The sequence below is a fragment of the Rhinoderma darwinii genome, chromosome 2 (genome assembly GCF_050947455.1).
Source record: "Rhinoderma darwinii isolate aRhiDar2 chromosome 2, aRhiDar2.hap1, whole genome shotgun sequence".
Lineage (NCBI taxonomy): Eukaryota > Metazoa > Chordata > Amphibia > Anura > Rhinodermatidae > Rhinoderma > Rhinoderma darwinii.
In genome coordinates, this window is record NC_134688.1 from 292,029,952 (window position 1) to 292,174,130 (window position 144,179).

At 44.5% G+C, this 144,179-nt stretch overlaps 2 protein-coding genes across 5 annotated transcripts in view; both read right to left on the bottom strand.

Moving 5' to 3' along the window:
• Window positions 1-25,976: 25,976 nt before the first annotated feature.
• Window positions 25,977-117,185, bottom strand: LOC142741191 (uncharacterized). 4 transcript variants are annotated; one of them, XM_075850583.1, is made up of 5 exons: window positions 117,085-117,185; window positions 115,741-115,811; window positions 115,193-115,229; window positions 27,001-27,145; window positions 25,977-26,886 (listed from the first exon to the last, which is right to left on the bottom strand). In XM_075850583.1, exons 4-5 carry the CDS (start codon window positions 27,030-27,032, stop codon window positions 26,238-26,240), a joined length of 681 nt encoding a protein of 226 aa, XP_075706698.1. In that variant the 5' UTR covers window positions 27,033-27,145; window positions 115,193-115,229; window positions 115,741-115,811; window positions 117,085-117,185; the 3' UTR covers window positions 25,977-26,237. The 4 variants fall into 4 exon arrangements, 3 of the variants coding, with proteins under 3 accessions (XP_075706698.1, XP_075706697.1, XP_075706699.1); XM_075850582.1 differs by lacking the exon at window positions 115,741-115,811; XM_075850584.1 differs by lacking the exons at window positions 115,193-115,229; window positions 115,741-115,811; window positions 117,085-117,185 and adding an exon at window positions 27,894-28,016.
• A 23,698-nt stretch (window positions 117,186-140,883) lies between these two features.
• Window positions 140,884-144,179, bottom strand: part of LOC142741190 (pancreatic secretory granule membrane major glycoprotein GP2-like) — a 7,253-nt gene continuing 3,957 nt past the window's right edge. The window contains exons 6-9 of the mRNA XM_075850581.1: window positions 143,815-143,971; window positions 142,659-142,731; window positions 142,133-142,162; window positions 140,884-141,418 (exon numbers count right to left, since the gene is read on the bottom strand). Of these exons, the coding sequence (XP_075706696.1) occupies window positions 141,354-141,418; window positions 142,133-142,162; window positions 142,659-142,731; window positions 143,815-143,971 (325 nt within the window). The 3' untranslated portion in view covers window positions 140,884-141,353. The remainder of the gene's footprint in view (window positions 141,419-142,132; window positions 142,163-142,658; window positions 142,732-143,814; window positions 143,972-144,179) is intronic.

Here is a 144,179-nt window from a genome sequence, read left to right on the forward strand (position 1 = left end):
GAACAGGTACAGGAACAGGAAACAGGAAACACATTAGGAGTCCATCACATAGACAAACTAGGAAACATCAACAACGCTCAGGCATAGAAGCTCAACCCCTCTTATAGTGCAGGGTACTCACGGGTCAAAGTTCATCAAGAAGTCCGGTACGCGCGCTGCCCCTTTAAGATCCCTACAGGATCCGGCTGAGCTGAGTGGAAGCGAGTGCTGGCGTCTCCTGAGGAGGAGGCTGGGGCCAGCACTTGCCGACATGTGGCTGCGGCTGTCAGGAGGGGATTGGAGCTGACAGCCCGCAGTCACGGACATTACACCTGTACACAAGTCATCACACATTCTGAGAAAGTCACCAACATTTTAATCAACAAACAAAAAGCACTTTATTTACAAAGGCTCCACATTGATGACCTTAAAAACAGGTTTCAGAAAACTAACTCATGAAAGAGGTATCCCTGAGTCTGTTGCAGATAATGAGTGTAACACCCTCTGGACTACTTCATAGGTGAGAGTAGCAGCTGGCAGCAGATAACGTACCACAGGCATGTAGCTGGTAGCAGTATACCGGCAGGCAACAGGTAGCTGGAATACTGGATACAGGCTGGTGCCAGCTTACTGGATACAGGCAGGAACCTGATGACTGGATATCTACAGGAACCGGATTACTGGATAAGGACAGGAACCGGATTAATAGACACAGGCTGATACCAGATTACTGGATACAGGAGGAACCGGATTACTGTATACAGGCAGGAACAGATTACTGGATACAGACAAGAACCAGATTATTGGACACAGGCAGGAACTGGATTACTGGTAACAGACGCAAGATACAGAAAACAATAGGAGAACCTTTGCAGTATAACACAAGGTTTGTCCAACATTGCTCAAGCACTGGGGCAGAGGGCAGGCTCACTTATAAAGTCCTGGGTGTGCAGGGATAGGCTGGGGACACTTTTACTGATGCGCGCTGGCCCTTTAAAACACAGCAAGAGTGCGCATGCACCCTCCGGGCACAGAGCAGGAGAAGAGGCATGGAGCAGAGCATGCTGGCGTCCCCTAGAAAGGAGAGGGAGATGCCAACAAGCACGAACACACCGATAGTCCACTGCCAACGGCGCTACAAAGAGATTCCAAATATTTTCAGGCAAATATTTAACAAACTTCTGAAATATAAATGCAAAAAACGATGTAGGCCTTGAAAGAGCCCACAGAGTCTTTAAACCAAGATCAGTAGGTCCAGATAAACCTAGAGACATTTTGTGCTGCTAGCAAAGCCTCAAAGTGAAAAAGAAATAATACATAAGCGAGATATGCTAAGGCCTCATGCATGCGTCCATTGTGTTTTTGGGGTCTGCAAAAGCATGGATCCGTTGTCAGTATTTGCGGAGCATTTGTCTGTGAAAAGCATTCCGCAGTCCACCCATCCATCATCAGTATTCATGGACCCCCCAAAAATTGCAGAAAGTTGGAAGTGATGTCACTAGTAGTCCCACCCAGAGGCGTAGCTAGGTTCTCCAGCACCCGGGGCAAAGATTCAGTTTGGCGCCCCCCCAACCTCTTTCCCGACATCTCCTTCCCCCTCGCCGTGTTTGTTTTCTCTACCAATCAATGACGTGTCATTTCTTTTCCACATTTCTTTTTATGTAACTCGAGCATTGAAACATTTGTAAATTTTACAAGCAATATAGTTCTATACACAACACCAGAACCAAGCTCACTACATATATAGAGCCCCAGAACCAAGCTCATTACATATATACAGCATCACCACAAATACAGCTCAATTTAGTGCAACCCCTGCCGTATAGGTTTGTACTGCGTAAAACTAGAGCTCCCAGCATGGCCCGAACGATGGTAATGGGAGAGGCTGTTTCACAAAAAATAATTCATATCATAATCATCTTGCTGCAGATCATACAGTGACTACAGTACTGATTAGAGGCAGAATAAACATATACATTAAGTGACTCACCGGTGACGTCTCAGATTCTAGTTCTTTTTCGACATCCGGTCCAGATCTCTATGATGACTTCTCCCGCTCACATCCCATTTCTGCAGTTTGCCGCTCAGATGTCTTCAGCTTCTCACTTTTCCAACATTTCTACACCTATAAATAAAGATAAAGTTATCATTATACCACACACTACGCCCCTAAATATAATAGCACCATACACTGCACCTATAATTATAATAGCACCATACACCATGTCCCACACACACACCATGCCCCCTGCAGATAGAGCCCCCTGTAGATAGTGCCCCCATATAGCCCACCCCTGTATATAGTGTCCCACAAATAGCTCCCCCTATAATGCTCTACAGAGGAGCCCACCCCTGTATATAGTGTCCCACAAATAGCTCCTCCTATAGTGCTCTAGAGAGAGCCCACCCCTGTATATAGTGTCCCACAAATAGCTCCCCCTATAGTGCTCCACAGATAGCCCACCCCTGTGTATAGCCCCCTGTAGATATAGCCCACCCCTGTAGATATAGCCCACCCAGTAGATATAGCCCACCCCTGTATATAGTGCTCCACATATAGTCCACCCCTGTATATAGTGCTCCACATATAGTCCACCCCTGTATATAGTGCTCCACATATAGTCCATGCCTGTATATAGTGCTCCACATATAGTCCACCCCTGTATATAGCCCCCCTGTAGATATAGCCCACCCCTGTATATGGTGCTCCACAGATAGCTCACCCCTGTATATAGTGCTCCACATATAGTCCACCCCTGTATATAGCCCCCCTGTAGATATAGCCCACCCCTGTATATAGTGCTCCATAGATAGCCCAGCCCTGTATATAGCCCCCCTGTAGATATAGCCCACCCCTGTATATAGCTCCCCAGTAGATATAGTCCACCCCTTTATATGGTGCTCCATAGATAGCCCACCCCAGTATATAGCCCCCCTGTAGATAAAGCACCCCCGTAGATAAAGCCCCCCATGTAGATAAAGCCACCCCTGTGGATAAAGCTCCCCCGTAGATAAAGCCCCCCTTGTAGATAAAGCCCCCTGTAGATAAAGCCCCCCGTAGATAAAGCCCCCCGTAGATAAAGCCCCCGTAGATAAAGCCCCCTGTAGATAAAGCCCCCCGTAGATAAAGCCCCCCGTAGATAAAGCCCCCCCCGTAGATAAAGCCCCCCATGTAGATAATTCAACACACTTTTTATTACAATAAAATAAACTATTTAAACTCACCTTAATCCCGCTCCCACTCCGGCCGGCAGCAATGGAGACCTGCTCTCTTCTGCGCAGGTCTCCTGGGGGTTGAACAAAGCGTCTTTGAAAGGCGCCGATTGGCTGGGCAGGATGACTTTCCCTGTCACTCAGCGCCTTTCATCGACGGAAGCGCGATAACGCTTCTCTGGTACAAAAGAGCTGAATAGCCGGGAACGGAACGTATCCGGCTATTCATTGCTTCTAATTGTACCTGTGTCCTATAGACACAGGTACAATTATAGTGCAGGAGGGGGTGGCGCTGGCGCCCCCCTCTAAGTTGCGCCCGGGGCACATGCCCCGCCTGCCCCCCTAGCTACGCCCCTGGTCCCACCCCCTAAAGCCTCATGCACACGACCGTGTGCGCCGGCCGAGTCCCGTCAGTGATCGGAGGAAAGATAGAACATATCCTATCTTTCCTCGGATCGGAGATTCGGATCATTTTTCACTGACCCGATTCACCCGCTAAAGTCAATGGGTCCATGAAGACTATCGGGTGCCACTCGGATGCCGTCAAAAACGGCCCGAGTGGCACAACAGTCGTGAGCATGAGGCGTAAGTAGGTCACATGATCGCTCTGGCGCTAATTTCTCTTGCATTTTTGCTTTGTTGAGAGCTATGTCTGATTCGTCTGCTGATCTAGCTTTGGTTTCTGGGGATTCCTTTACTGCAAAGATGTACTGCGATCCTGTGGATGATGTTCTCCAGTCGTGACTCCTCTCTAGGCAATTTGGACAGCAAGCACCAATGCTGGAAGAAGAACCGAAGAGGAGAAGGAGGTTTTGAGTTCACCTAATTGTCACCCAACAACCTAGGAAGGTCCTTTCCATCTAAACTGACCTGCGGTAGCACCCGGACAAGTTCCACAGCTACTGCTGTCTGTCCATCTCCACCTTTGACTATCTGCTGTTGGACCTGTGTCCCAGACTCATCTTCCAGTACACCAACATGCGACGGTGCATCACTCCTCAGATAATATAACCATAGTTGTCCCCTTTGTCTATTGCCGCCATGTCGCATTGGTACAGATAGTATGCAGTAACTGTAGTTGTCCCTTTACCTATTGCCGCCATGTCTCCCTGGCACAGATAGTATAACCGTAGTTGTCCCCTTTGCCTATTGCTGCCATGTCTTTCTGGCACAGATAGTATAACCGTAGTTGTACCCTTTGCCTATTGCCGCCATGTCTCCCTGGCACAGAAAGTATAATTGTAGATGTCCCCTTTGCCTATTGGCACTTCTCCCTGACACAGATAGCATAATCGTAGTTGTCCCCTTTGCCTATTGCTACCATGTTAACCTGGTACTTCTAGCACTACAGACATTTTTTTATTATATATTTTTTTCCTTCTACAGATTGCTGGAAATTGTGACCTCATTTGCATTTCCACCATTTTGCGGATCATCCGACTGACCTGCGAAGTGATCTGGCAGTGACTTAGAGCGACGGTGATGCCGCAACCCAAGGCAGAAGACTGTCTTCGGATTACTGAGGGCTTTTATGACTATGCACAGTTTCCCAACTGTGTTAGTGTGCTGGATGGAAAACACAATCGTGTTAAGAAGCCGCTCACTCAGAGTCCCTATACTTCAATTCTAAGCAGTATTTCTCTGTGGTGCAGTTGGCCTTGGCTGACAGCGACTACCAGTTTATAATTGTTGGTATAGGGGCCTATGGGAGTTCTGCTGATGTGGGCATCTTCAGCGCTTCCAGAATGGGTGAACGGCTTCAGTCCAACCAGCTCGCCCTTCCAAAACCAAGACATCTGCTGGGATCTTCTCTCCCCACCCCACCATTTGTCATCATGGCTGTTGAAGATTTTGAACTTTACCTTCACCTGATGTGTCCATTCCCCAAGCGTTGTTTGGCTGACCGGAGGTGCATTTTTGACTACCGTCTCACTCGTGCGAGACGGTATGTTGAGTGCACCTTTGGCATTCTCAGCAGCAAGTGGTGGCAGGGGCCGATTATGGGTACCATGGGCCCTGGGCACTTTTTCAAGTCTGGGCCCCCCTCAAACTCTGAAGACAGATTTCTGAAGACACTATACCATATATTTGCAGATTTCAGTTTAGGCGGCCACAGATCTGGCACGGTTTTGAATTTGCTGTAAAAGCAGAATGAGCCATACAGAAGAGAGAAAGCAGAATACTGAGACACTAAAGAGGTCAGGAGCTTTAAATTGTTAGTGGTTTCCGGGAAAAAACAAACCTCTGCTGTGCGTAAATATAAAGAACCAGTCTCTGTTGTATAAACCCCCCATTTTTTGTTTTTTTCATTTTCACTCGCCGCCTTCCTAGAACCATAACTTTTTTATTTTTACGTCATTGGAGTAATGTGTGAAGGATTATTTTTTTGCGGGAGGAGTTGTAGTTTTTATTGGCACCACTTAAAGTACCATATAATGGTTGAATTGGAAAAAACTGAGATTCTTCGATGGTTTTTTGGGTTTAGGTTTTACTGTATATATTTAACATCTACTTTTACCTTAAGATAAGGTGATAAGGTAAATATATACAGCCCCAGAACCAAGCTGAGTACATAAATACAACACCAGAACCAAGCTCAGTATATAAATACAACACCAGAACCAAGCTCAATACATATATACAGCACCAGAACCAAGCTCACTATATATATACAGCACCAGAACCAAGCTTAGTACATATATACAGTACTAGAACCAACCTCAATACATATATACAGCACCAGAACAAAACTCAGTACATATATACAGCCCCAAAAACAAGCTCAGTATATAAATACAACACCAGAACCAAGCTCAGTACAAAAATACAACACCAGAACCAAGCTCAATACATATATACAGCCCTAGAACCAAGCTCAGTACATAAACACAGCACCAGAACCAAGCTCAGTATATAAATACAGCACCAGAACAAAGCAAGTACATATATACAACTCCAGAACAAAGCTCAGTACATATATACAGCATCAACTCAAATACAGCTCTGCACAGAGATCATTTGCAAATTTAGTTTAACCCCTGCCATATAATTTTGTACGACATAAATCGACAGCACCCAGTATAGCCAAAATAATGGTTAGGATATGCTGGGAGTTGTTTTTCACAAGAAAAACGATACACCCATCATCTCACTGCAGTGACTACAGTACTGATCAGTCACAGGGAGAAGAAACATTTACATTGAGTGACTCACAGGTGACACCTCAGATTAATTTTCGTTCTTTTTATCTTTTCTTCTCCATCCGGTCCGGACTTCTATGATGACTTCTCCCGGCCACAGCCCATTTCTGCAGAGTTTGCCACTCGGATGTCTTCGGCTCCTTACTTTTCCAACATTTCTGCACCCATAAAAAAAGCTAAAATTCTCATGGTGCCACACTCTATGCCACTGAATATAATAGTATCATACACTGTGCCCATGAATATAATAGTACAATATACTGTGCCCCTCAATATAATAGTACCATACACTGTGCCCGATTATAAAAGTACTATACACTGTGCTCCTGAATAAAATAGTACTTATACACTGTGCTCCTGAATATAATAGTACTATACACTGTGCTCCTGAATATAATAGTACTATACACTGTGCTCCTGAATATAATAGTACTATACACTGTAATCCTGAATATAATAGTACTATACACTGTGCTCCTGAATATAATAGTATCACACACTGTGCTCCTGAATATAATAGTATCACACACTGCGCCCCTGAATACAATAGTACTATACACCGTGCCCCTGAATATAATAGCACCATACTCTGTCCCCATGAATTAAGTAAAACACCACACACAATCACAATGCCCCCTGTAGATAGCGCCAGTCACAATACCCCCTATAGATAGCACCAGTCACAATGCCCCCTGTAGATAGCGCCAGTCATAATGCCCTCTGTAGATGCCAGTCACAATGCCCCTTGTAGATAGTGCCAGTCATATTTCCTTCTGTAGATAATGCCAGTCACAATGCCCTACATAGATAGAGCCAGTCACAATGCCCTCTGTAGATAGCGCCAGTCACAATGCCCCCTGTAGATAGTGCCAGTCCCAATGCCCCCTGTAGATAATGCCAGTCACAATGCCCCCTGTAGATAAAGCCAGTCACAATGCCCTTTGTAGATAATGCCAGTCGCAATGCCCCCTGTAGATATTGCCCAGTGTAGATATTGGCCAGTGTAGTTAGCGCCCCGAACGCTGCCCACAGAAAAAAAAATAAAAAATTAACACTTCTCATCTTTCTCCGTTCCCGCGCATTCCTCCAGCGACATAGCACTGGCCAGTAACCAGGCAGCGCCAGCCGGGGTAAACGCCGGAGTGGAAATGATTATCGTGCTGACCGCATCATTGTTAAAGCACCGAATGGCGAGGCGGGAACTGATGGTTACCGCCTCGCCAGCACAATAGTAATCAATTGTATCCGCATCCTAAGGACGCGGATACAATTGGGTGGAAGGTCCCGCTTCACCCCGGGTTTTCTGAACCGGCTATAATTTTAACAACCGGTTTGGGAGAACCACGGCAAACTGGGCCCCCTTAAAGCCTCGGGGCCCGGGCACTTGCCCAGATTGCCCTCATTATAATCCGCCTCTGCAGTCAACTCTGCAGCTGAGTCTGGATAATGGTTATCCAAGCCAGTGTCATCCTCCACAATGTTTGCCAGATTCATGATGCTGCATTGGACAGTGAGCTGCAGCAGTGGATACTGACATCAACTATCCCTCTAGAACAGAACCAGTATAGAAGATCTGGAGCATGAGGATTGGCTATCTGGGAAATCTATGCTAATAATTTTCTATCACCTATGGGAGCGGTCCCATGGCAGATGGATGCTATCCGCTAGAAACTCTGGTACTGGGCTGTTGCCTTTCAAGTTTAGTTTAGTTTAGTTTGTTTAGTTTAGTTAGTTTAGAGACTCGCAAGAGAATGAGGACTCTTGATGTAGGTTGTGAGCTTAAAGGGGTTTTTCCATCAGGGACATTTATGACATATCCACAGGATATTTTTAGATACAGCTGCTCTGTATTGTCTATAGAGAGCAGCTGTATCAATTGCTAAATCCTGTACCCGTCAGGTTCGCGGGACTAAAAGGGTTAAGTGATACGCAGAATCCATTTGTTATCCATCTCATCTAAATTCATAATTTATAGACAAAGATCAGCAGCAGTGGACAAATTGGGTGGGTGCACACCTCTTGGGTCGCAGTCCAATGACCCTTCAACAGAGGCGTAGCTAGGGGTTTAGCATAGGGGAAAGCAAAACATATCTGAGTGGACCCCAACCCAGTGGGCCCCCCTAACAGATGTTTACAACTGAAGAGGCACATTTTAATTATATACCAGCCATCATCCCTGTATATAACCCCATCATCTATGTATATAATCCCCATCATCCCTGAATATACCAGCCATCATCCCTGTATAGAACCCCCATCATCCCTGTATATAAACCCTATCAGCTCTGTATATACCAGCCTGGCTAGTATATACAGGTAAGATGGGGGTTAAAAAAACAGGGATGATGGCTGGTATATACAGGAATGGTGGCTGGTATGCACAGGGATGATAGGGGTTAATGCAGGGATGATGGCTGGATTACCCATAATACCTGTATATAACAACCATAATCCCTGTATATAACAACCATAATCACTGTATATAGCAACAATCATTCCTGTATATAAACCCCATCATCCCTGTATATACCAGCCAGGCTACTCCTGCCGTATAGGTTTGTACGGCGTAAAACTACTGCTCCCAGCATGACCCGAACAATGGTAATGATATGCTGGGACTTACTGTTTCACAAAAAAAATCTTACCACCCATCATCTCGCTGCAGATCATACAGTGACTACAGTACTGATTAGAGTCAGATGAAACATTTACATTAAATAACTCACAGGTGACGTCTTTTCAGATTTTAGTTGTTGTTTTTCTCTTCTCTTCCCAATCCGGTCTTGACCTCTATGATGACTTCTCCCGGCCACAGCCCAATTCTGCATTTTGCCACTCAGATTTCTTCAGCTTCTCACATTTACATTTCTGCACCTATAAATAAAGATAAAATTCTCATGGTGCCAACGCTATGCACTTAAATATAATAGCCCCATACACTGCACCTCTAATTATAATAAAACCATACACAGTGTATTGTTGTTATTATAATCAGGGACACAGTGTATGGTTTTATTATAATCAGAAACACAGTGTATGGTTCTATTATATTTAGGGACACAGTGTATGGTGCTATTATAATCGGGGACACAGTGTATCACGGTCACAGGGTATGTGGACCCACTAGGCCGCTCCGCCTTAGCAGGGAGGCAGCTGACCAGGGCACAGTCTACACCAGGGGTCTCAAACTCGGCCGGGTAAGTGGGCCGCATATAGAAAAAATGGGAAGTTGACGGGCCGCATTACTTTCAAATTTGATACAATACAAAATTATTGTTAATGTAGTGACCGGGGGGTAGGTAAACGGACAAGTGAGCCCTAATCTACCCGCCACTCTGTCCCTGCCTACTTGCAACGACCCGCCCTAGGCGACGGGGTACAACTGGGCGGCGGTCCCTGCACTCAGTAAGTGCACGACAAACATACAAGGGAATACAAGCAAGGGAAAGGGGCAGTTGCCCACGGCAACACCGTGAGCAACCAGAGTGGTGAACGAGCCGAGTCAAGCCAGGAGTGTGCGAGGTACCAAACGAAGAGCAGAAGAGTAGTCAGTAAGCCAGGGTCTGTATGGAGCAGGAACAAAATAGAAGGAGCTGTAGCTGGGCCAGGAAACCACACGAAAAAGAATAACAAGCAAGGAGGAACAGGAAATGCAGGTATAAATAGACAGAGGGCGGGAGCTAGCTGAGTCTGGCCAGGCTGCGATAGGCTCTCCCACTCCTAAGCCTGCCAGCCTGAGTGGGATGTAGATTCAGGTGCTGACTGATTAATTAAGGTAGTTAACCCCGAAGCTGTGCCTGGCAGATCCTTTACAGTACCCCCCCTTTTATGAGGGGCCACCGGACCCTTTCTAAGTGGACCTGGCTTACTGGGGAAACGCAGGTGGAACCTCCTGACCAATACCCCAGCGTGAACATCCCGGGCGGGTACCCAAGTCCTCTCCTCGGGCCCGTAACCTCTCCAATGGACCAGGTACTGGAGGGAGCCTTGGACCATCTTGCTGTCCACAATCCTGGCCACCTCGAATTCCACCCCCTCAGGGGTGAGGACGGGAACGGGAGGTCTCCTCGAGGGAGCCAAGGACGGGGAGCAGCGTTTAAGGAGGGAGGCATGAAACACGTTTTGTATACGAAAAGATGGGGGTAACTCCAGCCGGAAGGAGACAGGATTGAGGACCTCAATGACCTTATACGGCCCAATAAACCGGGGAGCAAACTTCTTGGACGGAACCTTGAGACGCAAGTTCCTAGACGACAACCACACCAGATCCCCGACCATAAACAGGGGGTTAGCAGAACGTTTTCTATCAGCCTGAGTTTTTTGTACGCTCTGGGACGCCTCTAGGTTCTTCTGAACCTGGGCCCAAACTGTGCACAGTTCCCGATGAACGACCTCTACCTCGGGATTGTTGGAACTACCAGGTGAAACGGAGGAGAACCGTGGATTAAACCCAAAATTACAGAAAAAGGGAGAGACCCCTGACGAGTTACTGACCCGGTTATTAAGGGAAAATTCGGCGAGGGGAATGAATGAGACCCAATCATATTGACAGTCAGAGACAAAACACCTTAAGTATTGTTCTAGAGATTGATTAGTCCTCTCCGTTTGACCATTGGTTTCAGGATGGAAGGCAGAGGAGAAGGACAGATCAATCCCCAACTTCATACAGAAGGCTCTCCAAAACAATGAAACAAATTGTACCCCTCTGTCCGAAACAATATTGACAGGGACCCCATGGAGACGCAGGATGTGTTTGACAAACAAGGTAGCCAACGTCTTGGCGTTGGGTAGTTTCTTGAGGGGCACAAAGTGGCACATCTTACTGAAGCGGTCTACCACCACCCACACCACCGACTTGCCTTGGGATGGAGGCAAATCGGTGATAAAATCCATGGAGATATGTGTCCAAGGTCTCTGGGGAATGGGCAACGAACGCAGTAAGCCCGCTGGTCGGGACCTGGGAGTCTTGGACCTAGCACAAACCTCACAAGCGGCGACGTAGGCCTTAACGTCTTTAGGCAACCCAGGCCACCAATAATTTCTGGTAATGAGGTGTTTGGTACCCAGGATGCCTGGATGACCAGATAGTGCGGAGTCATGATTTTCCCTAAGTACCCTTAGCAGGAATTGCAGGGGAACAAACAGCTTGTTCTCAGGAAGGTTCCCGGGAGCTGAACCTTGATCAGCAGCAATTTCAGAGACTAAATCAGAATCGATCGAGGAAATGATTATACCTGGAGGCAAAATACAAGCAGGATCTTCCTCCGAAGGAGGGCTTGCCATGAAGCTACGCGACAGTGCATCAGCCTTAATATTTTTAGACCCAGCCCTATAGGTAACCAAAAAATTGAATCTGGTAAAAAATAACGCCCATCGAGCTTGTCTCGGGTTTAGCCTCCAGGCAGATTCTAGGAAAACCAGATTCTTGTGGTCGGTAAGGACCGTTACCTGGTGTCTAGCCCCCTCCAGGAAGTGGCGCCACTCTTCAAATGCCCATTTAATGGCTAAGAGTTTGCGGTTGCCAATATCATAGTTACTCTCAGTTGGCGAAAACTTCCTGGAGAAGTAGGCACAGGGGCGGAGATGGGTGAGGGACCTGGTACCCTGGGACAAGACAGCCCCCACTCCCACCTCAGATGCGTCAACTTCCACGATAAATGGCTCCATTTGGTTGGGCTGAACCAGCACCGGGGCCGAGATAAAGCACTTCTTAAGGACCTCAAAAGCCTGGACAGCCTCAGGAGGCCAGTGGAGGAGATCAGCACCTTTGCGAGTGAGGTCCGTAAGAGGCTTAGCGATGACCGAGAAGTTAGCAATAAATCTCCTGTAATAATTAGCGAACCCCAAAAAACACTGTAACGCCTTCAGGGAGGCAGGTTGGACCCATTCCGCCACAGCCTGAACCTTGGCGGGGTCCATGCAGAATTCATGAGGAGTGAGGATTTGACCCAAAAATGGTATCTCCTGTACCCCAAACACACATTTTTCGGTTTTGGCAAACAGTTTGTTTTCCCGAAGGACCTGGAGCACCTTCCTGACATGCTCAATGTGGGAGGACGAGTCCTTGGAAAACACTAGTATGTCATCAAGGTACACTACAAGAAATATCCCCAGGTAATGTCTCAAAATCTCATTTATGAAATTCTGGAAGACCGCAGGGGCATTACACAACCCAAAGGGCATGACGAGGTATTCGAAATGGCCTTCGGGCGTGTTAAACGCAGTCTTCCACTCATCCCCCTCTTTGATGCGAATAAGGTTATACGCCCCCCGTAGATCCAATTTAGAGAACCATTGGGCCCCCTGAACCTGATTAAAGAGATCAGGAATCAAAGGAAGGGGATACTGGTTCCTTACCGTGACCTTATTCAGGCTACGGTAGTCAATGCATGGCCTAAGACCACCATCCTTCTTCCCCACGAAGAAGAAGCCAGCACCTACCGGAGAAGAAGAGGGACGAATGTAACCCTTGGCCAGGGATTCCTGGATATACTCTCTCATGGCTTCACGTTCGGGACAAGAAAGATTAAATATCCTACCCTTAGGAAGCTTAGCTCCTGGTACCAATTCGATAGCGCAATCGTATTCTCTATGAGGAGGTAACACTTCGGAGGCCTCCCTAGAGAAAACATCAGCGAAGTCCTGAACAAACTCGGGTAGCGTATTCGCCTCCTCAGGGGGAGAAATAGAATTAACAGAAAAACATGACGTACAACATTCATTACCCCATTTGGTTAGCTCCCCAGTATTCCAGTCAAACGTGGGATTATGCAACTGCAACCAGGGAAGGCCTAGAACCAAATCGTACGATAATCCCTGCATCAACAGTACAGAGCATTGCTCCAAATGCATGGAGCCAACAAGGAGTTCAAAAACAGGGGTATGCTGTGTAAAATAACCATTAGCAAGAGGAGTGGAGTCGATACCCACTACCGGGACAAGTTTAGGCAAATCAATCAGAGGCATAGCAAGAGACATAGCAAATTCCACAGACATAATATTAGTAGAGGACCCTGAATCCACGAAGGCACTGCCGGTAGCAGACCTACCACCAAAAGAGACCTGAAAGGGAAGCAAGATCTTAGTACGTTTCCTATTTACTGGAAATACCTGTGCACCCAAGTGACCTCCCCGATGATCACTTAGGCACGGAAGTTCTCTGGCTGCATTCTTACGCTTAGGACAGTTGTTCACTTGATGCTTGTCATCTCCACAGTAGAAGCAGAGACCATTCTTCCTGCGGAATTCTCTACGTTGTTGGGGGGACACGGAGGCCCCGAGTTGCATAGGTATCTCTGAGTCTTTCCTGGAGGAATGAAGCAACGGAACTTCGGGGGGGAGTCGGAGGAGAAAACACATAAACGTTCATGTTGTCGTTCCCTGAGACGTCGGTCAAGTCGTACCGCTAAAGCCATAGCCTGGTCTAGGGAGTCAGAAGAGGGATAGCTAACTAGCAGGTCTTTCAGGGCATTCGACAGACCCAACCTAAACTGGCACCTTAATGCAGGGTCATTCCACCGAGAAGCTACGCACCACTTCCTAAAGTCAGAGCAATACTCCTCAACAGGTCTCTTACCCTGACGTAAGGTCACCAGCTGACTCTCGGCAAAGGCAGTCCTGTCAGTCTCGTCATAAATAAGTCCGAGAGCAGAAAAGAAACAATCAACGGAGGAAAGTTCAGGGGCGTCAGGAGCCAAGGAGAAAGCCCACTCTTGGGGCCCTTCCTGGAGACGGGACATAATTATACCCACCCGCTGGCTCTCAGAACCTGAGGAATGAGGCTTTAAACGAAAGTAAAGCCTACAACTCTCCCGAAAGGAGAGAAAAGCCCTCCGGTCCCCTGAGAACCGGTCGGGCAACTTGAGGTGGGGTTCAAGAGGTGCGGTGAGGGGAACTACCAAGGTAGCATCAGGCTGGTTGACCCTCTGAGCCAGGGCCTGGACCTGTAGGGAGAGACCCTGCATTTGCTGAGCCAGGGTCTCACGGGGGTCCATAGTGGTGTCAGGGACCAGGGTAGACTAGGTATGGGCTTGTTATTATGTAATGACCGGGGGGTAGGGAAACGGACAAGTGAGCCCTAATCTACCCGCCACTCTGTCCCTGCCTACTTGCAACGACCCGCCCTAGGCGACGGGGTACAACTGGGCGGCGGTCCCTGCACTCAGTAAGTGCACGACAAACATACAAGGGAATACAAGCAAGGGAAAGGGGCAGTTGCCCACGGCAACACCGTGAGCAACCAGAGTGGTGAACGAGCCGAGTCAAGCCAGGAGTGTGCGAGGTACCAAACGAAGAGCAGAAGAGTAGTCAGTAAGCCAGGGTCTGTATGGAGCAGGAACAAAATAGAAGGAGCTGTAGCTGGGCCAGGAAACCACACGAAAAAGAATAACAAGCAAGGAGGAACAGGAAATGCAGGTATAAATAGACAGAGGGCGGGAGCTAGCTGAGTCTGGCCAGGCTGCGATAGGCTCTCCCACTCCTAAGCCTGCCAGCCTGAGTGGTGGAAGCTGGAGTCAGTCTCAGGGATGTAGATTCAGGTGCTGACTGATTAATTAAGGGAGTTAACCCCGAAGCTGTGCCTGGCAGATCCTTTACAGTTAATCAATTAGTTATTTGAACTACTATAACACTCTATTACTATAATAATAATACTACATTACTATAATAATACCGCTAGGTTTAAAATTTGAGATATTTCTCCACGTGCTTATTTCAACAATCCAGCTTTCCAGTTTAAGTGTAGCTAAATGCAGTCCGGCGGCTCAGTTAGCACACATGTCAAGATTGGGCAGCCCCTTTTTAGATAGTGCCACAGTGCCCACGGTGGATGCTGCCACAATGCCCTTGGTGGATGCTGCCGCTGTGCCCTCAGTGGATGCTGCCGCTGTGCCCTCTGTGGATGCTACCGCTGTGCCCTCTGTGGATGCTGCCGCTGTGCCCTCTGTGGATGCTGCCGCTGTACCCTCTGTGGATGCTGCCGCAGTGCTCTCTGTAGATGCTGCCGCAGTGTCCTCTGTAGATGCTGCCACAGAGTCCTCTGTAGATGCTGCCACAGAGTCCTCTGTAGATGCTGCCACAGTGCCCTCTGTAGATGCTGCCACAGTGCCCTCTGTAGATGCTGCCACAGTGTCCTCTGTACAGAGTGCCCTCTGTAGATAATGCAACACACCCCTAGATAAGGCCATAGTGCCCTCTGTAGATGCTGCCACAGTGCCCTCTGTAGATAATGCCACAGTGCCCTCTGTAGATAATGCAACACACCCCTAGATAACGCCACAGTGTCCTCTGCAGATACTGCCACACACCCACCTGTAGATAATGCCACAGTGCCCTCTGTAGATGCTGCCACAGTGCCCTCTGTAGATAATGCCACAGTGCCCTCTGTAGATAATGCCACAGTGCCCTCTGTAGATAATGCAACACACCCCTAGATAATGCCACAGTGTCCTCTGTACATAATGCCACAGTGCCCTCTGTAGATGCTGCCACAGTGTCCTCTGTAGATGCTGCCACAGTGCCCTCTGTAGATGCTGCCACAGTGCCCTCTGTAGATGCTGCCACAGTGCCCTCCGCAGATGCTGCCACAGTGCCCTCCGCAGATGCTAACACAGTGCCCTTCGCAGATGCTGCCACAGTGATGTCAGGGGCTTGCCCAGAGTTGGAGTTCCGGAGCAGAGCCGCTTCTAGCCTGGGATTCCAGCTCTGCTCCTGACATCACTGTCCATATATGGACAGAGATGTCAGGGGAAACCCCAGAGCTGGAGTCCCGGGCAGAGTGCTAGTAGGCTCTTCCTGGGACTCCAGCTGTGCTCCTGACATCACTGGGACTCCTGCACTGGGGAAGCCCCTGACATCATTGTCGATGTATGGACAGCGATGTCAGAGGCTTCCCCAGAGTCCCAGAGCAGAGCCTATACTAGCGCTCTGCCCGGGACTCCACTCTGGGGAAGACCCTGACACACTGTCCATATATGGGCAGCGATGTCAGGGAATTCCACAGAGTCCCGGAGCAGAGCCGATACTAGCGCTCTGCCCTGGACTCTGCTCTGGGGAAGACCCTGACACACTGTCCATATATGGGCAGCGATGTCAGGGAATTCCACAGAGTCCCGGAGCAGAGCCGATACTAGTGCTCTGCACGGGACTCCGCTCTGGGGAAGACCCTGACACACTGTCCATATATGGACAGCGATGTCAGGGAATTCCACAGAGTCCCGGAGCAGAGCCTATACTAGTGCTCTGCACGGGACTCCGCCTCTGGGGAAGCCCCAGACATCGTGTGTCAAAACATGGACAGCGATGTCCGGGAATTCCACAGAGTCCCGGAGCAGAGCCGATACTAGCTTTCTGCCTGGGACTCCGCTTTGGGGAAGACCCTGACACACTGTCCATATATGGGCAGCGATGTCAGGGAATTCCACAGAGTCCCGGAGCAGAGCCGATACTAGCGCTCTGCCCGGGACTCCGCTCTGGGGATGACCCTGACACACACTATCCATATATGGGCAGCGATGTCAGGGAATTCCACAGAGTCCCGGAGCAAAGCCGATACTAGCGCTCTGCACGGGACTCCGCTTTGGGGAAGACCCTGACACACTGTCCATATATGGGCAGCGATGTCAGGGAATTCCACAGAGTCCCGGAGCAGAGCTGCTACTAGCGCTCTGCCCGGGACTCCGCTCTGGGGAAGTCCCTGACACACTATCCATATATGGGCAGCGATGTCAGGGAATTCCACAGAGTCCCGGAACAGAGCCGATACTAGCGCTCTGCACAGGGCTCCGCTCTGGGGAAGACCCAGACACACTGTCCATGTGTTGACAGTGATGTCAGGGAATTCCACAGAGTCCCGAAGCAGAGCCTGTACTAGCGCTCTGCCCGGGACTCCGGCTCTGGGGAAGCCCCAGACATCGCTGTTCATATGTGGACAGCGATGTCAGGGAATTCCAGAGTCTCGGAGCAGAGCCGATACTAGCCGCGCTGTATCCCGCGGGGGGCGCAGATGACAGTCCCAGGGGCCGTATGCGGCCCGCGGGCCGCATGCTTGAGACCCCTGGTTTACACGAAAGTCAATCGCCGATAGCAATGCTTGGGTACCTGAACTAGTACAGACAGTGGCTGTGGCTTCAGCACGGATGGAGGCTGGTGCGGCAGGTAGCGCCAGACGTGGACGACAGTATCCGATGTAGCAGAAGATACTGGACGTGACAGAAGACACTGGACATGGCAGAAGACACTGGACATGGCAAACGAAACTGGACGTGGCAGAAGATACTGGACGTGGTAGAAGACACTGGACGTGGCAAACGAAACTGGACGTGGCAGAAGACACTGGACGTGGCAGAAGACACTGGACGTGGCAAACGACACTGGATGTGGCAAACGACAGCAGGTGCAGTAGACACGACTCCAACACTGGTAGGCACAGGAACAAGAACAATACGGGATACAGGAACGGGTAACAGGGCACGGGTAACAACTGGAACGGGAAAACACTAAGGGACCATTTGCGAGACAGACTGGGATAGACTAACAACGCTCAGGCAAGGATCAGAAGGCCTGGGGCCTTCTTATAGACCAGAAAATCATGGCAGTTGATGATGATGACAATTTCCTTTGTGCGCGCGCTGGCCCTTTAAGGGGCGGAAGTGAGCGCTGGCGTCTCCTAGGAAGGAGATGGGGACCAGCGCTCACGGATTCATGGCTGCGGGCGTCGGGAGGTGAGTAAACCCGACGACCCGCGGCCATGGACGCTACACATTGTATTGTGCTAATTCAATTAGAGGTGCAGTGTATGGCGCTATTATAATCAGGGACACAGTGTATAATACTATTATAATCAGGGTCACAGTGTATTGTTGTTATTATAATTTAGGGACACAGTGTCCCTGATTATAATAGCACCATAAACTGTGTCCCTGATTATAATAGCACCATACACTGAACCTCTAATTTAAATAGCACAATACACTGTGTCCCCGATTATAATAGCACCATACACTGTGTCCCTAAATATAATGGAACCATACACTGTTTTCCTGATTATAATAGAACCATACACTGTGTCCTTGATTATAATAGCCCCATACACTGTGTCCCTGATTATCATTGCACCATGCACTGTGTCCCCCCCCCCCCACACACACACACAGTGCTCCCGGTAGATAGTACCCACATACAGCCCCCTGTAGATAGTGCCCCACATAGACCCCCTATAGATAGTGCCCCACATATGCCCCCCCCTGTAGATAGCGTTCTACACATAGCCCCCCTGTAGATATCACTCTACATAGATAGTGTAGATAGTGCCTCACATATAGCACCCCCTGTGTATAGTGCGCCACATATAGCTCCTCCCTGTAGATAATGCCACTCACACTTTTAAGTGAAAAAACCCAAACTTTACATACTCACCTTGATCCCGTCCCCACGCCGTCCAGTGTCAATGCAGGCCTGCTCTCTTCTGAGCAGGTCTGCTGGGGCTGAAGGACGCTTGCGTTGTTGAAGGGCGCTGATTGGCAGGGCATAATGACTTGCCCCGCCAATCAGCGTCTTTCAACAATGGAAGCTGCGCGATGACGTGAAAGTGCAGCTAGCGTTGTTGAAAGGCGCTGATTGGCAGGGCAGAATGGCTTCCCCCTCCAATCAGCGCCTTTCAACAATGGAAGCGTTGAGTGGCCAGGCAAGTCATTCAGCCCTGCCAATAACTTGCCCCGCAGGTACAATTAGTGCTGGGGGGGTGGCGGCGGCAGGTTTCAGTTGTGCCACCACCCCCTCAAACAGACAGCAGGCCGCCCTGTTTGTCATGGCCATGGCGGGTGCAGCGGTCATGGTGGGGGCGGTTGTGGTGGGACCCACCATCTCCTGGCTTTGTCTCCTCAGATGTTCCAACAGCTTTGCGTCGATCTGAGCCCTGGAATCTGGAGTGGCATGTGTGGGTGGCACATTACGCACTCTGCGACGCTTAGGTGGTCTGGAAGGTAGGGTATCATCTGCAGGTTGATGTAATAAAGTAGGATTGATCTCTGCAGTGGAGTCAGGCAGGCTGCTAGGTGTGGAATCTGTAGTTCTAGATTGTGGCTCCACAGGCCTGAGTAACCTTTGTCTGCTGAAGATTGTCCTTTGGTCTATGTAGTGTAAAAATAAAAATAATGCATGTTTCTAAACTCTGTCTTGGATACATATGGTCTTGGAGTAGGCCCTAATTACACACAATGAACATAGCAGAAATTGATGAATGGAAGTATGCTAAGTATCAGGAGGTCCCTGGTATGAAGCATAGTCCCATGCAGGGCAGCCATCAGGAACTTCTGGGCCCCATACAGCCAAGATATCTGGGCCCCCCGTCCATTACCGGGGGTGGGCAACGGAAATTGTGGCATTCACGTTTGTACATTATACGCATTAACTGATTTTTCTGCTGATGTCAATTACAGTGAAGGAAACCATGGAGCAGGCAGTGACCATTTAATGCTCGGGATTTTGATCTATTTAGCCAAAACATATCCGACTGTATCGCATACAGTGGGATACGTCGCCCGGGGAATGGCCCAGGGGAAACTCCTGAAGTCACTGTCCATGAACAGGGCTGGAGCCTTCTACTAGTGCTCTGCCCAGGGACAATGGCGCTGTTCCTGATGCCAATATACGTAAAGTGACGCCCAAAGCTTTGTAAAGACTGAGTACATGGCCGGAGCGTTGGCAACGCTCTGACCGGGGATTCTGGCCCTGGAGATTAACCTGACGTCACTTTACATATATGGACAGGATGTCAGGAGCTTTCCCAGGGATAAAGTCCACGAGTAGAGCACTTGTGATGCTCTGCCTGGGGACTCCGGAATAGCAAAGTCTACTACGCTATTCCATCCTACAAAAATAAGGTATACCGTCGTCTACAAGCCCGACGTAGGCTCATAAGGACGTAATGAAGCCCTGTGAACACTGGTGTAGCTATAGGGGTCGCAGCGGTCGCAATTGCGACCGGGCCCAAAAGCCAGGGGGGCCCACAACCCCCCGCACCACATCAATAAAAAGTTACTATAGTAACTCGGGCCGCGGGCCCCTGTTACTATAGTAACAGACTGTACTTACATTCCTGGTTCCGGATTGCAGCGGAGGTCATGACGTCACAGCGCTATGCGCCGCGCACAACATCGAGAGGACAGAACTTCCGCCGCGGCTGAAGAGGAAGGTAAGATTAGTAGCCCTGACTGGCGGGGTCCGACTCCCGGGACCCGCCAATCAGCTGTTTTGAAGGAGTCGCAGCACTCGTACGAGATCTGCTTCCCCTTCATTCCGGTCACTTCATTCCGGTCACACTGTGAATCGGTGTCGGCGATTCACAGTGTGAGCGAGTAGTGAAATGAAGGGGAATCAGCTCTCGTACCAGTGCTGCGGCCCCTTCAAAACAGCTGGTTGGCGGGTCCCGGGAGACGGACCCCGACACATCAGCTGTTCCTTGTAAAACCCCCTCAAAAAACAAGGGGGCACTCCCTCCGTCTGGAGAAAAAAAGGTTCAAGCTGCAGAGGCGACAAGGCTTCTTTACCGTGAGAACTGTGAATCTATGGAATAGCCTACCGCAGGAGCTGGTCACAGCAGGGACAGTAGATGGCTTTAAAAAAGGGTTAGATAATTTCCTAGAACAAAAAAATATTAGCTCCTATGTGTAGAAATTTTTCCTTCCCTTTTCCCATCCCTTGGTTGAACTTGATGGACAGGTGTCTTTTTTCAGCCGTACTAACTATGTAACTATGTAACTATATGTGATGCTGTCTGCTGGGCCCTGTATCTTAGCCAATCACATGGTAGGCTTAGATACATGGCCCATGTGTGATCCTGTCTGATGGGCCCTGTATATAAGCCTACCACACTGTAGGCTTAGATACAGGGCCCCAGCACACAGTAATCTTATACTGTATAAGATTACTGTCTGCTGGACCCTGTATCTAAGCCTACGTTGTGGTAGGCTTAGATACAGGGTCCCACAGACAGTATCACACATGGGCCCTGTTTCTAAGCCTAACACATGTGTTACTAATTGGTTTTTTTGTGTGTTTTCTTACAGGTCCGGTCGTTGGACTACGTCGGATTCCAGGACTACTTCGATGACGGCTTTTTTTTTTTATTATCAATAAAATGGTTAATGAGGGTTGTGTGGGTTTTTTTATTTCCATAAAATATTTTTTCTATGTCTTTGTATTTTTTTTAAACTATATAACTACCGCCTTAGTAATGGCCGCCGGCTGATTGGCAGCATCCATTGCTAAGGCTAGGCTTAGTGTTAGTCGGTGCAGAGGCTAACACTAACCCCCATTATTACCCTGGTACCCACCTCCACCAGGGGTGCTGGGAAGAGCCGGGTACCATCCAGTACTTGACCATCTGTAGTGATGGTCGGCCACTGGGGTGGACGCAGGCTTGTATTATCAGGAGGGGAAAGGCCAAAAACAGTGGCCCTTCCCACCCTGGTAATGCTAGGCTGCTGCTTCTTTATTGTATCTGGCTGGTTATGAAAAATGGGGGGGACCCCACGTCATTTAAAAAAAATAAAATAAAAAATAATTGGAAAGAACGATGTCGGGTCCCCCCCCAATTTTCATAACCAGCCAGATACAACACAGCAGCAGCAGGCAGCATTACCAGGGTGGTAGGGGCCACTGTTTTTGGCCTTCCCCAGCCTAATACTACCAGCCTGCGGCCGCCCCGGTGCCTGACCGTCACTACAGATGGACGGGTACTGGTTCGTACCAGGCTCTTCCCACTACCCCTGGTGGCGGTGGGTACCGGGGTAATAATGGGGGTTAGTGTTGGCATTTGCACCGGCTAACATTAAGCTCCGCCTTAGTAATGGGCATTGTCAATCAGCCAGCGGCCATTACTAAGGCGGTGATAATAAAGTTTAAAAAGATACAAGCACATAGAAAAAATATTATTGAAATTAAAAAACACAACCCCCATTAACCATTTTATTGAGAATAAAAAAACGCCGTCATTGAAGTCCTCGAATCCGAAGTCCAACAACCGAACCTGTAAAAAAACACAAACACACAAAAATAATCAGTAACACATAAAGAAGCAAAATTATTATTCTTACCTTTCCTGGGTCCAGCGCTGGAGCCGCAATGTCAGCAAGCTGAGTCCTGTATCTAATCCGATCATGTGTGATACTGTCTGCTGGGCCCTATCTCTAATAATATCATGTGTGATACTGTCTGCTGAGCCATTGTATCTAATCCTATCATGTGTGATACTGTCTGCTGAGCCCTGTATCTAAACCTATCATGTGTGATACTGTCTGCTGAGCCACTGTATCTAATCCTAACCACGGTTGATATGGTCGTAGTGCTGTAGATATGCTATGCTGCCTCCTACACACACATTTTTTTGGGCGGACACATATGTATTGGGGCTATTTCCCCTGACATTTTAAGTCCTTAGTGACGCCCCTGGCTGCTAGTGCTGCATTGTTGTGTCACTTAGGAGTCCCAGCGATGCAGCTGAAAGCTGCGGACCGTCGGCCATGAGAAGTTTGCGGGGGGGGGGGGCCCAATAAGAGCTTTTGCATCGGGGCCCATGAGCCTTTAGCTACGCCCCTGCCTGTGAATTATCATTTACGTTGTTTATATTGTACGTTAGGAGATTTCCTGACGTACACGATAAGTTTAGGGCAATGACACGATGTGAAGGGGCCTTAAGGGAGGGGGAAGCGTTTGTGAGGATAACTAATGCTCCATTCTTACATTGCCATTAAAGTTCAATGTGTTTTTCCACAGAAAAAATCTGAGGCTTTCCCTTTGATTTCTGACGCAGATGTGCCACCAGCGTGTAGCAGATCAACACGAAAACAAGGCCCTGTTATCAGGGAGTTTTTTGCCACATTTTATGCAGCGGAAACCGCGTTGGAAACTGCGGCAAAAAACAGCCTCCTATTGATTTCAACGGGAGACAAAGGCGTTTTTTTCCCACGAGCGGAAAAAAATGCTTGCGAGAAAGAGAAGCGACATGCCTTTTCTTCAGGCATTTCCGTCTCTGACCTCCCATTGACATCAATGGGAGGCAGAGAAAGCCTGAGGGAATTTCAAGGCAGATTTTTCTGCCTGCAAAATACTGTGTGAACAAGGCCTAAGTCCCATTGTCATGCAAAGTTGCTTATCCTCGGCTTTTCCATGTAATATAAGTCGCATGCTACTTATTGCGGTGGTGTATTTCTTTTAACCCCTTCCCGCACCTTGACGTAACTGCACGTCGATGTGTGCAGTAAGTTCGCGCACCTTGACGTGCAGTTACTTCTGTGCTTTGACAGTTAACCGCCGCGCGGCGCTACACCGCAGCGGCGGTTAACTGTGCAGGGTGTCTGCCCTGCATTCCCCATTGCCAATCAGCGGCCCATCGCCACTGATTTCGGCAGTAAACCCCTTAATTGCGGCGTTCGTGAAATAGCGGGGGCTGGCAATGGTACCCATGGCAACCGGACGCCAGACAATGGCTTCCGGGCTGCCATGTACAGAAGCATATGAGGACCACCCGGAGGGTGTTACGTCACAATGAGGCCTGGTTTACACGAGCGTGTGCGTTTTGCGCGCGCAAAAAACGCTGCGTTGCACATGCGTTTGCCATGCGTATATACTGCGTTGCTGCATTTTTTACGCGCGTGCGACCTGTGTTGAAAACGCGTGTAAAAAAAGGAGGGAGGCGTTAATGAGAGGCCAGCCTACAAAAAGGCACCCTTGCAAAACACCTGCTTGCTGGGTGAACATGTTCTGAGCCTTTTTTCATCGTCAGCAAAAAGACTGTTTGTTTAAACAGTTGACACGTGACTTGTCTTGCAATCCACATTTATGCCTTCTCCGTTGCTGGCCTGTGTGCTGCTCGCGTGAATGATTTTGCGCAGATTTGACGAACATGCTACAGGACCACCCGCGTAGAAGAAGGAGGATTTGGTTTCATCCACTTGTGGCCCAACGTACCTCCAAAGGGCACTTTCATAACCTCTATGAGGACCTACGGCGTCACCCTGAGAAATTTCGAGCCTTTTGCCGCATGTCTGTGGCCCCGTTAGATATGCTGCTTGTGCAGATTCGAACAGGAATCACCTACCAGAATACAAACATGCGGCACTGCATGCATGCACCCCAGAGGAGCAACTGCTTGTGATCTCGAGGTATGTGTGTTTTTGAAATTAGTGCTTACAGGATGCTGTATGGATTTCATGTCACACATAACATGTGTTCTTTGTTGTTTCTGTTTTTCCTGTCTTGTAGATTTCTGGCCACAGGCAATAGTTACCATTCTTTACATTTTGAATTTCTTCTGTGAGTGACCACCATATCATTCATTGTGACATCCACCTGTGTTGTGCTGTGGCAGAGATTAAAGACCACGGTCATGCTTCAGCCCACGGCAGAACAGTGGCTTAGTATTTCGGACGCATTTCTTACTGCAACACAATTTCCTCATTGTATTGGTGCCCTAGACGGGAAGCACATTCGTGTGAAGAAGCCCCCCCACTCTGGCTCCAGATACTATAACTACAAGCAGTATTTTTCTATAGTCTTGTTGGCCTTGGCGGACAGTAATTATTGTTTTACCATAGTAGACATTGGGTCGTATGGAAGCTCTGCTGATGCCCGCATATTTTGTTTGTCCAGAATGGGTAAACATCTTATGAATAATCAACTTGCTGTGCCAGAACCTACTATCCTCCCTGGCTCCAGCGGCCCACCAATCCCATATGTCATTGTTGCAGATGAGGGTTTTGCCCTGATAAGGCAAGTAATGCGTCCATTTGCAAGAAGGGGCTTGGATGAGCGTAGACGCATGTTCAATTATCGCCTATGCAGAGCGCGAAGATGTGTCGAATGCGCCTTTGGCATTATGTCTAACAGATGGCAGGTGTTTATGACAACAATGCAAATGTCACCGCAGAATGTGACACGTATCATCCAAGCGTGTGTAGTTCTGCATAACTTCAGCCGCATACATGATGCTAGTTTTGATGCTGAATATATACAAACAAATGCACCCACCATCAACACTGTGCCGCCAATTCCACTAGGGAGATCTGTAACATATGGACTCCGAGTGCGGGAAAGTTTTGCCGCATATTTTGAGAGCCCTGCTGGAGCCGTACCATGTGAGCTCGATGCCATTTAAAGGGTAACATAGTTATTAGTATTGTGTCCAAAGGTCCTAAGTGCCCCGTGTTTTGTGTTTTATGTTAGGGGCTTGTAGTGTTAGGGACTCGCAATACATGAGGACCCTTGACGTGGGTTGCGAGCTTACATCTGTTTGGGTTTGAACTTGGCATTTAACAGGCAAATAAGTGATTGCATGAGAAACAAATAAGCTCTAAAACATTGATTTCTCATACAATCCCAACTGTCCTTTGTGCCTCAAATGTGAAAGCACTTCACCGCAACATTGAAATCTCTTTTGAATAATGGCAAACCCCAACAGATGAAATAATACCTCAATGAACGCATGCTACTATGTTGGGCCCTGGTAAACAGTGTGTGAATGTACAGTAACATGAAGATTGAGAAACATTGTGAAAATGAGGAGTAAAAAATAATGTCCACACGCAATTGCAAATCTAAACACCAGAGTTTTTATGTTGACACCACACAAAACCACAAGTGCAAAAATATGAACAAACAATTGTAAACTTGGCACCAACATGATGCAACACCTAGGTATATCAACCCAACACTGAAGTCAGAAAACCAAAACCATTATTACTTCATCCCACACGCACTTCTACAACTCCTGGTATTGATGAGGCGGGGAAGTGTAGGCGCCCATTTCAGCACCACTATGCTGTCCATGGACCTGCAGTGGATGTTCCTCTACAGCATAGTGGTGCTGATGCTGGGCCTGGTAGCTGTGGCTTGGGAAAGTAGGTGCATACGTTTCTGCTGCTCTGCTGTAGGGTGCAAAATGACGGTCACGGGCAGGCAGAGGACCAGGGGAAAAGCGGGCAGGCACTGGCCTATACTGGTGTTGGCGTGCGCTGGGGTGGCTGGTTGGGATGGGCCTGGGAAATTTGAGCCGACAGAAGGCTCGGGTAATCCTCGCCAATGCTCGATTGCTGAGAAACACTGGCGAGGATTGTTGGGTGGTGTCGCACAGTCAATGAAGGAGATGATTGCGGACTGGAAGCGCGGCAGCCTATTGTCCGGTACCTTGCGCAGCAGTGGCACGATGCTGCGTGCAAAGTAGTCGTAGGCGTCCTCATCTGCCGCACGACGCAGGTATTCCAGGACCCTTCCGTCCACTTGCGCACCAGCGGATGCCATCTGACTGCGTCGGCGTCTGGCTGGTGCACGATGTAGTGGAATTTCATCCGGTGGGACTTCTGGTGGGCCGGACACTAGTGGCGCAGGGTCCTGTGGTGTCGGCTCCGGAGTTAGGGGCAGCAGGCGACTGGTGTGACGTTGCGCCTGGAAATCCGCATGGTCAGGCTCCTCTTCCGAGTCGTTCAGATTGTCTGAGGTTCTAGAATATAAAAGCATAATGAGAAACCACTTGTCAACAACGAACAAACAGGCTGTTTTGAGGACATGACATGTGCAAACAAACATTTTGTCAGGCAACAGTACATTTACTTACACTCGCATCTCCATAATATCTTTGAGGAACATTAGCTGGTCTGTGTAAAGGTACCTCCTTTTCTTAGAGGCACCATCGCCACTTCTGCCTTTGTCGCCGTACTCCCTACGAAATTGATCCCTGAAGCTCCTCTTAACGTCATGGACTGGAGGATGAACAACAAAAACATGGTCACTCATTGTGTTCCAGCACAAACAGCTAGACTGGAAAAAACATTCCGGTCCTTACACAGAAAAGTACATTCCACAAGGTGATGCTGCAGTGACACAAAAGAAACATTGGCCATTTTGGAAAAGTATCGCACAGGGACACACTACTGAATAGGGATAACATTTCATCTAGAAAGACATGTACTCACCAATTCTCTGATGGTCTTGCGTGCTGCTTTTAGCCCATTGGGTGCTGAATAGCACCTGGGCCATATGGTCCTATGCAGAGGCGTAGCTAGGTTCTCCAGCACCCGGGGCAAAGATTCAGTTTGGCGCCCCCCCTCCACCACCAACCTCTTTCCCGACATCTCCTTCCCCCTCGCCGTGTTTGTTTTCTCTACCAATCGACGTGTCATTTCTTTTTATGTAACGCGAGCATAAAATTATTTGTACATTTCACAAGCAATATGGTTCTATACACAACACCAGAACCAAGCTCGGTACATATATACAGCACCAGCACAAATACAGCTCAATTTAGTGCAACCCCTGCCGTATAGGTTTGTACGGCGTAAAACTACAGCTCCCAGCATAGCCCGAACAATGGTAAGGATATTCTGGGAGATGCCGTTTCACAAAAAATAAATCCTATCATAATCATACCACCCATCATTTCGCTGCAGGTCATACAGTGACTACATTACTGATTAGAGGCAGAATAAACATTTACATTGAGTGACTCACCGGTGACGTCTCAGATTCTAGTTCTTTTTCTCCAATTGGTCCAGACCTCTATGGTGACTTCTCCCGGTCCATTTCTGCAGTTTGCCGCTCACATGTCTTCAGCTTCTCACTTTTCCAACATTTCTGCACCTATAAATAAATATAAAGTTATCATTATACCACACACTATGCCCCTAAATATAATAGCGCCATACACTGCACCTCTAATTATAATAGCACCATACACCGTGTCCCACACACACACTGTGCCCCCTGTAGATAGTGCCTGCCATAGAGCCCCCTGTAGATAGTGCCTGCCATAGAGCCCCTGTAGATAGTGCCCACATATAGATCACTCCTGTATATAGTGTCCCACAAATAACTCCCCCTATAGTCCTCTACAGATAGCCCACCCTGTATATAGCCCCCTGTAGATATAGCCCACCCCTGTATATAGAGCTCTACAGATAGCCCAACCATGTATGTAGCCCCCCTGTAGATATAGCCCACCCCTGTATATAGTGCTCCACATATAGTCCACCCCTGTATATAGTGTTTCACAGATTGCCCACCCCTGTATATAGCCCCCCCTTGTACATATAGTCCACCCCTGTATATAGTGCTCCACTAGATAGTCCACCCCTGTATATAGTGCTCCACAGATAGCCCACCCCTGTATATACTATATACAAGGGTGGGCTATCTGTGGAGCACTATATACAGGGGTGGACTATATGTACAAGGGGGCTATATACAGGGGTGGGCTTTCTGTGGAGCACTATAGGGGGGAGCTATTTGTGGGATACTATATACAGGGGTGGGCTATATCTACAGGGTGGGCTACTATATAGCCCACCCCTGTATATGGTGCTCTATAGACAGCCCACTCCAGTATATAGCCCCCCTGTAGATATAGTCCCCCTGTATATAGCCCCCCTGTAGATATAGTCCCCCTGTATATAGCCCAGCAGATATAGTCCCCCTGTATATAACCCAGCCCTGTAGATATAGTCCCCCTGTATATAGCCCCCCTGTAGATATAGTCCCCCTGTATATAGCCCCCCTGTAGATATAGTCCCCCTGTATATAGCCCACCCCTGTAGATATAGTCCCCCTGTATATAGCCCCCTGTAGATATAGTCCCCCTGTATATAGCCCCCCTGTATATAGCCCCCCTGTAGATATAGTCCCCCTGTATATAGCCCAGCCCTGTAGATATAGTCCCCCTGTATATAGCCCAGCAGATATAGTCCCCCTGTATATAGCCCACCCCTGTAGATATAGTCCCCCTGTATATAGCCCACCCCTGTAGATATAGTCCCCCTGTATATAGCCCCCCCTGTAGATATATAGTCCCCCTGTATATAGCCCCCTGTATATAGCCCCCCTGTAGATATAGTCCCCCTGTATATAGCCCAGCCCTGTAGATATAGTCCCCCTGTATATAGCCCAGCAGATATAGTCCCCCTGTATATAGCCCAGCCCTGTAGATATAGTCCCCCTGTATATAGCCCAGCACTGTAGATATAGTCCCCCTGTATATAGCCCAGCCCTGTAGATATAGTCCCCCTGTAGATAGACACCCCCCGTAGATAAAGTCCCCCGTGTAGACAAAGTCCCCCCGCAGATACAGACACACACTTCTATTACAATTAAAAAATAAATAATTCAAGCTCACCTTATTCCCGCTCCCACGCCGTCCGGCAGCAATGGAGACATGCTGTCTTCTGCGCAGGTCTCCTGGGAGTTGAACGCGGCGTCTATGAAAGGCGCTGATTGGCTGGGCAGGATGACTTTCCCTGCCAGTCAGTCAGCGCCTTTCATCGATGGAAGCGTCACTGGTACAAAAGGTACCAGTCGCTTCATTCGTGGAGAGGCGCTGAATGGCCGGGCACGGAACGTGCCCGGTTATTCATTGCTTCTAATTGTACCTGTGTCCTTGCGACACAGGTACAATTATAGTGCAGGAGGAGGGGGCGCTGGCGCCCCCCTCTGAACTGCGCCCGGGGCACATGCCCCGCTTGCCCCCCCCCTAGCTACGCCCCTGTCCTATTCCACTTCTTTGGCCGACCGGTCATGGTCGGACTCCGCGCGGGTGTCCCACACCTCGGGCCTCTCCTGCACAAGGCAGATTAGTTTCTCTACATCCAGAGCACGCGGCATGGCTGCACTTCTCTGTCTGTAGGTAGGTATGGACCAAACACGTTGTAGAATCTAAACCACTTCCTGGTTTGTGATTGTTTGGACAAGTTTTCTAAGTCATTTACATGGACTTAACAAGTGATGCGTGAAAAATGCACGTCCCACGGAGGTGCATCCGTGTGTCATGAGTGATTTTCACGCACCCATTGTCTTCAATGGGTGCGTGATGTGCGAACAACGCACGAATATAGGACATGTCGTGAGTTTTACGCAACGGACTCACACTGTGCAAAAATCACGGACTGTCTGCACTGCCCCATAGATTTACATATGTCCGTACGACACACGTGAAAAGCACGCGCGTCGCACGGACGTATAACACGCTCGTGTAAATGAGCCCTGACAGTTAGAATACATTACACTACGTGTGTAGTGTAATGTATTCCAGCAGCGATCAGAGCTGCAAGTCTAAGTGTCCCCTAGTGGGACAAGTGGAAAAAGTAAAAAAAAAGGAGAAAAATGTTTTCAAAAAAGTGTAAAAATAAAAGTTATAAGTGACATAAACAAGAACTGCTTTTTTTTCCTATAATAAGTCTTTTATTATAGGAAAAAAATGAACACGTAAAAAAAAGTACACATATTTGGTATCACCGCGTTCGTAACGACCCCAACTATAAAACTATAATATTATTTGTCCAGCACAGTGAACACCGCAAAAAAAATAAACGAAAAACAATGCCAGAATCACTATTTTTTGGTCACCACCCCTCCCAAAATATACAATAAAAAGTGATCAAAAAGTCGCATGTACGCCAAAATAGTACCGATACAAACTACAACCCGTCCCGCAAAAAACAAGCCCTTACACAGCTTTTTTGACTGAAAAATAAAAAAGTTACGGCTCTCAGAATATGGTTACACAAAAAATAATTTATTTTCTAAATAAGTTATTTTATTGCGCAAACGCTGCAAAACATAAAAAACGATATACATATGGTATCGCCGTAATCGTACCGACCCGCAGAATAAAATATAATAGTCATTTATAGCCCAGGGTGAAAGCCGTAAAAAATAAATAAAAATCATTGTCAGAATTGATGGTTTTAGGTCACCTGGGTTGCCGAAAAATGAAATAAAAAGTGATCAACAAAATCGCATGTACCCCAAAATGGTACCAATTAAAATTACAGATTGTCCCGCAAGAAATAAGCCCTCATGCAGCTCCGGTGGTGAAAAAATAAAAACAGTTCCGGCTCCCAGATTATGGCGATGCAAAATGTGCAGTGCGTTCCAAAAGCGGATAGGATCGGGTGCCATTTATAAGTGCTTCACTGGCCACATATCTGCGGATTATTATTTATTCACCCCTTTATTATAACCTCTTATTATGCCCTGATGTACTCTGCCTAGCTTACATATGCCCCCACATTATAAACTGAAATACCAGCAAAACGCCAGAGCTACTACCAAGCAAAATCTGCGCTCCAAAAGCCAAATGGCGTCCCTCCCTTCTGAGCCCTACAGCGTGCCCAAACAGCCGTTTACGTCCATCGATATGGCATCGCCATACCCGGGAGAACCCGGTTAATATTTTATGAGGTATTTGTTGCACAAACTGGGCAGAACATATAGTGCACTAAAAAATGGCACATCAGTGGAAAATTTTAATTTTCACTCTGCACCATCCGCTGCACATTAAACCCTTTGCGCACCATGACTTAATAGCATGTCGTGGTGTGGGGGGTGATATATGGAGCGTCTTACGCGCTGAGCCCGCGCCATACGCTGCGGGTGTCAGCTGTGTATTAGAGCTGACACCCGGGACTAACGGACGGAAACAGCGATCACGCTGTTACTGGAGCCTGTAAAAATGACAATATACTGCAATACATTAGTATTGCAGTGTATTCTACCAGTGATTTAACAATTGCTGGTTCAAGTCTCCTTGGGGGACTAATAAAATATGTAAAAACAAAAATAAATAGTTATTATTAGTGGAAAAAATTAAATAAATATTTAAAGTCCAAAAATAAACCCTTTTCACATTTTTTCTCTAAAGTAATGTAAAAAAAAAAAAAAAAATACACAAAATTGGTATAGTTGCGTCCGTAAAAGTCCAAGCTATTACAATACACCATTATTGAACGCCGTGAAAAATAAAGAATTTTAAACTGCAAAATCGCCGTTTTTTGGTCACCTTCGCTCTACTAAAAAATGTAATAAAAAGTGCTCAAAAAGTCTTATGTACCAAAAAATGTTACCAATAAAAACTACAGCTCGTCCCGCAAAAAATAAGCCCTCACATTACTCTACTGAATAAAAAAGTTGTGGCTCTCGGAAAGCGTGGAGGAAAAACGAAAAAGAAAAAGCAAAACATGGATCAGTTCGGAAAGGGTTAATTAATTTCTAATGAAAAAATATTTACCCATATTTATGGGGTATTGCCGTACTCGGGAGAAATTGCTTTACAAATGTTGGGGTGCATTTTCTCCTTTATCCTTTGGGAAATTTCCAAAAATTCAACATTTTAGTGGAAATAATGTTGATATTAATTTTCACGGCCTAATTCTAATAAATTCTGCAAAAGACGTGTGGGGCCTAAATGCTCACAATACCCCTAGATAGATTCCTTAAGTGGTGTATTTTCCCGAATGGGGTTACTTTTAGGGGGCTTCTACTGTTTCTGTCTCTCAGTGGCTTTGCAAATTCGACATGACACCCAAAAACGATTCCAGCTAAATTTGAGCTCCAAAAGCCAAATAGCGCTCCTTCCCTTCTAAGCCCCGGTGTGGGTCCAAACAGAAGTTTATTACCACATACGGGGTATTTACATAATCAGGAAAAATTGTTTTACAAATGTTGGGGTGCTTTTTCTCCTTTATTCCTTGTAAAAATTAAAAATGTCTAAGTTCTTACAGAAAAAAAAGTAGATTTTTACCTTTACAGACTAATTCCAATGAATTCAGCAAAACAACTGTGAGGTCAAAATGCAAATTTTACCCCTAGAAAAATTCCTTGAGGGGTGTAGTTTCAAAAATGGGGTCACTATTGGGGGGTTTCCCCAGTTTTCATCCCTCCAGTGCATTGCAAACGCGACACGGCACTGAAAACTATTCCAGCAAAATCAGAAATCCAAAATCCAAATAGTGCTCCTTCTCTTCTGAGGCCTGCTGTGGGTCCAAACAGCAGTTTATTACCACATATGGGGTATTGCTATAATCGGAAGAAATTGCTTTACATATGTTGGGGTGTTTTTTCTACTTTATTCCTTGGAAAAATTTTACATTTCTACGTTTTTTCACAAAAAAAGTAGATTTTCATCTAAACATACTTATTCAAATAAATTTATCAAAAAAACTGTGGGTTCAAAATGCTAACTATACCCATAGATAAATTCCTTGAGGGGTATAGTTTCCAAAATGGGGTCACTTTTGGGGGGTCTTTACTGTTTTGGTACCACAAGACCTATTCAAACCTGACATGGTGCCTAAAATATATTCCAAAAAAAGAGGGCCCCAAAATCCACCAGGTGCTCCTTTTCTTCTGAGGCCGGTGTTTCAGTCCATTACCGCACTAGGACCACATGTTGGTTATTTCTAAAAACTGCAGAATCTGGGCAATAAATATTGAGTTGCATTTCTTGGGTAAAACCTTCTGTGGTACAGAAAAAATGTATTACAAATGAATTTTCGAAAAAAAAACCAACAAATTAAATTTGTAAATTTCACCTCTACTTTGCTTTAATTCCTGCGAAACGCCTAAACGGTTAAAACACTTTCTGAATGCTGTTTTGAATACTTTGAGGGGTACAGTTTTCAAAGTGGGGTGATTTATGGGGACTTTCTAATATATAGGGCCCTCAAAGCAGGGGCGTAGCTAGGGGGGGGCAAGTGCCCCGGGTGCAATTAAGAGAGAAGGTAGGGGGGCGCCAGGCCGGGTGCACAGGGCCGCACCTACGATGAGGCAGGATGAGCTGCTGGTCTCTGGCGACAGCCTTCAGCATTGTTTGGGGGCGGCAAAAGAGAGGCCACCCACACGCTGTAAGCATTGGACGAGTGTGCTGGTTAACACCTCACTTGCTGCATCACGCAGGACTTATTTCTCCGCCCTGCATGCCCCTTCTCTGCTCTAGCTGTTCTATCATTAGCTGTCAGCAGTCGGGGACGAGCGGAGGGAGGGAGAGGAGATCTGCAGAGACAGGACAGGCAGAAAGCAGGTCAGGGAAGTTCACATCAGGCTCTCCTCCTGTCACATCGGCTGAAGCACTGATAACAGAGCCTGGTGTGCACTCTGCCTGACCTCCTCTAGGGGCAGCACTGTATCTACAGGCTCTCTACCCCTCCTCCTCCTCCTGACTACTGAACTCGAGGCAACCATAACTGTTGACCTATGAAGAGGCTCCAACTACTGGACCAGACAGTCTGCATGTGAAAAGGTAAGTGTTTATGTGTGTGTGTGTATTCTGTTTGTCTATCTGTATTCCATCTATCTATCTATCTATTCGTCCAATAAGAGACAGCCTTTCTCAAGCATACAAACAGTGTAAAAGCATGTGCTATATATGGAGACCACACAACTGGTCTCATTAGGCAAGTGATTTAGCATAAAACATAAATAAGTACAAAGATACAGTCATGTTGCATCAGTAAAAGTTATAAAATACAAAGAAGTGCCATTGTGTATATATGATGGTCCTCAGATCAATCCGGGCCATCCAGTTTACAGCAGAAAAAATGCTAATTAGTGAACAACTTTAAAAAAAAGTGCAGGTGCACATCATATAACAAATGAAAAACATGAGCCTTGTGTTTACCTCGGATCCATGTGTTCGGGTTGTAGTTCCGGCGCCTGAAAAGTGGGGTGGCGACTATCTATGACAGAGTAGTCTCTTGCTACAGCGCACTTTCGCGCATGCGCAGTGCCACTATGAGGCAGGCGGCGGCCATCTTAGTACAGCATACAAGGCCAGCAGCGGCCATGTTTGTATAATCTTATTGTCAAAATGAAAACTTTATTCTAGGAACCGTGCACACAGTCGGTTGCGTCCATGTACAGCGTAAAGGGAACTTAGAAGATACCAAAAAATGCAATTTAATGGAGATGACAGGGAATACACCCAGTCACCAATCATAACTGCACTGTGAGATATAGACTAATAACTTTAAGAGTCAAGAATATGTTGCGCTGAAGATGCGCATATAAGATGCGCATATAAATGAGAGCAGTTAATAAAGAGACTTAAGGTAGCCATTTATAGATAAAAAACGGCAAAATAAAGGGGAAGACAGTCATCATACATATCCAGAAAGGATTATGATGATTATGATAATGTTACCCCTGGGAAGATAGCAAAAACAAAACAAAAAAAAAGTTCTTAAAACGCATGAAAAACGCTGTACAAACGCATGGTGTGCACAATAAAAAAAAAAATGTAAAAAAAATTCTTTTAAAAAAAAATGTCTAAAAATGTTTTTTTCTTTTTTTATCTAAAAGCTCTCTATATTTGAGAGATTTAATACGGTCTCCACCTCTACGTAACATTGGTACATGGTCTATCAAATATACTAGTATATCTTTTTCCGTGTGTCCAGCTTCTATATAATGCTTGGACACAGGAAGGTCCATACGTTTTTTGCGGATCGTGTAGCGGTGTTGATTTAACCGTGTTTTGAATTCGAGCGAAGTTTCTCCAACATAGAGGAGGTGGCATGGACATTCTAGTACATATATGACATGGTCTGAGTTACAATTTAAGTAAAACCTAATATCATATGTTCGTTTCGTCTGGGGATGGATAAATTGTGAGCCCTTTCGAATCAGAGGGCAATTGACACAATTCAGACACGGGAAACAGCCTGTTTTGCTTTTGGTAAAATATGTTTGTCTGTTCACTCTACCAGGGCCTATATCAGAGTGTACTAATCTGTCCTGAAGATTAGGTGACCTGCGGTAGGAAAAAAGAGGATTATCTATCTATCTATCTATCTATCTAATCTATCTATCTATCTATCTATCTATCTATCTATCTATCTATCTATCTATCTATCTATCTATCTATCTATCTATCTATCTATCTATCTATCTATCTATCTATCTACGTTGCAAAAATAGGCAGCACTCCATTCAAATCAAGGTGAAAAAAAGAGGGTACTTTATTGTCCCATAGACAGCAACGTTTCAGCTCCTTCCACTGGAGTCTTTCTCAAGCAACAAACAAGTGAACATTGTAGTGTATCAATAGTGGTGTCTAGAGATGAGCGAACTTTTCAAAAGTTCGGTTCGGCTAGTTCGCCGAATTTCACAAAAAAGTTCAATTCGGACCGAACTAGTTCGGACCGAACCTGTCACTTACGTGCGCCGAGCATGCTACTGTCTCGGGTGCTGATAGAGTTAATGGGCTGCACTAACTCTTTCAGCAACCTTGACAGTACATGCTCGGCGCGCGGAAAATACTATTTAAATGTAATAAAAAAATAAAAATTATACGTTCGTACTTACTTTCCTCCTGTCCGGCCTCCAGCGATTACGTTTCATCCCTTTCGCCGCTGCAGCCAATCACAGGCTGTAGTGGCGGTCACGCACGTCAGGATGACGCTTCATCCCACGTGACCACCTCTGCAGCCAATCACAGGCTGCAGCGGCGACATGGATGAAACGTCATCGCTGGAGGCCGGACAGGAGGAAAGTAAGTATGAACGTATTATTATTTTTTTTGGCATGTATGTATGTTTGCATGTATGTATGTATGTATGTATGTATGTATGTATGTATGTATGTTGTATGTTGTCATGTATGTATGTATATATGTGCATGTATGTTTGCATGTATGTTGGCATGTATGTATATATGTGCATGTGTGTATGTATATTTGCATGTATATATTTGCATGTATGTTTGCATGAATGTATGTTTGTATGTATGTTTGCATGAATGTATGTTTGCATGAATGTATGTTTGTATGTATGTTTGCATGAATGTATGTTTGCATGAATGTATGTTTGCATGAATGTATGTTTGCATGTATGTATGTTTGCATGTATGTATGTTGTCATGTATGTATGTTGTCATGTATGTATGTTGTCATGTATGTATGTTGTCATGTATGTATGTATGTATATATTTGCATGTATGTTTGTATGTATATTTGCATGTATATATTTGCATGTATGTATGTTTGCATGTGTGTATGTTTGCATGTATGTATGTATGTTGGCATGTATGTATATATGTGCATGTATATTTGCATGTGTATATTTGCATGTATGTATGTATGTTTGCATGAATGTATGTATGTTTGCATTTTATGTATGTTTGCATGTATGTATGTATGTCGTCATGTATGTATGTTGTCATGTATGTATATATGTGCATGTTTGTATGTATATTTGCATGTATATATTTGCATGTATGTATGTATGTATGCATTTATGTATGTTTGCATGAATGTATATTTGCATGTATGTATACATGTATGTATGTATGTTTGCATGTATGTATGTATGTTGTCATGTATGTTTGCATGTTTTTATTTTTGCATGTATGTTTGCATGTATGTTTATATATATGTGCATGTATGTAATTATGTTTGCATGTATGTATGTTTGCATGTATGTATGTATGTTGTATGTTGTCATATATGTATGTATATATGTGCATGTATGTTTGCATGTATGTTGGCATGTATGTATATATGTGCATGTGTGTATGTATATTTGCATGTATATATTTGCATGTATGTTTGCATGTATGTATGTTTGCATGAATGTATGTTTGTATGTATGTTTGCATGAATGTATGTTTGCATGTATGTATGTTTGCATGTATGTATGTTTGCATGTATGTATGTTTGCATGTATGTATGTTGTCATGAATGTATGTTGTCATGTATGTATGTATGTTATGTATGTATGTATATATTTGCATGTATGTTTGTATGTATATTTGCATGTATATATTTGCATGTATGTATGTTTGCATGTGTGTATGTTTGCATGTATGTATGTATGTTGGCATGTATGTATATATGTGCATGTATATTTGCATGTATATATTTGCATGTATGTATGTATGTTGCATGAATGTATGTATGTATGTTTGCATTTTATGTATGTTTGCATGTATGTATGTATGTATGTATGTCGTCATGTATGTATGTTGTCATGTATGTATATATGTGCATGTTTGTATGTATATTTGCATGTATATATTTGCATGTATGTATGCATTTATGTATGTTTGCATGAATGTATATTTGCATGTATGTATGTATGTTGGCATGTATGTATACATGTTTGTATGTATGTATGTTTGCATGTATGTATGTATGTATGTATGTTGTCATGTATGTTTGCATGTTTTTATTTTTGCATGTATGTTTGCATGTATGTTTATATATATATGTGCATGTATGTAATTATGTTTGCATGTATTTATGTTTGCATGTATATTTGTGCATTCTTGTATATATGTATGTATCTTTGCATGTTTGTATGTATGGTTTCATGTGTGTGTGTATGCATGTATGTATGATAGTTTGCATGTATGTATGTTTGTATATATGTATGTATGGATGTATGTATGTATGTATGTTTGCATGTATGTTTGTTTGTATATATGTCTGTATGGCCATGTATGATACTGTCTGCTGGTGCCCTGTATCTAAGTCAACTTCGTGGCAGGCTTCTATACATGGTATAACAGTCAGTATCACACATTAAACTGAATCTAAGCCTACGACATGTTTTATTTCATTTTTTTTTTTTTTTACAGGTTTGTTGTTTGGACTACGTCGGTTTCGAGGACTACTTCGATGACGGTTTTTTTTTCTACAATAAAATGGTTAATGAGGGTTGTGTTGGGGGTGCTTTATTTTAATAAAATATTTTATCTATATCTTTGTCTTTTTCTTTTCAAATTTTATTACTACCACTTTAGTAATGGCCGCTGTCTGAGTGACAACATCCATTACTAAGGCGAGGCTTAGTGTTAGCCGGTGCAGAGGCTAACACTAACCACCATTATTACCCCGGTACCCACCACCACCAGGGGTGCCGGGAAGAGCCAGGTACGATCCAGTACCCGACCATCTGTTGTGATGGTCGGGCTCTGGGGCGGCCGCAGGCTGGTATTATGAGGCTGGGAAGGGCCAAAAACAGTGGACCTTCCCACCCTTGTAATGCTAGGCTGCTGCTGCTGTGTTGTATCTGGCTGGTTATAAAAGTGGGGGGGACCCCCACGTCATTTTTTTTTAATTTTAATTTTTTTTTTTTTTTTTTTTAAAAAGACATGGGGTTCCACCCAATTTATCATAACCAGCCACATACAACACAGTGTTATTAGCCTGGGAATGGACAAAACCAGTGGCCCTTCCCACCCATGTAATGCCAGACTGCTGCGGCCTTACATATGGCTGGTTATTAAAAATGTGGGGGACCCAACGTCTATTGTTAAATTTAAAAAAAAAAAACGACGTGGGGCCCCCCCCCCCATTTTTATAACCAGCCCGATACAACACAGCAGCAGCCTAGCATTACAAGGGTGGGAAGGTCCACTGTTTTTGGCCCTTCCCAGCCTCATAATACCAGCCTACGCCCGCCCCAGTACCCGACCATCACAACAGATGGTCGGGTACTGGATCGTACCAAGCTCTTCCCGGCACCCCTGGTGGTGGTGGGTACCGGGGTAATAATGGGTGGTTAGTGCTAGCCTCTGCACCGGCTAACACTAAGTACCGCCTTAATAATGGACGCTGTCAATCAGCCAACTGCCATTATCTAGGCACTAATAAAGTTTAAAAAAAAACACAAAGACAATTCTTTTTTATTGAAATAAGAAATCCCCAACAAAACCCTCGTTAACCATTTTATTAAAATTTGAAAAAACGTAGATCTACGCAGTAGTCCAACGAATCGAAGACGTAGTCCAATCGGTACATCAAAATCTGCAACAACATAAAAAAACAGTTATCAATGTGAACAATAACAATACTTCTACTCACCTACACACATATATACACGCACACACACACACACACACACAAACAACCATACACAAACACACACATATACACAAACACACATATAAACAAACACACCCATATATACACAAACACACACACATAAACACACACCCATATACACAAACATACACACACCCATATACACAAACACACACATATACAAAAACACACACACACAAACATCTACACACAATCATATATACAAATACACCCATATATATATACACAAACACCCATATATACACAAACACACACATAAACACACACCCATATACACACATATACACAAACACACACATATACAAAAACACACACACACAAACATCTACACACAAACATATACACATACACCCATATATACACACACATATATACACAAACACATATACACAAACACACCCATATATACACAAACACACATAAACACAAACACACATATAAAAACAAAAACAGACAAAGACACATACCCAAACACACACACTGTTTCTTTTAAATGCTGCTGGGGAACCCGCTCGATCCACTATATAAGGCTGCGCTATAGTGCAGCATTTAAAAGAAACAGGATCCTGACCTGTCCATAGAGTTTAAGGCAGCACAGAGTATTTCAGGAGATGAGCGTGCAGATTCAGTGCTGCTGTGAACTCTGCTCTTACCATTACGTAGCTCTCAGTCTCTTACCTCTCCTCCACTCCTGTCCTCAAGAACACCTTCACATGATTGGCAAATCACCACGTAATGGTAAGAGCAGAGTTCACAGCAGCACAGAGTATTTCAGGAGATGAGCGTGCGGATCTTGTGCGGGGTGGTGACTTGCCAATCATGTGAAGGTGTTATTGAGGACAGTAGTGGAGGAGAGGTAACAGACTAAGCTACGTAATGGTAAGAGCAAAGTTCACAACAGCACAGAATCTGCACGCTCCTCTCCTGAAATATTCTGTGCTGCTGTGAACTCTGCTCTTACCATTACGTAGCTCTCAGTCTGTTACCTCTCCTCCACTCCTGTCCTCAAGAACACCTTCACATGATTGGCAAGTCACCACTGCGCACAAGATCCGCACGCTCATCTCCTGAAATACTCTGTGCTGCTGTGAACTCTGCTCTTACCGTTACGTGGTGACTTGCCAATCATGAAGGTGTTATTGAGGACAGTAGTGGAGGAGAGGTAACAGACTGAGAGCTACGTAATGGTAAGAGCAGAGTTCACAGCAGCACTGAATCTGCACGCTCATCTCCTGAAATACTCTGTGCTGCCTTAAACTCTGTGGACAGGTCAGGATCCTGTTTCTTTTAAATGCAGCACTGTAGCGCAGCCTTATATAGTGGATCGAGCGGGTTCCCTAGCAGCATTTAAAAGAAACAGGATCCTGACCTGTCCACAGAGTTTAAGGCAGCACAGAGTATTTCAGGAGAGGAGCACGGCCGGCCACAGGCAGCCGGTCGTTTTTCCAAGCCGTGCTCCCATTATGCACACGACCGTAAAAACACCCGTTATTTCGGGTCGTAATTACGACCCGCAATAACGGGCTCATAGACTTCTGTTACCCACGGGTACCTTCCCGTTTTCTCACGGGAAGGTGCCCGTGCCGTTAAAAAAATAGAACATGTTCTATTTTTCTATTTTACGGGCCGTGCTGCTATAAAATTTAGGGTATGTTCACACGACAGCATCCGTAACGGCTGAAATTACGGGGATGTTTCCGCCTGAAAACATCCCCGTAATTTCAGCCGTAACGGCATGTGCAGGCGCTTGAACGCCGCGTCCATTACGGACGTAATTGGCGCTGCTATTCATTGGAGACAATGAATAACGGCTCCAATTACGGCCAAAGAAGTGACAGGTCACTTCTTTGACGCGGGCGTCTATTTACGCGCCGTCATTTGACAGCGGCGCGTAAATATACGCCTCGCGTGAACAGACAAACGTCTGCCCATTGCTTTCAATGGGCAGATGTTTGTCAGCGCTATCGAGGCGCTATTTTCGGGCGTAATTCGGGTAAAAAAATCCCGAATTACATCCGTAATTAGTGCGTGTGAACGAATTACGTCCAAAAATAGCGCCTCGATAGCGCTGACAAACATCTGCCCATTGAAAGCAATGGGCAGACGTTTGTCTGTTCACACGAGGCGTAATTTACGCGCCGCTGTCAAATGACGGCAAATAGACGCCCGCGTCAAAGAAGTGACCTGTCACTTCTTTGGCCGTAATTGGAGCCGTTATTCATTGACTCCAATGAATAGCAGCGCCAATTACGTCCGTAATGGACGCGGCGTTCAAGCGCCTGCATATGCTGTAATGGCTGAAATTACGGGGATGTTTTCAGGCGGAAACATCCCCGTAATTTCAGCCGTAACGGATGCTGTCGTGTGAACATACCCTTATAATGACAGCACGACCCGTAAAATAAAAAAATAGAACATGTTCTATCTTTTTAACGGCACGGGCACCTTCCCGTGAGAAAACGGGAAGGTACCCGTGGCTAACAGAAGTCTATGGGCCCGCTATTTCGGGTCGTAATTACGACCCTTAATAACGGGTGTTTTTACGGTCGTGTGCATGAGGCCCCGTAATGACGGGTGGCTACATGTGTGCACCCGTCATTACGGCAGCGTTGCTAGGCGACGTCAGTAAATAGTCACTCTTCAGGGTGCTGAAAGAGTTAACTGATCGGCAGTAACTGTTTCAGCACCCTGGACAGTGACTACCGATCACAATATAGAGTACCTGTAAAAAAAAAAAGACGTTCATACTTACTGGGAACTCCCTGCTTCCTCCAGTCCGGTCTCCTGGCCGTTGCCTTGGTGATGCGTCCCTCGCGACATCCGGCCCGACATTCCTTGATGACGATGCAGCCCATGTGAGCGCTGCAGCCAATCACGGGCTGCAGAGGCCTCTGCAGCCAATCACAGGCTGCAGAGGCCTCTGCAGCCAATCACAGGCTGACGCGTCAGAAAAGAAGGTCGGACTGGAGGAAGAAGAGGGACTCGTCCGCAAGACAACGACCAGGTACGTATGAAATGCTTTTTATTTTTAATCAGCAGCCTCTTTTCTCTATCAGTGATTGATAGAGACAAGTGGCTGCCCATTTGTATAATATTTTTGACCGGGTTCGGTCAAAACGGGTTCGGCCGAACCCGGTGAAGTTCGGATTCGCTGCGAACCGAACTTTTCCGGAAGTTCGGACCGAAACCGGGTTCGGTTGTCCCGGTTCGCTCATCTCTAGTGGTGTCAATAAGCACTCCAATTAAATATCAATAAGTAAATAGCATATATAAATACATCAATAAAAATACATTATTGTGAATAGCACACATCAATACAGAAAGTATAAACAAATATTATAAAAATTAAGATGGATTCTATAGAGTATATATTATAAAAACAGCAATCTCCTTAATGTAGCCAATAAGTAAAGGTGAGGTCACCTGTGAAGTGCATATGTGCGTGATACATAATAATTAATTAAAAAATAAAGATCACCTCTGGGTTCCTCCTCATCACGTCGCCGCCATTATGAAAGCTAGAAATGCGCAACTGCGCATGCGTGAGAAGATACACAAAGTCTCAGGCATCAGAGATCTGGGAAAGGCGTCCGCGCATGCGCCCAACAGCCAGGGCGCAGACGCGGACATCTTAAGTGTGGGAACACTATGGTAGCCATACAAGATGACGAACTGAGTATGAGAGAGTTATCTAGATTAAGTACGCGCAGGCGCCCAGCATTCAGGACGTAAATGCGGACATATTTATTGTGGGAACCGTAGAGCGGACATGTATAGTGACAAGCTAAATATTGAAATATAGGAGGGTTACATAAGTAACCCCTCAAATTGCATATATAATATAAAAAATACTGTGTAAAAAGAGCATAATAAGCTAAGTAAAAAAGTATAGAATGTAAACACATAGACAGCGACCCCTACAGTCAAAGAAGCAGAACACTTCAAGACGGATAATACAATGGAGGAAAATATGAAAAAATATGAAAAATAGAAAAAAGACATAATACTATAATCATGTCCACATCAAGCACAAGAAGTACAGGCACCAAAGACGCAAATAGCATCTGTGTGCCATGCTGTAACCTCAAGTGCATATATGTAATAAATAAATTTCATTAGAAACACATTATCCATAATTTGGCTGAAAATTTTAAGGGGGAGATATCTACTGTCCAAAATACAAATAGGAACAATAGGAACAATATCGTAAAAAAACCAACAAAAACAGTATATTCTTCTTAAAAAAGTTTTATTCATAAATGTAAAAATGTGACGACATTTGAATCCAGAGATGATCTTCACCCGAACACAAGAGAATCTGAAAAAAATGAAAAAAATGAATGAAATATAAATATTTTAAATATATCAAGTATAAATAACACTGGAAGACGTCAAAACAAGACATTGATAGATCCAAGCAAAGAAAAAGACCGTTATCCTTCACACTAATCCACTCAGAGAAAAAGCTACATTAAGGCCATGTGGCTTCAAAGTATTAAGCCTATCTATCCATTGCAGTTCTATGGTTTTCAATAATCTGGTTCTATTACCACCACGTCTGAGGGGCGGAATGTGATCAAGGATCAAAAATCTCAATTGGTGTTCATTATGACCCATATCCAAAAAATGTTTGGATACGGGTAGATCCTGGCGCTTTTTTCTTATAGTATAGCGATGTTGGTTCAACCTGGTTTTCAAATCCAGTGTTGTTTCACCAACATATAGCAAATGGCATGGACACTGTAGAACGTATACAACATGATCAGAATTGCATGTAAGGTAATGACGGATATCAAATTTTTTTTTAGTATATGGGTGTGTAAAAGAAGAGCCTTTTAGCATAAGACTGCAATTCACACAGCTCAGGCATGGGAAGCAGCCTAGTCTAGGTTTTGAAAGGTACATCTGTCTATCCACCTGAGAACCAAAATCGGCCTTAACCAATTTGTCTCTCAGATTTCTAGAACGGCGGTAGGAAAACAAAGGTAAATTTTTAAATTCCGTAATCTGTGTCAGGCAATTCCCCAACATCGGCCAGTGTCGTCTAATGACACCAGAAATAGCATTGCTCTGATCCGTGAATGTGGACACAAAAGGAATCCGGTCGTTCTGAGTTTTAGACTGTCTAGGGACAAAAAGATCGTTCGAGCAGTCTGCAGCTGCCGCCCATGCCTGCCACACTTCACGCCTGAGATCCAATACACACCAGATCTCAAATGTTAGATTAACCGACTTTGACAATTTTAATTCATCAACTATTGTACAATTATTACTTTATCTGCTACAACCTGTTTCTAAACTAAATAATAAAAGTTATATTTTAATTAATACAATATTTGTATAGCAGCTGGGAAATTGGGGACTTATTTGTGCTCCGCACATTTATTTGTTTGTCTATTCCAATCATCCCTGCCAGTTGCTTGGGTCTCTGTTAATTTTTCCAAGAAGATCGTTCCTACACACAATATCAAACCGTCTTGAAGTGTTCTGCTTCTTTGACTGTAGGGGTCGCTGTCTATGTGTTTACATTCTATACTTTTTTACTTAGCTTATTATGCTCTTTTTACACAGTATTTTTTATATTATATATGCAATTTGAGGGATTACTTATGTCACCCTCCTATATTTCAATATTTAGCTTGTCACTATATATGTCCGCTCTACGGTTCCCACAATAAATATGTCCGCGTTTACGTCCTGAATGCTGGGCGCCTGCGCGTACTTAATCTAGATAACTCTCTCATACTCAGTTCGTCATCTTGTATGGCTACCATAGTGTTCCCACACTTAAGATGTCCGCGTCTGCACCCTGGGTGTTGGGCGCATGCGCGGACGCCTTTCCCAGATCTCTGATGCCCGAGACTTTGTGTAACTTCTCACGCATGCGCAGTTGCGCATTTCTAGCTTTCGTAATGGCGGCGCCGTGATGAGGAGGAACCTAGAGGTGATCTTTATTTTTTAATTAATTATTATGTATCACGCACATATGCACTTCAGGCTGGGTTCACACGACCTATTTTCAGACGTAAACGAGGCGTATTATGCCTCGTTTTACGTCTGAAAATACGGCTACAATACGTCGGCAAACATCTGCCCATTCATTTGAATGGGTTTGCCGACGTATTGTGCAGACGACCTGTAATTTACGCGTCGTCGTTTGACAGCTGTCAAACGACGACGCGTAAATTGACTGCCTCGGCAAAGAAGTGCAGGACACTTCTTTGCAACGTAATTTGAGCCGTTCTTCATTAAACTCAATGAAGAGCAGCTCAAGATATACGAGCGTCACAGACGCCTCGTATATTACGAGGAGGAGCATTTACGGCTGAAACGACGCAGCTGTTTTCTTCTGAAAACAGGCTGTCATTTCAGCCGTAAAAAAGCCAGCTAGCGTGTGAACATACCCTCACAGGTGACCTCACCTTTACTTATTGGCTACATTAAGGAGATTGCTGTTTTTATAATATATACTCTATAGTATCCATCTTAATTTTTATAATATTTGTTTATACTTTCTGTATTGATGTGTGCTATTCACAATAATGTATTTTTATTGATGTATTTATATATGCTATTTACTTATTGATATTTAATTGGAGTGCTGATTGACACCACTATTGATACACTACAATGTTCACTTGTTTGTTGCTTGAGAAAGACTCCAGTGGAAGGAGCTGAAACTTTGCTGTCTATGGGACAATAAAGTACCCTCTTTTTTTCACCTTGATTTGAATGGAGTGCTGCCTATTTTTGTAACGTACATTATTGGGATCTTGGTCTGCTCCTGTTGGCTTGCACCCACACTATACTGGTGCTGCTGGACCTTTTTGTTCATCTGTATATCTTTGACCAACCAGCTTGCACGGTAACTATGTCTAACTCTAATACTGATGCTATCAGTACTTTGTCTCCTGAAACTTTCACATACACTGACGAAGATGTCAAGCGCATATTGATGGGTCTTGGCGGTGAGGCTGGTTTTCTAACCACACCTTCAACCACGGATTTAAAGCGAAAACTGGAAAATGAAACCAAGAGAATGACTACTCTGCAATTGCATCTGATTACTCTGGGAGAATATTACAGACACCAGCGGATACCGAGAGGAATGCGATAAGTCTGAGACCTAACTTGTTCTCGCAGAATTAGTTTTTTTGCAATAGACTCAAACTAATTTCTAACAAATACGCGTTGGATGTGATTCTCTTAAATCTTGAGTTCCTGCAACAAGAAATACAGATGGTTGGTAATAATGTACGTAAAATTGATGACACGCTCAAATCCAGTATTGAAGATCAGGAGTATATCAAATTCTCTGACAACCTGAATCTACAAATCAAAAGATTGCAGACAGATTTGGAAGAAACCAAACGAAGAAAATGGAGCAGGGATGCGGATGATTATGGCAAAGGCAAGATCTACAGTTGGCAGAATGTGGACACTTATGACGGGTCCAGCTATAAAGATAATAGGAGACAATGAAAATCCACTACACAAGGGGGTCTGACGAATGTGGACCCCGCCTCTTTTTTAGGGGAAACCCCGGTGACTTCCACACCAGCTGGAAACGCACGAGAAGAGGGGGAAGACGGCACCGCTGGTGGCCTTGCACAGAGGAATTACAAACCGAAACATATGATGAAGAGAGGAGCGATGGCATTGAGGAAACGTTAGTGTTCAACATTTCCACTAAGGTACTGTCTGAACCTCAAATAATGCTTTTGAATAAAGGACTCTCCTTTTGTCCTTCCTCTTTGACGGACTGGTTGCAGATTGAGACCGATTTATTTCGGTTCTTTAGAGCAATTAAATTGTATCTATCTATCTATCTATCTATCTATCTATCTATCTATCTATCTATCTATCTATCTATCTATCTATCTATCTATCTATCTATCTATCTATCTATCTATCTATCTATCTATCTATCTATCTAATCTATCTATCTGTCTCCACATTTACAGATCAGAGTCATGCTATCTCTGGAGTCATTAGACGTCATTGGCCTATGTTAGGCAATTGCCTGACACAGATTCCAGAATTTAACCATTTTCCCTTGTTCTCTTACCGTAGCTCAAAAAATCTCAGAGACAAACTTGTAAGGGCCGATTTTGGTTCTCAAAAGATTGACAGACAAACATATTGTAAAGGATCTGCCAGGCACAGCTTCGGGGTTAACTCCCATAGGTAATCAGTCTGCACCTGAATCTACGTCTCTGAGACTGACTCCATCTTCCACCACTCAGGATGGCAGGCTTAGGAGTGGGAGAGCCTATCGCAGCCTGGCCAGACGGAGCTAGCTCCCGCCCTCTGTCTATTTATACCTGCCTTTCCTGTTCCTCCTTTGCTTGTGATTCTTCTCGTGTGGTTTCCTGGCCCAGCTACAGCTCCTAACTATTTGATCCTGCTCCATACTGACCCTGGCTTACTGACTACTCTCCTTCTCTGCGTTTGGTACCTCGTGCTCTCCTGGTTTGACTTGGCTCGTTCACCACTTTGGTTGCTCACAGTGTTTCCGTGGGCAACTGCCCCTTTCCCTTTGCTTTGTATTCCCTTGTATGTTTGTCTCGTGCACTTACTGAGCGTAGGGACCGCCGCCCAGTTGTACCCCGTCGCCTAGGGCGGGTCGTTGCAAGTAGGCAGGGACAGAGTGGCGGGTAGATTAGGGCTCACTTGTTCGTTTCCCTACCCCCGTCGTTACACATATCTTACAAAACCCAAGTTGGGCTGTTTTCCATGTTTGAGCTGCGTCAACTGCAGCCTCATGTTGAAGGGCTCTACTTTTACACATCCTCAGACCAAGAAAGCCTTCGATATCCGCCATTATCTCACATGTAACACTGATTTTGTTGTGTACGTTCTACAGTGTCCATGTCATCTTCTATAGGTTGGTGAAACCACATTAGATTTGAAAACTAGATTGAACCAACATCGTTACACCATTAGAAAAAAACGTCAGGACTTACCCGTATCGAAACATTTTTTGTATATGGGACATAATGAACATCAGCTAAGATTCCTCATTTTAGATCACATTCCCCCGTGGAATTAGACGTGGAGGTAATAGAACCAGGCTGTTAAAAATTAGAGAACTAAAATGGATAGACAGGTTAAATACCCTTAAACCAAATGGTCTGAACGTTGATTTCTCTTTAAGTGGATTAGTGTAGGGGATACTTGTCCTCTCTTTTGCCTCCCTTTCTCCCCCCTCCTTTTTTGCCTTCCTGTCCCGCTTTGGACCATCTATGATTGGTTTTTGATGTTCTAATCGGTACAAATACATGTTATATTCTAAATAATAATTAGTATTTTACCTCTATTTCAGATTTTCTCATGATATTATGATGGCAGGAAGGAGGTGAAGGGAAAGTGAGCCCTAATCTACCCACCGCCCTGTCCCTGCCTACTTGCAACGACCCGCCCTAGGCGACGAGGTACAACTGGGCGGCGGTCCCTACGCTGTCTAAGTGCACAGGAAAACAAACAGGGAACACGCAAGGGAAGGGGCAGTAGCCACGGAACGCCACGAGGAAACGGAGCGGCGAACGAACAGTCAGGACCAGGACGAAGTGAGTAACCCGAGCGGGCACGGAGACAGAAGCAAGCAAGGGGCAAAGCAAAGCAAAGCAAGTCAAGTCAAGGAGAACTGCAGCAAGGCAGAAGCACGGCAGAAGCAGGCTGGAGCAAGCAGCAGTGGGGCCAGGAATCCAAAAGAATAACAAGCAATGAGGAAGAGAAAACTGCAGGCACAAATGGACAGGGGGCGGAGCTAACTCTGACTGACCAGGCCGCGATAGGCTCTCCCACTCCTGAGCCTGCCACCCTGATTGGTGGGAGCCGGTGTCAGTCTAAGAGGTCTGGCCTCAGGTGTCGACTGATTAACCCTGGGAGTCTCCACAGACGTAGTGCCTGGCAGATCCTTTACAGTACTCCCCCTTTTATGAGGGGCCACCGGACCCTTACTAAGAGGACCCGGTTTAGTGGGGAAGAGAAGGTGGAACCTCCTGACCAATACCCCAGCGTGAACATCTCGAGCAGGTACCCAAGTCCTCTCCTCCGGCCCGTATCCTCTCCAATGGACCAGGTACTGGAGGGAGCCCTGGATCATCCTACTGTCCACAATCTTGGCCACCTCGAATTCCACCCCCTCAGGGGTGAGAACGGGAACAGGAGGTTTCCTAGAGGGGGACCAGGACGGGGAGCAGCGTTTAAGGAGGGAAGCATGAAAGACGTCGTGTATGCGGAAGGATGGGGGCAGCTCCAGACGGAAGGATACAGGGTTGAGGACTTCAATGACCTTATAAGGCCCAATAAATCGGGGAGCAAACTTCCTGGACGGGACCTTAAGGCGCAAGTTCCTGGACGACAACCAGACCAAATCCCCGACGACAAACCGGGGGTTAGCAGAACGTCTACTATCCGCCTGAATCTTTTGTGCGCTCTGGGACGCCTCTAGGTTCTTCTGAACCTGGGCCCAGACAGTGCACAGTTCCCGATGAACATCCTCTACCTCAGGATTATTGGAACAACCAGGGGAGACGGAGGAGAACCTTGGGTTAAACCCGAAATTACAGAAAAACGGGGAGACCCCTGACGAGTTACTGACCCGGTTATTCAGGGAAAATTCAGCAAGGGGAAGGAATGAGACCCAATCGAATTGACAGTCAGAGATGAAACACCTTAAATATTGTTCCAGGGATTGGTTGGTCCTTTCCGTTTGGCCGTTAGTTTCGGGATGGAAGGCGGAGGAGAAGGACAGATCAATCTCCAACTTTTTACAAAAGGCTCTCCAAAATAAGGAAACAAATTGTACCCCTCTGTCCGAAACGATATTGACTGGGGCCCCATGGAGACGCAGGATGTGTTTCACAAACAAAGAAGCTAACGTCTTGGCGTTAGGTAGCTTCTTAAGGGGCACAAAGTGGCACATCTTGCTGAAGCGGTCGACTACCACCCACACCACCGACTTGCCCTGAGATGGAGGCAAATCGGTGATAAAATCCATGGAGATATGGGTCCAAGGTCTCTGGGGAATGGGCAAGGGACGTAGTAGGCCCGCAGGTCGGGACCTAGGGGTTTTGGACCTAGCGCAAACCTCACAAGCGGCGACGTAAGCCCTAACATCTTTAGGCAACCCAGGCCACCAATAGTTTCTGGTAATGAGGTGTTTGGTGCCCAAGATGCCAGGATGACCAGATAGAGCGGAGTCATGGTTTTCCCTGAGTACCCTCAGCCGGTATTGCAGGGGAACAAACAGTTTGTCCCCAGGGACGTTCCCGGGAGCTGCACCCTGATCAGCCGCGATATCAGAAGCTAAATCAGAATCCGTGGCAGAGACGATTATACCAGGGGGTAAAATACAAGCGGGATCCTTCTCGGAAGGAGGATTGGCCATGAAACTACGTGACAGAGCATCAGCCTTAATATTCTTGGACCCAGCCCTATAGGTAACCAAGAAATTAAATCTGGTAAAGAATAGTGCCCACCGAGCTTGTCTAGGATTAAGCCTCCGGGCCGATTCTAGGAAAACCAGATTCTTGTGATCCGTAAGGACCGTTACCTGGTGTCTGGCCCCCTCCAGGAAGTGCCGCCACTCCTCAAAAGCCCATTTAATGGCTAGAAGTTCGCGGTTGCCAATATCATAGTTACTCTCCGTGGGCGAAAACTTCCTAGAGAAGTAAGCACAGGGGCGGAGATGGGTGAGGGAGCTGGTACCCTGGGACAAGACGGCCCCCACTCCCACCTCGGAAGCGTCAACCTCCACAATAAATGGCTCCTCTTGGTTGGGCTGAATCAGCACGGGGGCCGAGATAAAGCACTTCTTGAGAGTCTCAAAGGCCTGGACGGCCTCAGGGGGCCAATGGAGGACATCAGCACCCTTGCGGGTAAGGTCCGTAAGAGGCTTAGCGACGACCGAGAAGTTGGCAATAAATCTCCTGTAATAGTTGGCGAACCCTAAAAAACACTGTAACGCCTTAAGGGAGGCAGGTTGGACCCATTCCGCCACAGCTTGAACCTTGGCAGGGTCCATGCGGAATTCATGAGGAGTGAGGATTTGCCCTAAAAATGGTATCTCCTGTACCCCAAAGACACATTTTTCAGTCTTAGCAAACAGATTATTCTCCCGAAGGACCTGGAGCACCTTCCTGACATGCTCCACGTGAGAGGACCAGTCCTTGGAAAACACCAGTATGTCATCAAGGTACACAACAAGAAAATTACCCAGGTACTCTCTCAGGATTTCATTAATAAAATTCTGGAAGACAGCAGGGGCGTTACACAACCCAAAGGGCATGACCAGGTATTCGAAATGACCCTCGGGTGTGTTGAACGCAGTTTTCCACTCATCCCCCTCTTTGATGCGGATAAGGTTATATGCCCCCCGTAGATCGAACTTAGAAAACCATTGGGCTCCCTGAACCTGATTAAAAAGATCCGGAATCAAAGGAAGTGGGTACTGGTTCCTTACAGTGACCTTATTCAGGTTACGATAATCAATGCACGGCCTAAGACCACCATCCTTCTTCCCCACGAAGAAGAAGCCAGCACCTACAGGAGAAGTCGAGGGGCGAATGAAACCCTTGGCCAGGCATTCCTGGATATACACCCTCATGGCTTCACGTTCAGGACATGAAAGATTAAATATCCGACCTTTAGGAAGCTTGGCACCAGGCACCAAATCGATAGCGCAATCGTAATCTCTATGGGGGGGCAACACCTCGGAGGCCTCCTTAGAAAACACATCGGCGAAGTCCTGAACGAACTCAGGAAGCGTGTTTACCTCCTCCCGGGGAGAAATAGAGTTAACAGAAAGACATGACATAAGACATTCATTACCCCATTTGGTGAGATCCCCAGTATTCCAATCAAACGTGGGATTATGCAACTGCAACCAGGGAAGGCCTAAAACCAGATCAGACGATAATCCCTGCATTACCAGTACAGAGCACTGCTCCAAATGCATGGAGCCAACCAGGAGTTCAAAAACAGGAGTATGCTGAGTAAAATAACCATTAGCAAGGGGAGTAGAGTCGATTCCTACTACAGGGATAGGATAAGGTAAATCAATACAAGGCATCTTTAGAGACATAGCAAATTCCACAGACATGATATTAGCAGATGAGCCAGAATCCACGAAAGCACTGCCCGTGGCAGACCGGCCAGCAAACGAGACCTGAAAGGGAAGCAAAATTTTATTGCGTTTCACATTAACGGGAAATACCTGTGCGCCCAAGTGACCTCCCCGATGATCACTTAGGCGCGGAAGTTTTCCGGCTTCTTATTCTTGCGCCTGGGACAGGTGTTCAGTAGATGCTTGTCGTCCCCACAGTAGAAGCAGAGACCGTTCATTCTGCGAAACTCCCTACGTTGTCGAGGGGACATGGAGGCCCCGAGTTGCATAGGTACCTCCGAGTCCTCCGTGGAGGGGCGAGGAGGCGGGACCTCGGGGGGGATCGCAGAAAAGTCAGAGGGGAGCACACTGAAGCGTTCTAGCTGACGTTCCCTGAGACGTCGGTCAAGTCGTACTGCTAGGGCCATAACCTGGTCAAGAGAGTCAGACGAGGGGTAGCTAACCAGCAGATCCTTCAGGGCGTCAGATAATCCTAACCTAAACTGGCACCTTAGGGCCGGATCGTTCCACTGAGAAGCTACGCACCACTTCCTAAAATCAGAACAGTATTCCTCAACCGGTCTCCTACCCTGACGTAAGGTCACCAACTGACTCTCGGCTAAAGCAGTCCTGTCAGTCTCGTCGTAAATGAGTCCGAGGGCAGAGAAAAAACGATCAACAGAGGAAAGTTCAGGGGCGTCAGGAGCCAAGGAGAAGGCCCACTCTTGGGGCCCTTCCTGGAGTCGGGATATGATGATACCCACCCGCTGGTTCTCGGAACCTGAGGAGTGGGGCTTAAGGCGGAAATATAGTCTGCAACTCTCCCGGAAGGAGAGAAACGTCTTACGGTCCCCTGAAAACCGGTCAGGTAACTTGAGGTCGGGTTCTAGAGGTGAGGTGGTGCGCCCAACCCTTTGGGCCAGGGCCTGGACCTGTAGGGAGAGGCCCTGCATCTGCTGGGTCAGGGTCTCAAGGGGGTCCATGATAGCGACAGCGTAGGAGAAATGGTAGACTAGGTAAGGGCTTGTTATTCTATGATGGCAGGAAGGAGGTGAAGGGAAAGTGAGCCCTAATCTACCCACCGCCCTGTCCCTGCCTACTTGCAACGACCCGCCCTAGGCGACGAGGTACAACTGGGCGGCGGTCCCTACGCTGTCTAAGTGCACAGGAAAACAAACAGGGAACACGCAAGGGAAGGGGCAGTAGCCACGGAACGCCACGAGGAAACGGAGCGGCGAACGAACAGTCAGGACCAGGACGAAGTGAGTAACCCGAGCGGGCACGGAGACAGAAGCAAGCAAGGGGCAAAGCAAAGCAAAGCAAGTCAAGTCAAGGAGAACTGCAGCAAGGCAGAAGCACGGCAGAAGCAGGCTGGAGCAAGCAGCAGTGGGGCCAGGAATCCAAAAGAATAACAAGCAATGAGGAAGAGAAAACTGCAGGCACAAATGGACAGGGGGCGGAGCTAACTCTGACTGACCAGGCCGCGATAGGCTCTCCCACTCCTGAGCCTGCCACCCTGATTGGTGGGAGCCGGTGTCAGTCTAAGAGGTCTGGCCTCAGGTGTCGACTGATTAACCCTGGGAGTCTCCACAGACGTAGTGCCTGGCAGATCCTTTACAGATATGTTGAAGATCACTTCTGGATATACAAGTCATCACGGACTGCCAATTTTTAATAAATCGTGCTTATAACATTTTATTTTTGTTGAATTTTGTCTTAGGGCAACATATGATATCTCTTTATGTTTCTTCTGATTCATAGAGGAACCTTTGATATTAGGGTTTATTATTTTCCTTTATTGTCTTCAAGTTCTGTGATTAATAGGTATTACTATGATATATAGATAGGCTATAGATCGGTATTGCCTTCATTCCCTCTTTCTAAACTGATTAATGGACACTATTTGTGTAGTTTTTCCACCGTTTTTACGTTTTGCCGTATATACTAAACTCTACTATGTATGTAATAGTTCCGCTTTTCACCTGTAGGTGTCGCCACTTTCGCACTCACACATACATGTTTACTATTAGTATAATTATTTATACTCTATATACATCATAGGCATTTACTACCGACCTATTGTCTTTTTACATCATTGGAGATTGATAAATATATCTTTATCATTTTCACCAGTGCTCTTTATTAGTACCTTCGATCGTCCACGGCTCCCATACTTAAGATGGCAGCATTTGCATCCTAGCTCTAGGGCGCATGCGCGGTCTAATACCGGATATCTCTGATGCCCGAGACGCAATATGTCTCACTGCGCATGCGCAGTTGCGCCACACACTCTCTTCAATGGCAGTTCCGTGCTGTTGACATTCCATGAGGTGATCTTTGTTTTTAATTAATTCTATCATGTACACTTGTATTTCACAGTTGTTTGCACTTTTTTCCATTGGATAATATAGGGTAAACATTGTCTTTTGACTATGTACTTTGTGATATCCATCTTACTTGTATATGACATGCTTACACGTTTTCTATTGATGTGAGTTGTTTTAAATATTGTTCTTTTATGAATGTATTTATGCTCATTTTGAGCTTATTGGTATGTAATTGCATTATTGATTACCACTATGTTTTAAACGCTTGAATTGACACATGTTAGTTGCTTGAGAAAGGCTCCAGGGGAAGGAGCTGAAACGTTGCCTATGGGACAATAAAAGTACCCTCTTTTTTTCACTTTCACAAACGGAGAGCTGCCTGATTTTTGCTCTATACGTAATTGGGATTTTGGTCTATCCCTTTGGGCTTGCACCCACACTTTACCGGTACTGCTGGATCCATTTGTCTATCTATCTATCTATCTATCTATCTATCTATCTATCTATCTATCTATCTATCTATCTATCTATCTATCTATCTATCTATCTATCTGTAAGGGGGTCGAACACTGTACTTCCCCTTACGTAAAATAACTGAGTTTATGCTTTTTATTATGTCTGTTCCATTGTCTATTTGTTTTGCCGTGTATGTATTACATGAGTATCAGCTGTAATAATTTACTTTGGCCACTAGATGGCTCCATACTGGCAGGAAGAGATAGAAAGCAGGAAGGAGGAAGTGACGTGCAGGGCAGTGTGACTGGAGAAAGACGAGCGAGGAGGCCCAAACACTGACACCATGGAGTAAGCGGGTGAGCTGCAATATACACACACGTGGCAAGGGCTTGAGTCAGTGACCTGAAAACCCTGAGTACTGAGGGGTGCTGTACAACTAGGTCCGGGTAATAACATGGAGATTCAAGCCAGTTTATGGAACATATGGAGTGGTGACCAGTAAAGATTTGTCCTCCCCTTTGATAGCCAAAGACTGTTCTGAGGACACGAGTAAAGTAAGTGACCACAAATGATGGCCAGCCGGATCACAGATACGGGTGTGTGTGCAGTGCTTAGCTATGCCAGGTGGGGCGGGAGCCACCAAGGACTGTAAATACCCGGATTGCTAAGCGGGGCATAAGCCACGGAGTACTGCTTGAACTATATGCCAGAAGGGGCGGGAGCCGTCAAGGGCTGTAATCAGCCGGATTACCAAGCGGGGCGGGAGCCGCTGAATTGGCCTAAGTGCTGGATTGCCAAGCGGGGCGGGAGCCGCTGAATAGGCCTAAGTGCTGGATTGCCAAGCGGGGCGTGAGACGCTGAATGGGCCTCAGTACTGGATTGCCACGCGGGGCGGGAGCCGCTGAATAGATATAAATGCTGGATTGCGATGCGGGGCGGGAGCCGCTGAATTGATATAAATACTGGATTGCCACGCGGGGCGGGAGCCGCTGAATTTATATAAATGCTGGATTGCCATGCGGGGCACAAGCCATAAAGGGCTGGTAATGACCAGGTTGTCAGCCAATGGATATAGTTGCATTTATTAAGAGACTGTGTTATTGCATTTGTAACGTTCAAGAATTCTGCCTCTCCAAGAGAGTTTATCTCCAGTAAAGTGTGAACATTGAATAAACTGTGTCTGCTACATTATTGTACCTGTATAAAGGGGGCCTGTAATTACTCCTGGTGTGGATTATTTAGTTGCATACCAGACTTGATAAGTTAGCCACGTGCGGCTGTGGCCCCCCATATACGCTCTAACACTTGGCGTAGTCGGCAGGATGAGTCTCCTCAGTTTCTTCCTGGCACAATGGTCTGGCTGTCCTCCAGGAACATTCGACTAAGAGTACCATCATGCAAGTTTGCTCCCAGATTCCTCGGACCATTCGAGATCCTAAAACAAATCAACCCTGTCGCTTATAAACTTCGGCCGCCTCCTACCCTCAAGATCCCCAACTCCTTCCACGTGTCCCTCCTGAAGCCAGTGGTCCTGAACCGCTACACCAAGACTCCTAGCCCTGTGGTTGTCGCCAAGAGATCCTGGACACCAAAAAAGTGAGAGGAAAGACCTTTTATTTGGTGGATTGGAAGGGATTTGGTCCTGAAGAGAGGTCTTGGGAGCCAGAAGAGAACCTTAATGCTCCTGCTCTTCTGAAAAAATGTCTCTCTCGTTCTGGTCCCAAGAAGAGGAGGCGTAAGAGGGGGGATACTGTCATGTCCGTGGCTGCGGGCTGTCAGCTCCGTTCCTCCCCTGACAGCCGCAGCCACGAGCCGGCGAGCGCTGGCCCCAGCCTCCTCCTCAGGAGAAGCCAGCGCTCGCGTCTACTCACCAATGCCGGATCCCGTGGGGTGCACACACATGCTCGTGCCCACTCTTAAAGGGGCAGCGCGTGCACCAGACCTCGTTCCTGACCTCTGACCTGTGAGTACTCTGGACTATAAGAGGGGTCCAGCCCCCTAGTTCTATGCCTGAGCTTTGTTGTTGTATCCCTAGTCTGTCTTGCAAATGGCCCCCTAGTGTTTCCTGCTCCCAGTGTTTTCCTGTTTCCTGTTCCTGTATCCTGAATCTAGTGTTGTGCTTGCTGTAGCCGTGCTGTATTCTACGCCTGACCTGCCTCTCCACACCTGTCATCCGCCTGCTGCCAGGTTCCTGCCTAGCCTGCCTCGCTGCTATCTGAGCTGCCACAGGTACCCTATACGAACTATAGACTTTGACCTGCGTCCTGTTGGCCAGATGCCTTACCGCCAAGACGGCACGGCCCAGTGGGTCCATGAACTCCTCGTGACAGCCGGATATTCTTGGAAGACAGCCGGACCTTAGTACCTGGAAGAAACTGGGGAGGTTCTCGTCTTCTAGTGTCTGCCTTTTTCTTCATGCAGTCGACCGCCAGCAGAATAGAAGATCGGGTCTGCTGCCATATCTGCAGAAAGTCCCTGAAAGTAGAGTCAGCTGCTGGCACCTGGGACATAGTGGAAACAGGAAGAGGTATTCGTGGATGTTGGCCGTAGACAATGAAGAACGGGCTGGAGGTGGTGGACTCACTAGTATGGTTGTTATAAGGGAACTGAGCCCAAGGAAGCAGCTGCACCCAGTCATCCTGCTGCCTGGAGATAAAGTGCCGCTGATAGTTCTCCATAATCTGATTAACCCTCTCGACTTCACCATTGGACTGGGGATGGTAGGCCGAGGAGAAGTCCAACTTTACACCGAGGAGACTGGAGAGTGATCTCCAGAACTTTGAGGTAAACTGAGCCCCTCGATCTGAGACAAAATGCAGAGGCAAGCCGTGCAGACGGAAGATGTGTTGGACGAAGAGGCCGGCCAGTCGGGAAGCAGAAGGCAGACCAGTCAGTGCAACAAAATGAGCCATTTTGGAAAATCGGTCCACCACCATCCAGACCACACTGCATCCAGCAGAGAGAGGTAGATCTGTGACAAAGTCCATTGAAATATGTCGCCAGGGGGCATCGGGCACAGGCAGTGGCTGGAGCAGACAAGCTGGTCTGGATTGGGCAACTTTCTTTGCTGCACACACCGTACAGGAGGAGACAATATCCGTGATGTCTTTGGGCAGCGTGGGGCACCAGAACTGATGGGCAATTAGGTCTCGGGTCTTACGGGCACCCGCGTGACCTGCCAGCTTGAAACTGTGTCCCCAGCGAAGGATTCTTCTTCTGTCTGCCAGACGTACAAAGGTCCTTCCCGGAGGAATGTCTCTAACTTGCAGAGGGTTGACAGAGATGATTAAGGAAGGGTAAATTATATTCTGTGGGGACTCCACAGTGTCTTCTGTCTCGAATGACCTAGACAAGGCATCGGCCCTCACATTCTTGTCGGCAGGGCGGTAGTGGAGCTCAAACTGGAACCGAGCGAAGAACAGCAACCACCCGGCCTGACGAGCCGTTGGGCCGTCTGGAGATAGGTGAGGTTCTTGTGGTCCATAAAGACCAGGATTGGATGAGCTGCACCCTCTAGTAGGTGTCTCCACTCCTGCAGAGCCAGCTTGATGGCCAGTAACTCCCGATCCCCAATCGAGTAGTTGCGCTCTGCGGGAGAAAAAAGCTTACAGTAGTAGCCACATACCACAGTCTTGCCATTGGAGCCTCTCTGGAACAGAAGTGTGCCAACACCAACAGAGGAGGCATCCACTTCCAACGAAAAGTGTAGGGACACATCAGGATGATGAAGGATTGAGGCTGACGTGAAGGCCTTCTTTAAGCTCTTGAACGCGGCCTCTGCTTCTGGAGTCCACACCTTGGCATTCATGCCCTTTTTGGTGAGGGTAGAGATGGGGCTGTCAGTGAGGAGAAGTTGGGAATGAACAGCCGGTAGAAGTTGGCGAATCCAAGAAAGCGCTGTATGGCCCTTAAGCCTTGAGGGCGTGGCCATTCCAAGACAGCCTTTACCTTCTCAGGATCCATTTTATGCCCCTGATTGGAGATGATATAGCCCTGGAAGGGTAGAGACTTTCTATTGAACACGCACTTCTCCAGCTTGGCAGATAGGTGATTCTCCCTTAATCGAAGCAAAACTTGGCGGACATGTCTCTGATGAGTTACTGGATCTGGGGAAAAAAATCAAAATGTCATCGAGATACACCACAACACAGACATAGATGAGATCACGGAAAATGTAATTGACGAATTCTTGAAAGACCGCGGGGGCGTTACACAGGCCGAAGGGCATAACCAGGTATTCATAGTGCCCATCACGTGCGTTAAATGCCATCTTCCACTCATAACCCTGACAAATCCGGATTAGATTGTAGGCCCCCCGCAGGTCTAGTTTGAAAAAAATATTTGCCCCCGTATGCGATCAAACAGTTCGGAGATTAAAGGCAATGGGTATCTGTTCTTTACCGTGATCTGGTTGAGAGCCCGGTAGTCAATGCAGGGTCTGGGGGATCCGTCTTTCTTTATAACAAAGAAAAACCCGGCCCTGGCCGGGATGAGGATTTGCGTATGAAGCCCCTCTCTAAATTCTCCTTAATACGGTCAGACATCGACTGGGTTTCAGGTAAGGAGAGAGGGTATACTCTACCGCGAGGAGGAGACGAATTAGGAACGAAGTCAATAGGACAATCATACGCTCGATGTGGTGGCAATGTCTCTGCCTCCTTCTTGTCGAAGACATCCGAGAACTGATAGTAGCAAGAGGGCAACCCTGCCAATGACTGATGCAGAGGAGACTGAAGTGGATGGACATGCCCCAGACAGCGGTTGTAGCACTTGGGACCCCACTGGAGCACCTCTCTGGAGTTCCAATCCAGGACTGGGGTGTGTAGACGGAGCCAAGGCAAACCCAGCAACACGAGGCTGACAGCCTTGGACAGGGAGATGACCTCAGAATGAAGGGCTCCCACTTAAAGCCTCAGCGGTTTGGTCACAGACAATATTTGGTCGGACAGCATCAGTACATCTACTGAGGCAACGATCAACGGCTTCTCCAGAAGGATAGTGGGAAAGTGAAGAAGATCAACAAGGTCTCCACGTATAAAATTGGTCAAGATAGGCAGAGATCAGATGGGACCTCTCGCCAGCGACAATAGTCACAGGGATTGACAGCTTGGAGGAGAGTTCTTTGTCAAATGCTGTTGCGCCCAGGGTTGTCTCTCCAACCAATCCTAGGCGTTGGAGTTTTTTGGCTTCTATAGAGTCCAGAAGTGCGCCTGCGCTGTTTCTCCTGGACAGATAGACTAAGCCGATCTACTTGCATCGGGACCTTGGGTGGAGCAACAGATGAGGACAAGAGGGGTTGCTGGATGTTGGGAGCCAACCTAGGGAGCCTTTCTCTCTCGACGAACCTCTTGGGATCTTTCTCTGAGACTCATGTCAACCCGGGTGGCAAGTAAAATTAGGCCGTCCAAGGTAGGTGGTAGATCACGAGCAGCTAGTTCGTCCTTGATCTCGGATGACAGACCATGCCAGAAGGAAGCTACTAATGCCTCGTTGTTCCAGGACAGCCCTCCTGCCAGGGTTCGGAACCGGATGGTGTACTCGCCCACGGAGGTGTCCTCCGGGCGTAGGTTCAGTATAGAAGTAGCTGCCGATGAAACTCGTCCAGGATCCTCGAACACAGTACGGAATAACCGCAGGAACCCCTGGAAGTCTCGGGTCCCTGTCGTTCCCAAATTGAGTTCGCCCACGCCAGGGCCTTGCCGGCAAGCAGAGAAACAATGAAGGCGATCCTGGCACTGTCTGAGGGAAATGCTCTGGCGTGCAGGGTGAAGTGGATATGACACTAGTTGAGAAATCCCCTGCACGTGCTTGTGTCTCTGTAGAAACGAGGTGGTAATGGCAGCGAGAACTGAGGATCAGAACCGGTGCTGACAGGAGGTGTAGCAGGAGGATCAGTCGGAGAAGCTGTAATAGGAGCAGAGGAGGAAGCAGCTAGCGCCCCTATCTGTAGTGCCATAGAGTTTACTGCCACAAGGAGTTGATCCAGTCGTGTTCGCAGGTCCTGCAGGTCCGCTTGCATGGCTTGGGAAGGGGACAGGCCCTTGAATTGACCAGCGGGGTCCATGGCCTGAGCGTACTGTCACGGCACAGGGTGTGGACCCACTGGGCCATACTGCGTAGCGGCATAGCAGCTGGCCAAACAGGTTCAATGAAATGTCTATAGTTCAGGAAGGGTACCTGAGGCATTGTAGACAGTAGTGGTGGTTTCAGGCTGAGACAGGTGCCAGAACGAGCTTGATCTCTGAGGAGAGAGGAGTGTTTTGAGTGTGGTGCACTGTGCTTGGAGCAACTACCGTCCCGGGGACTCTGCCTTTTTCACCTGCCCAGGTTTATTACACCTGCCTGGGCTAGCAGAGTGCACCGAGGGGGGGCTCCATCTGGAGATGGAGTCCCGGTCCTCCACCCTCCGGAGAAGGCCGGTGGGGGGTGGAGGGACATCCCAGCCAGCTGGGAAAGTGGAGCCAGCCCTGGGGGAGAGAAGGACATCTTGAGGCAGTAACAGCGTGGCCTCGTCCTCTCCCAGGGTTGGTGCATCGCAGCATGCCGCGAGGAGAGGAGGAGAAGGACAACCGGGAATGGATCAACAAGGCTGCAGGGACCCGTCCGAGTGGGGGTCACTGAGGCCAGGAGAAGACGCTGCCACGTTTGGCTCCCGCCTGGTGGCCCACATGGAGGAGTACAAAGATCTGGGGAGGTCCCTGCAGCGAATCCGCGGTAACCTGACGGTGGCCCGGCAGAGGGACGCCAAGTCATCAGGCAGCAGGCGGGCAAAGTTCGCTGCACAGGTCCGTACCCTGCTAAGGGAAGTGAAAGAGGTGGAGGAGCGGAGGGGAAGATAATAGCCGGAGGGGGAGTCTTCGCCGAAAAACTGAGGAATGAAGACAGATTCCAGGCAATGGCTGACGCAAGCCAGAGAGGGGGGAAGCAGCAGGAGGAGGCAGCTGAGACCAGAATGGAGACCAGCATGGAGAGCACTGTGGGAGAAACCCTTGACGTGCCGGTGCCGGTCCCTGACAGTGAGTCAGACTCAGAGGCACCGCGCGAGTCAGGGGAGCTCACGGTGAGGGAGGAGATCTCTCCCAATATGGCACGCCTGCCAGAGTCCAGTTCCGGGTCAGAGGGGGAGCATCCCCCCGGGATTCTAACACAGATCCGGGATCAGGAGTCCCCCGTGTCTTTGGAGAACTTCAGCTTTGGCTCGGATCTGCCCCCAGAGGAGGAAGTGTGAGGTGCGGGAGCAGAGAAGCGGAGGAGGAAGAAGCTGAGACAGAAGCAGAGGGAGGAGAGACTGCTAAAACAAGAGGTGAGGCTTGTATATGTTCATGGGTCTCCCCTGCACTCCGGGTCAGAAGAGATTCTGGTCCAGAGTGCAGGTCCAGCAAACCCCCCAGCCCCGGCTTCTGCAGTGGAGTCGGGGCGGGAGAGCGGGAAGATTGAAATGAGGATGGGCAAGATGGCGCCGGATGCCGCTCGCTGTGAAGTGGGCGGCGCTGGCAGCCGGAGCGCAACAGGGGGCGTGGTCCCAGACCCGGCGGACGGCGAGCCCCGGAGACCGGTGAGCGGTGTGAGCCGTGCATCGGAGGAGGGGGCGGACTGGAAGTCGGCTGCAGCACGGTCCCGTTGGTCGGGTGCCTGTAATGTGGCCGGTCTTGTCACACCGGGACCGGCCAGCGTGATAGGTCTACAGGCACCCGATGCCTCGGATAAGGGCGGAGTCAGAGTCTCTGCAAGGGGCGCAGCCAGCCACACCGGAGCAGAGGAGGGGAGTGGCCTGGCAAGAATAAGCGCAGAACGGCCGCTGCAAAGCAGCCCTGCAAAAGGGAAAATCGCAGATAAAGTTAATGAAGAAAGTAAAAGTAAAAATAAAGATATGGGAAAAAATGTTTTTGCAGATAAAGGAGTGTCTTTTCCTGCCCTGCCAAGCAATATGGACATCGATGACGTGGAGGGTCGCGTGGAGGTGCCGCTTATGTCAACTGATGATGCAGAGGTGGGGGTTGGGGTGTCAGGGCAGGAAAGGTAACGGAAAAGCAAAAAAATAAAGAACCAAGAGAATGGTAGGATCGCGGGTGAATGTATCAGCCGGTGATGTGACGAGCCCGGCTGGCGGGATTTTGCTGCACCAGCAATATTCCGCCAGAATGGTCTCAAGAAGGTGACCGTTCTCACCTGTAACGAGTCACTTTCTTGTGTTGACATCATGACCTGGTTAAGTCGGTTTGGAGGGGTAGCGGAGATGCCCAGGAAAAAGCTGGATGAGTTTGGCATCTGGTCGGGGGCCTGGACGTTTATGGTGAAACTTAAGCGTCTGGGGAAAACTGTGTCCCACATTCCATCCTCTGCTTTCCTTGGGACGGATCGCATCCTGGTCTTCTACCAGGGACTGCCGTGGCTGTGTCACCGGTGTGGCGACCCCTCACACATGAGCGCGGCCTGCACGGTGCAGAAATGCGCTCATTGTGGGGGGGTAGGTCATCTAGCTACATCGTGTGGCCAGATTAGGTGTCACCTGTGTGGTGACTTAGGTCACCCATTCAGTAGGTGTCCTCGCTCCGTGGTCAATGCGGTCGCCAAGCCTGCAGGAGAAAAGAGTGGGGTGGCTCCTGTGGGTGAGGAGGCATGCAGAGATGGCGGGGCAAAAGGGCAAGTGAAGACATCAAGAAAAGGGCTTCAGCCTTCCTACCATCGAAGGCTGGAGAAGAGGCAAAAGGAGAGGGAGCTGAGGGAAGCCCAGGTAACTGGGGGGACCTCTTGCCCGAACCCGGAGCCTGCCCTGGAGACGGATGCCCTTGGGGACGCTGAACTGGATGAGGAGGTCAGGAGGATCCAGAGGGAGCAAGTGGCTGAGGACTCTCAATTCTCCCAATATGAAAGTGTTGGTGAGGAAGAGAGGGTACACCCTAAAAAAACATCTGGGACACAGGATAAGATCTTGAGGGGGCCAAAGTCATCTGGCCAAGCCCCGGCCACGGAAGGTACAATCTGCACCCCTCTGGTGCTCTCCCCCAACCGCTACCAAGCCCTCGTGGATCTTCCAGCTCCTCAGCAAACTGAGGAGGAGGGTGAGGTAGGGGTCTCAGGTGGTGCTGGGCCCCTTCCCCCGAGAGGTACAAAGGGCTCTGGGGCAGGGGTCAACCTGGGACAAGGGGACGAGGATGGGAGTGTGAGTGAGGGGGGGAGGTCCGCCAGGAGGAGATGGACTCCACTACCTCCAAAAAAAGAACTAAAGATAAAGGGTCTGGAGGGTCCTCTTCAGATCATGACGGGAGGGAAGAAGAAAGCTGTCTAATTTTATCATCCAGGATGGCGGTACCCGCACCGTTGACGCTGGCTTCCATTAATGTCGCCAGCATTAAGTCAGATATGGCTAAATGTGCAGCCTTTGATTTTCTCAGCCGAGTTGAAGCTGATGTTTTGTTTTTGCAAGAGACCAGACTGTCACTTTTGGCAGATGTCGTAAAAGCCAGGAGGGATTTGCGACGTGGACCCTCCTACTGGTCTCTTGCGGCTGAGCCATATAGCGGTATGGCGGTTCTTTTCACCGCACCGGTAAAATGCCAACGGATGATAGAATTAGAAATGGGGAGGTGCCTGATTTTAGATGTTCTCATGAAGGGACAAGAATTAAGGCTAATTAACATCTATGGTCCCCAAACAAAGTGGGACCGAAAAAGTCTCTTTATGAGGATTAAGCCTTTCCTTTTTTCTAGTCGACAGGTCATCTTTGGAGGGGATTTTAACACTGTCGTTAGACCCTGTGATAGAGGAGGTTCCAAAGATAGACTGGGCTATGATAGCGTGGCCTTAAATAGCATAGCTAGCGAGGCTCGCCTGGTGGATATCCACATTAGGCATACCCTAGGTCACCCCGGGTTCACCTATCAAAGAGGTAGTTGTAGGTCTAGGATAGACAGGTTTTTTTTGAAAGAGGAAGCCATCTCTTCACCAGTGTCCATTGTTGAGGTGGAATTCTCCGACCACTGTATGATTTTGTTTTCTCTGGACATTGCAGAATCCCTCCGGATGGGACGAGGTATATGGAGGCTGAATTCCACTCTCCTGGAAGAAGCAGAGATAAGACAGGCCTTTGAGGATTTTCTTCAGGACCAGGTACCTTTGTTGGATCTAGGTGGCACTAAGTCAGAGTGGTGGGAGTTGTTCAAATATCGGGTGGCAGGATTTTTCCTCCGGCTTTCAGGCCTCAGGTCAATGAGCAGGTACCGCCTGTATCAGGAACTGAGGAGGAAACTCGAATGTCTGGTCTAGGCCGGAGGTAGCCAGGTGGAGATCTCCGGGGTGAAAGCGTTGCTCAAGAGGTGTCCGTATGATAGACATGCATCTTTGGTTCTTGAGAGGGATTTCGGGAGGTACCGCTCACCCGACCCCTACAGGAACTGTAAGATGTCAGTGAGTCGTAAAATAGTGACTGGACTAATAGACAGTACAGGGTCCCTGAGGAGATACAAGACAGGGATTCTGGAGATCGTTAGATCCTTCTACTCTCACCTTTTGGGTAAGCAGGATTCAGACCGAGAGGAGATGTCGGCTTTCCTGGCTGAAACTGTTCCCGAGCCAGGAGAGGATTCCTCTCTTAATGTTTTGATAGATCCAATCAAAGAAGAGGAAGTAATGCTGGCGATTGACGGGCTAGGTCTGAAAAAATCGCCAGGGCCGGATGGCTTAACATCCGAATTCTATAAGACCTTTAAAGGAACCCTAGTTCCCCTCTTGACATCGGTGTTTAATGAGTGTCTATCCTTGGGCACTCTGCCGAGGTCAATGAGGAGGTCAGCTTTGATTGTTCTATCAAAGGGTAAGGATTCGACTGAGAATTGGCGTCCCATAGCGCTCCTCAATACGGACAGAAAGGTTCTCGCCAAGGTGCTGTTTAATCGGTTGGTGAAATTTGCACCCTGGCTCCTTTCACCTGTCCAGCATTGTTCCGTTCCAGGCCGCAGCACATTTAGTGCTGTCCTCAGTGTCAGAGAGGCAGTGGAGCGGGGAAATTCTGGCCAGTGGAAGGGGTACGTCCTGTCCTTGGACAGGCCAAAGCGTTTGACCGGGTGAATCATGGTCGGTCCTTCTAAGGTATGGCCTGCTGAGTGGGTTTGTCAATTGGCTCCAGACCTTATACGATGGGTTGACCGTGGACCATTGGCGGGGATCGGGATCGGCTTGGAAGGACCAGAAGCCACCCACAGGGTGGTTGCATACATGGATGACGTCTCCATCTTCGTCTCCACGCAAGGGGAGGCGGAGTGGGTGATGTCAGAAGTGGAATGTTACTCGCGGGCATCTGGGTCCAAGATTAACCGTGACAAGTTTGAGAGTCTCTGGCTGGGAGGAGGAGATCCTAGTTTTGGTCTCCTGGACACCCTTCCTGAGCCTCAGGGGTCCTGTAAAGATCTTAGGAGTGGAATTTGGCCCGGGTGATTATCCCAAGAAAAACTGGGATGGCAGGCTAAACTTAGTTGCCCAGAAGGTCGGCCTATGGAAGGGTTGGTCCTTAACCCTTAGAGAAAGGGTTCATTTGGCCAAAGCTTACCTGATGCCCATGTTGCTCTACCTTGGCAGTGTGTGCATCTTGCCAGAACCTCTCTGGGCTCGGGTCTATAGCCTGTTCTTCCAACTGTTGTGGGGGAGCAGGCTTAACCTAATTAAGAGAGAAGTCACGTATCTACCAAGGAGACTAGGAGGGTTAGGTATGGTTAACCCAGTGGTGTTCCTAGTGAACGCTTTTATTAAGATTAATCTAGCAAACCTTGGATAAGAGAGGGCTCCTTGGTGGATTCTCTCCTGCAGGGAGTGGTTTCAGCCCTTCTTCCAGGAATGGGAGAGAGGAGGCCAATTGAAAGACCTGCGTACACCCCACGGGCATCTCCCGGCTTATGCCGCCCTGGTTTTGAAGATGGTGCGCCGGTGGGGTCTGGAGGTGTGGGAGATCGGGACCATGCAGAGAAAATTTCTCGACAGAAGGGTTCTGATGACCCACTTCCAGAAACCCCTGGCACTCAAAGACTGCCCAAGTAGTGACCTCGGGGAGGGATTAAAACTTTTAAATTCAGTGAGGATTCCCCAGAAGTTTTGGGATCTGGCTTGGCGCTGCTTCCACGGGAGACTGTACGTAAGGGGCAATCTGAAGTACAGAAACACTGATGACAGAGGATGTCCTCGGGAGGAGTGTAGCAATACACTGGAGAGTATGGAGCATTTCCTGCTTCATTGCCCCTTTAATGCAGAGGTATATAAAAGGGTGGATACCTCCATCGGCTGGCCCGGCTTAGCCAACCTCTTCTATGCTGGGTGGGCTTATGGGATGTTCAGAGACCTAGGTGGTAGGGACCGTAACACTTCCTTTTTAGTTAGCATAGTGGTTAGGCACTTTACTTGGAATGCACAGTGTTTAGTATCTACGCAGAGCAAAATCCTCCGGGTTGATGAGGTCGCAGGGAATATCATCGGTGACCTGGTGAAGGTGCGTTCTTTGGAGATCGATAGACTGGGAGCACCCAAAGCCTCTCGCTTATGGAGGGGCTTTTCATTTAGGGTGCCTTAGGGTATCGCCCTTCAGGGGGGGGGCTCATCCGGCTCGTCTGGGGGGGTTCGCCCTCGTTTCGGCACATAAAATGAAGCGATAGGGAGAATAATAGGGAAAGGAGGGTAAGTTTAGGGCTAGATTAAATGTAGGGTAAGAGAAGGGACAGTAATAGGGGAAAGCGATAGGGGAAGCGATAGGGAATGTGTCGGCCTGGGTGGACCCTGGCCTTGGGGGGGTCGGGTGGGTCTCCTGTCTCCTTCCTTCTGGTGGTAGGCTGGATTAGAGCACTTCAGGTTTTTGTTTTTGATACGTAAAGGCAGTATAAAGGCTTACAGGAACCGAACTTGGTGCTTTCGGGTTTTGGTGTTTCGTTGCTATAAAAATGTGAGGGATAGGGAAAGGGGTTTAGAAAGGTTGGGTGGGGGAATTGAGGGGAGTGGGGAGGGTGGTGGTTTTTCTTTTCCTACTCAGGCCCGGACTATGCAGAACATGAGAGGACATGGGGCGAGGGTCTGAGTGGGAGGTTTAGGGTGAGGTGTTGGAGGCCAACACCAGGACTAAGCGGACATGAGAGGACATGGGGCGGGGTGTTGGCCTGGTGTGGTGATGGGTTAGTTTAGATAGAGTTAGGGTCAGTATATTAATATAAAATAAAAAAAATAAAAAAATAAAATGTTAGGGTGTATATAATGTGTGCGGTGTATGGTGTTTCACCATGTATATAGGTATGTATGCCGGGGTTTGACACTTTTCCGGCTGATTGTTTCGAATGAGTACGGAAGGGAGTAAGTGGGGGTGAGTGGATTCTGGTGGGAGAAGGGGGGAATATGATAAAGGTTGAATGTGGATAAGTGCAAATGGATGAGGAAATTGGCTAAGACCAGGGATGGGAAAAAAATGCAGTAATGTATTTTGTGTATATATTGTATATATTGTTGTGATTTATGTTATGTATTAGTTTTGTTGTTATGTTTTTCTATTTTTCTAATAAAACAAAGAGTTTCAGGCTAAGATGAGGCTCCGACAGTAGGCAGTAGAATAAATTTAACTGCAGTTTTTACCATACGGTGAAAGCCCTTTTCATAATATTCAGAGAATCTCTAGTGACTGGTATAGTGCCAAGGGACTGGCGCAGGGCAAATGTGGTGCCTATTTTCAAAAAGGGCTCTAGGTCTTCCCCGGGTAATTATAGACCAGTAAGCTTAACATCCATCGTGGGGAAAATGTTTGAGGGGCTATTGAGGGACTATATACAGGATTATGTGACAATAAATAGCATTATAAGTGACAGCCAGCACGGTTTTACTAAGGACAGAAGTTGTCAAACTAACCTAATCTGTTTTTATGAAGAGGTGAGCAGAAGTCTAGACAGAGGGGCCGCTGTGGATTTAGTGTTTTTGGACTTTGCAAAGGCATTTGACACTGTCCCCCATAGACGCCTAATGGGTAAATTAAGGACTATAGGTTTAGAAAATATAGTTTGTAATTGGATTGAGAATTGGCTCAAGGACCGTATCCAGAGAGTTGTGGTCAATGATTCCTTCTCTGAATGGTCACCGGTTATAAGTGGTGTACCCCAGGGTTCAGTGCTGGGACCACTATTATTCAACTTATTTATTAATGATATAGAGGAAGGGATTAATAGCACTATTTCTATTTTTGCAGATGACACCAAGCTATGTAATATAGTTCAGACTATGGAAGATGTTCATGAATTACAGGCAGATTTAAACAAACTAAGTGTTTGGGCGTCCACTTGGCAAATGAAGTTTAATGTAGATAAATGTAAAGTTATGCATCTGGGTACCAACAACCTGCATGCATCATATGTCCTAGGGGGCGCTACACTGGCGGATTCACTTGTCGAGAAGGATCTGGGTGTACTTGTAAATTATAAACTCAATAACAGCATGCAGTGTCAATCAGCTGCTTCAAAGGCCAGCAGGATATTGTCGTGTATTAAAAGAGGCATGGACTCGCGGGACAGGGATGTAATAATGCCACTTTACAAAGCATTAGTGAGGCCTCATCTAGAATATGCAGTTCAGTTCTGGGCTCCAGTTCATAGAAAGGATGCCCTGGAGTTGGAAAAAATACAAAGAAGAGCAACGAAGCTAATAAGGGGCATGGAGAATTTAAGTTATGAGGAAAGATTGAAAGAATTAAACCTATTTAGCCTTGAAAAAAGACGACTAAGGGGGGACATGATTAACTTATATAAATATATTAATGGCACATACAAAAAATATGGTGATATCCTGTTCCTTGTAAAACCCGCTCAAAAAACAAGGGGGCACTCCCTCCGTCTGGAGAAAAAAAGGTTTAAGCTGCAGAGGCGACAAGGCTTCTTTACAGTAAGAATGGTGAATTTATGGAATAGCCTACCGCAGGAGCTGGTCACAGCAGGGACAGTAGATGGCTTTAAAAAAGGGTTAGATAATTTCCTAGAACAAAAAAATATTAGCTCCTATGTGTAGAAATTTTTCCTTCCCTTTTCCCTTCCCTTGGTTGAACTTGATGGACATGTGTCTTTTTTCAGCCGTACTAACTATGTAACTATGTAACTATGTAACTATGTAACTAAACTTCTCAAAAGATTGTTTTTTCCCTATTCCCCCCCACAAAGACCTACAGCCCTGCAGAGAGAAACAACAAACCTACAGAGAGATAAAGCATCCATGCAGAGAAACTCAGCAGCCTTGAGGAGAGACACAGGAGCCCTGACGTCTCTGTTCCATATATAGATAGTGACGTTAGGGGCTTCTCCTGGAGCGGAATCCCCGGCCAGAGCGTCGGCAGCGCTCTGGCCGTGGATTCTGCTTCAAGAGTTTCCCCTTATGTCACTGTCCATATATGGATAGTGACGCCAGGGGCTTCTCCTGGAGTGGAATCCCTGGCCAGATAATCGGCAACGCGCTGGCCGGGGATTCTGCTTCAAGAGTTGCCCCTGATGTCACTGTCATGTTTTACATGGCCCCATAGACTTCTATGGGAGTCGTGCGGAGGTGAGAACGGCCCAAAATAAGGAATGTTCCCGGGCCATCAAAAAATTGGCTGTGTGTATAGTCCCATTTGGGGTCCATTGTTTTTACTGTGGCCCTGTGATGGCTGTTAAATAAACGGCCGTCAAATGGCTGACTAACTCTGCAGTGGAAATAGGGCCTAATAGAGGGAAAGGGGAGCAGATAAGAGTAGAAAGAGGCTTGTTACACTGATAAGATATATTACAAAGTTTCGTATAATCGCCTGTACTGTTCATTTATGCAAAGTTTGTTGAAAGGACAGTGCCCATTTAACCACTTAAGGCAGGGCCGCACCTACCATGAGGCGAGTTGAGCCTCTGGCTTCAGGCGGCACACTGCAGGGTCTCAGAGGGGGCGGCATTACAGAGCTGCTGGCCGACGTTCCCACCACTTATTAGCAGCTGCAAGATGTGCTTCCTCCTTACGAGAATATCGCTCCTGTGCCACGTTAATACCCTCCCCCCACTTCCCCCGCTGCTCTCCACTCTCCTGTCCCTATTGTAATATGATCCTGCTCAGTGTCGGGATGGAGAGAGCAGCGAGCAGCCCATGTCTTCACTGCACTGCTGCCGGCATGAAGAGGCTCAGGGGGAATCCTGCTATGGACTCATCACCTCTTCCTGATTTTCTCTGGAGTCTACAAAAGGTATGTAATGTGTGTACTGTATGTGTGTGCGTGTGTGTGTGTGTGTGTGTGTATGGCCTCATGCACATGACCGTTTTTTCTCAGCTGTAATTTATCCGCACATTTGCGGATAAATTGTGGATCCATCCATTCATTTCTATGGCCCTATGCACATGACCGTGGTTTACACTGATCCATATGGGGGCTGCAAATCCAGACCGCAAAAATTCAAGACAAGTAATTTTACGGTCCGGATTTGCCAATAATCGTGAACTGTTGTGAATCCTAATGATACACCAATGCACAACTAACCAGTGCTGTCGTGTGCATGAGGCCATAGTGTGTGTGCGTGTAACGTATGTATGTATGTACGTATATGTGTGTGTGCACAATATATATATATATATATATATTACACACACGCCGTGAAATACACTTTCTCTGCCCCAATTGTCAATGGGTGGAAAGAGACGTAAACGCCCAAAGATAGGGCATGCCGCTGCTTTTTCCCGCGATATGGTTTTTACGCTTGCGGGTAAGAAAACGCCTCGCCTCCCATTGAAATCAATGGGAGGCATTCTTGACCGTTTCTTGGCGCGTTTTCCGACGCGGTTTCCGCGTCAAAAAACTCTTTGTGAACTGACCCTTAAAGTGTAATTAAACTTTAAAAAAAACCTTTGACATGTCATAGTAAAATTTCAGAAGTTTTGATCATTGGGGGTCTGAGCACTTAGCACTCCCCGATCGCTAAAACGAAACAGCAAAAGTGCTCAGGTGAACGTTGTGCTGCTTCGTTTCTTATTGGCGTGTGTGTATATATATATTACACACACGCCAATAAGACACGAAGCAGCACAACGCTCACCTGAGCACTTTTGCTGTTTCGTTTTAGCGATCGGGGAGTGCTAAGTGCTCAGACCACCAATGATCAAAACTTCTGAAATTTTACTATGACATGTCAAAGGTATTTTTTAAAGTTTAATTACACTTTAAGGGTCAGTTCACAAAGAGTTTTTGACGCGGAAACCGCGTCGGAAAACGCGCCAAGAAACGGTCAAAAATGCCTCCCATTGATTTCAATGGGAGGCGAAGCGTTTTCTTACCCGCAAGCGGAAAAACCATATCGCGGGAAAAAGCAGCGGCATGCCCTATCTTTGGGCGTTTACGTCTCTTTCCACCCATTGACAATTGGGGCAGAGAAAGTGTATTTCACGGCGTTTTTGCCCGTTGCGCTCAATGGGCACGAGCGAAAAGCGCGGCAAACGGCGTGCAGGCAGATCAAAATCTGCCTCAAAATTCCAAACGGAATTTTGAGGCAGACTTTTCTGCCTGCAAAAGACTCTGTGTGAATATACCTTTAACCAGTTCAGGACCGGGCAATTTTGCGCCTTCAGGACCAGACACCGTTTAGCCATTTTTAGCACGTGTTAGTTAAATGGCTATAAAGTTTTTATTTATTGGGCTAACTACGTGATTTTTGCGACGTTTTTTCCGTAGACAATGCAGGTTTCATTTTTTATCGTTTTTATACACACCTTTTTTGCTATTTTAGAATTTTTATTCATAAAGTTTGAAAATAATAGTAAAAAAATAAGCTTTTTTACGTTTCAGCTATTTTTTTTGGGTAATAACATAGTTTTACCCTAAAATAGACCTTTTATTTGTGATCCTCATTGTCTACCGTAAATGTTAATATATTACATGTCTATATTAGGGTAATTGGGTCCGTGCTAGCGTTACAACAATGATTGGCGGGGGGAACGTTTTTTTTTGGGGGTGGGTATTTTATGTGTATTTATTATTACATTTTTTTTTGCACTTTACTTTATTATTTTTTTATTACTATGGTCTGTCCCTCAAAGGTCAAAAAAGACCTTTGGGGAACTTTATATATTTTTTTTCTTTCTTTTACACCATGTTTTTCCACTGTAACTGGAGCTGCACAACCCCAGTTACAAGGGAAATCAGCCCTCTCATAGTGACGATTGTCACTAATAGGGCTATGCTGGGTCTTGTAAGACCCAGCAGCAGTCTGCCACTAACGGCACCCGGCGATCATGTGACCAGTCACATGATCACCGGGAGGAATAGAGACAGCGCCGCTGCTGCTGTCTCTATTCCTATACACAGCGTTCATTGAACGCTGTGTAAAAAGACATCGGAGAAGACAGAAGCAGTGAAAGCTGCTTCTATCCTCTCCTCAGGGTCCCCGGCAGTCACTGACAGCCGGAGACCCGACATTCAGCTGCCCGATCGCGCGGGCAGCAAGTTAAAACCCGAGCCGTAAAAAGTCTATGGCTCGGGTTTTAAGGACCCTGACCGCAGGCCGTAAATATACAGCCAGCGGTCGGGAACCAGTTAAGGAAAGTTATGAGCCTATTTTTTATAACTATTTTAATGTTCCCTAATATAACTGTATTTATTCATATATTTGTACTAATAAAGATGGGGGCAGCCATCTTTATTAGCATCTGTATATGTGTTTCTGCATGACACATGCACAGGTGCTATATGGTGCACTCAGGGCTAGGGATGCACGATGCATCGAAACTTCGATACTGTTTCGATACTCTGCATCCCCAAACGGTTCGATACCGTTATTTCATGTATTTCGATACTGAGTTGTGCGGCTGCACAGCTCAGTATTGTAACACATGAATGTATGAGAGCGGGGCTGCGGCTGTGTGATAGTCATTGCCGCGCTCCTGAGTCCTGACAGCAAGTGCGCGCTGTCAGGATGATGCGATGCGGCCGGCACTGCACTAATGAGCGGTGGCACTGAAGACAGAACATGGCGGGCACACTGCAAAACATCCTCATGTTCTGTGTTCAGTGTCTGAACCACCGCTCATTAGTGCCGCGCCGGCCGCATCTCCTCATGCAGACCGCGCACGCACTTCTTGTCAGGAGCGGGGCAATGGCTGTATTACACAGCCGCAGCCCCGCTTGCGGAGATCAGTGAAGCCTCTCATCTCCGCCGTTATTCCCGTGAATGCTGCGATCACAGCGGACTGCAGCATTCAGGTGAAAATGAGAAGGGGGATGTCCCTTGGATCGCATCACAGGGAATTCCTGTGACGCGATTGAGGGACATACCATATATGGGCAGACAGCCCAGGGTCCATTGAAGGACCCCAGGGCTGTCCTACCATATTTCCTGTTGTTAGGGCATATTTAGGTATGTCCTAACTGCCTGCCTGTGTACTATCCGTACACAGGCTAATGTACTGTAATATAGATATATGCCAGTACATTAAGGTTTAAAAAATAAAGTAAAAACATAAAGTAATGTTAAATAAAAAAAAAATACACATGCACCTTTTTTACAATAAACATTAAAATAAGTCTCAATACATAAAATATACACATTCAGTATTGGCGCGGCCGTAATAACCTGCACAACATTTTTTTTTGCATCATTTATGATGTGTACGCTGTAGAATAAATAAAATAAAAACTGCTTTCTTTCACTTATTGTGAGGCACATTAATAGTAATTAACCCCATCATGTACCTCACACATTAACCCATTATGAACTGAGAAACATGACGGGGTTAATTACTATTAATGTGAGGCACGTGGAGGTTAAATTCATCATCGCACCACGCGTCTCACATCAGAAAATGGAAGAACTATTTTTGTGTTTTATTACTGTTGGCAAAGTATCGAATTGGTATCGAAATCGCAATAATAAACGAAGTATCGGTATCGAAGTCCACATTTTGGTATCGTGACATCCCTATCCGGGGCATAAGGTCGGCTCCCATCCCTACTTTCCTATCTCCTGCTGGAGCTATTTTAGCTTTGAAATGTGCTCTGCGGCATGTACGGTTCACAGGGACCCACAGCGACCCTCGATTCTAGGGGGAAGACAGGCGCCATTTTATCTAAGAGTTACAGCCACTGCAGTCATCGCAGGAGTTTGTGAATGGAGCACTGTGAATGCAGGACCGCCCGTCAATTCATTTGATTTGCCGCCTTCTCCTGCCCCACACTCTTACCTAACACTTCACTGTGACTGCTAGTAACCCCGGTCACGTAGCTAATACAGGGACTCTTCTGTCACTTTAGGAGTCCATGCATTAGCATTTTCTGGTGCACGGGACCTCCCAGATGCGTCAGAATTATTAATAACTATTAATATTTCTGCTGGATCTCTAGGTCCCGGGCGCCACAATAGGAACTACAGTTCATTGGCCTCTAGTTTCTATTGCAGCGCAGTGGAGGAGACAGAAGACAGAATACTGCAGTAGGTGAGTAGAAGTATTTTTATTTTTCATACTGGTTGTTTTGTTTTGCAGGTTCCGCTGGACCATGTGGACAATGTAGTAGATTTGTTGGATTACTTTGATGATCTACATTTTTTTAAATAAAATGGTCAGAGGGTTATGTGAGGGAGTTTTTATTTCAATTAAAAAAATAGTATGTCTTTTTTTTTTATACTTTATTACCGTCTTCGTAACAGCCGCTGTCTGCAGCATCCATTACTAAGGCTGGGGCTTAGTGTTAACCAGTAAAAATGCTAGCACTACCTCCCATTATTACCCCAGTACCCACCGCTATCAGGGGTACCAGGAAGAGCCAGGAACGATCCAGGACCCAACCATCTGAAGGGATGACTGTGTCCGGCCGTCGCTTCATATGTTCAGGTATTGGATTGTACCCTACTCTTCCCGGTACCCCTGGCGGTGTTGGGTACCGGGGTAATAATGGGAGGTTGGTGCTAGCATTTTTACTGGTTAACAGTAGGCTCCAGGCTTAGTAATGGATGCTGTCAATCAGATAGCGGCCATTACACTGGCGGTAATAATGAATTAAAAAAACACATGGACATAAGAAACATTTTTTTATTTAAATAAAAACTCCCTCACACAACCCGCTTTCACCATTTTATTTAAAAAAAAACAAAAAAAAAAAACATAGATCATCAAAGTAGTCAAATAAATTTACGGCGTAGTCCAAACGGTCCATTGAAACCAACCAGGAAAAAAAAAAAGTATGAAGAATAAAAAAAATATACACTTTCCTTCTCCCCTGCAATGCACTAGAATCTAGAGGTAAAAAAAATAAAAATAATTCCCGTTCAGACTCTGCTACCTGTCAACTGAAAAGTCTTTCGCCAGAGGGAAATTTTTTTCCACATGGCAGAGTACCAGGTCCCAGGCTCGGGTGAAGCTGTCTTTTACTCCACCATTGGGAAACATTTTTTCCTCTGGTGGAAGATTTTTCCATTGACATGTAGCAGTTTATAGCGGTGGTGTTAGGGAGGACAAATTCAGCAATTGCAGAATGCCCCCAAAATGGGCCGCTACTCTTGGAAAAGTGCTGTGTGCTTGCCTCCAGGCTAAAATGTGGCAGCCAGCCCTGGGCCGTTGGCTCCCTGCCCCACCGTTTTCTCTCGTAGACCACAGCCTGGTTTAGGCCTGCGGTCTACAGCAGTCCAAGAGCACGCTATTGACGTCAGCGGCCTAGCGCGATTACGTCACTGCATCATGCCATCCGCGCTGGGCTGCTGAACTCAGCAGAAAGTCAGAACAGGCTGTGGTTACTTGAATAGATTTGTGGGGGGGGGGGGCGCCTTTCTATAGTTCGCCTCAGGCAGCAAAAGGGCTAGTTTCACCCCTGCCTTAAGGACACAGCCTGTTTTGGCCTTCAGGACACAGCCAATTTTTTCAAATCTGACATGTTTCACTTTATGTGGCAATAACTTCGGAATGCTTTTACCTATCCAAGTGGTTCTGAGATTGTTTTCTCGTGACACATTGGACTTTATGTTACTGGCAAAATTTGCTCAATACATTAAGTATTTAATTGTGAAAAACACCAAAATTTAGCGAAACATTGCAAAAATTAGCATTTTTCTAAATTTATATGTATCTGCTTGTAAGACAGATAGTAATACCACACAAAATTGTTGCTAATTAACATCGCCCATATGTCTACTTTAGATTGGCATTGTTTTTAGAACATCCTTTTATTTTTCTATGACATCACAAGGCTTAGAACTTTAGCAGCAATTTCTCACATTTTCAAGAAAATTTCAAAAGGCTATTTTTACAGGGACCAGTTCAGTTGTGAAGTGGATTTTAGGGCCTTATATATTAGAAACCCTTGAAATGTCACCCCATTTTAAAAACTTCACCCCTCAAAGTATTCAAAACAGCATTTAGAAAGTTTCTTAACCCTTTAGATGTTTCACAGGAATTAAGGCAATGTAGATGTGAAATTTTCAAATTTCTTTTTTTTTTTGCAGAAATTCAATTTTTTTTGTAACACAGAAAGTTTTACCAGAGGAACGCAACTCAAAATCTATTGCCCAGATTCTGCAGTTTTTAGAAATACCCCACATGTGGCCCTAGTGCACTTATTGACTGAAGCACAGACCTCAGAAACAAAGGAGCACCTAGAGGATTTTGGGGCCTCCTTTTTATTAGAAAATATTTTAGGCACCATGTCGGGTGTGAAAGGCTCTTGCGGAGCCAAAACAGTGGAAATCCCCGAAAAGTGACCCCATTTTGGAAACTATACCCCTTGAGAAAATTATCTAGGGGTATAGTGAGCATTTTGACCCCACAGGTTTGATGCAGAAATTATTGGAAGTAGGCCGTGAAAATGAAAATCTACATTCTTTCAAAGAAAATGTAGCATTAGCTAATTTTTTCTAATTTCCACAAGGACTAAAAGGAGAAAATGCACCACTACTTTTGTAAAGCAATTTCTCCCGAGTAAAACAATACCCCGCATGTGGTCATAAAAGGCTGTTTGGACACACGGCAGGGCTTAGAAGGGAAAAAGCGCCATTTGGCTTTTGGAGCTCAAATTTAGCAGGAATGGTTTGCAGAGACCGCGTCACATTTGCAAAGCCCCTAAGGGACCAAAACAGTGAATTCACCAAAAAATTTACTCCATTTAGGAAACTACACCCCTTGAAGAATCCATCTAGGGGTGTAGTGAGCATTTTTAACCCACAGGGGTTTCATAGATTTTGTTAGAATTGGGCAGTGTAGATCAAAAAAATCCTTTTTTCCCAATAAGATGTAGCTTTAGTTCAAAATTTTTCATTTTCTCAACAAATGAAGGAATAAAAGAACCCCAACATTTGTAAAGCAACTTCTCTGGAGTACGGCAATACCCCATTTGTGGTCATAAACGGCTGTTTGGGCACACGGCAAGGATCAGAATAGAAGGAGCGCCATTTGGCTTTTGGAGCACAGATTTTGCTGGATTGCTTTCTTGACACCATGTCACTTTTGCAAAGCTCCTAAGGTACCAGTACAGTGGAAACTCCCCAAAAGTGACTCGATTCACAAAACTACACCCCTTGAGGAATTCATCTAGGGGTGTAGTGAGCATTTTGACTCCACAGGTGTTTTATAGATTTTATTAGAATTGGGCAGTGAAAATAAAAAAAATCCTTTTTCTTCAATAAGATGTAGTTTTAGCTGAAAATGTTTCATTTTCTCAACAAAGTAGTACAGATTTTGCTGGATTGGTTTCTGGGCGCTATGTCGCATTTGCAAAGTCCTTGTGGGACCAAAACAGTGGATCCCCCCAGAAGTGACCCCATTTTGGAAAATACACCTCCTCAAGGTATTCACCTAGGGGTGTAGTGTGCATATTAACCCCACAGGTGTTTGGCAGAAATTGGTGTGCACTCGATGTTGCAGAGTGAAAATGTGATTTTTTCCATAGATATGCCAATATGTGGCGCCCAGCTTGGGCCACTGGAGACACACACCCCAAAAATTGTTAAAAGGGTCCTCCCGGGTATGCCGATGCCATATATGTGAAAGGAAACTGCTGTTTGGGCGCACTGTAGGGTTCAGAAGGGAGGTAGCGCCATTTGGCTTTTGGAGCGTGGATTTTGCTTGTAGTAGTTTTGTTTGGAGTCTAACTGGTGTTTCCGTTTATAATGTGGGGGTACATGTAAGCCGGGCGGAGTGTATAAGGGGCATGGTCAGGTGGTATAATAATGGGGTAAAATAAAATAATAAAATGATTCATAGATGTGTGTTACGCTGTGACACAATCCTTTCTGCACAGGCCAGTGTCGCACTAATAAATGGTCCTTCCTTATCCCCCTTTTGGTCCACACTCGGGATCTTTGCAGTTTGAGCAATTTTGCTGGGAAGTGTTGTCCTGGTATAATACGGGCACCCTTCCAGCAGATATGTTTGGGCCCTCCCCTTCCTGGTTCCCTAATTTTAGGGGCCTTGATAATTCGCCACTTGAAACAGAAGAAACATTCCCCTCGGGCCGGTACAACTGCATATTTTTTCTTTCCTGACTTATTGGAGCCTTAACTAATTTTATTTTTTCATAGACGTAGTGGTATGTCGGCTGTTTTTTTTTGCGGGACGAGCTGTAGTTTTTATTGGTACCATTTTGGGGTACATGTGACTTTTTGATCACTTGTTATCCTTTTTTTTTTGGGAGGCAAGGTGTCCAAAAAACAGCAATCCTGGCATATTTTTGTAATTCTTTTTATACAGCGTTCACCATGCGTTATAAATTACATGTTACCTTTATCCTGCGGGTCGGTCCGATTCCGGAGATACCTAATTTATAGCACTTTTTATGCTTTACAACTTTTTGTACACTTTTGTAAAGAGAATGGATTTTTTCTGTCGCCAAGTTGTGAGAGCCATAACGGTTTTAATTTTTTCGGCGACGGAGCTGTATGAGGGCTTGTTTTTAGCGAGACGAGTTATAGTTTTTATAGACACCATTTTTGGGTACATGCGACTTTTTGATCACTTTTTATTTCAATTTTTGGAAGACAAAGTGACCAAAAAATATCAATTATGTCAGTATTTTGTATGTTTTTTTTACGGCGTTCACTGTGCGGAATAAATAATATAATATTTTTATAGTTAAGGTCGTTACGGTCGTAGTGATACCAAATATGTATGGCTTTATTATTTTTTTCAATAATAAATGACTTGATAAGGGAAAAAGGGCGATTGTGTTTTGAAACTTTTATTGTATTTTTTACAACTTTTATTTTTACTTTTTTTTACACTTTTCTTTAGTCCCACTAGGGGACTTGAAGGTCCAACTGTTTGTTTGATGTTCTAATACATTTCACTACCTATGTAGTGCAATGTATTAGAACTATCAGTTGTTCACTGACAGCAAGGGGCGGGCGGGGCCTAATCGGCTTCAGTAATGGCAGATAGGAAGGCATTGTTAGGCATCCTGTTGCCATAGTAACAGTCGCCAGCCTTGCCATCGCATGGCAGGGCTGCCGATTTCATACAAACCACTTTGATGCAGCGATTGCATTGAATCGCTGCATTGAAGGGGTTAATGGCAGGAATCGGAGCTAGCTCCAGTTCCCGCCGATAGATCGGGGTGTCCACTGTAACATACAGCGGACACCCACTGCTGATGACACCGGCTCAGCTTCTGAGCCGGAAGCTGAGCCGGCGCCATCTTGCCGATGGTACAGGAAGCCTCCTGGGCCCCGCCGACGACGGGGCATACGAGGATTCCCTTACTGGCAGACCGGGAGGTAAGTCTTAGCCCTCCGATCGCCTTTGCAGCCACCGGCAACCCAGCGATCACATTGCTGGGGTGCTGGTGGCTATAAACTCCTCACATGCTGCGATCTCTATTGAACGCAGCATGTGAGGGGTTAATCGGTCAGATCGGAGGCTAGCTCCGGTCCTGGACGATACCTCAGGGTGCCAGCTGTAACATACAGCTGTCACCCGGCGGTGATGTCGCTGGCTCAGCTCCTGAGCCAACTCCATCTGTTTCACGTACAGTTACGTGGTGTTGCGGGAAAACACCATCTCCCATCACGTAACTGTACGTGAAATGGCAGGAAGGGGTTAAAGAGGCTCTGTCACCAGATTAAAAATGCCCTATCTCCTACATCATTTTATCAGCGCTGGAATGTAGTTAACAGCAGTGGTTTTTATTTTGAGAAACAATCTTTTTTCAGCAAGTTATGACCACAATCTTTTTTCAGCAAGTTATGACCTTTATTACATTTATGCAGATTCGTTTCTTAATGCCCAAGTGGGCGTTTTTTAACTTTTAACCAAGTGGGCGTATTACAAAGAAGTATATGACGCTGACCAATCAGCATCATACACTTCTCTCCATTACACCCAAGCTTGTTTCACTGACAGAGCCAGAGCCTCTTTAACAAAAAACATTGATTCACACACCCTTCTATTTCAAAGGGGTTGTCTGGTTTCAGCAAATGAATGTTGTTTTTTGTATAATTAAAATGTATATAATTTTTCAAAATATTTTCTGTTTTAATTCCTCACCAGTTCAAGATCTCTGCTTGTTGTTATTCAGTAGGAACATTAATTGTTTACTTCGAGTTGATAAAATGTTGTTCATGGTCATGTGATGGACACACAGGTGCATGGCATGTTAGATGACACAGCTTTAAAACACATACTGTAAGGCCAGATTCACACGAACATGTGGAAAATTGGATGTGAAAAATGTGACTTTTTCACCGAGGTGCCCCCGTGTGGGTTCCGTTTTCACGCATCCCCAAAGACTTGAGTCTATGGAGGGATCCTTTAAAACAGAACAAAATAGGACATGTTCTATTTTTAAACGGACCCTTCACATGGTTCGTTGAAACAACGGCCGTGTGAATGGCCCCATTGAAATACAGGCGTCCATGTAACGGCCATTGTTTTAACGGCCATCATATGGACGTAGTCTAATTTCGTCTGAATTCGGTCTAACTGTAATCAGTCCAGCACCTGTGTGCCCATCACATGACCATGGACAGAATATTATCTACTGGAAGTAAACAATAAATTTTCCTGCTGAATAAGGAATTAATACAAAAAGTATAATGGAAAATTGTGTATCTTTTAATTATACAAAAAAATAACATTCATTTCCTGAAACTGGACATCCCTTTTAAGATCGCTCAAGAAGGAAATCTTAATAAAGGAAGGAAATCTTAATAAACACAAAAAACACTTTATTACAAGAGATATAATCTCAAAAGAAGAAGCGACGCTCATCCTCCCAAACCTTGCAATCAATGATCAGAAATTTACTATGATAATTAAGTCAATTAAACTTTTTTCAACCGATATTCCAGGTTCACATCCCACAAACTTAATTACAGACTATTACTGCTCTAAAACATTACCCATAAAGTCAATCTCGAAAATGTACCAGACTTACGCCTAACCAAGAAACTCCCTCCTTTGTTGAAAAATGGGAAAAATAACGATATAAAAAATACACGAAAGAGCAAATAGATCTAATCATTAAAAACTTCCACTCTCTTTCAAGCTCCACAAGGATGCAAGAATTAAATTATAAATTGGTATCACGTTGATACAAAACACCAGAGCTGCTGAATAGGATTGACCCCAATCAATAACCCACATGCTGGTGCGGTAAGAAAGAAATAGGAAATCTATGCCATATCTGGTTCAAATGTAAACTAATTTAACCTTATTGGAAGAAGATACAATTATTAGCACGTTGCTAGACCAGAGAATAACACTAACACTAGATCTTGTAATACTTAACATAGATACATGCAGCCAGATCATTAATCAGAAATTAAGCATCATGTATCTATTAAATGCAGCTAAAACTGTAATAGTAAGAATATGGATACACCATCCATTTTGGAATGGATGAACGAAATTGTAATAATTTTAATAATTCAATCCTTTGAAAAAAAAAAAAAAAGGTCTCTAGAACAGAATCGCCATAAATATCACAAGATCTCGGAAAAGTGGTCACGTTTTAAGAAATCTAAAACTCCAGAATCTCACTTATAAAATATAACCACAGTATTAGTTTCATTCCAAATTTTAGACATTCAATGTCATCTGATATTTGACTCCATCTGAACAGTCATTTCATTTTGACTGCAATCAAATATGTTAGACCTTCTTATATGTAATAGACTGCAGAGATATCTAATCAATGAATTCATTGTAATCCCCTCTCCTCCTGTTTGAAATGAAAAATAAAGAATTTATAAAAAAAAGATATGCATGATGAGGATGATAACTTTTATAGCAGGTCTTAGCTAGAGAAGAAGATGATCCTCCTCCTCCTCCTCCTCCTCCTCCTCCTCCTCAAAGCGTACCTGATCTAGAGGTGATCATTTTGGGACTGGGCAATTAAGAGACCCCGTTGACATAAATGCTCTGGAAGATATTATAGTCATAAATGGTGTGGCACAGGAACCAGAGGCTGACAAATAATTTCCACATTTTGCCATGAACAATGATCTCTTGTATAGTGTTACTAAGATTAGAGTAAAATTGTGGAACAGATTCTGGTTCCTAAGCCGTACAGACGTATGGTATTTGAAATGTCTCATAATCATGCACTTGGGGGACATTTGGGGACTGACAAAACATAGGAGAGAATTCTCCAAAGGTTTTTATGGCCAGGGGTATATAAGGAAGTGAAGAAATACTGTGAGTCAAGCCCCACATGTCAGATAAGTGCCCTAACATCACACTTTCGTACCCTTTTTGTTCCGCTTCCAATTCACCGCACCGCAGCCTGATTTCCACACAGTTATTTTCTGCAACGTCTGAACTAACTTTCCTCAAAACTTTCCTCAAAATGTATAGAAAGACATGAATAAAACGGCTGCTGCAGAATTCCACTGCGGACTGTCCGCAGCGGAATTCAACAGCAATTCCGCCACGTGTGAATGTACCCATAGGGCATGCCCAGACTTGGCGGAATTGCTCTGGAATTCCGCTGTGGACAGTCCGCAGCGGAAATCCGCAGCGTACCCGTTTCTCCATTGCCTTCCACAGCTTTTTAGTTGGGTTCATTTACACGTTGCGGACAATTCTGCAGCGGAGCATAGGCTGCGGTGCGGAATTTGGTGTCCCCAGCATACAATGGTTGTTGCGGATGTGTCGCGGACTTGTTGCGGACTCATTGCGGAATTTCTCCATTGACTTCAATGGAGAGTCAAAATTCCGCAATGAGTCCGCACATGTTATGTGTGCTGCGGAGCGTATTGGTTTTACTACCATTACATTTCTTCATTCTGGCTGGACCTATGTATTTCTAGGTCTACAGCCAGACTGAGGAAGTCAATGGGGCTCCCGTAATTACGGGAGCGTTGCTAGGCGACGTCAGTAAATAGTCACTGTCCAGGGTGCTGAAAGAGTTAAGCAATCGGCAGTAACTGTTTCTTCACCCTGGACAGTGACTACCGATCACAATATACATCAACCTGTAAAAAAAATAGAAGTTCATACTTACCGAGAACTCCCTGCTTCTTCCTCCAGTCCGGCTTCCCAGGATGACGTTTCAGTCTAAGTGATGGCTGCAGCCAATCACAGGCTGCAGTGGTCACATGGACTGCCGCGTCATCCAGGGAGGTCGGGCTGGATGCCGAAAGAGGGACGCGTCACCAAGACAACGGCCGGGTAAGAATGAAATTCTTTTACTTTCACTAGGGAAAGTGCTGTCCCTTCTCTCCATCCTGCACTGATAGAGAGAAGGGAAGTACTTTCACCTCAATATGCAGCGGCTAGTCCGCATCAATTTAATGCCCATTTTAGGCAGAGCCGCAACAGAATCTGCAACGCAGATTCTGTGCGGCATTGATGCGGACAGTGGCGGAAGAATTCCGCCACGTCTGGGCATGCCCTTAGGGTTTGTTCACACGTCTTAACAAATTACGTCTGAAATTACGGAGCTGTTTTCAGGAGAAAACAGCTCCTGAATTTCAGAAGTTTTTGCAAGTTCACACGTTTTTCGCAGCGTCCATTATGGACGTAATTGGAGCTGTTTTTCAACGGAGTCAATGAAAAACGGCTCCAATTACGCCCCAAGAAGTGACATGCACTTTTTGAGGCGGGCGTCTTTTTACGTGCCGTCTTTTGACAGCGACGTGTAAAAATACACCTCGTCTGAACAGAACATCGTAAAACCCATTGAAATCAATGGGCAGATGTTTGCAGACGTAAAGGAGCCGTCTTTTCAGGCCTAATTCGAGGCGTAAAATGCCTGAATTACGTCCGTAAAAAGGCAGTGTGAACAAACCCTTATTGTACCATATAATGTACTGGGAACCTGGAAAAAAAAATCTTTGTGGGGTGGAATAGGAAAAAAACAATATTTTGAGGAGTTTTGTTTTTGCGGCTTTCACCGTGCGGGAAAAATGGCAGTTAAATTGGTCAATACAACTACGACGATACCAAATTAAGGCCTCATGCACACAAACGTATTTTTGTCCTCCCGTAAATACTGGCGTAAATACAGGTCCTTGATCACACGTATTCGACCCGTATTGCACCAGTATTTACGGACCCGTTTTCGGTGCGAAATTACACTGCAGTAATCGGCAGCCCTTCTCTCTATCAGTGCAGGATAGAGAGAAGGGGCAGCCCTTTCCGCAGAAAAAGTAAAAGAAATTCATACTTACCCGGCCGTTGTCTTGGTGACGCGTCCCTCTCTTGACATCCAGTCCGACCTCCCTGGATGACGCGGCAGTCCATGTGACCGCTGCAGCCAGTGATTGGCAGCGGTCACATGGGATGAAACGTCATCCCAGGAGGCCAGACTGGAGGAAGAAGCAGGGAGTATGAATGTCTTTTTTTTTTTTTTTACAGGTTGATCTATATTGTGATCGGAAGTCACTGTCCAGGGTGCTGAAAGAGTTACTGCCGATCGTTTAACTCTTTTAGCACCCTGGACAGTGACTATTTACTGACGTCGCCTAGCAACGCTCCCGTAATTACGGGTGCACACACGTAGTCACCCGTAATTACGGGAGCCCCATAGACTTCTATGGGCCTGCCTGTGCCGTAATTACGGCCTGAAATAGGACATGTTCTATATTTTTCAACGGCACGGGCATACGGGGAGGTACCCGTGGCCAATAGAAGTCCATGGGCGTTTTTACGTTCGTGTGCATGGGGCCTAATATATTTTTTTTTGTTTTACTACTTTTACAAGGAAGAAACTAATTGTTAAAATAAAATGTATGTTTTGTTGCCACATTCTGAGAGCCATAACTTTTTTTATTTTTCTGGTGATTGAGTAATTTGAGAGCTTATCTTTTGCGGGGCGGGTTATAGTTTCTATTGGTACCATTTTGAGCTACATGACACTTTTTGATCACTTTTATTTCATTTTTTGTGAGATTTGAACTGATCAAAAAACAGTGATTCGGATGTTTTCATTTTTATTTTTTACGGCGTTCACCGAGCAGGTTAATTTATGGTATATTGTAATAGTTTGGACTTTTACGGATGCGGCGATACCTTTTTGTTTTTTTGTTTTTTTACAATGGGAATATTTGTTTTTTTTTAACTTTGAATTATTTTTTTATTTTTTTACACTACTAAAAACTTTATTAAACGTGTAATTACTTCTTCTACTCTACAATATCAGGATGACCGAGAGGTATATTACGATTTAATACTTAAGTTACATGCTTTAATACGCTCTCTGGCGTTTGTACGATATTCCCCTCACCTCCATGGCCACTCTGGCTTCATTTTCTCTACGGCGGTTATATCATATTACTCGCAACTAGACTAACTTCTGGATATGCGCAGTTGCGGTGCACGGACGCTGCTTTCGGCGATAAACACTTGTGACATAATGAGAGGTGATGTAATCATTTTAATCCACGTAACACCTGCTTTTACACACCCTGTTTATATGTTTTATATACATATACCTGCCTGTATGTATTAATACAGCCGTTTTACATATTGTTTGTATTCTCTGTCAAACATCAATACTGTATCTGATGCCATATATTGGTTATTCTGTATGATTCGTGCACTTCTTCACTGATTACTGTTGTAACATTGCTTGATTGGTTTCCTGTTATATTGTGTAAACCTACACTCTGTCATTTGCTTGAGAAAGGCTCCAGCGGACGGAGCTGAAACGTTGCACGGGCAATAAAGTACCCACTTTTTTCACCCAAACTATTGGAGTTGCTGCTCATATTTTGATTTCTGTGTATCTGGGACTTGGTCTGTCCCTCAGAGCTTGCACCCACACGCTGCCGGTGCTGCTAGAGTTTGTATCTATCTATCTATCTATCTATCTATCTATCTATCTATCTATCTATCTATCTATCTATCTATCTATCTATCTATCTATCTATCTATCTATCTATCTATCTATCTATCTATACATATAGTAGCAGTGCAGCTACTAAGGGGCAGGATTTGGGCCCAGAATTATATATTTAAAAGGAATGTTTTAAGAGAAAATGTCCTTTCTCCTTATTTATTAGGCAAGAAACCTGGAAAAAGGTCTGGGTTGCTGGAGTGGAAGAGAATAGTGAAAGTTCCACTCCGTCTCTAGGACAGTCCAGGGTTTGGGCTGCTTGATAAGTCTCATTGGCTGCCAGCTGTTAAGGCTCCTTTAAGAAAGGTGTGATCTAATCACACAATGTTCCCAGTCTGAGGAAGACCGGTATTGTCATCCTGTGGGAGTCAGAGGTTCTAGTAAAAACATATGTTTGTTGTGAGGTGCTGGGCAGAAGGCCTTTCACCCAGATAGCTAGGGATGCTATATGTATAGTTAGAGGCCGGATGGCCTAGGGTTTATTTTTGAATTGTTTTGTAAAACCTCTTTTCCTGTATGAAGACAATAAAGCAGTTGTGGCCAGTTTCATACCGAATCCACTGTGTTGGAGTGAAAATTCTTAAGTGTGCCAACCATATTACCCTGGAGATGGCGATCCTGTGAGCTAACTTACCCCAAATTGTCACACAATATACACCGTGTTCCAAATTATTATGCACATTGGATTTAAGTGTCATAAACATTTAATTATTAGTTTTTCAATTAAACACATGGATGGTATTGTGTCTTAGGGCTCTTTGGATCATTGTAATCAATCTCAGACACCTGTGATAATTAGTTTTCCAGGTGTGCCCAATCAAAGGAAAACTACTTAAGAAGGACGTTCCACATTATTAAGCAGGCCACAGGTTTCAAGCAATATGGGAAAGAAAAAGGATCTCTCTGCTGCCGAAATGTGTGAAATAGTGCAATACCTTGGACAAGGTATGAAAACATTGGATATTTCAAGAAAACTTAAGTGTGATCATCGTACTGTGAAAAGATTTGTGGCTGATTCAGAGCACAGACGGGTTCGTTCAGATAAAGGCATAATGAGGAAAGTTTCTGCCAGACAAATTAATAGGATTAGGAGAGCAGCTGCTAAAATGCCATTGCAAAGCAGCAAACAGGTATTTGAAGCTGCTAGTGCCTCTGGAGTCCCGCAAACCTGAAGGTGTAGGATCCTCCAGAGGTTTGCAAGTGTGCATAAAGCTATTATTCGGCCACCCCTAAACAATGCTCACAAGCAGAATCGGTTGCAGTGGGCTCAGAAATACATGAAGACTAATTTTCAAACCGTGTTGTTTACTGATGAGTGCCGTGCAACCCTGGATGGTCCAGATGGATGGAGTAGTGGATGGTTGGTGAATGGCCACCATGTCCCAACAAGGCTGCGACGTCAGCAAGGAGGTGGCGGATTCATGTTTTGGGCTGGAATCATGGGGAGAGAGCTGGTAGGCCCCTTTAGGGTCCCTGATGGTGTGAAAATTACCTCTGCAAAGTACGTAGAGTTTATGACTGACCACTTTCTTCCGTGGTACAAAAAGAAGAACCGTGCTTTCCGTAGCACAATGCACCATCTCATGCTGCAAGGAATACCTCTGTGTCATTGGCTGCTATGGGCATAAAAGGAGAGAAACTCATGGTGTGGTCCCCGTGGTCCCCTGACCTCAACCCTATTGGGAACCTTTGGAGCATCCTCAAGCAAAATATCCATGAGGGTGGGAGGCAGTTTACATCAAAACAGAAGCTCTGGGAGGCTATTCTGACATCCTGCAAAGATATTCAAGCAGAAACTGTCCAAATACTCACAAATTCAATGGATGCAAGAATTGTGAAGGTGATATCAAAGAAGGGGTCCTATGTTAACATGTAACTTGGCCTGCTAAGTTTTTTTTGATTGAAAGAGCTTTTGATTTCTGTAAATATGACCTTCTGATGCTGCAAATTCAACAAATGACCATTTTATTTCTCTTTACAACCTTTAAAATGTTTTGATCTCTGTTGTGCATAATAATTTGAAACAGTGCATTTTGAGTTTTTTACTTCTAAAAAAAAATCTGTTATCATTAGGAGATTTGTTCAATAAAATTTGCATTATACGGTTGATGGCTTGAAGATTATATTGACTGTCATTTGCATTGACTATTTAGGAAAATCAGCGAAAAATAACATTTGCATAATAATTTGGAATGCGGTGTATATATACATACACACACACACACACACACACACACACACACACACACACACACACACACACACACACACACACACACACACACATATAATATAGATAAATATATATAAAAAAAAAATTTTTAATGTTTTTTTTCACTTTTTTAGTCTGCTCATAATAAAAATTAAAAACATGGAATTAATGAAACTAATCAAGAAAATAAAAGCCTCATAAGTCTTGTAAAAAGACAAAGTAAAAACAGTTGAGGTATTCAATGCGTTTGCAAAGATATTATCGTTTAACCCCTTCACGACCAGCCCACGTAGATTAACGGGTTGCAATGCTGGGCTTTTGTCCTGCAGCCCGTTAATCTACGTGCTGTCAGAACAGAGTGCACAGCGCTCTCCCTGTGCCCTGAATCTCTCAGCACATGCTGCTACTAGCAGCCTAAGTGCTGAGAGAAGACATCAGGACCGGATTGATGCCGGTGTTCACAGCAAAGTTTGTTGCAGCAACAAACTTTCGTGCTGTTCGTTACAATGTTTCTCCTCCCTCCCTGTCAGATCGTTCTGAGACAGTGAGAGAGCAGAAGCAATGTGCCGAGCAGCTGCTGTGTGTCTCGTATAAAGACACAATGACTGTGAAAAACACACAAAAACACCTCCACATAGATAGTTTAGTGTAGGCAGCTAGCTATAGTTTAGGTAGTTTGTTAGGTAGATAGTACTCAGACTAGGACAATTAATTAGTTAATTAATAATCAATTAGGGCTTATAATAAATGTATATATTTCTATAAAATCATATAGATATATATATATTTATATACTGTGTGTGTGTGTATATATATATATATACACACACACACACACACACACACACACACACACACACACACACACACACACACACACACACACACACACACACACAGTATATAAATATATATATCTATATAATTTTATAGATATATATACATTTATTATAAGCCCTATGTGAAAGTGATTAGAATATGTTTAAAAGATAACATTTTGCATGGACTCCATTTTGTATGGTAGGCGTCCATTTTGGATCGTTGGAATCCATCTTTTGGCCTGAAGGAGCCATCTTGAGATTAATAAGTAAAAAGTAATATGTCAGCAGATGTCCTGAAGCAATTCTATGTTATGTGTTCTTGAATTGAATGTTTTATTACTCTTGTAAGGAGCAGATCAAATAGCCTTGGTCGAATGAACAATGACATTGTTTACCATGAGGGAAGGGGATTCAGCCCTCTGTTTAAATGATTTAAACTTATCTGCAGTCTCCATTCTCTAGTGAGATAAGAAGTAGACACATTAACTTGTGTATCTGAAATGTGTGTCTTCTCCATGGGACAAGGTTCAGGCCACCTGGGGCTTGGAGGGTGAAGAATTATTATAATGCATTGAAATGTTCTCATTGGCTGAATCAGAGTCATTATCATATTGTAGATGATTGGCTGAAACCAAAGCCTACACCTTTCCTGTCATTATACTTATATACTTGTTTGGATCAATAAAGATCATAGAAGGATTTTGAGCATACAAGCATGGTCTCTTGTGTCATCTTTTCTCTCAGATATATCTATTACCTATGATTTGGAAACTGGATAAATCACTGGAGGGCGGGTATCGGTTGACATATCAATAACAAATTTCAGTCTAATATATTTTGGCCCATGATTGCGTTAACAGTTTTTGGTGCCGAAAACGCGGGAGATTGCTTGTCTGATACGCTGTCGCTGGCGCTGTCGCTGGACGGCATTTGCATCAGTGAATATAAAAAACCGGCCGGTACGTAAGAAGCTTATTCTTACAAACATGATTCACTCATTCATTGCCGAGGCCGGAATTAGCGGTCATGACATCACATCTCCTGATACGCAGTGTTTATCCAGCAGGTATGTTGAACGCTTTTAGTGTGATGAATGATTGCAGATACGTACGTTATCTTGAGTTGTTGTACAGATGTGTGACTATGAGAACATTTTTGCCGGCATTGAACATTGAAATTGTTAAGATTGAGAACAGAAGCTGTGAGGAGTGAGTGCACGACCCCCTCCTGTGAAATGTGATGATGTGGGAAGAGAAAAAAAAAAGAGAGAAACTTGTGTAGAAGTAGTGTGAATTCATGGCGTACATCTGTCTGTGTAAGATGAGGAAGCTGAATGCTGTGTAGTGAACCTGCAATGAACTGTGTATTGTTATAGGTCTGTTGAAAATGTTATTTATTATTTGGCTGTTGTGTAGAAACTGTTAAGGATCAAAGGGGAATGTTTTCCTGTTGCCTGCTTGCTCTACGATAGTCGAGTGCCGGGGACGCCTGGTTCGGCGTGGTACTATGTGTCCGTAGGTGACATAGTCTGTCCGAAGGTGACAGAAAGGTACTACAAACTGCCCGTAGGTGGCAGAATCTGTCCGTAGGTGACAAAGGTTGGTTGGATATTCGTAGGTTATATCCTGTAGTACTTCTAGTACCACAAGGACTACTGTGGTTTAGTCCTGATAATGGAGAACTTGGAGAGCAGAGCAACAGGGGAAGCTCCGTAGTGTGATGTACAGCCAAAGATTATTGTGACTAACATGGGAAGAAAACGCTATAACAACTAAAAGGGGTTCTGTAATAATAGGTTCTTTGTCAGGATTGTAGTAGTCAAATGAATATATATGAAAGTGCATGTGAGACGTGTGATAAAGGGTGTATATACCATTACCCAGTGCACTAGGGGAAACGTTGAATGTTGTTTTGAATAATCATTGATACACTTTTAGCACACACTGCCAGCTTGAAATATTGTGTGCAAGGGTCCTTAGTAACAACAAGTTGTATGCATTGTCAGACTGGCATAAGGTGGGAATCAGTACAGACTGATTTCTAACACACATTTGATAATCTGGCATGGACTTTTGATGTAGTATAACATCCAAGTCAGTCAGTCTGTATTAATATAACACCGGTGGAAATTAATACCGTTGTAACATAACAATCTGTGTTCAAAGCAAAGAATGACCCACCCACAGAGTGAATGGCTGAGTGGGGAGGATGAGATATAAGTCAAATGAGTTGATATTTCAAAAATATAGGTGGATGTTAATAAATGGCTGTTTGTGAATGGACAGAGACAGAAAATGAATCCGGAGTGCTGCATATAAGGAATTGATGATGATGATGATGATAACGACAAATATCGATTGTGACGGAGAGGGGCTGTGTGATGTAACATGTGTGTGATATAACATGTGCAGTGTGAAGTCTGAAAAGCAAACTGATATAAGCTTATATATAGAGCATGGACTGATGAGACAAGTGATTACAATATTGCACTGATTTTAGATCTATATTGTATGTCCTCATTTTTAATAGCAATACTGTGTAAAATTTTTAGTGTTTTGTGTATAGGGTTAAATTGGAGTCATTTTAGAAAAGCATTGGCCTGAAGAAAAGGGGGGTTATATGTGTGACAGGAGAAGGCCGCTCGCTGGTTGCAGTGGTTAGGAATGTTTCTTATCTTTGCACATGCGCTGTTGTCCGTAAGTACCGAGTGTGTAAAATATTATGTCAGAATTTGTCTGCATATAAGACAAAAGGTACGCTGCATATTTATGTTACGATGTGATAAGATTTAACGTTGGGATGTTTTGAACTTAATTCAAATGAATTAAAATACAGATATTGTGAGACATGGGGTCTTGAAGATGTATGTACCCCTACTGTTCCCTACTCCCACATATAGTTTATTGGTGTGCAGTAATTAATATTAGCAAATATATTATTTTCTGTTTTATTGGATAAAGAATTATAGTTGTTATTTTTGTTTTTACATATGCATAGGAAGTGCTATAGTACTGACTAAATGTCATTTTTGAAAATGTATGAGGTTTTAAAAGTAAATGTTTGCAAGGTATCTAAAAGAACATGCTGTTTTGCCAGGAGAAAGTCACTTTTGTTTTAGGCTATTGTGTATTAAAAGGGGCAAACTAGTGCCCTCAGACAGAGTGCCCAACCTTATTAGTTTGAGATATGTAGTTTTGAACCCTGCTACATTACTTTCGCAGAGTCCAAAAAGGAGGGAGTAGTGATGAGACTGATCAGGTACAATTTTATTTTGTTTGGAATTAATGAATCTGGTTTGAGGAGGTCTACAAAATGTGTACGAGACCCCAATGAGTAATCCACATTAAATGTGTATGACAGTAACCTAAATTTTGAGGTTTTTCTGTGTAGATTTTTCCAGAATGGTAAATATGGCACTGGGTATGCTGTGCTGTAGTCTCCACTCAATATGAGGTATTGTGTAAGAGACCAGGAGTCCTTACAGATTTAGTTGGGAAGGAGGTGAAAATGATCTGAATATTGTTAATTTTATGCCAGATTTTTAGTAAAAATATTTTTATTGTGGTATTAATCAAGTATTTACAGAACCTGATAAAAGTGAGATTTACAAATATTCGGGATTATCAGATGAGTGTGGAGAAGTGTATAATATTTGTTTTTATTTTTGAGAATGAAGATGCCACCCCTTTGAAATGTTCTATCGATATGTGACATGGGTTTTTTTTAATGTAAATTTGTAATGTAGAAATACTTGATCATATACAGTATGTACAAGACAGGATACGAGGCACGAGGTAAATTATCCAGAAACCACTCTCACCTTCTCGTTCATCTCAAGGAGCGGAGCTGGAGGTGCTCGCTGAGGCTTGTAACCTGGCAGAAGGTAAGACGACCGACATTTACACTGACTCTAGGTACGCTTTTGGCATCGCCCACAATTATGGACCCATTGGTAGTAGGAACTTTATTGGATCATCGGGTAAAACAATTGAGAGCGTAAGAGATGACAGACCTGGCAAATAGAGTATGTGAAGCCAGGTGTCAGTAAATTGGCTTGTCCCTGGATACAATAATGCCACCACTAGGTTTGAAGCAGCCCGCATGATATGCGCACGGCATGACATAGGTAAAACAGCAAAGCTACCTGTGAAAAGTGCAGCCCGGCCAGATTACCTGTCCCAGTGACTGCAGAACATACAACTACCCGAGGTAGAAGTGTATGACGCGGTACTCGTGTGTGTAGACCTGTTCTCAGGGGGGCCTGAAGCCCGGCCTGTATCTTCCCCACTGCAGAAGTTGTGTGTAGTGACAGGGGAATCGTTTTTATCCCAAGTATTGAAGTGGTGTTTGTACAATAAGATATCAGCAGTTCTCTAGATGTTATTCCAAATTTAGTTTGTTTAATAAGGGTATTCAAGAAGTGTTGTGGGAATATTAAATACTGAGGTTAAGTTTTATGTAAAGTTCTGGACCAGCGTGCCTTAGCATTGGACTATTGGAGGCGTCAGTATTATGTTTGTGTAAATGATAACTTCTCAGTGCAAGTAGATTCCCATTTGAAAATATTTTTGTTGTGAAAGGAAAATTTTAGAGCAGAGAATTCTGTGCAGTATATAGATATATAAATAAAAAGAAGAAGAATCAGTTTGTATGTATCAGTTTTACTTACTGCCCAGTGTGAACGTTTAACATAAATATGTAATTGTTGATCAGATAATTCAATTGAATTATCTGATTAAGATCAATTAATGGTTATCCGATTAAAAAGATTGTTCTCCACAGGAAGAGTTCAACTGGGAGCGGAAGGCGTGAAAATCAGATTCTAACAGAATTTGGACGGATAAAGGAAGGTAAACCGGTAGCATCTAAGGCACTCTTGATGGCACTTGCATTGATGGTGTGACCTCACATATGCCCCAAGATTGCAAGGATCGATGTGGTAAGATCTAATTGGTATGTCCCAGGTTTTACAGCTGTTGCTGCTAAATTCTGTTAGAGCTGTTTGATATGCCTACAGAACAGTCCTGGCAGACCGGTGCCAACCTCATCCTACCCGCCTCCCACGAAGAGAACAGACCTTGGGAGGCCTTCCCAGGTAAAACGAACCAGAGTAGGGGGAGAATATTGGTTTGAGACACTTGTCAGATAAAACGTATGGTATCTGTGTATATTTCTGTGAGTAGAAGCTGTTAAAAGTAATCAGCTCAGAATAAGGTATAAATCCTGCTGAAAACACCAAGTGCAAATATAATGTACCAAGTAAATACACATCTTCTAGGTAACTGTCCAGTGGAACAGAGAAGTTTTTCTTACATAAAGGCGTTTGTTTGATGTAGTTTAAGGGCCTGTCATTATTATTGTATGTACTTAGAACAACGTTTATAGTGTATGCGGATGATGTTATCACAAGATTAGCATTTATTTTAACAATTGACAAGGGTTGGGGGTCCCCAGCAAGTGCCAGTAAACATGAACTAGAAGACTTTTAATATGATGAACTCCATCACTGAGATGCGGCAGGTGCAGCCTGAGCCAGTACAACGCATTTGTCATGAACTGACGGAAGTGTCACAATTCTAAGCAGCCATGCAGACAAGTAACTTGCCAGAGGAAGAGGATAGATACGGAGGGTTTGTGGTAGTCACAATAAAACTCCACTAATCCGTCTACGTGGGATCTCACCCCAGGCTCACAGCATGAGGTGCTATGTATAGCCCGGTGACTTATACTAAAAGAGACGGTGTCAGACAGATGAGAAGGACCAAACCAAGTCCTGATGACATCAGCAAAGATCAAAGTAAAGCAAAGACCTGAGTGAATCCGTCAGCAGTAGCAGAAGACAGAAGAAGAAGAGGACGATGATGTAAGGACTTGCAATGAACTGATGGGACCCAAAACCTGAGAGTTGATAGCATTATATTATTATTTGAGGCCCTATTGTTTATATTGTCTGAGGTTTATAATTATAATGTATGTAAACATGCCACGGTACTGTAAATTACGATCTGTGGAGGTATGAGATGAAGGTCACTGGTTGTTGTCACTCATAAGTAAGAAGTACATGGCAGCAATGAGAACCCTGAGGTTATGTTACCTGGGTGTCTTTAGGTTTGGGGAAGATGTTGCCCACAACCTGTTATATCTGCAGGGGTAATAGTCCCATTAGTACAGTAAGTGACAGTGCGACAATTATGACTAATACAAGTACCATAGAGGAGAAGTTTGGATTCTTGCCAATATTAGTAGGTTTAACAGTAAAAAATGCTCATAATATAGAGAAAGTGGCCGACAGATTGGACACTGTTACAGATTATGTGTTTGATGTTTTGAACTCTGCCCAAGGGGGTATGTGCATGGGCCAAGTAGTTGATACAGCCTGTTGCCATTATATAGACCCTACTGGCATTAGGCAGGACAAGTATAACCGTAAATAAAGCTGAGAAAATAAAGTAAGAGTTCAGGAAAGCCAATTCTAAAAATGATTGGAACCTGGAGTGGCCAGATTGCTTGTCGTGGCTCAATCCCTCTAACTGGTTTAAGGATGTTGGGGGATGGGTAATGGGTCTGCTCTAGAGTGTCCTGCAGGTTTATTATGTATTGCATTATATTTGCTTCTGAGGCTCATATTTTGAGGCCTGACAAAACTTTGGCAATGCTTCACAGCAAAGGTTAAAATGATTACCCGCCATACTGGATCTTTTGATCAAGTGTACCCTATGAGTGAAACAATTATGGGAAGGAATTTTGTTGAAATGACCAGGGGATGAGGTGAAACGGTTAGGTAAGTCCTCAAGGGGGGATAAGCCCTCCTTTAAGTACCTGGCTTGGATGCAAAATGTCCTCATATAAACAAAAGGTGGGAAATGTGAAAGTGATTAGAATATGTTTAAAAGATAACATTTTGCATGGACTCCATTTTGTATGGTAGGCGTCCATTTTGGATCGTTGGAATCCATCTTTTGGCCTGAAGGAGCCATCTTGATATTAATAAGTAAAAAGTAATATGTCAGCAGATGTCCTGAAGCAATTCTATGTTATGTGTTCTTGAATTGAATGTTTTATTACTCTTGTAAGGAGCAGATCAAATAGCCTTGGTCGAATGAACAATGACATTGTTTACCATGAGGGAAGGGGATTCAGCCCTCTGTTTAAATGATTTAAACTTATCTGCAGTCTCCATTCTCTAGTGAGATAAGAAGTAGACACATTAACTTGTGTATCTGAAATGTGTGTCTTCTCCATGGGACAAGGTTCAGGCCACCTGGGGCTTGGAGGGTGAAGAATTATTATAATGCATTGAAATATTCTCATTGGCTGAATCAGAGTCATTATCATATTGTAGATGATTGGCTGAAACCAAAGCCTACACCTTTCCTGTCATTATACTTATATACTTGTTTGGATCAATAAAGATCATAGAAGGATTTTGAGCATACAAGCATGGTCTCTTGTGTCATCTTTTCTCTCAGATATATATATCTATTACCTATGAATTGGAAACTGGATAAATGACTGGAGGGCGGGTATCGGTTGACATATCCATTACAAATTTCAGTCTAATATATTTTGGCCCATGATTGCGTTAACACTCTAATTGATTATGAATTTACTAATTAATTGTCCTAGTCCATCTATAAAATCATATAGATATATATTTATATACTATGTGTGTGTGTGTGTGTGTGTGTATATATATATATATATATATATATATATATATATTGTAGCAGTGCAGCTACTGGACAGTGCAGAAACTCAGGTTTTAAGCAACCATGGAGCATGTACAGCAGAGAGGGTTTTCTCTGCTATTGCTTGGGTGTAAAGCCTGGAATAGGGCCTGGTTTGCTGGAGTGTGAAGGAGAAAGGCGGGCTTCCACTACATAAAGACAGTCCATGTCTTGGGCTGTCTGATGAGCCTAGTTAGGCTTCACCTGAGACGGCTCTTTAATTCAGGTGTGTACAGTTCACACAGGGCTATCAGTCTGGGGAAGACAGGTACGCTAGCCTGTGAGAGTCACCACCGTGTGAGGTAAAGCTGTGAAGGTTTTGAGGTGCTGGGCACAAGGCTCAGTGTCACATAGTGAGGGACACTGAATGTGTTAGTTAGAGGCTGGACGGCCTAGGGTTTATTTTGTATGTTTATTGTTGTACCACTGATTGCTGTTGTGAAGACAATAAAGCTAGCTGCGGCTGGTTTAAACCTTTTACTCAAGGAGTTGGAGTGAACTTTCTATGTGTGCCAACCATCTCACCTGGGAGATGGCGATCCCATCAGCTAAGTGGTCCCCAGGATGTCACAATATATATATATATATGTATATATATATATATATATATATATATATATATATATATATACACACACACACACACACACACACACGTAATATATATTATATATAGACATATATTTGAAATTTGTTAATACTAAAAATTAATAATTAGGGATGTTATATATCTATAACATCATATAGATATATACGTACATGTAATATATACGTATACACACTGTAATGACGGGGGTGGGGAGACAGATAAGTGAGCCCTAATCTACCCACCACTCAGTCCCTGCCTACTTGCAACGACCCGCCCTAGGCGACGGGGTACAACTGGGCGACGGTCCCTACGCTCAATAAGTGCACAACAGACAAACAGACAAGGGTACACAGAGCTAGGGGGAGAAAGGGCAGTTGCCCACGGCAACACCGTGAGCAACAAGGGAAGTGAACAAGCCGAGTCAAACCAGGAGAGTACGAGGTGCCAAACGCAGAGCAGAAGAGTAGTAAACAAACCGAGTCAAACCAGGAGTGTACGAGGTACCAAACGCAGAGCAGGAGAGTAGTTAGCAAGCCGGGGTCAATAAGAAGCAAGGACAGTGGTACAAGAAGCTGCAGCAGGGCCAGTAAACCAAACGAGAAGAATCACAAGCAAAGGAGGAACAGGAAAGGCAGGTATAAATAGACAGAGGGCGGGAGCTAGCTCCGTCTGGCCAGGCTGTGATAGGTTCTCCCACTCCTAAGCCTGCCACCCTGAGTGGTGGAAGATGGAGTCAGTATCACAGACATAGAAGCAGGTGCAGACTGATTATCTATGGGCGTTAACCCCGAAGCTGTGCCTGGCAGATCCTTTACTCACACATAATCTTATATAAATCTCTTCATATATTTTACACGTCTGTAAATTCCAAATACATTGATTCATTGTTAGGGTTGTTCATAAATGTATTATTTATTAGGGTTGTCATAATTTAGTTGTGATTTAATTAATTACATATATAGCTATAATGTTGAATAGATATATGCACACGTTTTATATATACAGTGAAGGAAATAAGTATTTGATCCCTTGCTGATTTTGTAAGTTTGCCCACTGTCAAAGACATGAACAGTCTAGAATTTTTAGGCTAGGTTAATTTTACCAGTGAGAGATAGATTATATTTAAAAAAAACCAGAAAATCACATAGTCAAAATTATATATATTTATTTGCATTGTGCACAGAGAAATAAGTATTTGATCCCCTACCAACCATTAAGAGTTCAGCCTCCTCCAGACCAGTTACACGCTTCAAATCAACTTGGTGCCTGCATTAAAGACAGCTGTCTTAAATGGTCACCTGTATAAAAGACTCCTGTCCACAGACTCAATTAATCAGTCTGACTCTAACCTCTACAACATGGGCAAGACCAAAGAGCTTTCTAAGGATGTCAGGGACAAGATCATAGACCTGCACAAGGCTGGAATGGGCTACAAAACCATAAGTAAGACGCTGGGTGAGAAGGCGACAACTGTTGGTGCAATAGTAAGAAAATGGAAGACATACAAAATAACTGTCAATTGACATCGATCTGGGGCTCCATGCAAAATCTCACCTTGTGGGGTATCCTTGATCCTGAGGAAGGTGAGAGCTCACCCGAAATCTACACGGGGGAACTTGTTAATGATCTAAAGGCAGCTGGGACCACAGTCACCAAGAAAACCATTGGTAACACATTACGCCGTAATGGATTAAAATCCTGCAGTGCCGGCAAGGTCCCCCTGCTCAAGAAGCCACATGTACAGGCCCGTCTGAAGTGTGCAAATGAACATCTGGATGATTCTGAGAGTGATTGGGAGAAGGTGCTGTGGTCAGATGAGACTAAAATTGAGCTCTTTGGCATTTACTCAACTCGCCGTGTTTGGAGGAAGAGAAATGCTGCCTATGACCCAAAGTACACCGTCCCCACTGTCAAGCATGGAGGTGGAAACAGTATGTTTTGGGGGTGTTTCTCTGTTAAGGGCACAGGACTGGTTCACCGCATCAATGGGAGAATGGATGGAGCCATGTACCATCAAATCCTGAGTGACAACCTCCTTCTCTCCACCAGGACATTAAAAATGGCTCGTGGCTGGGTCTTCCAGCACGACAATGACCCGAAACATACAGCCAAGGCAACAAAGGAGTGGCTCAAAAAGAAGCACATTAAGGTCATGGAGTGGCCTAGCCAGTCTCCAGACCTTAATCCCATCGAAAACTTATGGAGGGAGCTGAAGATCCGAGTTGCCAAGCGACAGCCTTGAAATCTTAATGATTTACAGATGATCTGCAAAGAGGAGTGGGCCAAAATTCCATCTAACATGTGTGCAAACCTCATCATCAACTGCAAAAAACGTCTGACTGCTATGCTTGCCAACAAGGGTTTTGCCACCAAGTATTAAGTCTTGTTTGCCAAAGGGATCAAATACTTATTTCTCTGTGCAAAATGCAAATAAATATATATAATTTTGACAATGTGATTTTCTGTTTTTTTTTAAATATAATCTATCTCTCACTGGTAAAATTAACCTAGCCTAAAAATTCTAGACTGTTCATGTCTTTGACAGTGGGCAAACTTACAAAATCAGCAAGGGATCAAATACTTATTTCCTTCAATGTATATATATATATATATATATATATATATATATATATATATATATATATACATATATATTTATATATATATATATATATATATATATATATATATATATATATATATATATATATATGTATATATATACACATGCAAACATTCATATAAATTATTAATTTTATTAATTCTACATATCAAATAATTGATAGGGTCGTTCATAAAGTTATTAATTATTAGTCGTTCAACAATTGATTAGTTGTAAAGATTCAATTGATTATATATGTATACGTAATACAGTTCTATTAATTCTAGATACTAATTGATTAATTGTTAGGGTCGTTTATAAATTTATTGATCAATTGATTAGTGGACTTTTTCTTTGTTACTTTTATTAAAATTGTTACAAAAAATAAGTTTAAAAAAATACGTAAAAAAATGGCACGCAAGTTATATACCGCTGAAGAGGCATTTGCTCTCTTGGATTCTGATGGGAATGTCACTTTTGGGGGGTTTCTGCTGTTTTGGTCCCTCCAGGGCGTTGCAAATGCGACATGGCACCGAAAACCATTATAGCAAAATTTGAGCTCCAAAAGCAAAATGGCGCTCCTTCCCTTCTGAGGGCTGTAATGTGTTCAAACATAAGTTTATGACCACATGTGGGGTATTGCCGTAATCAGGATAAATTTCTTTACAAATGTTGGGGTGCTTCTTCTCCTTTATTCCTTGCAAAAATTAAAAATGTCTGTTTCTTCAGAAGAAATGTAGATTTTCATTTTCAAAGACTAATTCCAATAAATTCAGCAAACAACCTGTGGGGTTAAAATGGCTCACTATACCACTAGATAAATTCCTTGAGGGGTGTAGTTTCCAAAATGGGGTCACTTTTTGGGGGTTTCCACTGTTTAGGCACCACAAGACCTCTTCAAACCAGACATGGAGCCTAAAATATATTGTAATAAAAAGGAGGCTTCAAAATCCTCTAGGTGCTCCACACTAGGGCCATATGTGGGATATTTCTAAATACTGCAGAATCTGGGAAATAAGTATTGAATTGCGTTTCTCTGGTAAAACCTTCTGTGTTACAGAAATGTTTCTATTACAAATGAATTTCTGCAAAAAAAATTACATTTGTAAATTACACCTCTACTTTGCTTTAATTCCTGTGAAACGCCTAAAGGGTTAAGAAACTTTCTTAATGCGGTTTTGAATACTTTGAGGGGTAAAGTTTTTAAAATGGGTTGATTTATGGGGCGTTTCTAATATATATGGCCCTCAAACCCACTTCAGAAATGAACTGGTCCATGGAAAAATAGGTTTTGGAAATTTCTTGAAAATGTGTGAAATTGTTGCTAAAGTTCTAAGCCTTGTAACGTCCTATAAAAATAAAAGGACGTTCAAAAAACTATGCAAACATATAGTAGACATATGGGAAATGTTATATAGTAACTATTGTGTGTGGTATTAATATCTGTTTTGCAAGCAGATACATTCAAATTTAGAAAAAAATCTAATTTTTTGCAAATTTTCTCTAAATTTTTGTGCTTTTCACAAATAAATATTGAATTTATCGACCAATTTTTTTCACAGACGTAAAGTACAATATGTCACGAAAAAACAATCTCAGAATTGCTTGGATAGGTAAAAGCATTCCAGCGTTATTACCACATAAAGTGACACATGTCAGATTTTAAAAAATCACCTGCGTCCACAAGGCCAAAACAGGCTGCGTCCTGAAGGGGTTAAAGAAGTGCAAATCAAAAATTGAAAATTTGACCTGGACACAGGGATATCAATGACCCTTGGTCATGAAAGAGTTATCAACCGTCCCCTTTTCATCTTACCCATTCAGCTCTGTTATAGATCTTGCAGGTTAGATACTACAGCAATGTTGGATTCTAGGCCAACAGGAAATTTCATGGACATTAACTACTTCCCGTCGCAGCCATTTTTCAACAGCCGACACGCTCGTTCTATGGAGCGGGTTCAGCCCGTGGGCCCGCCCCATCCTCCCCCATTCGACCTCCGCCATATATAAACAGCGAATGTCGGGAAGGGGGTAAGTTTACCTTTGATAATCATATTGACCACAGTCCAAGATCTTTTCTGGTGGAAATGGTGACAGTTGAAGGGTCATCTTTAAGCTCTGGTCCAGTTACTCATGAAACTATTAAACTGGAGTTAATAATTGATCGTGAACTTCGTGAGAGGAACACAGAAAAGACCAACACATAAAAGCTTTCTGAACTTTATAAAGAATTTAAAGATGTTTGTGACAAGAAGAATGCAGACCAACTATCTCCTCACTGTCCTTATAATTGTCCTATTGAACTTTACCCTGGGGCTGTCATAACTTGTGGAGGCATCTATCCACTTTCTGAATAGGAATTAAAGGCTCTTGATTAATATGTCAAGGAGAAATTAGTCAAGGCATTCATATGCCTATTCTCTTCAACCAGCCATTGTATTCTGAAGGAACACAGATTGTCTATTTTCAAACCATCTTTTTTGCAAAACAAAACTTGGAAGAAGTTTCCGATTTTATACTGACACACCTGTCTCAGCGCTGGATCCATTCCTACACCTTTTCTGGTCTTTCAGTGCTTAGGCTGCATTTACCCAGTTAAAGATTTATTTATTTTTTTACCTTTGCTCCTATCTTAGTTCATCCTAATCCAGATTTACCAGTGGGAGCAGTGTTGTCTCAAAGAGTTGGTGATAAGCAGTTGCTTCACCCATGTGCCTTTTTATGATGCTAATTTTGATCCCCTGAAAGAAACTATGACATTGGAAATAAAGAATGATTAGCAATAAAGGAGTCGTTCACAGAATGGAGGCCTTTTCATGAAGCAGCTTCTCACTCTGTGCAAGTTCTCACTGACCTTTGAAATCTAAAGTTTATTAGATCAGCTAAGGCCCCATGCACACGAACGTGCTTTTGCGGCCACAATTCCCCAGAAAATCCACGGGAGAATTGCGGCCCCATTCATTTCTATGGGGCCATGCACACGATCGTAGTTTTTACGGTCTGTGCATGGCCCGGGAGCCCGCACCGCAGAAAGAAAGGACCTATCTTATTACGGCCGTCTTCTGCAGTCCGGGCTCATTGAAAATAATGGCCACGGCCATGTGCATGTCCCGCGATTTGCGGGCAGCTCGCGGCTGACAGTCCGCAGCCGGCCGACCCGAAAATCACAGCCGTGCACATGGCTACGGTCGTGTGCATGAGGCCTAAGAGTCTTTCTGGAAAGATAAACTATAATTTTTGCAAGTTTCAATTTTGTTGTTTCCTTCAGACCTGGATCCTATAACAAGAAAGCAGATGCTATGTCCAGGATGTTCTCGGGGACCTTGCAGAATTACACTCCTGAGACCACCATTCTACCTGCACAGAACTTTGTGGGGGTTACCTTTTCCAGATAAATACTACAGCGCATCAAAGAAGGTTTTAAAGGAGAAACTTTACTTGCTAATCCTCCAAGAGACATACCTTTACTTCTCAAAAATGGGGGTCTGGACTTTTGGTCAATGTCTCTTAAGGCTGCTTGACTGGTGCTTTTTTTTATGTCTAGTCCATGACTCTAGATCTGCAGGTCACATGGGAGCACATGAGAATGAGGAATTATTATGTCGCTCTTTTTAGTGGCCAAGATACCAAGTTGATGTTCAAAAACCTTGTACTTTGCCCCTAGGATTATTTTAGTCTCTTCACATTCCTTCTCGTCCTTGTGGTCTATTTCTATGGACTTTATAATAGAACTACAATCATCTAAGGACATGTGGTTTCTTACTGTGGTGTCCAGTTAACTTATAAGTATTTCAACTACCCACTGCCTTTGATTCACAGACTCATGGACAATCTGAGAAACTGAAAAAAAAAATCTTTGTGGGGTGGAATAGGAAAAAACTGTGATTCCTCAATCTTTTAGGGGGTTTAGTTTATAAAGCGTTCACTGTGTGGTAAAAACGTCATGTTAAGTTTATTTTGCAGGTCAATACGATTACGGCGATACCAAATTTTTTTTTATTTTTATGTTTTACTTCGTTTACAGGGAAAAAATAAATTGTTAAAAATAAAATTTGAGTTAGAATTTTCTTCTTTTCCGTCAATTGAGCGATGTGAGGGCTTAATTTTTGCAGGGCGAGCTGTAGTTTTGTATTGGTACCATTTTTGGGTACATGAGACTTTTTGATCACTTTTTGTTTTATTTTATGTGGGAGATGAAGTGACCAAAAAACAGCTATTCTGGCATTTTTTATTTTTTACAGCATTCGTAGTGCGGGCTAAATAATGATCTATTGTAATAGTTCAGACATTTACACATGCGGCAATACCAGTTATGTTATTTTGTTTACGTTGTGTTTGGGGAAAAATGGGAAAAATAATTTTACTGTATTTAACCTTTTTTTACTAGTCCCCCTAGGGGACTTAAAACAGCTTACACAATATAGTGCAATATAATTGCAGTATATATTTACTAGTATAGAAAACCCGTTACACGGGTTTGCTAGCAAAAGGAATGCAGTGGTCTGTTAATATATATAAATGCTCACCATAGCTGCCCCCACACCCTATAATGCACCCCATAGCTGCCCCCACACAGTATAATGCACCCATAGATGCCCCCACACAGTATAATGCCCCCCGTATCAGCTCCTCCCACAGTATAATGCCTCTCATAGCTGCCCCCACAGTATAATGCCCCTTCATAGCTGCCCCACACAGTATAATGCCCCCTTAGATTCCCCCACACAGTATAATGCCCCCATAACTGCCCCCACAGTATAATGCCCCCCATAGCTACCCCCACAGTATAATGCATCCTATAGCTGCCCCCACACAGTATAATGCCTCCCATAGCTGCCCCCACACAGTATAATGCCCCCATAGCTTCCCCATACAGTATAATGCCCCCAATAGCTTCCCCCTCACAGTATAATGCCCCCCATAGCTGCCCCCACACAGCATAATCTCCCCTCACTCCCATACACAGTATAATGCTCCCCTCCTTCCCATACATAGTATAATGCTCCCCTCCCTCCCATACACAGTATAATGCCCCCATGTCCCTCCCATACACAGAATAATGCCCCTCCCTCCCTCCCATACACAGTATAATGCCCCTCCCTCCCTCCCATACACAGTATAATGCCCCCTCCCTCCCATACACAGTATAATGGCCCCTCCCCCCATACACAGTATAATGCCCCCCTCCCCCTTACACAGTATAATGCCCCCCTCCCCCTTACACAGTATAATGCCCCCCTCCCTCCCATACACAGTATAATCCTTCCTCTCCCTCCCACACACAGTATGGACTTCTGTCAGCCCCGTCACTCTGTGTTAGGAAAGCTTTTTAGAATTGTTATCGATACTGTTCAAATGGAATGCAGTCTCTCTTTGTATAAATTGTAGGATTTGAAATGGCTGGTAGGGCAGTGTCGGAGAGTAAAAAAAAAGTTCAGATTTACCAGATTCAGTCCCTGCTGGGCAAGATGAATTCTACCTGCAGGATCTAGCCCATTGTGCAAGTCTTTTGCAGGTGTTTGGCTATGGCTACAGCGGGTGTGGTGGTGCCTCACCATTTTATCTGTCTCTCGGGTGATGTACGGGCCAATTTAGTGGTTTGTGAACATTTTTTAGATCCGTACAATGAGCGTTTCATGTGGATTGATCCTGTGGTAGGCAGTGAGGCATTAGAGCTCTACACCAATACTGACACATCGGGGGCTTGTGGCTATGGCACTTACTTTAAAGGGCAATGAAAGTGCACGGGCCAGTGGCCGAATTGTTGATAGCTGGCGGGGTTGGTATCCAACCTTACTGTAACGTCCATGGTCGTTGACTATGAACTCATCCCATCCTGTCGACACCCTTCTCTCCAGAGATCTCTGCACATGCAGCCGTCCTGTTCTGCAGCCACCACTAGGGTGCACTCGCGAGCTCAGTCCTTAGGGAGCCAGAGCGCACACATGTGTGAGATTGAGCTGATTGCTCCCTGGACTATAAGAATGGCTCTGCCCCTCCCTGCATTGCCTGAGCTTTGTTGTCGTTACCCAAGTCTTTCTTTGCAAATAGTCTCCTAAGCGTTTTCCAGTTCCCAGTATTTTCCCTTTCCCGTAACCTGTATCCCGTGCTATCCTGGTCCAAGTACCGTATTGAGTTGGAGTCGTGCTGCTCTGACTGCGCCTGTCTTTCTACACCATGCCTGGTGCCTGCCTACTGCCTAGTCACAGCCAAGCCTGTCTTTCTACTGTCTGAGCTACCACAGGTATACCTATACAAACCATAGACTGTGAGCTGTGTCCTGTTGGCCATCTGCCATACCGTTAAGGCGGTACGGCGGTACGGCCCAGTGGGTCCACGTACCCAACGTGACACTTGATCTTTTTGAATTGTTCCCCATTGTGGTTGATGGTAATCTGGGGAGAGAAGCTGAGATATCGCCGGGTCCGTTTTGTTGTGACAACATGGGTATAGTGCAGGCGATTAATAATCAGTTGGCTAAGTCTACTCCTGTATTGCGGAATCTACAGTACTTGGTTCTGCAGGGCTTACTGCTCAATTCATTGGTTGTGGCGGTGCACATTCCAGGTATTCATAAGTTGTGTCTGATTCTTTCGCTTGCCTACAGTGGGACAGGTTTCATGTGTTGGCGCCGGAGGTGGAGCGATGCAAGATTCCTTGTCCCAAACAGCTGAGGAGCGTGGTCTTGGGGTGGCAACAGGAATGATCCTGTGTTCTTTGAGTGATGGTACCTGGTGAGCATATAAGAAGGCAGGGGCGTAGCTAGGGGGGGCAGGCGGGGCAGGTGCCCCGGGCGCAACTTAGAGGGGGGTGCCAGAACCACCTCCTCCTGCACTATAATTGAACCTGTGTCTATAGGACACAGGTACAATTAGAAGCAATGAATAGCCGGGTACGTTCCGTTCCCGGCTATTCAGCTCTTTTGTACCAGAGAAGCGCTATCGCGCTTCCGTCGATGAAAGGCGTTGAGTGATAGGGAAAGTCATCCTGCCCAGCCAATCAGCGCCTTTCATAGACGCTTCGTCAACCCCCAGGAGACCTGCGCAGAAGAGAGCAGGTCCCCATGGCTGCCGGACGGCGTGGGAGTGGGATTAAGATGAGTTTCAATTGTTTATTTTATTGTAATAAAAAGTGTGTGGCATTATCTACAATGGGGGCTTTATCTACAGGGGGGGCTTTATCTATGGGGGGGCTTTATCTACAGGGCGCTTTATCTACAGGGGGGGCTTTATCTACAGGGGGGGCTTTATCTACAGGGGAGCTTTATCTATGGGGGGCCTTATCTACGGGGGGCTATGTCTACAGGGGGGGCTATATCTACAGGGGTGGGCTATATCTACAGGGGCTATATACAGGGGTGGGCTATCTATGGAGCACTATATACAGGGGTGGGCTATCTATGGAGCTCTATATACAGGGGTGGGCTATATCTACAGGGGGGCTATATACATGGGTGGGCTATCTATGGAGCACTATATACAGGGGGGGGATATATCTACAGGGGGCTATATACAGGGGTGGGCTATCTATGGAGCACTAAATACAGGGGTGGGCTATATCTACAGGAGGGGCTATATACAGGGTGGGCTATATCTACAGGGGTGGGCTATATTTACAGGGGTGGGCTATATCTACAGGGGGCTATATACAGGGGTCTGCTATCTATGGAGCACCATATACATGGGTGGGCTATATCTACAGGGGGGCTATATACAGGGGTGGGCTATCTGTGGAGCTCTACAGGGGGCTCTATGGGGGGCACTATCTACAGGGGACTCCATGGCAGGCACTATCTACAGGGGGCACAGTGTGTGTGTGTGGGACACGGTGTATGGCGCTATTATAATTAGAGGTGCAGTGTATGGTGCTATTATATTTAGAGGCATAGTGTGTGGTATAATGAGAACTTTATCTTTATTTATAGGTGTAGAAATGTTTGAAAAGTGAGAAGCTGAAGACATCTGAGCGGCAAACTGCAGAAATGGGCTGTGACCGGGAGAAATCATCATAGAGGTCTGGACCGGATGGAGAAAAATAACTAGAATCTGAGACGTCACCGGTAAGTCACTAATGTAAATGTTTATTCTGCCTCTAATCAGCACTGTAGTCACTGTATGATCTGCAGTGAGATGATGGGTGGTATGATTATGATATGATTTATTTTTTGTGAAACAGCATCTCCCAGCATATCCTTATCATTGTTCGGGCCATGCTGGGAGCTGTAGTTTTACGCCGTACACACCTATATGGCAGGGGTTGCACTAAATTGAGCTGTATTTGTTCTATTGCTGTATTTATGTACTGAGCTTGGTTCTGGTGCTGTGTATAGAACTATATTGCTTGTAAAATGTACAAATGTTTTTATGCTCGAGTTACATAAAAAGAAATGTGGAAAAGAAATGACACGTCATTGATTGATAGAGAAAACAAACACGGCGAGGGGGAAGGAGATGTCGGGAAAGAGGTTGGGGGGGGGGTGCCAAACTGAATCTTTGCCCCGGGTGCTGGAGAACCTAGCTACGCCTCTGTAAGAAGGTGTGGCAAGGGTGGATGTCCTTGTTGGATGGTGTGGGTCCATGTGAGGTGGAGGAAGAGTGGGTGACAGTGGTGCTGTGTTTTGTTGGTCTGTTACATGAGCATGCATTGTCTGCGTTGGATGTGAATGGCCGAATGGTGGCGGTGGCGTTTTGGTTGAAATTGTATGGTGTTGTTGATGCCATAAAAATTTTTTGGGTGAGACAAGCTCTGAAGGGGTATCGCAAAAGGTCTCTTTGCGTGCAAACTCGAAGCGGCTGCTGTATTTTGAGATTTTGGAATATCTAAGTGATTGTGTGTCAAGGGTATGTTTGTCAGTATATGAGCGTTTGTTTTTCTGGGTGGCTTTCTCCCTGGAGTTTTTTGGGGATTTTCGGATTTCCTAATAGGTGGTTGTAAGGCTGGGTTCACACGACCTATTTTCAGGCGTAAACGAGGCGTATTATGCCTCGTTTTACGTCTGAAAATAGGGCTACAATACGTCGGCAAACATCTGCCCATTCATTTGAATGGGTTTGCCGACGTACTGTGCAGACGACCTGTCATTTACGCGTCGTCGTTTGACAGCTGTCAAAAGACGACGCGTAAAAATACAGCCTCGTCAAAAGAAGTGCAGGGCACTTCTTTCAGACGTAATTTGAGCCGTTCTTCATTGAACTCAATGAAGCACAGCTCAAAATTTACGGCTGTCAGAGAAGCCTCGCAAAATGCGAGGAGCAGCATTTCCGTCTGAAACGAGGCAGCTGTTTTCTCCTGAAAACAGTCTGTCCTTTCAGACGTAAATGCCTGCTATCGTGTGCACATACCCTTATTGCTGCAGTCTGTCCGGTGTTGTTTGCGACGGTCCAAAACAAATCAGATTGGCCAGGTGGTGTGGATTGAGATGTGTGAGTTGCGTGGTGCGGAGGTTTGTCGGATGCGGTGTTTGTGGGAGTTCTCGGAAATGGGGCCGGAGTGCCAGGGTCCGTTGCTGGTACATGCAGATGGTCCGTTTTTGTCTCAATATCAATTCATGGCAGTGTTCTGCAGATGTTTGGCGATGTGAGGTTTGCCTAGTGCCGGCTTTAGTTCTCCTTCTATTTGGATTGGGGCTGCGACTGAAGCCCCATTTTGGGGCATGGGTGCCGATAGGATTATGAAAATCGGCCGATGGGAATCCCAACAATTTAGTTTGTATAATAAACTGCACTTGTTATACTGGGTTACTGTTTCGGGGTGTTTGTTTGTAGTAGTGTTTTGTGTGGGTGGTTGTATGTGTTTATATGCTAGTGTATATATTTGCAGCCATCTCCTTCTTCAGGAACCAATGTTGGCTCTGCAGTGGTGATGCAGATTCAGATCATTATGTTCACAGCTGTAGCTGTCTTCTCTTTCGTGGCATTGATTAAGGTACACAAGTTTTACCACTTAGCTGGAAGCAGCCTTCGTAAGGCTCAGGAGGAGTGGACCACAGGTGCTTGGAAAAATCCTCATATCCAGCAAACAGCTCAGAATGCGGCTTTTGCGGCAGCACAGGGTGCCATGATACAACCTGAACCTCAGTACTCTGCCACACCAAATTAAGGATGCTCCAATCAAATGTGAGCTTTTCTCGTGACCCGTCTCCTTAGTGATGTGTCTTGGAGGTGGCTCATGCGCAGCTAGCGCTCAGATGGCCTGGAGTGATGCTCTCGCGGCATCCCGATTGATGCCGCGCATGCGCCGTTGACCAGGGTAGCATTGGTCTATTTGCCACCACATGACCTACACAGCATCCTTTTTGAACAGGGACATGAACACATTTGCTAGTACCCCTTGAAAAAGAAATTTACGTGAAATGCGCGTTGGGGCGCTACACTGGGCACACGGATCACGCTGCACATATGGGTACGCCCCCTTGTTGAGGATAATTATCTACTTAGATCTTTTCCAGCATAATTGATAGGGCAAAAAATATATATGTTTTGATAGTGGAGGTGAATGGCCATTACACTGCTCCTTTGGCGACTCCATTTATGCCCTTCTTCTTTGCGGATATATTTTAATGTCTGTTTATACCCTTTCTATAATCTATGTCTTAGATAATTACCTCATACCTATCTGTGCATATGATCATTGTTATAGTTTCCACTGATGACCACACAGTATTATGTTTTAGGCTTCATTCACATCTGCGCTAGGGCTCCGTTCCGTCTGAGCTTTCCTGACAAACACAAACGGAAACCATAGGTTTCCGTTTCAATCACCATTGATTTCAATGGTGACGGATCCAGTGCCAATGGTTTCCATTTGTCTCAGTTGTCCAAGCGTTTCCGTTATTTTGACGGAATCAATAGCACATTCAAATACAGTATTGATTCCGTCAAATCGATGTAACCCGTGCACAACTGAGACAAACGGAAACCATTGGCACCGGATCCATCACCATTGAAATCAATGGTGATGGAAACGGAAACCTGTGGTTTCTGTTTGTGTCTATCAGGGCTCCGTTCCGACGGAAAGCTCAGACGGAACGGAGCCCTAGTGCAGATGTGAACGAAGCCTTATATGTACTATTTTTGACTACTATATAATTACTTGTGTGTAGCCCATGTATAGGGCTATTGGATTGGATCCTCGATGTAATTTTACCCCCCTATGTTTTGTCAACTAATAAAAATTAAACATTTTCATATTTATATAAAATAGTGTATGACTCCTTGTTCTTCTTTTGTATATAAATGATGTTGTGGAGTTTCTATTTGTTACTACTTAACTCTTTTGGAGGTGTGGTACTGTGTGTGGAATCACCTAGCCAACGTTTTATTTGTCCTGTGAGATATATGTTTATGTGTATATTTTTGTTTCTTGTCTTTCAGGTCTTGACCCTTGATGCCATCAGTTGGGTTAAGGTGGGCATGTGGCTATGGTGCAATGGATTAGGGTGACAGGGAAGTTGTGGAGTCGATTGTTGCAAGAGGTGCAGTTTCATGCTGCTTTAGGGCTCGTCCACACGCTGCGAATTGCCACGTTTTTTCCGGACGGAATTTCGGACAGAAAAAACGCAGCAGAATACAGTAGCAGCATAGTGGATGAGATTTAACAAATCTCTTCCACACACTGAATAAAAAATTGACAAAGTGAAAACAGAGTTTTAGAAATTTTTGCAAATTGGTTACAAATTTAAAACTCACATTTTGCATGGACATAAGTATTCAGACCCTTTGCTATGACACTTGAAATTTAGGTCTGGGAGGCTCCCATTTCTCTAGATCATCTTTGAAGTGTTGCTACACCTTGAATGGAGTCTACCTGTGGTAAATTAATTTGATTGGACATGATTGTGAAAGACACATATAAGATCTCACAGCTGACAATGCATATCTGAGCAAAAACCAAGCCATAAGGAGGAAAGAACTGCCTGTATAGCTCAAAGACAGGATTGTGTGGAGGAACAGATCTGGAGAAGGGTAGACATTTTTTTCTGCTGCACTGTAAGCTCCCAATAGCACAGTGGGCTCCATAATTCTTAGAAGGAAGAGGTTTGGAACAACCAGAACTCTTCTTAGAGCTGGCCGCCCCACCAAACTAAGTAATCGAGGGAGTAGGGCCTTGGTAAAAGAGGTGACCAAGAACTCAATTGTCACTCATGTTGAGCTCCAATATCCTGACTGTAAATGGAAGAAACTTCCAGAAGGTCAACTATCACTGCTCATCACATGGCCAATACTATCCCAACAGTGAAGCATGATGGTGGCAGCATCAAGCTGTGTGGGTGTTTTTCAGCGGCTGGGAGAGGGAGACTGGTCAGGGTTAAGGGACAGATGAATAGAGCAAAGTACAGAGATATTCTTAATGAAAATCTGATCCAGAGTCATCTGGACCGCAGACTGGGCAGAGGGTTCACCTTCGAACAAGACAATAAACCTATGCACACAGCCAAGACAACACAGGAATGGCTTAAGGACTAGTCTGTGAATGTCCTTGAGTGGCCCAGCGATAGCCCTGACTTGAATCCAATCGAACATCTCTGGAGTGACCTGGAAAGGGCTGTCCACTGACGGTCCCCATCCAACCTGACAGTGCTTGAGAGGACCTGCAGAGAAGAATGGCAGAAAATCCCCAAATCCAGGTGTGCAAACCTTGTGACATCATACCCAAGAAGACTGGAGGCTGCTATCGCTGCCAAAGGTGCTTCAACTAAGTACTCCGAAAAGAGATTCCTGCACATATTCATTCAGGTCTCATCCCTAGCATTATGGTAATTATAGCTGTCATCCATTGCCTTTCACGGAAGTTTCCGAGTTTCAACTGAGAAATGTCAGAAAATAAAATGTAAAAAAAATTAGCATTAAGCAGGCCCCCAGACATACAATATAGTTTATTTATTTTATTAGTCCACCAAGTTTCAGGGTCTTAATTATTAACATGTAAAATATATAGTATTAAATATAATCATACATTAGATTTATAGATCAATACATTCAAATATGTTAACAAACAGATTCAATAATACTGTTATTACATAGTAAAAAGTAGAAAAGATCCATGGCACTCACCAGACTCTATTTGAGAAGCAGTCGGCTGATCTTACCTCTAGATTTAAAGAAAGGGGATATAGTAATAGGAACATTAAGCGAGGGTACAGGAGAGCTAGATCTACGCCTCGTACTGATCTCTTTAAATCTAAATTAAGAGAAACTGGCGATCAGAATGTACGGTTTATATCAACTTTTAATGGGCAATGGGATGCAATGAGAACCATTCTGACCAGACACTGGCCTATCTTGAGATCCGAACCACAGTTGGCACAGAGTTTACCAGAGAGACCCCTAATGACTGCAAAGAGAGCAAGAAATCTTAAAGATTTCCTGGTTAATAGTCACTACATACCACAACAAACCTGTCCATTTGGCTCCCGAGGACCCAGAAAAGGTTGTTTTCCATGTGGGGATTGTAAATCATGTGCCAACATTTGCCGTGCAACTGACTTTTCCACGGTTGATGGAAAAAGGAACTTCGAAATTAGGGAGTATATTTCGTGCAGCACCACACATGTGGTGTATTACGCCACATGTGGATGCCCTAAAGTCTACATAGGACTCACCTCCAGAGAACTGCGGGTCCGCACGAGGGAGCACGTAAGGGACATTATGGGAGCAAAAGAGATCGATGACCCTATATTATTAAAGACAATACCAAGACATTTTAAAAAATATCACGGCTGCAGCCCCAAAACATTATTGATACGGGGAATCGAGAGAGTACACTGTGGCATCAGAGGGGGCAATGTGAAGAAGATACTTGCACAAAAAGAGTGCAAGTGGATTGTCCTACTGGGATCAATGAAACCAGATGGACTCAATGAAACGTTAAGCTTCGCCCCTTTCCTCTAATTTTTCTACTGCTGAGTATGTGTTATTAATTATATGTTTTTTAAACTACAATTTTAGATATCCTTCTTCTGATCCCATGTGTCTGGTTACCTTGTTTGGTGGAAGTATGACGCGATCCATTCGAAGTATGAGGAGAATAAAACATTATGAAAAAAAGAAGAATTAGTGGTTCTCCTTGATATGACTACTATTATGTATTTATGTACTATTACCTCTGGACGGCGCCATTGTATTTTTGTGTCTTTTGAGTGTCCCGTGTTTAAAAAGAAAATAGTGGCCTTTTATGACGATTAATCCCCCCTTTTTTTAAAGTATAATAAGGCTGGAGGCCATATCAAGTCGGTCTTTTGATCTATTTATCTATTGATAAATTTTAAGTCTCTAGTGATTTGGATGTATATGGATTTGTGTTTTTATATATATATATATATATATATATATATATATATATATATATATATATATATATATATGTCCTTTATAGATATTATCACTTATCTCTCTGGGAAGTTGGAAATAGTCTCCAGTTTTCCTCCTTTATCACAAACACACACTTTTAGGTATACATATTTATCTTTTTTGTTTCTCTATGCATAGACTCTATAATTCACTTTGATTAATAAATTATCACTGTATTTACACCGTTAGATGTACTTTATTATGTATGAGGGTTTTGTTCTGTCACTATATTTATGCAGATGCAATACTTTGTATGTGCATTTGCATATCATATATTTATATTTATTTTTCACATTGTTCTATTTACTTTAATTCATTTTTTGTCTATGCATTGTATTTAAATATATATATTTTTTTTCTTGTTCTTATATTTTATATTTTTTTTGTACATATATTTTCTTTTATTATATGTCTATCTCTATATATTACTTCTATATTATATGGTAGTATCAAAAATGACAATGACTTATATGATATTTGGCTCTTTAGTCATGGTATGCCATACTGATATAACTATTAGAAACGATTGCCACGATATCATATGCTTTTACGATCTGCTGGGACCTTGATCTTGTTTATTTTCTGAGTCCACTCACCCCCTGGATGACGTGCGCTCGTTGTCTGCTGCGGCTTGCGGCGATGCCCGGCCCCCTCCGGCTCCAATACATGCATTGCGCATGTCCGGAGTTCCCGTGACGCGTCGGGACTCCGGATGTGCGCTACAGCATGTGGGGCCGGATGTGGGGCATGCCTCGCTTCCGGCCGCGTCAGCGGACGAGCGCCGACCTCTGTCTCGGCGGCGATGTGGACTCAGCTATATGTATTCTACACACTATATAAGGACCACACACATTTGGGATCTTATGTACCCCCTGAGGAAGCAACCATTACTGCGAAACGCGCGTTGGGGTTCCCTGTGGCCGATCTAGCACGGACGCACTTAGATACCTTTCATAAATGGGTAAGATTGCTTTTGGATACTGCTCACTACTAAGATACCACCTGTTTCCCCTTGTGATCCTTTGTTGATTTGGCATTTGCCTGCGAATTTGTGAGATTAAAAGGACACTGCGGGTTACTATTATACAATCCACTTTTGGAATGTTACATTGTAGTATCTAGGTGGGTAATATATCTATTTGGCACCCAATACCATTATACCTGTTTATTCAGTCCTTTTTTCCGTGCTTCATTTTGTACCACAGTGCTAGTACTAGAGTCTTCACAACTATGTGTTTTTAATTGTATGTTATCTTGTTTAATAAAATTGATTTATTCTTATATAATATGACTACCAGCTCTATCTTTTCTTTGGTATGGTATAATTACTGTGGAGCAGTCAATCTGATTAATTATGGGGGGAAGTTGGTTCGCTAAACTTTACCTAGCCTGTGACAAATATATGTTAGGAGTCTATTTATTTGCACTCACCATTTAGTAGAATTTTCATTTAATGTTGCGGCAGGCAAACAAAGGCAGTATGGATGTGGAGCACAAGCATTATTACATTTATTGTAACGCTCTGAATAAAACTTTGTCTAAGAGCATACCTGAATGCTGTTTCCCAGCTAGCGTGGTCGGAACTTGTGATCTTTAAGATGCTGAAGCAGAGTAGTGCGGCGTAGCAGGACGTTTCAGGAATGGTGAAGCAGATTTGCACAGCATAGCAGAGAAGTTTGGTAGGAATAGTGAAGCAGAGTTGCACAGTGTAGCGGGAAGGTTGGCAGGAACAGTGAAGCAGAGAAACAGTAATTGAGTTGGCACAAACTAACCTGGGGTGTGGAGTCCAAAGCTATGTCCACACGGAGGAATTTTTGTTGCGGAATCTGCCACAAAATTCCCTCTCCCATTCATTATAATAGGAGGCGGACACTTCTGTTTCCCTCTAGCTGATTTTTTCAGCTAGCGGATAAAAGAAGCATCCTGCCCAATCTTTAGGAGGATTTGCAACTGATTTTGCGCCGTGACCTGCCAAGCAAAATCTGCCTAAGGAATCACTCGCCCCCCTTCCAAGGAGTTATGAACAAGGTGATTATTAAACATATTCTTGGCCAAACAGGTCGGGGTCAGGCTTGGGATAGGGTCAGGTTCAGGCTAGAGATCTGTCCATGGGTAAATTAAATTGCTACGACCAGCAGGTTTGTGGACCCACTGGGCTACTCCATTGGTTTGGTTTCGGAACACCTCTAAGGGAATTTTCTAAGTAGCCTCCCCACTCTTCAATCTTTAACCCCTATATAGAGATCTGGTCTTTGCTGTGGAGAGGCTACCAGGTTGCTACCTCTTGAGGTGGCTCTGGCGGAGTAGATGCTGGCCAAACAGACAAGAAATAAGCACTGTCAGATGATACCTTGAATTTTGGAAACTGGCAGCAAATCATTGGTCACAGGTGGCTAGCGGATAGCTGGACACATGCAGGTAGCGGGTAGCTGGATACAGGCAGGCAGCGGGTAGCTGCACACAGGAAGGCAGCGGGTAGCTGGTCACAGGTGGGTAGCTGGAAACTGGCAGAAAACTGATAGCAACAGTGGACTGAATACAAGCTGGTAAGACTGACCACAGATAACAGCAGCAGACTGCATATAGTCTGCTAATGGATAACCAGATGGACAACAAGCTGACCACAGATAGCAATAACGGACTGGATACAGGCTGGTAACAGACAACTGTATACATGCTGATAATTGATAGCACTAGCAGACTAGATACAGGCTGGTAACGGACAGCTGGATACAAGCTGATAACTGATAGCAATAGCAGACTGGATACAGGTGCATACAGGAACCTTCGCTGGATAACACTAGGTTGTTCCAATATTGCACAGGCACCTGGTAGGTAGCAAAAGTGCCTTAAATATTACTGGGGGTTGGTGAGTCAAGAACAGTGCGGCCATGAGCGAAGGACACAAGCAGACCTGGTGGCAAGTATTGCCAGCAAGAGCAGGACCCACCTCCAGCGTTACACAAATAAAGCATAGTCACAAAACTCACATTAGTAAACTACAGTATAAGGCTAATTGCACACGAGGCATAAAAATCAACCGCAAGTCCGCAAAGAATCTACTGCAAGATCTGCATGTGTATTTTCCTGTGGATTTCAACCCTCTACATTGAAGGAGGTGAAATCTGCAGTGAAAATCTGCAACAAAAATTGACATGCTGCAGATGTAGATGAGATTTGTTCAAAACTAATCTACATGGCTGGTACTGGATTTCGCTGCAGATTTTCTGTAATGAAATTCAGGAAGAAACATGAAGAATTTCCATGTATGTAGTGCCTTTTATATTTCACTTTAGACTTTAAGGTAACAACAGACTGATGTGTTTTTGACCAAAAAGCCAACATAAACTCCATGAAAAACGCCACGAAAACGCAACAAAACGCTGTGTGTAAATCCACACGGGCCCATGGACTTCTTTTGGCCAAGGGTACCTCCCCGTATGTTTACGGGAAGGTGCCCGTGCCGTTGAAAAATATAGAACATGTCCTATTTCAGGCCATAATTACGGCACGGGCAGGCCCATAGAAGAATTACTGCGTGTGTGTACCCGTAATTACGGGAGCGTTGCTAGGCGACGTCAGTAAATAGTCACGGTCCAGGGTGCTGAAAGAGTTAAATGATCGGCAGTAACTGTTTCAGCACCCTGGACAGTGACTTCCAATCACAATATAAATCAAACTGTAAAAAAAAAAAGACGTTCATACTTACCCAGAACTCCCTGCTTCTTCCTCCAGTCCAGCCTCCTGGGTTGACGTTTCAGCCCATGTGACCGCTGCAGCCAATCACAGGCCAATCACTGGCTGCAGCGGTCACATGGACTGCCGCGTCATCCAGGGAGGTCAGACTGGATGTCAAGAGAGGGACGCGTCACCAAGACAACGGCCGGGTAAGTATGAATTTCTTTTACTTTTTCTGCGGAAAGGGCTGTCCCTTCTCTCTATCTTGCACTGATAGAGAGAAGGGCTGCCGATTACTGCAGTGTAATTTTGCAGCGAAAACGTGCCCGTAAATACGGATGGAATACATTTGACACCGGACCCATATTTACGGGCACGGGTCCGTAAATACTGGTGCAATACGGGTCGAATACGTGTGACCAAGGACCCGTTTTTAAGCCAGTATTTACGGGAGGACAAAAATAAGTTCGTGTGTATGAGGCCTTAGTTGAATCAATGACATGTTCCCCCATAGGATTCCCATAGGCTTGCAAGAACACAAAATAGGACTTTTGATGTCATAATATTGTTTAGTGGTAATGAAAGGGGAAAGGGAATGGGAGGAAACCTCCAGCTCACCAGTCTGATGCTCCTGTGTTGGTAATCGCCCGGACCATCCGTGACGGCACACGGCAAGCAATAGCAGAAAAAACAGAAAGGATCCAGCGATGTGTGGTATGACTCGGAAAAACTCAGTTTCCACTTTATTCAAATACAAGCAAACAAAGCTTAGAAAGAACACCAGGAGGAATAACAAGGTGGTAGTTTGTGGCTATTCCATACTTTCTAAATGCTGTTTTGAATACTTTGAGGGGTGAAGTTTTTAAAATGGGGTGACTTTTTGGGGGTTTCTAATATATAAGGCCCTAAAAGCCGCTTCACAACTGAACTGGTCCGTGTAAAAATAGGCTTTTGAAATTTTCTTGAAAATGTGAGAAATTGCTGCTAAAGTTCTAAGCCTTGTGACGTCATAGAAAAATAAAAGGACGTTCAAAAAACGATGCCAATCTAAAGTAGACATATGGGGGATGTTAATTAGCAACAATTTTGAGTGGTATAACTGCCTGTCTTACAAGCAGATACATTTACATTTAGAAAAATGCTAATTTTTGCAATTTTTCACAAAATTTTGGTGTTTTTCACTGGTAAATATTGAATTTATCTACCACATTTTTCCACTATCATAAAGTCCAATATGTCATGAGAAAACAATCTCAGAATCGCTTTGATAGGTAAAAGCATTCCGGAGTTATTACCACATAAAGTGAAATATGTCAGATTTGAAAAAATGGGTCTGGTCCTGAAGGCCAAAATGAGCTTGGTCCTGAAGGGGTTAAGGTAAATTTGCCCAATGGTAAATAGCAATATAAAGAAGATACATATCGAAGTATCATAATAATCAGAACCACATAATGCATTTGCAAGGAAAATAAGTACAGAACCAAAAAATTGATGCAGTGAAAAAAAGTATACACCGCGTTCCAAATTATTATGCAAATGTTATTTTTCGCTGATTTTCCTAAATAGTCGATGCAAATGACAGTCAGTATAATCTTCAAGCCATCAACCGTTGGAGTATAATGCAAATTTTATTGAACAAATCTAATGATAACAGATTTTTTTTAGAAGTCAAAAACTCAAAATGCACTGTTTCAAATTATTATGCACAACAGAGATCAAAACATTTTAAAGGTTGTAAAGAGAACTAAAATGGTAATTTGTTGAATTTGCAGCATCAGGAGGTCATATTTACAGAAATCAAAAGCTCTTTCAATCAGCTTTATGCACACTTGCAAACCTCTGGAGGATCCTACACCTTGAGGCTCGCGGGACTCCAGAGACACCAGCAGCTTCAAATACCTGTTTGCTGCTTTGCAATGGCATTTTAGCAGCTGCTCTCCTAATCCTATTAATTTGTCTGGCAGAAACCTTCCTCATTATGCCTTTAAAGGCATGGTGTTGCCAGAAAAACATGTTTGTTTTTTTTTTATGAAACATTTAGTGTGTGGGTGATTAAACATTGTTCAAATTTTTTTTATTTTTTTCACGAGTCAGGAAATATTATAAATTATTTCTAATTTATAATACTACCCATTTTTGGTCACTAGATGGAGCTATTTCCCAAAATTGCAGCATTGCAACATTGGGTTAAAAGCTCTCGCTCTAGTGAGCTCTCAGCATCCCCCCCTCCTTTATCCTGGCTAGTGCCGGGATAAACGAGGGGTTTGAACGGTGTAACCTCCTACACTGTGTGTCGCCATTTTTTGAGCTAACACACAGCGTAGTAGGTTTACATACAGTAGTAAACACACACAAACACGAACATACATTGAAATCTCTTACCTGCTCCTGCCGCCGCGGCTCCCTCCAGCCCGTCCGCTCCGTTTGCTGCAGCTGGTCCAAGTGCACAAATCCGGAAGCCGCGACCGGAAGTAGTAATATTACTGTCCGGCCGCGACTTCCGGTCCACAGGAAAATGGCGCCGGACGGCGCCAATTTCGAATTGGACTGTGTGGGAGCGGCGCATGCGCAGTTCCCACACAGACGCCGTACACGGAAGTCAATGGGACGGGAGCCGTTCGCAGTCCCTATGGGACTGTGGCTGCCGTATTCCATGTCTGTATGTGTCGTTAATCGACACAGACAGAAATGGAACAAAAAATGGCAGCCCCCATAGGGAAGAAAAAGTGTAAAAATAAGAAAAAGTAAAACACAAACACACAAATGAATATAAACGTTTTTAATAAAGCACTAACATCTTTAACTTATAAAAAAATAATTTGTGATGACACTGTTCCTTTAACTGAACGAACCCGTCTGTGCTTTGAATCAGCCACAAATCTTTTCACAGTGCGATGATCACGCTTAAGTTTTCTTGAAATATCCAATGTTTTCATACCTTGTCCAAGGTCTTGAACTATTTCACGCTTTTACAGCAGCAGAGAGATCCTTTTTCTTTCCTATATTGCTTGAAACCTGTGGCCTGCTTAATAATGTGGAACGTCCTTCTTAAGTAGTTTTCCTTTGATTGGGCACACCTGGCAAACTAATTATCACAGGTGTCTGAGATTGATTACAATGATCCAAAGAGCCCTAAGACACAATACCATCTATGAGTTTAATTTAAAAACTAATAATTAAATGTTTATGACACTTAAAGAGGCTCTGTCACCAGATTTTGCAACCCCTATTTGCTATTGCAGCAGATAGGCGCTGCAATGTAGATTACAGTAACGTTTTTATTTTTAAAAAACGAGCATTTTTGGCCAAGTTATGACCATTTTCGTATTTATGCAAATGAGGCTTGCAAAAGTACAACTGGGCGTGTTGAAAAGTAAAAGTACAACTGGGCGTGTATTATGTGCGTACATCGGGGCGTGTTTACTACTTTTACTAGCTGGGCTTTCTGATGAGAAGTATCATCCACTTCTCTTCACAACGCCCAGCTTCTGGCAGTGCAGATCTGTGACGTCACTCACAGGTCCTGCATCGTGTCGGCACCAGGGGCTACAGATGATTCTGCAGCAGCATCGGCGTTTGCAGGTAAGTCGATGTAGCTACTTACCTGCAAATGCTGATGCTGCTGCAGAATCATCTGTAGCCTCTGGTGCCGACACGATGCAGGACCTGTGAGTGACGTCACAGATCTGCACTGCCAGAAGCTGGGCGTTCTGAAGAGAAGTGGATGATACTTCTCATCAGAAAGCCCAGCTAGTAAAAGTAGTAAACACGCCCCGATGTACGCACATAATACACGCCCAGTTGTACTTTTACTTTTAAACACGCCCAGTTGTACTTTTGCAAGCCTCATTTGCATAAATACGAAAATGGTCATAACTTGGCCAAAAATGCTCGTTTTTTAAAAATAAAAACGTTACTGTAATCTACATTGCAGCGCCTATCTGCTGCAATAGCAGATAGGGGTTGCAAAATCTGGTGACAGAGCCTCTTTAAATCCAATGTGCATAATAATTTGGAACACGGTGTAATAAAAATAAAGAAAAGAAAGTGCCACAAAATAGAAATAAAAAACATATCGCAAAATCGCAGTGTACAATCTCTATGTAATATACAGTGGTAATGTAGTGATATACATGCTGAATATAAAAATGTGAATTAGTATGAATATTAATACCAAAAAATGTGAAAATGAAAAATAATAAACTTATATGTGCATAAATTATGTAAAAAATGATAATATAAATAATGTATATATTACATAAGAGTGCATAAAAGATCGTACAATTGTATTAATGCTTCATGTAACAAAATTAATACTACCAGCGTCAGCACATTATGTGCTGCTCTATACTGATGCAGCAAACTTTAACGTAACTCTTTCTATGGCTTTCTTGGATACATCTGTACCTAAATTCAATAAATTTACTATCTGTAAGGGCATGTTCACATCACCATTCGCTTTCCATTTCGTGGTTCCGTCGGAGGTTTCCGTCGGGTGAACCCCGCAACGGAAAGTGAAAGTGAAACCACAGCTTTGGTTTCAGTCACCATTGATATCAATGGGGACGGAAACATCGCTAATTGTTTCCGTTCATCACCATTCCGGCAGGTTTCCAGTTTTCCGACGGAATCAATAGCATAGTCGACTCCGCTATTGATTCCGTCGGAAGACCGGAAACCTGCCGGAATGGTGACGAACGGAAATCATTAGCGATGTTTCCGTCACCATTGATATCAATGGTGACTGAAACGGAAGCTGTGGTTTCACTTTCACTTTCCGTTGTGGGGTTCACCCGACGGAAACCTCAGACGGAAACCTCCGACGGAACCCGGAACGGAAAGCGAACGGTGATGTGAACAGGCCCGAAGTGTCAAGAAACCTTCTGTATAGATACCATTTGAATCTAATGAAACAAAAAATTTATCCTTACATAGTATGGTTGAAAAAAGACACATGTGTATCAAGTTCAGCCGGAGAGCCCTAAACTGTGTTGGAGGTGTGAAAAAGAGAAAGGCACACAGGGCCGCACTGTCCATGAGGTGAGGTGAGCATCTTGCCTCAGGCGGCCTGCTGCCTCTCTGAAGGGGCGGCGCCACTGAGACCAGCAGCCGCCACCCTCTCCTTCACTAATTGTACCTATGCCTATAGAACGACGCCAATCAGCGCATTTTCGACAACGCGTGCCTCTTCCATTGTTGAAAGGCACTGATTGGCGAGGCAAGTCATTCTGCCCTGACAATCAGTGCCTTTCAACGATGCTAGTGGCACAATGACGTCATCGCGCCGCTACCGTTATTGAAAGGCGCTGATTGGCAGAGAAAGTCATTCTGCCCTGCCAATCAGTGCCTTTCAATGATGCAAGCTGCGCGATGACGTCACCGCTTGTACCGTTCAGCCCCAGCAGACCTGCTCAAAAGAGAGCAGGCCTGCATTGACACAGGATCAAGGTGAGTATGTAAAGTGTTTTTTTTTTTTAAAAGTGTGCGTCGCATTATCTACAGGAGGGGAGGGGAGGGCTATATGTTGGTCACAATCTATAGAGGGGGCTATATGTAGGGAACTATATACAGGGGGGCTATGTGAGGCACTATATACAGGGGGCTATATGTGGGGCACTATTTTCGGGGGTTATATGTGGGGCACTATCTACAGAGGGCTATATGTAGGGCACTATCTACAGGGGGGCTATATGTGGGACACTATCCACAGAGTGGCTATGTAGGGCACTATCTATGGGAGGCACTGTCAACAGGGGGATCTATGTAGGGCACTATCTATGGGGGGCACTGTCAACAGGGTGATCTATGGGGGCACTATCTACAGGGGGCACTGTGTGCGTGGGACACAGTGTATGGTGCTATTATAATTAGATGTGCAGTGTATGGCCCTATTATGTTTATATTTAGGGCGTAGTGTGTGTGGCATCATGAGAATTTTATCTTCGTTTATAGGTGCAGAAATTTCTGAAAAGTGAAAAGCTGAAAACAGCTGAGCGGCAAACTGCAGAAATGGGCCGTGGCCGGGAAAAGTCGTCATAGAGGTATGGACCGGATTGAGAAAAAAAGAGAAATATAACAACTAGAATCTTAAATAGTCACCGGTGAGTCACTTAATATGCCTCTAATCAGTTATGTAGTCACTGTATTATATGCAACCAGATGATAGATGGTATAATTTTATGTTGTGAAACAGCAACTCCCAGCATATCCTTACCATTGTTCGGGCCATGCTTGGAGCTGTAGTTTTACGCCGTACAAACCTATACGGCAGGGGTTGCACTAAATTAAGCTGTATTTGTGTTAATGTTGTATTTATGTACTGAGCTTGGTTCTGGCACTGTATATATGTACTAATCATTGTTCTGGTGCTGTATTTATGTACTGAGTGTCACGTTGGGTAAGTGGACCGATTGGGCCATACAGCCTTAACGGTATGGCAGCTGGCCAACAGGACACAGATCAAGGTCTATAGTTCAAATAGGTGTACCTGTGGCAACTTCGGACAGCAGCAAGACAGGCTTGGATGAGACTTCGGCAGCAGGCAGACACCAGGTGTGGTGTAACAGGACAGGTGTAGTACTTAGCGCAGCTCGACTCCAACTCTATACGGCACTTGGTTCTGGATAGCACAGTACACAGTATACAGGTAGCAGGAACGGGAACACTGGGAACTAGGAAACACTAAGGGGCCATTTGCAGAGACAAACATAGGTAAATGACAACAACGCTCAGGCAAAGCAGGAAGTTGCTGGGCCCCTCTTATAGTCCTGGGTGCTCATGGGCTAATTTGGTCTTTAATTCAGGTGCGCACGCTGGCCCTTTCAGAGCGGGCACGAGCGTGCGCACGCACCCTACAGGACACAGCAGACTGAAACGGAAGTGAGCGCTGGCGTCTCCTGAGGAGGAGATGGGGACCAGTGCTCTACTGATCCATAGCTGCAGCCGTCAGGGGGTAAGTAAACGTGGCGGCCCGTGGCCATGGGCATTACACTGAGCTTGGTTCTGGTGCTGTTTTTATGTACTGAGCTTGGTTCTGGTGTTGTATTTATTTACTGAGCTTGGTTCTGGAGTTGTATATATGTACTGAACTTAGTTCTGGTGCTGTATATATGTATTGAGCTTTGTTCTGGTGCTGTATTTATGTTTTGAGCTTGGTTCTGTTGCTGTATATGTACTGAGCTTGGTTCTGGAGCTGTATATATGTACTGAGCTTGGTTGTGGTGCTGTAAATATGTCCTGAGCTTTGTTCTGGAGCCGTATATGTCAGAGCTTGGTTCTGGATCTGTAATTATATAGAACATATTTATAATAACAACATTGCAGGGCAGATAGAATTGTTTTCAATATTGTATATTTAATGGGAATCTGTCAGGTAATTTTAACCCCTTGAACTGCCACCATGCAGTAATACATGACCTAACAAGATTTCCAAACATTCCGCTGTATGTTTTTTTCAGATGCAGCAAAATCTATAAAATCAACTTTTAAAATGACGCACGCTATATGCTAATTACTCATTAAAGGGTCATGGGGCGGTGCTGCTATCCTGAAGAGTCACATAGTCCTGCCTCCAAACTCACCTTTCCATGCTTGATTGACATCCCCCTGGCTGATATACATCACTACCAGTCTCCTCCAACTTTCTTGGATGCGCCATTGCCTTGTACTACTTGGGCACACAGCGTGCAGCGAGGTGTATTCTGCCCAGCTGCACCGCGCATGCCAGTACAAGGCAAGTGCGCATCTGCAAGAGTTGGAGGAGGCTGCTGTAATGTCGGGGTAGGGAGACAGACAGGTGAGCCCTAATCTACCCGCCACTCAGTCCCTGCCTACTTGCACAGTCCGTCCTAGGCGACGGCGTACAACTGGGCGATGGTCTCTACGCTCATTATGTGAACGACAAACAAAACAGACAAGGGAACACAGAAGCAAGGGAAGAGGGGAAATTGCCCACGGAAACACCGTGAGCAACAGAGTGGTGAAGGAGCCGAGTCAAACCTGGAGAGTACACGGTAATAAAAGCAGAACAGGAGAATAGTCAGTCAAGCAGGGTCAGTATGAAGCAGAGGTCAATGGTATTAGCAGGAACAGCAGAGCCAGGAAACACAAGAATCACAGGCAAAGGACAGACAGCAAATGAAGGTATAAATAGACCAAGGGGGAAGCTAGAACCGTCTGGCCAGGCTGTGATAGGTTCTCCCACTCCTCAGCCTACCCGCCTGAGTGGTAGCAGATCGAGTCACTCTATCAGACCTAGGGACAGATGCAGACTGATTAACCACGGGCGTCGTACAGAAGCTGTGCCTGGCAGATACTTTACAGTACCCCCCTTTTATGAGGGGCCACTGGACCCTTCCTAGGTAGACCTGGCTTATTGGGGAACCGAAGATGGAACCTCCTGAGCAATAACACAGCGTGAACATCCCAGGCGGGTACCCAAGTCCTCTCCTCAGGCCCGTATCCTCTACAATGGACCAGTTACTGGAGGGAGCCTTGGACCATCCTGCTGTCCACAATCTTGACCACCTCGAATTCTACCTCTTCAGGGGTGAGAACAGGGACCGGGGGTTTCCTCGAGGTAGCCAAGGATGGGGAGCAGCGTTTCAGGAGGGAGGTATGAAACACGTAGTGTATTTGAAAGGACGGGGGCAACTCCAGCCGGAAGGAGACAGGGTTAAGGACCTCAATGACCTTGTACAGCCCTATATACTGGGGAGCAAAGGCACTTTAAGGTGCAAGTTTTTTGAAGACAGCCACACCAGATCCCCGACCACAAACAAGGGGTTAGCAGAACGTTTCTTTTATCTGCCTGAGTCTTTTGTATGCTCTGGGACACCTCAAGGTTCTTCTGAACCTGGGCCCAGACTGTGCACAGTTCACGACATCTACCTCAGGATTGTTGGAACCACCAGGTGAAACGGAGGAGATCCGTGGATTAAACCCAAAATTACAGAAAAAGGGGGAGACCCCTGACGAGTTACTGACCCGGTTATTAAGGGAAAATTCGGCGAGGGGAATGAAGGAGACCCAATCATGTTGACAGTCAGAGATAAAACACCTTAAATATTGTTCTAGAGACTGATTAGTCCTCTCAGTTTAGCAATTAGTTTCAGGATGAAAGGCTGAGGAGAAGGACAGATCAATCTCCAACTTCTTACAGAAAGCTCTCCAAAACAATGAAACAAATTGTACCCCTCTGTCAGATACAATATTGACAGGAACCCCATGGAGATGCAGGATGTGTTTGACAAACAAGGTAGCTAACGTCTTGGTATTGGGTAGTTTCTTGAGGGGCACAAAGTGGCACATGTTACTGAAGCGGTCTACTACAACCCACACCACCGACTTTGCCTTGGGATGGAGGTAGATCAGTGATAAAACCCATGGAGATATGGGTCCAAGGTCTCTGGGGAATGGGCAAAGAACATAGTAACCCCGCAGGTCGGGACCTGGGAGTCTTGGACCTAGCACAAATTTCACAAGCGGCGACGTAGGCCTTAACGTCTTTAGGCAACCCAGGCCACCAATAGGTTCTAGAAATGAGGTGCTTGGTACCCAAGAAGCCAGGATGGCCAGATAGTGCAGAGTCATGATTTTCCCTGAGTACCCTTAGCCGGAATTGCAGGGGAACAAACAGCTTGTTCTCAGGAAGGTTCCCGGGAGCTGAACCTTAATCAGCCACAATTTCGGAGACTAAGACAGAATCAACAGAGGATATGATTATACCTGGGGGCAAAACACAAGCAGGATCCTCCTCCAAAGGAGGGCTGGCCATGAAGCTACGCGACAGTGTATCAGCTTTAATATTTTTAGACCCAGCCCTATAAGTGACCACAAATTTGAATCTAGCAAAACACAACGCCCATCAAGCTTGTATCGAGTTTAGCCTCCGGGCAGATTCTAGGAAAACCAGATTCTTGTGGTCGGTAAGGACCGTTACCTGGTGCCTAGCCCCCTCCAAGGAGTGGCGCCACTCTTCAAATGCCCATTTAATGGCTAAGAGTTTGCGGTTGCCAACGTCATAGTTACTCTCAGTGGGCGAGAACTTCCTGGAGAAGTAGACACAGGGACGGAGATGGGTGAGAGACCTGGTACCCTGGGACAAGACAGCACCCACTCCCACCCCAGAGGCGTCAACCTCCACGATGAATGGCTCAATTTGGTTAGGCTAAATCAGCACTAAGGCACTTCTTAAAGAGGCTCTGTCACCAGATTCTCAAATCCATATCTCCTATTGCATGTGATCGGCGCTGCAATGTAGATAACAGTACCGTTTTTATTTTTGAAAAACGTTAATTTATGAGCAATTTTATAGATATGCAAATGAGCTTTGAAATGGACAACTGGGCGTGTTTTTTTTCGTTTGTCCAACTGGGCGTGTATTGTGTTTTTATCTGGGCGTATTTACTTGTTTTACTAACTGGGTGTTGTGAATAGAAGTGTATGATGCTGACGAATCAGTGACCAGTCAGCATCATGCACTCCTCTCCATTCATTTACACAGCAGCATCATGTTCTTACTAGAACGATTTGCAGCCACATACACAAGTGTCCTGATAATGAATACACATGACCTGCAGCCTGGCCGTCATGTGTATTCAGAATCCTGACACTTCTGAATCTTTTCTGTGAGCTTCCAGCAAGCCACGCGTAATCTCGCGAGATTACGAGGTAAACGAGATTTCGTTTCCCTTGCTGGAAATCTCACAGAAAAGATTCAGAAGTGTCAGGATTCTGAATACACATGACGTCCAGGCTGGAAGTCATGTGTATTCATTATCAGGACACTTGTGTTTGTGGCTGCAGATCGTGTACTAGTAAGAAAGCATTGCTGCTGTGTAAATGAATGGAGAGGAGTGCATGATGCTGACTGGTCACTGATTCGTCAGCATCATACACTTCTATTCACAATGCCCAGTTAGTAAAACAAGTAAACACGCCCAGTTAAAAACACAATACACACCCAGTTGGACATACGAAAAAAAACACGCCCAGTTGTCCATTTCAAAGCTCATTTGCATATATATAAAATAGCTCATAACTTGGCCAAAAATGAAAGTTTAAAAAAAAACAAAAACGTTACTGTTATCTACATTGCAGCGCCGATCACATGCAATAGGAGATAGGGATTTGAGAATCTGGTGACAGAGCCTCTTTAAGGATCTCAAAAGCCTGGATCGCCTCCGGAGGCCAGTGGAGGATATCAGCACCCTTGCGAGTAAGATCCGTAAGAGACTTAGCGATGACCGAGAAGTTATAGCAATAAATCTCCTGTGGTAATTAGCAATCCCCAGGAAGCACTGTAACGCCTTCAGGGAGGCAGGTTGGACCCATTCAGCCACAGCCTGAACCTTGGCTGGGTCCATGCGGAATTCATTAGGAGTGAGGATATGACCCAAAAATGATATCTCCTGCACCCCAAACACACATTTTTCTGTTTTAGCAAAGAGTTTGTTTTCCCGAAGGGCCTGGAGCACCTTCCTGACATGCTCAATGTGGGAGGACCAGTCCTTGGAAAACACAAGTATGTCATCAAGGTACAGTACAAGAAATACCCCCAGGTAGTCTCTTAAAATCTCATTAATGAAATTCTGGAAGACCGCGGGAGCATTACACAACCCAAAGGGCATGACGAGGTATTCGAAATGACCTTCGGGCATGTTAAACGCAGTCTTCCACTCATCCCCTTCTCTGATTCGGATAAGGTTATAAGCCCCCCGAAGATAAAACTTAGAGAAACATTGGGCCCCTTGAACCTGATTGAAGAGATCAGGAATCAAAGGAAGGGGATACTGGTTCCTTACAGTGGCCTTATTCAAGTTTCGGTAATTGATGCACGGCCTAAGACCACCATCCTTCTTCCCTACGAAGAAGAAGCCAGCACCTACAGGAGAAGTAAAGGAGCGAATGTAACCCTTGGCCAGGCTTTCCTGGATATATTCTCTCATGGCTTCACGTTCGGGACAAGAGAGATTAAATATCCTACCCTTAGGGAGCTTATCTCCTGGTACCAAATCGATAGCGCAATCGTATTCTCTATGAGGAGGTAACTCTTCGGAGGCCTTTTTAGAAAAAACATCAGCGAAGTCCTGAATAAGCTCAGGATGAGTGTTCACCTCCTCAGGGAGAGAAATAAAATTAATAGAAAAACAGGACGTCATGCATTCATTACCCCATTTAGTAAGATCACCCATATTCCAGTTAAACGTGGGATTATGCCTCTGCAACCAGGGAAGGCCTAAAACCAAATCGGACGATAATCCCTGCATCATCAGTACAGAACACTGCTCCAAATGAATGGAGCCAACAATGAGTTCAAAAACAGGGGTATGATGCGTAAAATAACCATTAGCAAGTGGAGTGGAGTCGATACCCACTACCGGGACAGGTTTAGGTAAATCAATCAATGGCATAGCTAGAAACATAGCAAATTCCACAGACATAATATTAGCGGAAGACCCTGAATCCACGAAGGCACTGCGGGTGGCAGACCTACCCTCAAAAGAGACCTGAAAGGGAAGCAAGATCTTATTAGGTTTCATCACGCTGGTTGCACCTCTGAGCCAGGGCTTGGACCTGTAGGGAGAGACCCTGCATTTGCTGAGCCAGGGCCTCAAGGGGGTCCATAGTAGTGTAGGAACCAGGGTAGTAAAGGTATATGGGCCTGTGATTATGTAATGTCGGGGTAGGGAAATGGACAGGTGAGCCCTAATCTACCCGCCACTCAGTCCCTGCCTACTTGCACAGTCCGTCCTAGGCGACGGCGTACAACTGGGCGACGGTCCCTACGCTAACTATGTGAGCGACAAACAAAACAGACAAGGGAACACAGAAGCAAGGGAAGAGGGGAAGTTGCCCACGGAAACACCGTGAGCAACAGAGTGGTGAACGAGCCGAGTCAAACCTGGAGAGTACGCGGTAACAAAAGCAGAAAAGGAGAATAGTCAGTCAGGCAGGGTCAGTATGAAGCAGAGGTCAATGGTATTAGCAGGAACAGCAGAGCCAGGAAACACAAGAATCACAGGCAAAGGACAGACAGCAAATGAAGGTATAAATAGACCAAGGGCGGGAGCTAGAACCGTCTGGCCAGGCTGTGATAGGTTCTCCCACTCCTCAGCCTACCAGCGTGAGTGGTAGCAGAGTGAGTCACTCTATCAGACCTAGGGACAGATGCAGACTGATTAACCACGGGCGTCGACACAGAAGCTGTGTCTGGCAGATCCTTTACAGCTGCTAGTGAGGTAGAACAGCCAGGAAGATGTCAATCAAAATCTGGGGGGCGCCCTTTAATTTTCACTGCAGGCAGCAGAAAAGCTAGAATCGACCCTGAAGGCACATTTATGCATACAGTATATGGTGGAAAAATACAAAATGATTCACAAATTTTGGTTGTCCTTTTGTAATGAAATCATGTAAATGAGAGGTCAAATACAGATTCGGCCATATTATCTTTAGGCATAAAGACTTTTCCCATCATTTTCCAAACTTAACCTTAAATACTCTCATTATAGCCAAGTCATACAAAAAAGAAAAATGGAAGAAGAAAAAAATCCCCACCATCATAGAAATTACCCAAAACATGAATGGAAACTGCAGGTATGAGACAATGTTGAGACCCTCTAATACTAATCACCAGAAATTTGATAAACAATGAAGCCTATGGCTATGTTTTTAACCCCTTCCCGACATTTGACGTACGGGTACGCCATAGAAAGCTAGTGCTTCCCGCATTTTGCCGTATCCATACATCATACGTATCCAGAAGCTGAGCCGGTGCCATCATCGCCGGATGTCAGCGGTATCTTACAGCTGCAATCCGGCTGTAATAGCGGGGACTGAAATTAGCTTAGATCCCCGCCATTAACCCCTTAAATGCAGCGCTCAAACGCGATCGAGGCATTTAAGTTGTGTGCAGCTCATCGGAACCCTGGCAATGAAATTGCCAGGGTTCTGTTGGCTGAAATGGCAACCGGAGGCCTAATACTGGCCTCCCGGTCTGCCTAGCATGGAAGCCATTCAGGACCCGCCCGGTGGCGGAGCCTGAACGGCTTCCGCAGCCGCTTGCAGGATGGCGCCGGCTCAGGAGTTGAGCCGGCATCATCAGCGGTGGATGTCAGCTGTATGTTACAGCTGACATCCACCTGTAATGGCAGGAACCGGAGCTAGCTCCGATCCCTGCCATTAACCCCTTCGATGCAGCGATCGAAAGCGATCGCTTCATCTTAGCGGTTGCTAGCAGATCGCCAGCCCTGCCATGCAATTAGGGCTACCGACTACTGCTATGGCAACAGGAGACACAATGGCCTCCTGCTCTGCCATTATGGAAGCCGATTAGGCCCCGCCGGGTGGCGAAGCCTAATCGGCTTGCTGTCAGTGAATAACTGACAGATCTAATACATTGCACTACGTAGGTAGTGCAATGTATTAGAAAATAAAAATCAGACAGTTGGACCTTCAAGTCCCCTAGTGGGAGTTGAAAAAAAGTGTAAAAAAAAGTATGAAAAAAATGTAAAAAAAGTGAAAAAAGTAAAAGTTTGAAAACATCATAAAAGTTTCAAGTAATAAAATAAAACAGAATCGCCCTGTTCCCTTATCAGGTCCTTTTATTATTGAAAAAAAATAATAAACCATATGCATTTGGTATCGCCACGACTGTAACGGCCTGAGCTATAAAAATCTTATATTATTTATTGCACGCGGTGAACAGCGTAAAAAAAACCACATAAAAACTATACCAGAATTTGTATTTTGGTCACATTGCCCTACATATATTGGAATAAAAAGTGATCAAAAAGTCTCCCGTATCCAAAAATGGTATATATAAAAACTATAGCTCGTCTCGCAAAAAAAAAGCCCTCATACAGCTCCGTGGACGAAAAAATGTTAAAATTACGGTTCTCACAATTTGGCGACAGAAAACATACATTCTTTTTACAAAAGTAATTTTATTGTGCAAAAAGTTGTAAAACATAAAAAAGTTACATAAATTAGGTATCACCGGAATCGAACTGAAACGCAGAATAAAGTTAACATGTAATTTATAATGCGTGGTGAACTCTGTATAAAAAAAACTAAAAAACTATGCCAGAATTGCATTTTTTTGGTTACCTGGCCTCCCAAAAAATAGGATAAAAAGTGATCAAAAAGTCGCATGTACCCCAAAATGGTACCAATAAGAACTACAGCTTGTCCCGCAAAAAAACAGCTCTCAAACCACTATATCTATGAAAAAATAAAATTAGTTAAGGCTCCAATAAGTCAGGAAATAAAAAATATGCAGTTGTGCAGGTCCCAGGGTAATATTTCTTTTCAAGAGGCGATTTATCAAGGCCCTAAAATTAGGGAACCAGGAAGGGTAGGACCCAAACATATCCGCTGGAAGCGACGGTGCCCGTATTATACCAGGACAACACTTCCCAGAAAAATTCCCCAAGCTGCAAAGCTGCGGAGTGTGGACCAAAAAGGGGAAAAGAAAGGACACCGTTTATCAGTGCAACACTGGCCTGTGCAGAAAGGATTGCTCCACAGCGTAACACACATCTATGGATTATTTTATTGTTTTTTTACACCATTATTATACCACCTTCCTATGCCCCTGATATACTCTGCCCAGCTTACATATGCCACCACATTATAAACGGAAACACCAGCAATACTACAAAACAAAACTACTACGGAGAAAATCCACCCTCCAAAAGCCAAATGGCGCTCCCTCCCCTCTGAACCCTACAGCGTGCCCAAACAGCAGTTTACTTCAACATATATGGCATCGCCATACCCGGGAGAACCCTTTTAACAATTTTTGGTATGTGTGTCTCCAGTGGCACAAGCTGGGCACACCATATTTGCCACTGAAATGGCATATATATGAAAAAATATAAATTTTTAATTTGCACCATTCGCAGCGCAATCATTTATGGAAAAGACCTCTGGGGTGAAAATGCTCACTACACCCCTTAATAAATGCCTTAGGGTGTAGTTTCCAAAATGTGGGCACTTTCTTTTTATTATTTCATATCTGAGCCCTGCAATTTAAAACCAATACTTTGTAAATCGCCAAATTAGGCCTCAATTTTACATGGTACTCTTTCACTCCTGAGCCCTGTCAAATGTCCAGGCAATAGATTAGGGTCACATGTAGGGTGTTTCCAAAACCAGGAAAGATAGCATAATAATTAGAGAGCTGCCTTGTTATGGTGGCACAAGCTGGGCACCACATATTGGCTTATCTATGGAAAAATTCCCATTTTCACTCTGCAACATCGAGTGCACACTAATTTCTACAAAACACCTGCGGGGTTAACATGCTCACTACACCCATAGGTGAATACCTTGAGGGGTGTAGTTTCCAAAATGTGGTCACTTCTGGGGGGTTTCCACTGTTTTGGTCCCACAGGCGCCCAGAAACCAATCCAGCAAAATCTGGACTCCAAAAGCCAAATGCCGCTCCTTCCCTTCTGAGCCCTGCAGTGTGCCCAAACAGCAGTTTATGACCACATATGGGGTATTGCCCTACTCTGGAGAAATTGCTTTACAAATGTTGGGTTATTTTTTTCCTTTATTTGTTGAGAAATTGAAAAATTTTGAGCTAAAGCTACGTCTTATTGAAGAAAAAGGATTGTTTTTATTTTCACTGCCCAATTTTAATGAATTCAATGAAACACCTGTGGGGTCAAAATGCTCACTACACCCGTAGATGATATCCTCAAGGGGTGTAGTTTCCTAAATGGAGTCACTTTTTGGGCATTTTCATTGTTTTGTCCCCTCAGGCAATTTGCAAATGCGACATGTCCTCCGCAAACCATTCCTGCTAAATGTGATCTCCAAAAGCCAAATAGCGCTCTTTCCCTTCTAAGCTCTGATGTATGTCCAAACAGCCGTTTTTGACCACATGTGGGGTATTGTTTTACTCGGGAGAAATTGCTTTACAAATTTTGTGGTGCTTTTTCTCCTTCAGTCCTTGTGGAAATGAGAAAAAATTAGCTAAACCTAGATTTTCTTTGAAAAAATGTCGATTTTCATTTTCAGGGCCTAATTCCAATAATTTCTGCAAAAAACCTGTGGGGTTAAAACGCTCACTATACCCCTATATAATTTCCTCAATGGGTGTAGTTTCTAAAATGGGGTCACTTGTGGGGGGTTTCCACTGTTTTGTCCCCTCAGGGGCTTTGTAAATATGACATGGCCTCTGCAAACAATTCCTGCTAAATTTGAGCTCCAAAAGCTAAAGGGCGCTCTATCCCTTCAAGCCCTGCTGTGGGTACAAACAGCAATTTATGACCACATATGGGATATGTTTTACTTGGGAGAAATTGCTTTACAAATTTTGTGGTGCTTTTTCTCCTTTAGTCTTTGTGGAAATATGAAAAAATTTGCCAAACCTACATTTTCTTTGAAAAAAATGTAGATTTTCATTTTCACGGCCTAATTCCAATAATTTCTGCAAAAAACCTGTGGGGTCAAAATGCTCACTGTACCCCTAGATAATTTCCTCAATGGGTGTAGTTTAAAAAATGGGGTCACTTGTGGGGGGTTTCAACTGTTTTGTCCCCTCAGGGGCTTTGCAAATGTGACATGGCCTCCGCAAACCATTCCTGCTAAATTTAAGCTCCAAAAGCCAAATGGGGCTCCATCCCTTCTAAGCCCTGCTGTGTGTCCAAACAGCCGTTTATGACCACACGTGGGGTATTGTTTCACTTGGGAGAAATTGCTTTACAAATTTTGGGGTTATTTTTCTCCTTTATTCCTTGTAGAAATGAGAAAAAAAAATCGCTAAACCTAGATTTTCTTTGAAAAAATGTAGATTTTAATTTTAACGGCCTACGTCCAATCATTTTTGTAAAAAAACCTGTGTTGTCAAAATGCTCACTATACCCCTAGATTTTTTCCTTGAGGTGTGTAGTTTCCCAAATGGATTTACTTTTGGGGTATTTTCACTGTTTTTGCACCGCAAAAGCCCTTCAAACCTGACATGGTGCCTAAAATATATTGTAAGAAAAAGAAGGCCCCAAAATCCTGTAGGTGCTCCTTTGCTTCTGAGGCCGGTGCTTCAGTCCAGTAGCACACTAGGGCTACATGTGGGATATTTTCTAAAACTGCAGAACCTGGGCAATAAATATTGAGTTGCATTTCTCTGGTAAAACTTTCTGTGTTACAAAAATTTTTTATTAAAAAATGTATTTCTGCAAAAATATTAATTTCACCTCTACTTTGATTTAATTCCTGTGAAACGTCTAAAGGGTTAAGAAACTCTCTAAATGCTGTTTTGAATACTTTGAGGGGTAGCGTTTTTAAAATGGGGTGACTTTTTGGGGGTTTCTAATATATAAGGCCCTCAAAGTCACTTCATAACTGAACTGGCCCCTTTAAAAATAGCCTATTGAAATTTTCTTGAAAATGTGAGATATTGCTGCTAAAGTTCAAAGCATTGTATCGTCGAAGAAAAATAAAAGGATGTTCAAAAAACGATGCCAATTTAAAGTAGACATATGTGGGATGTTAATTAGCAACAATTTTGTGTGGTATAACTGCCTATCTTACAAGCAGATACATCTAAAATTAAGAAAAATGCTTTCACTAAATTTTGGTGTTTTTCACAATTAAATACTGAACGTATCGAGCAAATTTAGCCAGTATCAAAAAGTCCAATGTGTCACGAGAAAACAGTCTCAGAATAGCTTGGATAGGTAAAAGCATTCCGAAGTTATTACCACATAAAGGGAAACATGTCAGATTTGAAAAATGAGGCTCTAACAGGAAGCTCAAAAGTGGCCAAAACGGGAAGGGGTTAATGAAACTCTACTAATGCCTAATATTCTGATCTATTAACATTATTTTATTTTTATTCTTTTACTGTATTACTTATATCTATGTTTTGTGATTAGCTTTTACCAACCCCATACCCTTTACTACCCTTACATTTTTACACCTGACAATTTACCAGATTACAGAATCAGGCAATATTTGAGCCTCCCTTATCAACAAGAAGTTTAATGTGTAATGGATAGGCAGGCAGAGAGTAATGTAGACCATGTAGGACTATTTTAACCTTGTACATGTTACGGTGGCAGTCAGCATTGTCAGAATGTGAGATGTGCAGTGCCAAGCATTCTTGACCAATCAGTGCGGGCAGATTGGAAATTTACCAATCCGGCAGTACTTTATAGCAAGGAGGAGATTCACATTGTTGTTATGTATTGGAGGAAGTCGGATTAGAAATGCAAAAATCCAGTGGCGTCTAAGTGTCAGGGCGCCAAATCATCTGTTGGCAGAGAGGTAGGGAGAAGACCTTCAGAATATAAGAAAACATAGCGGTGACAGAAGAAAGAAGAAGATTGGCAAGGACGAAAGATGCCGAGGTCAAGCAGAGAGGACGAAGTCCAGCATTATAAAGGCTTATTATAAGTAAGAGGGGCTAATACCACTTAAGAACCTTTCAAAGGGCTCTTGACAGAGTTGAGCTGGCCTAAATAAACTGGACTGACCAAAGTAAGTGTCCTGTTGACAAGATGGACTGGCCTAAAGTAGATGCACCCATTGATAACGAGATTAAATGGCATATGACATGAAAACATTCAGCTACACAGAAGTAGTATAATTATTAGGCTATTATTATCTGTGTTAATTATAAGGAAAAGAGCAGCTAATTGTGAGTTATTCAACCCCTTTCTCCACCTGCACCATTTACGGCGCTGGCGGCTGGTCCCTAACACAAAGTACCATAAATGTATGGCGCAGTGATGGCACAGGCTCAGTAGCTCAGCCCATGCCATCTGCCAGAGTGTTAGCTGTAACATACAGCTGACATCCTGTTGCAACGACTGGGATCAAAGCTAACTCCAATCTTGTCCGAAAAGTCCGAAACTAGGAGCAGCTTGCAAATGAAATATCTGAGGGTCCAAAAATGAAAGAAGGAATGAATATTACAGCCTGAAATTAGTGCAACTTTTTTTTAACTCCAGGTAACAACTAACATATATATAAAAATAGATGTTCTCCATGTGAAAAATGGCAATAACCTTTAATAAATAATGATTAAAACCTCATGCGAAAGTTTAAATTATTAAAAGAGTTTAACCCAAACACAGTGCACAATATATCAATTATATCATTCTATTCTATCCTTTAAGACATATAATAGAGATTACCAAATCTGTGACAATTCGCTATAGTGACATGAGAATTTCCTATTACCGAGCTGTATTTCCACTATATAAGACAATAGAATCTGAAAAAAAGTATTTGTAGTTCGGCATTTCAGCCTCCATAGCTGATATCACTAAATCACTTAATAGTCTGATTTATATTATAATAAGATTTTTATGCAGTAAATGAGCTGTTAGAAATAAGGATTGTAATAGCTCATTGGAGGTTGAAGGTTTGTAGTTTAACTGATATCTTTTGGACTATAAGCTTGCAAAGCACCATAGATTTATTCCATCATGCATCTTTCCTAAGGTGGACCCTGCACTTAAACTTATATGCATCTGGTAAGGGGGCTGTGGGTCCCTTCTGCTCACGGGCCCTTGGCACTGTCCAAATGTTTCGTCCACCCCCAACTGAAATATTTTCTTTACTTTGTTTGGAACACAACTTGAAAGTACCTCAGTATAAATGGCAACAAGACAAATATTATTGCAATGAAATTTATTACATGCTAGAAAGCTATACATTGATTAATAAAATAAAGCTTATATATTTATATTGCCACATGTCAAAGTGTACAAAATGTTCTACCGGGGATAACAGTACTATAAAAGAGCTGGAGTGCAAAAGTTTTCAGCATTAGTCCAATACTATAACAGAGATCCCTGTCCAAGTAGCTTAGAGCCAAAAGTTTTCAGTAATCCATAAATAAATGAAGCGTGTAAAAAGTACAAGGCCTTTGGCTGTATTCTGCTTGTTAGGCCGACCATACAAGTACAAGCAGAGGTTACGTAACTACTGTAAATAAGATTTAGCAGAAGCTTTTAGTGCAGAAGCAGTATGTACTGTTATTTGGGATATTACATGTTATCGTCATATGGTCTCCTTACATTGTATGCATATCACATACATGCATTTGTTAATTGTGTCATTCTATGTGGGCGCTTGACAAATTAAGAAATATTAAAGCTTTAAATGAAAGAATTTGTTACAATTATTTCTTGGCTCAGCAGGTTTCTTTTGTGTTACGAAGGGAAATTCTTTACATAAACTTTGCAAAGAGCAGGGATGAGATGAGTGATACCAAGGTCCATGTCAAGGAGAAACCTACGGTAAAACATAAAGAGTACTTTAGTCATTATTCATAAGTCTGTCAGGTTCAGACTATAGAAACAAGCGCTACAGTCAAGGATTTCACTATACTGGATCTCCTTGTTTCTAAAAAGACCAGCATAACCAGTGGCCAGTTTTCACTTACAGACTGGAATTTTTTATTTTTTTTAAAAAAGTGAGAATTTATTTCAGAAAAGGCCACAGGGCAGACTTAACCTCAAAACCTCAGAACTTAAAAACTGAGTACTATAGATTCTTAAAACACTGAATAATACAGATAATACACAGCAAAGTTGGGGCTGCACACGACCAAAAAATGATCAAAATGCTTTTCCCAGCATCATGTAAAGAAACACTGGATTAGATGAGATAAGGGAAAGTGTTTGCTGTATAAAAAACAGAGCACCAGGGACATGTGAAGGAAGCATTAGTGGGCACTCTCCTGGGCAAAACTGAGTTTTTGAGTATTTCTTTAAATAAAATATATTTTATTAAGCTACCATAAGATAACTATATTTGTGACCTGATCCAAAAAACAACAGTAAATGATAAAACAACAGATAACAAAGCAGAACTGTGTGATCCTATTTCATCACAAGCGTGTTAAAATATACAAGGAGGTTGAATAATATATAATAAATATTTTATATGATAATATATAATCCATTTGTATTTGAAAAATCACATCGAATATAATTTAATACTTACGGTCAGTGGCACCAGAAGAAATTTTGCTTTCTGTTAAAAGAAAGGAGAAAAAGGGTAAACAATGAACATTTAATACAGATTGATACATCAGATATTAAATAATGTTGAAATTAATAGGAGAAAGATTGGGAACAAGGTGAACCAGAGTACCGCAGGATCCTTCGATGGGCCCAGGGAACGTGATACAGCAGGACCCCAAGGGTCTTGCAGAAAACAATCCCATTTAGAGCTGGTTTGGCGCCAATTACGCTAGAATCGCTAGAATCTTTTTCTTATGGGTTGATTCACAATGAATCCATTTTAACCTTATTGGTATGTCCTGTTTGTGCAGTAATAACCACACGTTTTACTATGAAATTAAAAATGGACGTGCACATGTTGTGTATTGATGGAGGTTGGCCACAATCATTTCCTCTGCTTGGTCTGAGGAACCCCAGAACAACACTGCAATACAACGTCTTAGCATATTTTACAGCACAATGTGCCAGCACATAATAGAACAATAAAATATGGAGATTTTACTTACCAGCAATTAGCTCCACGCTCAAACTTGCCACATTTGATGGTAAGGATGATCTAACAGATTTTGATCCGCAGGCCTGTACCATGTAGAAAAGAACAGTGTTTAGTTGTCAGGATTCTTTGAAGGTAAACCACTTTTAGCTAACACTGGTGTATTTGTGTACAATGTACAAGTAGGTTTTTATATTTATATATGGAAAGGAACATGAGGGCTCTGTCACACATTGCAGTGGTACGGCCACATGTCATTCTTTATTGCAGCAGCCAGATGTGAGACCTTATTTACACGAGCGTGTGCATTTTGCGCACGCAAAAAACGCAGCATCTTGCGTGCGCAAAAGGCACTTAACAGCTGCGTGTGTCATCAGTGTGTCATCCGTTTGGATGTTTGTAAAAAGAAAAGCACGTGGCGCTTTTCTGTTTACATTCAGAGTTTGACAGCTGTTGCGTGAATCACGCAGTTCGCATGGAAGTGCTTCCGTGCGGCATGTGTGGTTTTTACGCACCCATTGACTTAAATGGGTGCGTGATGCACGAACAGCGCACAAAGATAGGACATGTCGTGAGTTTTTTCAGCGCACTCACGCTGAACAAAAGTCACGGACTGTCTGCATGCCCCCATAGACTAATATAGGTGCGTACGACACGCGTGAAAAGCACGTGTAAACGAGGCCTGACATTGTACTTTATGCTAACTTACATTCAGTGGGTTAGGAAGAAGTAGGGAATAGATGGAAGAAAGGATCAGAATATTACCAAGACACATCCCAATAGTGTAAATGACAAAACCAGGACAAAGCCCTAAAGATTGAATAATTGTATAATCTGGGCTCCATACACATAATATATTCCTCTTTTTATATTCCTTTCCTGCTAGTGTTTGTATGAGTGTGGGAAGAATAATATGGGAAGAAAAGTGAAAAAACAAATTAGGTGTTCCTTGAATATAGAACATAGATTGATAAAAATATATGCTACATTGTCCCTTGATCTATATCTATAGTTATCTGTCATGATCTATATCTATAGTTATCTATATCATGACAATACTCCTGTATACTGCTCCTTTCTACTACATTTTGTGTTTCTCACATGACAAAAACAAATGTGTTCACCTTTAACAGAATTTAATTAAAAGTAAATGAATAAAAGATTCTTACCACTGCACAATTAGAGGTGCAGATTGTAACATCTGCAAAGAGCTTTACATAGTCTTGGCCGGTGATCTTGAAGACTTTCATTGCAAATCTTGCTTCAGTACTATTACCATTTTGAAGTACAGTGATAATGTCAGCACCATATTCAGTGTTTGGGCACCTAAACATAATGGATGCAGATGGAAATAATCACATGGTTGTACATTTGCTCTGGTTTTACTGGCTTTATTATATATTTGTTCAGTGCCTTATAAAATGTCCATTATATGAATGAAATAGGTTTATATTTTAGAGAGCAGAATAGCTATTATCAGTGAAACAGACCACTTCATTGGTAGTAAAAAAAATAATGTTTGATCTTATCAATA

What these genes read in the sequence shown, in the direction of transcription:
- LOC142741191 (XM_075850582.1), bottom strand. Translation starts at nt 27,032, where the DNA reads ATGTTCCTCAAAGATATTATGGAGATGCGAGT. An exon ending in GATATTATGGAGATGCGAGT is followed by an intron (nt 26,887 to 27,000) that starts GTAAGTAAATGT and finishes TTTATATTCTAG; the next exon opens with AACCTCAGACAATCTGAACG.